This window comes from Magallana gigas, chromosome 3 (assembly GCF_963853765.1).
Source record: "Magallana gigas chromosome 3, xbMagGiga1.1, whole genome shotgun sequence".
Classification (NCBI taxonomy): Eukaryota; Metazoa; Mollusca; class Bivalvia; order Ostreida; family Ostreidae; genus Magallana; species Magallana gigas.
The window spans coordinates 55,699,823-55,826,432 of record NC_088855.1 but is presented as its reverse complement, the minus strand read 5'-3'; the positions used below and the strand labels follow the sequence as shown (position 1 = coordinate 55,826,432).

At 33.7% G+C, this 126,610-nt stretch overlaps 6 protein-coding genes across 7 annotated transcripts; 4 read left to right on the top strand and 2 right to left on the bottom strand.

Annotated features, from left to right (window-relative positions):
• Nucleotides 1-28,241: 28,241 nt before the first annotated feature.
• LOC117685455 (uncharacterized) lies at nucleotides 28,242-31,107 on the bottom strand. The gene is made up of 2 exons (XM_066077903.1): nucleotides 28,435-31,107; nucleotides 28,242-28,343 (listed from the first exon to the last, which is right to left on the bottom strand). The coding sequence occupies exons 1-2, from the start codon at nucleotides 31,105-31,107 to the stop codon at nucleotides 28,242-28,244; spliced, it is 2,775 nt and encodes a 924-aa protein (XP_065933975.1).
• Nucleotides 31,108-35,224: 4,117 nt separating this feature from the next.
• On the top strand, nucleotides 35,225-46,966 carry LOC136274133 (uncharacterized). The gene is made up of 12 exons (XM_066080495.1): nucleotides 35,225-36,016; nucleotides 37,117-37,289; nucleotides 37,391-37,553; nucleotides 37,646-37,731; nucleotides 39,241-39,283; nucleotides 39,411-39,529; nucleotides 39,609-39,752; nucleotides 39,860-40,066; nucleotides 40,809-40,906; nucleotides 42,872-43,037; nucleotides 43,314-43,456; nucleotides 43,537-46,966. The coding sequence occupies exons 1-12, from the start codon at nucleotides 35,251-35,253 to the stop codon at nucleotides 44,399-44,401; spliced, it is 2,973 nt and encodes a 990-aa protein (XP_065936567.1). The 5' UTR covers nucleotides 35,225-35,250; the 3' UTR covers nucleotides 44,402-46,966.
• A 13,607-nt stretch (nucleotides 46,967-60,573) lies between these two features.
• LOC105326034 (uncharacterized) lies at nucleotides 60,574-78,699 on the top strand. Of its 2 annotated transcripts, XM_011425865.4 has the most exons (16): nucleotides 60,578-60,768; nucleotides 63,549-64,354; nucleotides 66,604-67,265; nucleotides 67,362-67,527; nucleotides 67,613-68,389; nucleotides 69,471-69,643; nucleotides 69,745-69,907; nucleotides 70,000-70,085; nucleotides 71,601-71,643; nucleotides 71,989-72,107; nucleotides 72,189-72,332; nucleotides 72,439-72,645; nucleotides 73,379-73,476; nucleotides 74,606-74,771; nucleotides 77,426-77,568; nucleotides 77,649-78,699. In XM_011425865.4, the coding sequence occupies exons 2-16, from the start codon at nucleotides 63,565-63,567 to the stop codon at nucleotides 78,520-78,522; spliced, it is 4,611 nt and encodes a 1,536-aa protein (XP_011424167.3). In that variant the 5' UTR covers nucleotides 60,578-60,768; nucleotides 63,549-63,564; the 3' UTR covers nucleotides 78,523-78,699. The 2 variants fall into 2 exon arrangements, with proteins under 2 accessions (XP_065936565.1, XP_011424167.3); XM_066080493.1 differs by lacking the exon at nucleotides 72,189-72,332 and having other exon boundaries at nucleotides 60,574-60,768.
• Nucleotides 78,700-83,854: 5,155 nt separating this feature from the next.
• LOC136273471 (uncharacterized) lies at nucleotides 83,855-85,225 on the bottom strand. The gene has a single exon (XM_066077902.1). It carries the CDS (start codon nucleotides 85,223-85,225, stop codon nucleotides 83,855-83,857), a length of 1,371 nt encoding a protein of 456 aa, XP_065933974.1.
• A 2,938-nt stretch (nucleotides 85,226-88,163) lies between these two features.
• LOC105337423 (uncharacterized) lies at nucleotides 88,164-106,040 on the top strand. Its single transcript, XM_066080494.1, has 17 exons — nucleotides 88,164-88,486; nucleotides 88,907-88,995; nucleotides 95,581-96,445; nucleotides 97,222-97,883; nucleotides 97,983-98,148; nucleotides 98,237-99,013; nucleotides 99,101-99,273; nucleotides 100,414-100,576; nucleotides 100,696-100,781; nucleotides 100,976-101,018; nucleotides 102,309-102,427; nucleotides 102,522-102,662; nucleotides 102,784-102,987; nucleotides 103,273-103,370; nucleotides 103,738-103,903; nucleotides 104,457-104,599; nucleotides 104,782-106,040. Exons 3-17 carry the CDS (start codon nucleotides 95,590-95,592, stop codon nucleotides 105,581-105,583), a joined length of 4,599 nt encoding a protein of 1,532 aa, XP_065936566.1. The 5' UTR covers nucleotides 88,164-88,486; nucleotides 88,907-88,995; nucleotides 95,581-95,589; the 3' UTR covers nucleotides 105,584-106,040.
• A 1,733-nt stretch (nucleotides 106,041-107,773) lies between these two features.
• Nucleotides 107,774-114,903, top strand: LOC105331221 (ATPase family AAA domain-containing protein 3). The gene is made up of 15 exons (XM_066080492.1): nucleotides 107,774-108,050; nucleotides 108,250-108,326; nucleotides 108,624-108,785; nucleotides 109,379-109,448; nucleotides 109,955-110,120; nucleotides 110,212-110,281; nucleotides 110,389-110,544; nucleotides 110,847-110,903; nucleotides 111,000-111,125; nucleotides 111,422-111,546; nucleotides 111,839-111,890; nucleotides 112,067-112,137; nucleotides 113,205-113,372; nucleotides 113,992-114,097; nucleotides 114,288-114,903. Exons 1-15 carry the CDS (start codon nucleotides 107,858-107,860, stop codon nucleotides 114,519-114,521), a joined length of 1,833 nt encoding a protein of 610 aa, XP_065936564.1. The 5' UTR covers nucleotides 107,774-107,857; the 3' UTR covers nucleotides 114,522-114,903.
• Nucleotides 114,904-126,610: the final 11,707 nt, after the last annotated feature.

Here is a 126,610-nt window from a genome sequence, read left to right as displayed (position 1 = left end):
TTAATTTCTTCTTGTTGAGTTTAATACCTACTTCTCGTGCTCTTTGAAGAAACACTTACTCTCACCAGATCCGTAGACTAAGATATTATTCAATAGAATAGAATTCTCTGTTGAGTTAGAAAAAATTGTTAGTCTAAACTATAGAGTTCAAATACCTAAAATCAAAGCTTTAATACAGCAGTGGAAAAGGAGAATTCTTACTCCTTTCGGTCGAGTTACTGTAGTTAAAACATTACTTCTTCCAAAACTCAATCACCTTTTTATTTCCTTACCAAGTCCAGATAAAGAAATTATTTCTTCCCTTACCAATCTTTTTTATGAATTTATATGGAATTCAAAAATAGATAAAGTCAAGAGACAACTCATTACTCAAGACTACTTAAAAGGTGGTATTAAAATGTTGGATATTAACAATTTTTTAGTGTCATTAAAATGTTCATGGATAAAGAGGTTAACAAAAGATAACAAACCATGGACGGATATATTTTTAGACATTCATGGCAACAAAGTGGTAAAGCATTTGTTAGACTTTGGTGACAAATATGTACAAAACATAATAAATCATAGTAATAATTTTTGGAAAGATGTTTTACACTCATGGTTAAAAGTTTTAAGAACAATTGACTATTCATTATCTACAACAAATGTATGTGCTATGCCAATCTGATACAATACAAATATATGTGTTGGTAATAAACCTATCATTGTTTATAATTGGTATGAACATGGTATTAAAACTATAGGTGACTTTCTAAATGAAGATGGTCAGTTTTTGAAACAGCATGATTTTGCACAAAATTATAGACTGTCTAATGTATGTACAATGCTATACAACAGTGTTATTAATGCAATATCTAGTTTCCTTAGATCTCAATCTATAAAAAGATCTGATGTTAGAAAATATTACGATCCATACATTCCATTTTACTTTGAGTATGTTTTACTGTTTGAAAAATGTTCGAAAATCTTGTACAATCTTATTAATAGTAAAGATATTATACCAAGCTCCATTCAGAAATGGAACACTGAACTATCCATGCAACTAGAAATTAATGTTTCTGTTAAAGAGTTCTTTAAAGTATGTTTTAAAACAAGTGCTGATACCTCAGTACAATGGCTTCAGTACAGAATTCTTTTCAGAATGTTACCTACAAAATACTATCTTAAAAAAATCAATGTAAGCACTGATGATTGTTGTTCTTTTTGCAAAGAAGATGTAGAAACAATTCAACATGTATTTATTAAATGTTTAGAAATACTGCCATTATGGAATAAACTCAGCATGCATATCTATTGTAAAACTACAAATAGAATTGGATTTAATGTTAATAATGTAATATTTGGTGAAATACCTCTAAATCAGGGTAACAAAGTTGTAAACTTTATAATTTTGTATACTAAACAGTATATTTTTAACTGTTTGAAACAAAAAAAGATCCCTCACTTAAAGGGACTATTACAACATATCTTTTTCAAATATAAGGTTGAAAGATACATAGCAATTAAATCATGTGAAATGTCAAAATTTGACAAACAATGGTCAAACTGGAAAAATATTTTTGAAATTTAATTCTCCTGTAAACAATTAGAATGTGTTTCTGATATGTATGAAAGGGTGTGTGAGTGCCAATAAATATTTGCTTTGTCTTTTTGAATTCCTTGTAATAATTATGAAAATGACAATAAAAATTTAATAAAAAAAAAAAAAAAAAAAAAAAAAAAAAAAAAAAAAGATATTATTCATAATGAATTCTTTATATTAAAGACCCTCTCATACTTCATGTTGCTTTCGTTTGAACTACATTTAAAGACACTCTTTTTGAGTAGTATTTTGATCGGTGACTAGGATTGCAGTACATTTAATCAGTACGACCTTCTCAATTCACAGCGTTTATTTTTTTTAATAATGTTTGATATCTACACAACCTCCAAATACCCAGGAAATGGCATTTTTTAAGCTTTAAAAATTAAAGATTTTCATTCAATCCTGAAACAATTTCACGTTTTATCAATGTACATTCTCAAGAAATCATTTTTGACATCATAACCTTTCATTGTATTCGAAATCTTTCGGTGTCCCTTCATGTGAATTGTTTGTTGAAATCTTGTAATTAGGTTGCCATTGTGTATGAAGCAACCTGCCAAATTTATTTATAACTAGGATTTAACCCGAAACTGTCATTAGAATGGTATCTTGGCACAATGACATATTTCAATTACTAAAGCATAATAGGGGATTTTCAAGGGTTTTCCTGTTATTTTTGTAGACAGCAGATAGGAAAACTAAGACGTTATAAGTATTGTCCACAATATAGAAATATCACTGAACGAATTAAAACGTATTCACGTAAGTACATGTTCAGGTAATTATTAAATGTATTTTCATGCAGTGTTTGTTGAAAGACCTACGCATCTTATTCATACGACTAAAACTATTACTAATTTGAGACCAAGCCAAAACTTTGGACCAGGTCAAATTGATGCCTAGCTAATTTTGAGGCCAGTCCTGGGTTTAGAGTATGCAATTATTAATGTCTAGTTTAACCAACCGCTTTATCTGTGCAACACAGCCTTGTTTCTTAGGTAGCATATGGTTGAATGAATAACCAATTACGCAAAAAAGTAAACTGTATTGGTGATAAAAATATTGTTTTTTCTTTACTAAATCATGTTCAAAAGCAATAGGCAGATGTGGATACGTCTATGAGTGAGTTTTTGTATGTACTGCAAAACTTCGTCACCAAAAGATAGTTATGCCCGGTGCTGCACTTCAAGGATATTAATCTTATTCTATCTCTTTTCAAGCAATATGTTCGAGATCATTTTAAAGTATAATTTTAAACTTGTGTATATACAATTTATATTTAAGTTTTAACGTCCTGGAGATTATATAAGGATTGGTTATATCGAGTATCTGGATAAACTTTTGCAAAAATCCAACGATGCGTTTCATAACCAGTCTCGCTGTTTTGCAATCATATTACACATCGCGTTTTTAACTCAAGCACTGTAACACTGGTAATGCGTCGTCAAGGCGACCCCCGCTGCGTCCTTGAATAATGTAAAACGCCATGTTACACGCAGTAGAGTCTCATATAGCGCAGCAACAACCCAACGGCATCCTAGTTTGTCACAGCGGGATCGCCTGAACAGTGCAGAACGCCATGCGACGGCGCCCCTTTTAAAGGGTACCTGCAGTGCCGGTCAATTTTTGATATAATGGAGATATATGTGTAAAATATCATCCTGAGAATTTTACAGCGATCGCATAAGTAGTTTTATTTGGGGAAAACCCGATTTCACACCTGAACGAGTTTTGAATCAAGCCGATTTGGCGCGAGATGAACTGTGACGTCACTGGGTCAGCGCCGCTGTATGAGAAACAGGAATATTGTATGAAAACTGTTCGTTTTCTTGCATTGTTTTATCGATACATGAGCATTTTCTTCTGTGCTTTTATTTCCTTATCAACCCTGGATGACTATAAATATACCGTTGTTTGAGTTTAAACCCGTATTTTATCGAACAAATACAATGTATGTCGAATTCGGAAAATTGTTGCTTCATGAATTTAGTCAAATGTGTAACACATTTTACGTATAAATGCACACCATATGTAGCAAAATGACAATTAATCAAAGAACTTTTGTTATAAGAAACATATTTTGTTAATAGTATCATTCTTTCGAATGATTTATCCGTGACATTATTAATTGATTAATAATATTGATAATACATATTTCGTAAAAGGTAACAAGGGGTCTATTCCTCGTATAAGGCATAAACTTACAAATGATGTCGCCCGATTATTCAATAATATTGATATCGGACTAATAACAATCAAAATAGTATGCAAACACGGGATTATAAACGGATCAAGGCGAAAAGCCAAGATTGCTGCATGATTAAATCCGTCTCGTATTCTTTTAAAAATACAATAATGGAATTTCATTTTACATTTATTTACATCCTTTGTCAAAATGTTCAAGTTTATTCCGATTTCATAATGGTTCGTTGTCAGTATAACAATTTTTAAAAAGCTATATGGAGTTAAAGCGTTAAATTGCTGACCAAAGCGCTCGAAAGAAAGTTGCTTTTTATTAAATAAGAAATTATAAAGACCAATGTAATTGCTTCCGAAATAATTACTTAATCACATAAAAAAGGGTTAAATTGTTGAATTGTAAATTTGGTCATTATTTAAGTGATTAGATAAGTAACAATAAAGGCATTTACTTCGAACATTAGTTTTACTATTTGATAGTCTCATGCATGATTCTTTAATCACTGGTTGAAAGACTATACACATGTATTAGCTTACGAATGCTTGAATTTACACAGTCTAATTTATTTTTCTGTTTTATCTTTTAACAATAGAGTAGCTAATTATTCACAAATCAATTTACCAGTCTAGAGGTGTGAAACCCTCTCTTTGTTCACCAGACTCGTGTAACATGTGTATACATACCCCGGATACACGTGTGTCTGGAGCAGTGGCTTCGTTAGTTTACCTGTTTACCTGTGTCATTGACTCGGATCACTCGTGTGTGAAAAGATATTATGTACATAAAATCATGAATAATGAACATAAATTTGCCCTTGCAAGCGTTTTAAGATATCGTATTCATCGATGAAAAGGCGACGAGAGTGGCAAATTTTAAAATCCTTTAAAAAGAAATCTGATTGTAATAAAATAATTATGGATACAAATTTCTAAATCTATAATTCTTAAAATAACTAGATACGTTAAAAAATCAGACCTTTATCAATCATTTTGGCTGAAAAATCGAATTTAATTTGTATAGCTTTGTAAAGAAGTTTCCATCCTGTTGACCTCGTGACGTCACTTCCGCTGAAGCATCGTTATCGCCTATTTTTGTTTTCTCTTGATTAGATTTCCCAAAGCAGGTAAAAATAGCCACTTTGAAGCGGCGTAACTCCGTTATTTTCGCACCGATTTCGATGCGGTTTTTTGCATTAAACTTTGATAAACAAACTTTTTGACGTATGTTTCACATCGGCTGGGCTGCAGGTACCCTTTAAGCATGGACAGAGAGGCTCCGCGTTCTGATAAGGCCCCCAAAAAATTATCCATGTTTCCTGTCACCGGACCAAAAATGGTTAGGGTTGTTTGGTAGGAAAAATATTATTTTAGAAAAAATATTTTTACTACTTTGAAAATATGTGCAATAGTGATAGGAAAAAAGTACACTCCCTATGTAATTTCCAAAAAGTCTCTGTGTAAATGAACAATCAGCAACAGACAAAGAATAAAAATCAAACATTTTTTTTAGAATTCAAAAAAACTTATCTTATTTAAAAAATTATTAAATTAATGTACATGTATTTATACCTTATATGGATAAATGTTTTGTTGTTGTTGTATAAGCTTAATGATAATATTTTTAAAATCAGTTCTTGTACTTCTGTCTATTTGTGGCTTTAGTCCATCCTTTTGTCCCGCTTATTACCGTGATGTAGAAGATTTGTTTAATTTTGAAGATAACTGTAGGGAAACGATTTTACAATAATTTAAACATTTATTGCAGAGTTATTGCCTAGTTACAAGTTATCAACTAACTGTAATATCAGGATTAAAAGTTTAAATTGTTCAAAATTTGGACTTATGTGTAGGTCTGAAATCGCTTCATGATCCTAAGGCCTGTACATCCAACCCCTGATTATAAAATGCACGATAACTTATTTACTACAGGGTTAATTCATGTAATAAAAATGTCGTTATATTAGTTTACTATAATTCTTTTGCCAATGAGAATGAGATACAAAAGGAATTTCAACTTCTCTTTCTGAGTAAATTCCGGCGTAGTTACCGACCATAAAATCGATTAGTGTCTGGGAGTAAAATATAGGGTCGGTCGGGCGAACGAAAACAGTAATATTTTTTCTTTTGACCAAAACACGCAGTAGAAACGAAGTCGGGTCGCCGTGAAAGCGCTATAAAGTCTCTGTCACAAAAGCTCTTGACAGAGTTTCTGCTATGTATAGTTCGCTTCCTTTGGTGTATGTTACTCGTAGATTGTACTTCTGGAGACGAAGTAGGATCCTTTGAAGACGTTTTAGAGCTGCTTATAAAGATTTCTTAAAAATTGTCTCCAAAGGCTTGTTATCAGACTGGACTGTCACAAGGTCTCTGCCATAGATGTATTGATCGAAATGCTCACATGCAAACATTTCTGCCAACACTCTTTCTCAATTTGGGCATAGCGTTGTCCGGGCTGAGATAAAGCTCTGAATGCATACGCAACTGGTTGCCCGTGGTGCATTAGATTTGCACCTAAACCAACTTCAGACGCATCACATTGTATGGTCACTTCTTCATTCACGTCATAGTACTTTAACACTAGTTCAGTTCTGACTAGCTGCTTCACTGCTTTGAATGTATCTTCTGGTTGTGTCTTCCATTGTTACAAGGTATTTTTGACGGTAAGTCTGCGTAGAGGTTCACAAGTTCAGATAAAGAGTGGTAAGTATTTGGACATGCAGGTCACAAGTCCAATAAGTCTCTGAACATTTTAAAGATTTTTAGGTCTTGGCATCTCGACAACAGCTTCCACCTTATCTGGATCAGCGCACATTCCTTCCGAGGTAAGTAACTGACCCAAGTACTTGACAGAAATGAGTCGCAGCTTAATTTAATTTCTTCTTGTTGAGTTTAATACCTACTTCTCGTGCTCTTTGAGGAAACACTTAGTCTCACCAGATCCGTAGACTAAGATATTATTCATAATGAATTCTTTATATTAAAGACCCTCTCATACTTCATGTTGCTTTCGTTTGAACTACATCTAAAGACACACTTTTTGAGTAGTATTTTGATCGGTGACTAGGATTGCAGTACATTTAATCAGTACGACCTTCTCAATTCACAGCGTTTATTTTTTTAATTATGTTTGATATCTACACAACCTCCAAATACCCAGGAAATGGCATTTTTTAAGCTTTAAGAATTAAAGATTTTCATTCAATCCTGAAACAATTTCACGTTTTATCAATGTACATTCTCAAGAAATCATTTTTGACATCATAACCTTTCACTGTATTCGAAATCTTTCGGTGTCCCTTCATGTGAATTGTTTGTTGAAATCTTGTAATTAGGTTGCCATTGTGTATGAAGCAACCTGCCAAATTTATTTATAACTAGGATTTAACCCGAAACTGTCATTAGAATGGTATCTTGGCACAATGACATATTTCAATTACTTAAGCATAATAGGGGATTTTCAAGGGTTTTCCTGTTATTTTTGTAGACAGCAGATAGGAAAACTAAGACGTTATAAGTATTGTTCACAATATAGAAATATCACTGAACGAATTAAAACGTATTCACGTAAGTACATGTTCAGGTAATTATTAAATGTATTTTCATGCAGTGTTTGTTGAAAGACCTACGCATCTTATTCATACGACTAAAACTATTACTAATTTGAGACCAAGCCAAAACTTTGGACCAGGTCAAATTGATGCCTAGCTAATTTTGAGGCCAGTCCTGGGTTTAGAGTATGCAATTATTAATGTCTAGTTTAACCAACCGCTTTATCTGTGCAACACAGCCTTGTTTCTTAGGTAGCATATGGTTGAATGAAAAACCAATTACGCAAAAAAGTAAACTGTATTGGTGATAAAAATATTGTTTTTTCTTTACTAAATCATGTTCAAAAGCAATAGGCAGATGTGGATACGTCTATGAGTGAGTTTTTGTATGTACTGCAAAACTTCGTCACCAAAAGATAGTTATGCCCGGTGCTGCACTTCAAGGATATTAATCTTATTCTATCTCTTTTCAAGCAATATGTTCGAGATCATTTTAAAGTATAATTTTAAACTTGTGTATATTTTATTTATTTTTAAGTTTTAACGTCCTGGAGATTATATAAGGATTGGTTATATCGAGTGTCTGGATAAACTTTTGCAAAAATCCAACGATGCGTTTCATAACCAGTGTCGCTGTTTTGCAATCATATTACACATCGCGTTTTTAACTCAAGCACTGTAACACTGGTAATGCGTCCTCAAGGCGACCCCTGCTGCGTCCTTGAATAATGTAAAACGCCAGGTTACACGCAGTAGAGTCTCATATAGCGCAGCAACAACCCAACGGCATCCTAGTTTGTCACAGCGGAATCGCCTGAACAGTGTAGAATGCCATGCGACGGCGCACCTTTTAAAGGGTACCTGCAGTGCCGGTCAATTTTTGATATAATGGAGATATATGTGTAAAATATCATCCTGAGAATTTTACAGTGATCGCATAAGTAGTTTTATTTGGGGAAAACCCGATTTCACACCTGAACGAGTTTTGAATCAAGCCGATTTGGCGCAAGATGAACTGTGACGTCACTGGGTCAGCGCCGCTGTATGAGAAACAGGAATATTGTATGAAAACTATTCGTTTTCTTGCATGGTTTTATCGATACATGAGCATTTTCTTCTGTGCTTTTATTTCCTTATCAACCCTGGATGACTATAAATATACCGTTGTTTGAGTTTAAACCCGTATTTTATCGAACAAATATGTCGAATTCGGAAAATTGTTTGCTTCATGAATTTAGTCAAATGTGTAACACATTTTACGTATAAATGCACACCATATGTAGCAAAATGACAATTAATCAAAGAACTTTTGTTATAAGAAACATATTTTGTTAATAGTATCATTCTTTCGAATGATTTATCCGTGACATTATTAATTGATTAATAATATTGATAATACATATTTCGTCAAAGGTAACAAGGGGTCTATTCCTCGTATAAGGCATAAACTTACAAATGATGTCGCCCGATTATTCAATAATATTGATATCGGACCAATAACAATCAAAATAGTATGCAAACACGGGATTATAAACGGATCAAGGCGAAAGTCCAAGATTGCTGCATGATTAAGTCCGTCTCGTATTCTTTTAAAAATACGATAATGGAATTTCATTTTACATTTATTTACATCCTTTGTCAAAATGTTCAAGTTTATTCCGATTTCATAATGGTTCGTTGTCAGTATAACAATTTTTAAAAAGCTATATGGAGTTAAAGCGTTAAATCGCTGACCAAAGCGCTCGAAAGAAAGTTGTTTTTATTAAATAAGAAATTATAAAGACCAATGTAATTGCTTCCGAAATAATTACTTAATCACATAAAAAAGGGTTAAATTGTTGAATTGTAAATTTGGTCATTATTTAAGTGATTAGATAAGTAACAATAAAGGCATTTACTTCGAACATTAGTTTTACTATTTGATAGTCTCATGCATGATTCTTTAATCACTGGTTGACAGACTATACACATGTATTAGCTTACGAATGCTTGAATTTACACAGTCTAATTTATTTTTCTGTTTTATCTTTTAACAATAGAGTAGCTAATTATTCACAAATCAATTTACCAGTCTAGAGGTGTGAAACCCTCTCTTTGTTCACCAGACTCGTGTAACATGTGTATACATACCCCGGATACACGTGTGTCTGGAGCAGTGGCTTCGTTAGTTTACCTGTTTACCTGTGTCATTGACTCGGATCACTCGTGTGTGAAAGGATATTATGTACATAAAATCATGAATAATGAACATAAATTTGCCCTTGCAAGCGTTTTAAGATATCGTATTCATCGATGAAAAGGCGACGAGAGTGGCAAATTTTAAAATCCTTTAAAAAGAAATCTGATTGTAATAAAATAATTATGGATACAAATTTCTAAATCTACAATTCTTAAAATAACTAGATACGTTAAAAAATCAGACCTTTATCAATCATTTTGGCTGAAAAATCGAATTTAATTTGTATAGCTTTGTAAAGAAGTTTCCACCCTGTTGACCTCGTGACGTCACTTCCGCTGAAGCCTCGTTATCGCCTATTTTTGTTTTCTCTTGATTAGATTTCCCAAAGCAGGTAAAAATAGCCACTTTGAAGCGGCGTAGCTCCGTTATTTTCGCACCGATTTCGATGCGGTTTTTTGCATTAAACTTTGGTAAATAAACTCTTTGACGTATGTTTCACATCGGCTGGACTGCAGGTACCCTTTAAGCATGGACAGAGAGGCTCCGCGTTCTGATAAGGCCCACCAAAACTTATCCATGTTTCCTGTCACCGGACCGAACAATGGTTAGGGTTGTTTGGTAGGAAAAATATTATTTTAGAAAAAATATTTTTACTACTTAGAAAATATGTGCAATAGTGATAGGAAAAACGTATACTCCCTATGTAATTTCCAAAAAGTCTCTGTGTGAATGAACAATCAGCAACAGACAAAGAATAAAAATCAAACATTTTTTTTAGAATTCAAAAAAACTTATCTTATTAAAAAAATTATTAAATTAATGTACATGTATTTATACCTTATATGGATAAATGTTTTGTTGTTGTTGTATAAGCTTAATGATAATAGCGAGCGCAGCTCGCCGGCGCGCAGCGCCGGCGCGAAGCGAGCTCTACCGGCAAGGCGTGTGTGAATAGAAAATTCGGACTAGTTGCACATACATTCAACGGATTTTTTTGGCGTCAGTAAATCGGACCAGTAATGCCTTGTTTTAATCGTCCCAGTAATTCCCTGTAAATATGGTTTCCCATTTCACACTCTCACGAGAACAAGATAAAAGACTATACATAGTGCATTGTAAATAAAATAATTCCATTACATAAGACTAACAGAGTTGTCGTTCCTTCGAGTGACGTCACAATGGATTTCTTGCACATTGATCCCACAGAATTTTTCGGAGTCAGTAAATTTCGACCCACAATGCAATTTTTCAATGTCGGACGATCTCACTAGACTCGATTCCTTCTCGCGAGAATCAAAGTAAAACTTTTGAGAAACAGATAAATTGTGTAATTTCAAGAATATCATGCTTTTTAAGTAAACAAAACAGCTAGTATATTTCACTTAGTTTTTTTTTCAGGGTTTTTTCAAAGAGACAGACGACACTTGACCGACGTGAACTTTGACGTCACAATAAGGGGACATTACTCTAAGTAGTTATCGTAAATCTGCTGAAATATAAATACCAAAATCTTCTCAAACTCTTGCAAAGCTAACGAATGTGGATACCTTTTTTTTTTAATAGGAAACAGTTGTAACTTGCTCTCATTTGGATGAATGCTCACATTTATTTTATTAAGGTCTTCCGTTTCCAACGGAAGACCTTTCTATTATTGTGCGGGAAAAAAATTAAGATTATTCTTATTTTTCTTTTTTCTTTTTGTTTCCTAGACGCGAACTTTGAGGCTTCATATCTTGCTCATTTCTAAACGGTTTTTGCTCAAATTTTCAGGGCTAATGTACTTTACAATACACAATCTTAAGCAATTCATAAAATGTAGAATTCCCTTTCCGTTAAAGAGTTATTCCCCTTTTAAATTTTTTTAGGGCCTTTTGTTTCCAGACAAAGGCTCCGAGACTATGATAGCAGGGAATGGGAATCCAACGAATTTGAATAACAGAGACATTGTAGTTGTGCACATTTGTTTATGTTTTTAGATTACGTTTTTTATTTAGGAAAAGGTAGGGGGTCAAAAAACAGGATTCCCAAAAGTGCAAAAATTTAGAATTGTTTTCCTTTATATCTTTTGAACGAAAAAAATTTTGTAAAGACATGTAGAATAAAAGTTGTGCAAAATAACAAGGGCTTTCATTTGACACCAATAAAAAGGGGCTGGCCCCTTAAATTAAGGGCCAATGGCCCCTAAAAAATTTTGCTTAATAACTCAAAAACGGTTAGGATTTTGATATGGCTGTCGCTGGAAAAGTTGTTTGTTGGGATCTCATGAAGGTCGTTTCAATGTTATTTTGTAAGTGGTTTGTGTAGTATGAGTGTAAAAAGCTTTACATGTTAGCATGTACCTGTTTTTATTTGACAAGTTAACGAAAGACTTTGTGCGTACAACTGGCATGAAGTTACCGCAGAAAGTATGCTGGTTTATACAGGAGGCATTAATTCATAAGAATTTTTTTTTTTAGAATACATGCTTTTTTTAAGGAGTTTAAGTCGTTGTTAAGTTCTTATAGTGCACAATCCTTAAAAACGGGAATTGGAAAACAAAACATTCTTTTTCTTTTCTAGTAAAACACAAAATATGGAATGAAAAAATATATGCATTACCTTTTTAATATAAACATCATGCATTCAAAATCTACCTTGAATCAGAGCTGTGTGTGTACCATTACGTAAGCTCTCCCTCGCCCGCGGCCGAGAAAGTCGGTCACCGTGGTCGCGGCTGGACTACCTAGCGGTCAGTGGTTATCTAATACACGAGAGTTGCGTCTCTCATATATGAATTTATTTAGCTGCGAACTCAAGAATTGTTTTAGTTTTGATTACACAAAATCTTTTGTGGATTAAACGATTGGATGTCAAGTAAGAAATACATGTAGTTCATTTAATTAATAAAAGCAATGTCATTCTCTAAAGCAATAATAGACATAGATCAATTGTGGGTTTTTAGTTTAAAATAAAGAACTTCTATTTGATAGAGTAAGGTCATTATACTGCAAACTTTTCAAATCTTCCTTGTTTCTGAGCTGTGCGTTTCTGTGCGTTGTACCTTTACGTAATCTATCCTTCGCCCACGGCCGAGGAGATCAGCCACGGCTGCATTACCTAGCGGTAAGCGGTTATTTAATACACAAGATTCGCACACCGCGACTTACACTTGCATGCATATGAACGTGTTTGAGTTAATATAGCCGTATATACAAGAACTGTTTTAATTTTATGTTATAAAGGTTTGTCCTACTTGTATATATTGAATTAAATATTTGAGTGTAAATGAATATTAATGAACGATATTACTCCATATCGGAAAAATCGTTAGACATAAACTAATGGTTGGTTGGTTTATGTAAACTACTTTAAAAACTGTACAATTAATGTTTTAAATCAACACCCCCACACCACCCCCCTCAAATATTAAACCTTTAAATAATGATCATCCCTCGCACATGGCTGAGGAGATCCGGCGCGAGTGGTTAAGTGATCCGCGGTCGGTTCGTGTTGTTCTACATGTACCTTATGACGCGTTTATGTTTCATATTTTGCACGGACACAACTTTATTTTATTATGTTTTCAACTATTATATTGGTTTAAGATAAAGTTATTTTACTTTTACAGTTGATTAAGCATTGATTTATACGATAGCGTACAAGGTAGTTTAAAAATCAAATCAAATTATAATCAAAGTTTCATGTTACATGTTTGCGGTAGGTGCTAGCACGATAAAGGAATGCCCTGAATTGAGGCATTCGATGATTATTTTAGTAAATATTCACATGAGTTTAAACAACTTTAGATTATATATATTTTCAACTCGCAGCAACAACGGAAGACCTACTCGGGGCTTTGCCACGAGCTCTGCTCTAGTTCATTATATATTTACAGTAATTTCCAGGAACGTTTTTTAAAAGGGGCGCGGCAGCATCATTCAAAAAATATTTAAAAGCAAAAGGGGAGTGCGTAGTATGCCTTTAGCTCTTCAACTGCTCAATGGTATCTTTATTTTCACATTTATTACATTATTACATCCTCCCGGGGGGAGGGGGGGGGGTCCAAAACCGTTTTTCTTTTATGATCAGCAAATTTTTTTTTTATACGTAAATTATATTTTTTTTTAAACCGGGCGGGGGGGGGACTCTGTGATAAGTCAATTTTTTATATGTAAGTTTAAGAAAAATGTCTGCTGCTAGAAAAGAGGAAATAAACTGCAATAAACATTATGTTAAAATCTTTTTTATTCAACATCATTGTATCTGAGATAAATTCTATTTAAATAAATAAACAATCTTATAAATTATGAATAATGAAATTTTATTAGAAAAAATAGGCATGTTTATATTTTATTTTGCATTCAAATTCATTTACGTTTCGTTGATACTTTTATTTTTATTGATTTATCCGTGATAATTCATTATTTGATCACACGCTGCGCTCGCCCCAACGGTCGCACCGTAAAACATATTATTTTTAAAATCAGTTCTTGTACTTCTGTCTATTTGTGGCTTTAGTCCAACCTTTTGTCCCGCTTATTACCGTGATGTAGAAGATTTGTTTAATTTTGAAGATAACTGTAGGGAAACGATTTTACAATAATTTAAACATTTATTGCAGAGTTATTGCCTAGTTACAGGTTATCAACTAACTGTAATATCAGGATTAAAAGTTTAAATTGTTCAAAATTTGGACTTATGTGTAGGTCTGAAATCGCTTCATGATCCTAAGGCCTGTACATCCAACCCCTGATTATAAAATGCACGATAACTTATTTACTACAGGGTTAATTCATGTAATAAAAATGTCGTTATATTAGTTTACTATAATTCTTTTGCCAATGAGAATGAGATACAAAAGGAATTTCAACTTCTCTTTCTGAGTAAATTCCGGCGTAGTTACCGACCATAAAATTGATTAGTGTCTGGGAGTAAAATATAGGGTCGGTCGGGCGAACGAAAACAGTAATATTTTTTCTTTTGACCAAAACACGCAGTAGAAACGAAGTCGGGTCGCCGTGAAAGCGCTATAAAGTCTCTGTCACAAAAGCTCTTGACAGAGTTTCTGCTATGTATAGTTCGCTTCCTTTGGTGTATGTTACTCGTAGATTGTACTTCTGGAGACGAAGTAGGATCCTTTGAAGACGTTTTAGAGCTGCTTATAAAGATTTCTTAAAAATTGTCTCCAAAGGCTTGTTATCAGACTGGACTGTCACAAGGTCTCTGATGTATTGATCGAAATGCTCACATGCAAACATTTCTGCCAACACTCTTTCTCAATTTGGGCATAGCGTTGTCCGGGCTGAGATAAAGCTCTGAATGCATACGCAACTGGTTGCCCGTGGTGCATTAGATTTGCACCTAAACCAACTTCAGACGCATCACATTGTATGGTCACTTCTTCATTCACGTCATAGTACTTTAACACTAGTTCAGTTCTGACTAGCTGCTTCACTGCTTTGAATGTATCTTCTGGTTGTGTCTTCCATTGTTACAAGGTATTTTTGACGGTAAATCTGCGTAGAGGTTCACAAGTTCAGATAAAGAGTGGTAAGTATTTGGACATGCAGGTCACAAGTCCAAAAAGTCTCTGAACATTTTAAAGATTTTTAGGTCTTGGCATCTCGACAACAGCTTCCACCTTATCTGGATCAGGGCACATTCCTTCCGATGTAAGTATCTGACCCAAGTACTTGACAGAAATGAGTCGCAGCTTTAATTTCTTCTTGTTGAGTTTAATACCTACTTCTCGTGCTCTTTGAAGAAACACTTACTCTCACCAGATCCGTAGACTAAGATATTATTCATAATGATTTCTTTATATAGACCCTCTCATACTTCATGTTGCTTTCGTTTGAACTACTTCTAAAGACACTCTTTTTGAGTAGTATTTTGATCGGTGACTAGGATTGCAGTACATTTAATCAGTACGACCTTCTCAATTCACAGCGTTTATTTTTTTTAATAATGTTTGATATCTACACAACCTCCAAATACCCAGGAAATTTTTTAAGCTTGAAAAATTAAAGATTTTCATTCAATCCTGAAACAATTTCACGTTTTATCAATGTACATTCTCAAGAAATCATTTTTGACATCATAACCTTTCACTGTATTCGAAATCTTTCGGTGTCCCTTCATGTGAATTGTTTGTTGAAATCTTGTAATTAGGTTGCCATTGTGTATGAAGCAACCTGCCAAATTTATTTATAACTAGGATTTAACCCGAAACTGTCATTAGAATGGTATCTTGGCACAATGACATATTTAAATTACATAAGCATAATAGGGGATTTTCAAGGGTTTTCCTGTTATTTTTGAAGACAGCAGATAGGAAAACTAAGACGTTATAAGTATTGTCCACAATATAGAAATATCACTGAACGAATTAAAACGTATTCACGTAAGTACATGTTCAGGTAATTATTAAATGTATTTTCATGCAGTGTTTGTTGAAAGACCTACGCATCTAATTCATACGACTAAAACTATTACTAATTTGAGACCAAGCCAAAACTTTGGACCAGGTCAAATTGATGCCTAGCTAATTTTGAGGCCAGTCCTGGGTTTAGAGTATGCAATTATTAATGTCTAGTTCAACCAACCGCTTTATCTGTGCAACACAGCCTTGTTTCTTAGGTAGCATATGATTGAATGAAAAACCAATTACGCAAAAAAGTAAACTGTATTGGTGATAAAAATATTGTTTTTTCTTTACTAAATCATGTTCAAAAGCAATAGGCAGATGTGGATACGTCTATGAGTGAGTTTTTGTATGTACTGCAAAACTTCGTCACCAAAAGATAGTTATGCCCGGTGCTGCACTTCAAGGATGTTAATCTTATTAAGGTCTTCCGTTTCCAACGGAAGACCTTTCTATTATTGTGCGGGAAAGATTATTAGGGTTTTCCGTTTTCAACGGAAAATCCTTCTGTTATTCTACGGTTTCTTTTTCTTTATTATTAGGGTCTTCCGTTTCCAACGGAAGACCCTCTTGTTTTTCTACTGTTTCTTTCTATTATTATTATTCTTAACATTCTTTTTCTGCCATCTTTAAAGCTTTATTTCTTGAAAACTATTCGCCCGATTTGCACGAAATTTTCCAGACTTATAGGACATTGGAGGGGATAAATGTTTTTAGTAAAAACATTTGTTGACGTCACTTCCGGTTTCAGATATTGACGATTTTATAAATTTTTAAGGGTCATTTTGTCCACGCATCTCCTCCATAACCAATCGAGATAGAAGCTTGAAATTTTCAGGGATTGTAGATGAATGTCTGTAGATGTACCCCCATGCTTCCAATTATGAAAATTGCTCAAGGCCTTAAAGCTCGCCTGAACCTGAAAATTAGCACCAAATTTTTTCACGAAATTTTTTCACATTTTTGTTATACCTTTTGATGTATAAATATGTTGTCAAAACATGTAATGCAAAAATTGTTTCAAATTACACGGGCTTTCATTTGATATCAAGAAAAAGGGGCTGGCCCTTCAAATTAAGGGCCCAGAGGGCTCTAAAGTCTTTTTACAATAACTCTTCTCTGAACAATAATTTGTTATGAATTGTAGAAGCAAAAATGTTTATTATAGAGCTCTTTATCTATGTAGTAACATGTCTAATTCATATATTACGTAATTAGGGTTTTCAAGGGGCCAGAAATTCTAAACTTTGATCACAAATATCTGAAAAAGGAGAAATATTTTTAAAAGCAATGTAGAACAAAAGTTGCTAAAAATAATGTTTTGTAGAATATACTTTCTTAAATTTGTTTGTTGATGGCCCCATTAAGGAGTAAAAGGGTCGGCCCCTAAAACAAAATTGTTCAGATATCTCGAGAACGGTTAACAATTCGTGAACATTTGTAGAAAAAAATAGTGTATATTTGCCTAAGTTACTTATGTTTATTGGTTTAAGAACTCTGCTTCTTACAAGAACTTTAAGCTTTACTTTCGACATTAACGGAAGACCCACTCGTTGCTTTGCAACGATCTTTGCTCTAGTTATACTTTTTTTTCTTTTTCTGACTTTTTTGGATCGTTATTTCTCAGAAACTATTCAACCGATTTACACTAAATTTTTAGGAGTTATAAAGCATCAATGTCGCTACAGATTATTAAAATTTCAAATGATTACGTCACTTCCGGTTTCAGATATGGACGATTTTGTAAATTTTTAAGGGCCATTTTGTCCACGCATCTCCTCTGAAACTAATCATGATAAAAGCTTGAAATTTGCAGGGATTGAAGATGAATGTCTGTAGATTTCCCTCCATGCTTCCAATTGCGAAAAATGCGCAAGGCCTAGTAGCTCGCCTGAACTTGAAAATTAGCACCAAATTTTTTCACAATATTTTCGCACATTTTCCGTAATATCTTTTGACGTATAAATATTTTGTTAAAACATTTAATGCAAAAACTGTTTCAATTTGCACGGGCTTTTATTTGATATCAAGAAAAAGGGGCTGGCCCCTCAAATTAGGGGCCAAGAAGGCTCTAAAGTCTATTTGCAATAACTTTTTAGTGAACAGTAATTTGTTATCAATTATAGAAGCAAAAATTGTTCATTGTACAGCTGTTTATCTATACAGTACCATACTTAAGTCATATATTACGTAATTAGGGGTTTCAAGGGGCCAGAAGTTCAAAACTTTGATCATTAATATCTGAAAAAGGAGAAATATTTTTTAAAGCAATGTAGAACAAAAGTTGTTCAAAATAATGTTTTGTACAATATGCTACCTTAAATGTTTTTGTTTATGACCCCATTTAGGAATTAAAGGGTCGGCCCCTAAAACACATTTGTACAGATATCTCAAGAACGGTAAACATTTTGTGAACACTTGTTAAACAAAATATGTTTATATTTACAAGACCTTTCATTTGATGTCAAGAAAAAGGGGCTGACCCCTCAAATAAGGGGCCAAGAGGGCTCAAATGTCTTCTTACAATAACTCTTTACTGAACAATATTTTGTTATTAATTATAGAAGCAAAAATGTTCATTATACAGCTGTTCATCTATACATTACCATACCTAAGTCATATATTACGTAATTAGGGGTTTCAAGGGGCCAGAACTCAAAACTATGATCATTAATATCTGAAAAAGGAGAACTATTTTTAAAAGCAATGTAGAACAAAAGTTCTTCAAAAATAGGTTCTTAACAATATGATACCAAAAATTTTGTTGTTAGTGGCCCCGGTAAGGGGTTAAAGGGTCGGCCCCTAAAACGCATTTGTACAGATATCTCGAGAACCGTTTACAATTCATGAACACTTGTAGAACAAAATATGTTTATATTAGCGAGACCTATTATTTGATATCAAGAAAAAGGGGCTGACCCCTCGAATTAGGGGCCAGAAGGGCTACTAAGTCTTTTCATAATTACTCTTTTCTGACAAATAATTTGATATTAATCATCAAGCAGCAAAGAAGCTTTTATTAAGTTTAATTTAAAACCGAAACCCGTTTTAAAATCGGACGATGCATTACAGAGATATCGGGGTTTAAAAATTGATTTTTTCGGAAATTTTGATTCCGCGTCCTTGGTTTAAAAAATAGCGTAATGTTCAAAGTAAAATTAACTCGTACCCAAAATAATTGTTTAGTCGTACTGTAACACATTCGGATTTTTTTGTTAAGTCGTTCTTGAAATCAGGAAGGTTTTCGTTAAGTCGTACTTAAAATCATTCGGATTTTGTTAAGTCGTACCAGGAATAATTCGATTTTTTTCATCTTTTTATTTTAGTTACTATTGTTATTGGTTTAAGAGCTCTGCTTCTTACAGGAACTTCCAGCTTTACTTCCGACATTAACGGAAGACCCACTCGTTGCTTTGCAACGAGCTTTGCTCTAGTTTTTTTTTTTTTTTAGTTTTTTTTTTTTTTTTTTTTTTTTTTTTTTTTCTTCCTAGACGCGAACTTTGAGGCTTCATATCTTGCTTATTTCTGAACGGTTTTTGCTCAAATTTTCAGGGCTAATGTACTTTACTAAACACTATCTTAAGCAATTCATAAAATTTAGAATTCCCTTTCCGTTAAAGAGTTATTCCCCTTTTAAAATTTTTTAGGGCCTTTTGTTTCCAGACAAAGGCTCCGAGACTATGATAGCAGGGAATGGGAATCCAACGAATTTGAATAACAGAGACATTGTAGTTGTGCACATCTGTTTTTGTTTTTAGATTACGTTTTTTATTTAGGAAAAGGTAGGGGGTCAAAAAACAGGATTCAAAAAAGTGCGAAAATTTAGATATATTTTCCTTTATATCTTTTAAACGAAAAATATTTTGTTAAGACATGTAGAATAAAAGTTGTGCAAAATATAGAGGGCTTTCATTTGACACCAATAAAAAAGGGCTGGCCCCTTAAATTAAGGGCCAATGGCCCCTAAAAAAGTTTGCTTAATAACTCAAAAATGGTTAGGATTTTGATATGGCTGTCGCTGGAAAAGTTGTTTGTTGGGATCTCATAAAGGTCGCTACAATGTTATTTTGTATGTGATTTGTGTAGTATGAGTGTAAAAAGCTTTACATGTTAACATGTACCTGTTTTCATTTGACAAGTTAACGAAAGTCTTTGCGCATACAACTGGCATAAAGTCACCGCAGAAAGTATGCTGGTTTATACAAACGGCATTAATTCATAAGAATTGTTTTTTTTAGAATATACGTCCTTTTTTTAGGAGTTTGAGTCATTGTTGTTAAATTCTTATAATGCTCAACCCTTAAAAACGGGATTTGGAAAACAAATCATTGTTTTTCTTTTCTAGTACATATACCTTTCTTTTGTTTGTTAAAAATAAATTCAATTTTGTAAAAAGATAAGTATATCATTTCCTCTAGATTTTTTTTCAATGAAAATACCTACAAGAGAGTTTTGCCAATTACAAACAGTTTAAAGTACATGTAATGTAAAACACGGGCGCCATTTTGAAACAAATTGTCAGAGAGTTCCGAATGAAATCTGATGAACGTTTCACATGGTTCTCGCACGCTTTGCTCGAAACGATTTACACGCTTTGTCCGAAACTCTGCACGCTTTGTCCGAAACGCTAAACGGTTTACACGAAACGCTTCACGATTCACACGAAACGGTTAACACGAAACGTTTCTTGCACGTAAGTCGCACGCTTTTTTGGTGTAGTAATACGTTTCAGGGTCTGTAAATTTTGTCAGCACGCAACAATTCTAAATTGTACATTGTTTTCAAAAATTTAGAAATATTGAAATAAAGAAGTTATCTTAGAGAAAAGGTTACGTGTTTTGTAAACGGGTTCGGTTTAAAAAAAAAACACAATTCCTGACATGACCCATGAGTACATACTGTTTACAACAATGCTTGCTACCCTCTGAAAATTTAACTCGCCATTAAATATTTCATTTTTTGAATAATGTTTGTTACGATTACATAAACTAAAACATCTTATTTTCTTTTTTAATACACGTTTTATATGCAGGTTTTCAATCACAACATGTTTTTATAACAAAAACAGAACTGAAAGTTTAGTAATTATAATCGTTTGACACCACATCACATATATTTTCAACTCGCAGCAACAACGGAAGACCTACTCGTGGCTTTGCCACGAGCTCTGCTCTAGTTTGCATTAAACTTTGGTAAATAAACTCTTTGACGTTTGTTTCACATCGGCTGGACTGCAGGTACCCTTTAAGCATGGACAGAGAGGCTCCGCGTTCTGATAAGGCCCCCCAAAACTTATCCATGTTTCCTGTCACCGGACCGAACAATGGTTAGGGTTGTTTGGTAGGAAAAATATTATTTTAGAAAAAATATTTTTACTACTTTAAAAATATGTGCAATAGTGATAGGAAAAAAGTATAATCCCTATGTACGATGCAATTTTTTTTTAGTTTCCAAAAAGTCTCTGTGTAAATGAACAATCAGCAACAGACAAAGAATAAAAATCAAACATTTTTTTTAGAATTCAAAAAAACTTATCTTATTTAAAAAATTATTAAATTAATGTACATGTATTTATACCTTATATGGATAAATGTTTTGTTGTTGTTGTATAAGCTTAATGATAATATTTTTAAAATCAGTTCTTGTACTTCTGTCTATTTGGGGCTTTAGTCCAACCTTTTGTCCCGCTTATTACCGTGATGTAGAAGATTTGTTTAATTTTGAAGATAACTGTAGGGAAACGATTTTATGATAATTTAAACATTTATTGCAGAGTTATTGCCTAATAACAGGTTATCAACTAACTGTAATATCAGGATTAAAAGTTTAAATTTTTCAAAATTTGGACTTATATGTAGGTCTGAAATCGCTTCATGATCCTAAGGCCTGTACATCCAACCCCTGATTATAAAATGCACGATAAATTATTTACTACAGGGTTAATTCATGTAATAAAAATGTCGTTATATTAGTTTACTATCATTCTTTTGCCAATGAGAATGAGATACAAAAGGAATTTCAACTTCTCTTTCTGAGTAAATTCCGGCGTAGTTACCGACCATAAAATCGATTAGTGTCTGGGAGTAAAATATAGGGTCGGTCGGGCGAACGAAAACAGTAATATTTTTTCTTTTGACCAAAACACGCAGTAGAAACGAAGTCGGGTCGCCGTGAAAGCGCTGTAAGGTCTCCAACAGCGCTACAAGAGCTCCCTTGACGCGCTCAATCAACACACATAATCGCACTTAGTTGCGCAGTGATAAGTCGATTGCGCTGACACAGAGACCTCTCGGAGCCCTTTGGGATGTCATAGCGTCTTTATCGCGCCCTCACTGCGCATCCACAGCGTTTGAATACTAGTTGAACTTCAAAGAAGTGATGCTCTTGTCATTGCGCTCTCTTGGTGTTTCCTCTTCGTTCATTAGCGTTTATGCCGCGCTTTCACGTTGTTTCTATCTAGTGCGTTGTCAGTCAGATAACGAAAACTTGACCAATGGCTGTTGTACAGTAGCAAGCGATATAGTATTCATAACCTTGATGTGTATGACTATGTAAAAAGTAGCATTTGCGAATATTCCAGGATCTTTAACAAACGTAGATGGAATTCATGTCATTTGTCCTTATGTTAATTGCACTTCTTTGTATTCTAACAACTAATGTTTACCTGTCTACTAAGATTTTTGTCTTTCACAAATTAGCAAGAAATTACATTTCAACTACAATGTACCTTATTTCATCAGAACAATAACAATGTTTTTATCATTTATTTACTAGTTCTTGTTTGTTTCACATAAAATTGTTCTTTTAAAAAATATACATAGAAGACACCTTGTTCACGCTTTCAGCGCGCAGGACACACCATAGACGAGAGGTAAAAACTCTTAGCACGCCATGCGCACTTGGCGGATACTCGGAGAGAGCTCAGTCAATCGCTAAGTAGAAACTTAGGTTAATGTGGCTTTTTTTTTAAATAAAAAAGTGAATAAATAAAAATGAATATTTTTTAGATAAATATATTTAGTTCTGGTATATTTGAAAGCATCCAATTGGGTTAAATAAAACTTTTTCCTTCAGATTGTCACGAGTAGAAATGGCGGAAGCCGCTTCACTTAGTAGAAGTTCAACAGACAAACTTCTAGAGAATCCATATGCAAAGAATTCAGATGGACCAGCCTGTGGTATATATAAGCAGTCGGATATTTGCATTTTGACTTGTGGCCGTTCTAAATGCTATGCCCCTCATTATGCATCGTTTATATCTCTCAGCAAGGGAGGCAACCTACCGATAGATGTTTACAGTTTGAAAATGTCTGAAATGAACAGATCTGAAGAACAAGAGTCAAATGCTGTTATATTTGCAATCTTTGTATGCAAACATAACCAGAAACATTTTGAACAATGCTGGAGAAGACTAAGAGTGCATTCTATCGTTGTTTTAGGAAGCGTAGGAAAAATAAAGTCTGAAGTACCTGAATGTTGTTATCGTAACATTGAAATAAAAGAAAACATGTTACAGTTTTATTATGAAATAAAGTCAGCGGTATTAAAAAGCAGAGATGATAACGTTTACAATGAAATCGATAGCAGTTCCCTATGTGAAATGAAAAAAGATGCTATAAAATCTGACCAAAGGGCTGACCGGAAACACAAACATAAACCATTTACTGTTGAAACAACTGAAACGTACAAAGAAAACAAGACAGAGTTAACTATGGAGACAATTGACACTTACAACGAAGACAAGAAAGAGCAGTCAAGTCATTCTGAAAGAGCGAGAGATGTATATCTGAACGTACAAACTCTACTGCCTTCGCAAAGTCATTTAGGCTCATTTGTTTTCCAAAGCCATATTTTACCAATGGAAAACTATGATGGTAAAACAAATTCTTTTCATTTACGATAGTGCTTTCTTTTTAATTTTGATTTGTCATTAGGTGTTGATGAAAACATAATACGATACCCAGTACTTGTGACAAATCAAACCCAAGGTTGAATGAAATATTCTAAATGACACTACAGTCGGAAGAGATTAGGAATTGGTTAGTTTTTGATATGCAGTTAACAAACCATCTATAAAAAAGAACTAACGTCGATTTTAACACAGTCAGCACTCTATGCATTCCAGCTATTCAACAATACTTGAATACACGAAAATTCAAAACTTTCGTTACGGTGGCTATTATCAAAAGAGACATAAGCTTAATATTGTAAGCCTATATATAAATATATATTTTTTTATAATTTGTGTGCGATTCGGCATTAATTTGATGACAAATACAATTGTTGATCGAAAAGTAATGTGACAGTTAGGATAAAATCGTTAAAAATCGGCTTAAAGTGAACATTTCTTATGTTTGAAATACCAAAATATCTTGATTCAGATCTGTAAATTTTAACGCATAATGATTCATACGTCTAAAAAATATTTTAATGTGCGTGGTTGGATGATAGTCACCGCAAGCTGGCGACGTCATTTATGAATATTCTTTGGATTATGTTTTGAATTCATGATTTAGTCCATAATAAAGAATTGGCCTTCATGCTTCATTTCCATATTTTAATAATTCCATTTTCAATTCATAAAATTATAACTCTTTTTGTGTTCGACAGAGTAGTAAATTGGACTATTTTCAATGTGTGATAAGGACAAAATGTAGGAAATTAGCCTTATAAAATAGGTGATGACGTAAGAACCTAGCTTTATCCTGCGATGTGTACTCCTTTTAACTATCTTAATTTTTTTTAATTTATTCATTAGCAAAGCATATGCTTTAATGAAACATTAAGAAAGAATTAAGGTTACCCTGTTTACTGTTTCTTGCTTACAATGTTGATATCTCAACTCTTATAAAGTTTCTTGTAATGTCTATCGATCAAGGCAAAAAAGCATCATTTCTCTTTTAGCATGTCTGGCCTTTTTATTTCTTGATCAAGAGAAAAAAACCACGGCGTACTTAATTTTTCATAGTAGTGAAAAAACTTTTTTATATTTGTTTCAAAATATTGCGTCTTTTAAAACACTTTGAAAAAAGACGTACATATAAATGATTACGCGGCAAAATCAAATATACATCATGTCCTGCATTTATGTCTTTTCAATTATTAGTCTCCTACCAGTTTTCACCGGAGGGGACTATAACTTTCCTCTGCGTCCGTCCGTTCGCTGTCTGTCCGTCCGTCCGTCCGTCTGTCTGTCCCACCTCAGTTTTCCATACTTTTAGCTCACCTGAGCTGAAAGCTCAAGTGAGCTATTCTGATCACATTTTGTCCGTCGTCCGTCCGTCTGTCCGTCTGTAAACTTTTTACATTTTGAACTTCTTCTCTAAAACCGCTTATCCAATTTCAACCAAATTTGGCACAAAGCATCCTTATGGAAGGGCAAATATAAATTGCAGAAATAAAAGTCCGATCTGTATTCAAAGCGGAGAAAACCTTGAAACTGTAGAAAAAGGGAAGTGCACTTTAAAAAATCTTCTCAAGAACTACCGAGTCTAATTTAACGTTGTTTAGCATAAATTATCCTTATAGGAAGGAAAATATAAATTGCAAAAATAAAGTACTAATTCTGTTTCAAATCTGAGTTATTGCAAAAATAATAATAAAGGGAAGGCGTGTTTCAATCAGTTTAATAGCTTCGGGTTCGGCATATGGTAAAATGGGTAGGCAAGACTTGGCCTGAACAAAACAAAAGATTGGCAGGTATTAATCTGCCAATCTCATTAAAATTTCAGGATATTTGGTGGACCAGTATATTTGTATTCGCCGTAAATATTGCTGCAAAATAATGCGTATTTGGAATTGACGATAACCGATCTTCCCGGCTTTTATTTGGCCCGGGTTTGCATACCCATTTTACCAAGACTCGTATTCCATACTTCTAAAACGAGGTTCTTTGTTAAAAGCAGCCATGACATTTTACGAAAAAGGGTCGATCTGACTATGATAAATTTGCTTGCTATGCAACAGTTCGCGTATGAAGGGAAATTTTTGAAACATGCAAAATACATTGGTGCCGATTTTGTGAAGTAAATTTAGGCTAAATATTTCAATGCGTTGACAGTTTTCACACATGACGTTGGTGTTAGCTTGTTCTGATTTTCGTTTCGTTTTCAATATTTACGCTTTTAACCTGGGAACTTTCGTCTGTATTTCGTGATTTTTTACGTATCAAATCAAACAGAGACTTCGGTAAATCAAACAGTTAACTGTTTACCTGCGCAGATTAAGCAAAATCTGATGTATCAAAAAAGTACTGAAATACAATACATTCTATTGGTAATTCGGCATTATCTTTTGCGTAATGGTAGATTAATACAATAGATTTTGTTGAGATGCTCGGCATTTTCTCGAGTTTATTCAGTTTAAATAGATTTTGATATCGCTGACGGAAATATGTAGGTATATACATGTATATATATGATTCATTTCGAAAAAATAAATTGTGTTCTTTATTTGTTAAAGTGCATGTTTCTTGTGTTTAATTGTTTACAATTTCAATTTACTAACCATAGTTGAGTGTTAAGCTTCGAATTATAAGCAAGATACAGAGATTTGCTCACAATTGTATGTTTGTACACAGATCTTAAAAACAACTAAAGATTAAAAAAGTAAAAAATTGGTCAATATTTATTAAGAAAATTTTCAACGTCTGTTCTTCCAGAAACCAACTTTAAAAACTTATTGTATTGTGAACTTAACCTTTTTTCGTCATTATTACTCCTTATTCTGCCTTTGCCTACAGATAGTTAACCAACACAACAATCCAGTGCTTCGTATTTATTGTGTATGCGGTAAAAAACTGAAACAAAAACAAAGTATGAATTACTCATACGTTCTCAAAAACAATGTACATGTAAAGACAAAATGCATATAATAATAGTTGTAATGAAAGAAAAGAAATATAAATAACAGTATTGAAGATAAGGTCCAAAACAATGAATTTTAACACAAATGGGTTTCCATAGAAAATTGTAACAAACGTACGTTATTTACTTAGATTGACAATGACAATAATGGCGTTCCATACTTTTTAGAGATAATGAGAAATTTACTTATAAACTGCATTTATATAAAAATACGAAACAGTAAACATATAAATGAATAGCCGCGTATGTAATATAAATCAACAGAAAACTACTTACAGTGTGTGGCAGCATAGGAATACGAAAAACATGTTGGGTGAACTAAGTGTCCTTGTGTGGGTCACACAAACAACAAACAGGAATTCAACAATTAGGAAAAGTAACTCTAAATCATATAATGAAAGGATAACTCTAGGTTCAAAAAAGAAAGATAACTGCAGAAAATACATATCAATATGATAATGGAAGATAACTCTAAATGTTTTTAGATAATAATTAAACTTTAGCAAAATACACAATCATACAAAATCTTGTAAACAATACACTCCCCGTCTGATATCTTTAGATATCACTATCCAACATATTTACAAAATAACCAAAATATTCCAAACAAACGAATTACCAATCAGTTCTGAATAACATGAAGCACTGTTACAAATATTCAAATTGCCATCAAGAGCACAGTCTCTGTAACCGGGCGCGTAAAGAATGTGTTAACGCCATTCTTGTTCACACGAAGTTGTGCTTTACGGACTCTCTTGTCCGATACGCTTGGAAATACTTGATCCACTACTGCCATCTTCCAGTCACAGCGATGGGCTGAACTGTCCTTCAATAAAACGACATCACCGACGGATAGGTTTCTTTGGTGCTGTGTCCACTTTTGTCGACTTTGAAGGGTGACTAAATATTCCCTACGCCATCGTTTCCAGAAGAGGTCTGCAAGTAGTTGAACTCTTTTCCACTGAGCTTTGAAGGCATCTTTCTCATCAAATGGTCCAGGCGGTTCTCCTCCTTTGTCTGTTTTCTGGGTCAGAAGGGTACATGGAGTGAGAATGAATGGGTATTCTGGATCGGTTGGAACTGGTACTAATGGTCTTGAGTTAATAATGGCACAAGCTTCAGCTAAGAACGTTACGAGGGTCTCGTGTGTCAACTTCTTTGCTGTACCAGTAATCAATAAAGAGTCTAGAATTCGTCTTGTAAGGCCTATCATCCTCTCCCATGCACCGCCCATGTGGCATGTTATCCAACAGAAACTGTCCAACGGGTCCATCTTCTACATTTATGGTATGAATTCCTAGACTTTCGGTTGAACCCACAAAGTTTGTGCCACGATCCGATCTAAATTCCTGTACTCTGCCTCGTATAGCGACGAATCTTCTCAGAGCGTTAATGAAAGACGAGGAACTCATCTCTTCGACCACTTCTATATGGACAGCTCTTGAGGAAAGACAAGAAAACATCACTGCCCAACGTTTTGCGTGAGCCAGTCCTCCTCTGGTGCGACGTGCAGCAACTTCCCAGGGTCCAAAGGTATCCACTCCCACGCTTGAGAATGGAGGTCCTGGAGATAACCGATCTTGAGGTAAGTCCGCCATTATTTGATGCTCAGGTTTTCTTCTCATCTTTCTGCATGTCACACAATTGTATATTACTGAAGATACGATTCGCTTGGCTCCGGTTATCCAATAGCCGGCTGATCTAATCGAGCCTTCAGTGAAGTGGCGTCCTTGATGCTTCGTGAGCTGATGATAATGGCGCACCAACAGTGTAGCAATATGATGTTTCCCAGGAATAATGATGGGGTTCCTTTTATGGTTGCTCAAATCTGACTTGGACAATCGGCCTCCAACACGTACGATACCATCGCTATCTAAGAAGGGGTGTAATTTCAAGAGCGAGCTTCCTCTGTTGAGATCTTTGTTTTCTCTAATGCATCTAATTTCTTCTAGGAATGCTTCATTTTGGACCTCTCTAATGATGTGTTTCTCTGTCTCAAGATACAGTTTGACATCCTTTGCCTTATTGCAGGAATGCCAACCTCTGCACTGTGATGTTCCACTCCAAGCCCTAGCTATGTGTTTCAGGCGTGCGATTCCTGCTACCAAACCATTCCACGTTGAATATTTAGTGAATTTCCCAGTTCCAAGAGATGATTCTCCAATGTGTAGCTTCTTCACTGTAAGTATTGGTCGAATCTCTTTGTCACTCTCTGAGTCTACGAGTTCGTGCTCTAGTGGAACTGTTTCGTCAGCTGTCTTCACTGTGTTTTGGTATTGATGGAACCATTGTTTTAGACCACAAAGCCACAGACTGTTTTTCATGCTTTCAACTGAGACTGGTCTGGTCGCTTGATCTGCGGGGTTGTGTTCTGAAGGAACATAGCTCCATTGTTCCGGTGAAGAAACTTTATGTATCTTTTCAACTCGGTTGCTAACATAGGTATAGAATCTCCTGGTTCTGTTGTAGATATAACCAAGAACAACTTTGCTGTCAGTATGGAAATGCATTTCTTTGGGATCAATATCCAGCTGTTCTTTGATGATCTTGGATATCTCAATTCCAAGCACTGCAGCGCATAACTCTAACCGAGGGATGGTGACTGCTTTCTTAGGTGCAACTTTTCCTTTTCCCATAATGAAGCCGCAATGTAGATTGCCATCTTGGTCCTCCGCTCTGAGGAAAGCAACTGTTGCAACTGCCTCTTCAGACGCATCTGTAAACACGTGGACTTCTCTCTTGAAAAGCTTTTCAGGAGATACCGGGAGATAAGGACGAGGGATTTCCAGGTTTTCAAGAAATGGTAGCTGCTGTTTCCACTGGTCCCATTCCACTTGATACTGTTCAGGTAAATGTTGATCCCAGTCAGTAGATTCCTCAATGAACTTTCTTAACAGCAGTTTACCTCTAACGAGAACTGGGGCAACAAATCCTATAGGGTCGTAGAAACTGTTTAAACAGGAAAGTACTCCGCGGCGTGTATATGGTTTCTCATCTAAGGAAAGTCTGAAGGTGAATGAATCTGTTCGGAGATTCCAGCTTAACCCTAAACTTCGCTGTATAGGAAGATTCTCTTTAATGAGATCTAAAGACATCAAGTCTTTGGCTAAGTCTTCAGTGGGAAAGTGGCTCATAACATCACTGCTGTTAGACACAAATTTGTGAAGCCTAAGCCCTCCTTCTTCCAGTAGCGCTTGCTTTGTTCTTTCCATCAAACTGACGATTTCTTCTGGGGATGACATCGAGATCAAACCATCATCAACATAGAAGTTGCGTTCAACGAAACTTCGAACGTCACTTCCGTATTTATCTTCGGCAATATGTGCAGTCCTTCTAAGTCCATATGTTGCAACTGCGGGTGATGGACTGTTGCCGAACACATGAACGCACATTCTGTATTCCACCAATTGCTTCTGTGGATTGTTGTCTAAGTACCAGAAGAAACGTAGATAGTTTCTGTGGTCTTCTCGGACTTTAAAACAGTGAAACATCTGTTGTATGTCAGCCATGGCACCGATGTTATCAAGTCTGAACCGCAGTAGAACACCAAGAAGACTGTTTGTTAAATCCGGGCCTGTCAGAAGGACATTGTTCAGTGACACACTATTACACTGGGCTGATGAGTCGAACACCATCCTAACTTGATCAGGTTTCTTCGGGTGGTATACACTGAAAATAGGTAAGAACCAACACTCTTCATCTTCCGTTAATGGTGGTGCTAGCTCTGCATGTTTTGCATCAAATATACGTTGCATAAAGGTGAGTGCGTGTTCACATTTAATTGGGTTCTTCCTCAGGCTATTATCTAGTATCGTTGCTCTTTTCAATACTTGCTGTCTATTATCTGGAAGTCTGTATCTCGGTTCTCGGAATGGTAATGGGGCAACCCACCGGCCACTTTCATCACGATAGAACTCCTTGTCCATGATGGCTAGGAATTCTTTATCTTCCACAGACAGTCCTGGCTTGTCATCGTCAGGAGATGTCTGGAAAATGTTCTGTCCAATTGGTTCGTTTCCTTGTGGATGTTTAAGGAGTGCATCACACTGTATTTGTTTAGGTAGGGTCTCCTTGACAATGATATTGTTTGGACATGGGGTAGCCAAAGTATTCCTTCCATCAGACATAACTGAGACCTTGTTTGCAACAACAACATCCGGTCTGTGAGTTCTTCCGAGACAAACCTCTCCAACAATCACCCATCCAAGATGAAGTTTCTGTGCATGTGGCGTATTTGGAGGTCCAACTCTTTGCTCGAGAACATGATGTAAATCTCCAAGGTCACGTCCGATCAAGAGAAGAATGTTGACGTCATCATCAAGTGGCATCATATGAATTGCTATGTCTTGTAGATGAGGGTAAGTGTCTGCTACCTCTGGGGTTGCTATCTCTTGTCGATTTGCAGGAATTTCGTCACACTCGATAACTGTAGGAAGATTGAATCGACAACTTCCATCTATAGATTCAACAACTAATCCATTGGCTTTTCTTCCAGTGTATTGTTGTCTTACTCTTCTTGGGGACTCATAGTTACTGAGAAGGTGTTGCTTTGACAATGACACATGTGATCTTTGATCTTCAAGTTCCAATTGTTCCATTTTTGCTTCGGTTAATTCCTTTTGTATTTTAAGATTTTCTTTTTCCTTGAAAGAATATTTCGTCTTTTCAGGTTTACGTGTAGGACTTATATGTTTATTCCTGAATTCCATTGATCTGGTAGTCGAAATGGATGCTTCTGATCTTGTTCGGTATTCAAAACTCTCTGTAAGAATTTCAGCCGCATCTAGAAGAAGGTCAACAAGTTGCCTCTCGAAGTTGTTGATAATGCCTAAACATTTCTGGTGACGTATCATCTGATTATCTAGCTCAAGTTCACTTTCATCGGTGCGTGTTCGATTAAGAAATGAAATGAGTGACTGATAGCTATCCATATATCCATATTTGGCCATTTCTACTCTGCTCTCCACGTTCCGTAGATATTTGATGTCGGTGCAAGAATCATCAAAGTCGGTCAAAATAGTTTCGAATTCTCTCCAATCCTTCTTGAGATTCCGTAGGTAGTAGTCCAGATTCGATTGGTACATGGCTTGGCCTCCAGAAGTCAATGTACGCATCCTTCTGTCCATGTAATCCATAGCTGAACACTTTTTTTTACTATTCTGCCTTTGCCTACAGATAGTTAACCAACACAACAATCCAGTGCTTCGTATTTATTGTGTATGCGGTAAAAAACTGAAACAAAAACAAAGTATGAATTACTCATACGTTCTCAAAAACAATGTACATGTAAAGACAAAATGCATATAATAATAGTTGTAATGAAAGAAAAGAAATATAAATAACAGTATTGAAGATAAGGTCCAAAACAATGAATTTTAACACAAATGGGTTTCCATAGAAAATTGTAACAAACGTACGTTATTTACTTAGATTGACAATGACAATAATGGCGTTCCATACTTTTTAGAGATAATGAGAAATTTACTTATAAACTGCATTTATATAAAAATACGAAACAGTAAACATATAAATGAATAGCCGCGTATGTAATATAAATCAACAGAAAACTACTTACAGTGTGTGGCAGCATAGGAATACGAAAAACATGTTGGGTGAACTAAGTGTCCTTGTGTGGGTCACACAAACAACAAACAGGAATTCAACAATTAGGAAAAGTAACTCTAAATCATATAATGAAAGGATAACTCTAGGTTCAAAAAAGAAAGATAACTGCAGAAAATACATATCAATATGATAATGGAAGATAACTCTAAATGTTTTTAGATAATAATTAAACTTTAGCAAAATACACAATCATACAAAATCTTGTAAACAATACACTCCTACTGTACATGTGATCCTTGACTGTGTTTGTGTTCATTGGTATGAACTGATTTTGAACCTCAAATGCCAGTGAACTGGTCTTGAGTGAATAAAAGAATTGAAAATCTTAGGCCATTCTTTTTTTTTCCATTTTAAATTATCTTTATATGCTGAATAGGAAATACCAAGTTAAAAATCTTAAGCTAAATGTAATAAACTCTTGTGAACAAAATATGACTCAAACCTAGGCGAACTGTGAGCTCTGTATCTTGCTTATAATTCTACAATTGACGCTGAAATTTTGGTTGAACATTAGAAATTCTATATGAATTAGAGTATGTTAAATACTTGTACAAACAAAATAAAAGAATGATATTCTGTATATACCTACTCTCTGGGGCCCCCTCTTTATACAATAATAATGTGAAATCTACATTAATTTTGATAGTTTTTCAGACACGAGTAAATAAAAACGACATCTTTAAAACAGTTTCCATAGTTCTGACACATTTCTGTTGCGGTTATAAAGTAATTATCGCTATTCCTAAGAAAATATCACAGCGGAAAATTATCCTGGTTTGTACGCAAAGTAAATAACAGTCATTTAATTATAATGGAGAAGACAAATAAATTTTTTGAATGTTTTTAATTTGAGAAATTGAGCACATTGAAGTACAATTTTCTTCTTCACATCTATACATGTAGGATTTTTTAAATAAAAAACAATAACTATTATATATTTTTTTTAAAAATACAATAACTAGTAAGTAGCTTTTGAGGAATATTATGAAATTTGCTGAACAGCTTCAAAATGTCAAACTACAGATCAAGTTCACACTTTTGTAGCGTCTGGTTGACATATTTTCGAGAAAATTAATTTTTTATATTCAAATTTTTTAATTTTCGGGTTCGATATTCTGCATAACAGAGCTTCCACAAACCGGTAGGGGACTTGGATTGCTTATGCAATACTCTCAGAATGCTTGTTTAACAAAATTTGCATTTAAGAGTATGATTTGGCAAATGTTGATATATCATATGCAATAATTAAGCATTTGCATTGCGTGATATTACTTTTGAATCAGTTTTCGTATGGGTTTATGCACACATTAACAACCAGTTTTCTATAGTCCGTCAAAATTTATTGCTTCCATCAGTTTTTGATGTTTTTTTTATTAAAATACAAATAACTATGAAAGAAATACTGTTGAAATTGATAAAAGTAAAATTTCCAAGATATCTTTATTGACACATGATCATTCTTCATCATTAAAGTTCACAGGAACAAAACAAATTTCTTACAGAGATTTATAATGGGAAATGTTTACATCTTTTCACCGTTCTGAACTCATTGAAATACGTCGCGCAATATATCAGCTTATTATCCGGGCTGATGCAATGCAAAATTCTCGTTGACATTCAATTTTGGTTGTATATTAAAGTCTGAAGCAGTAGAGGGGCGTTTCGAAAAATATTAGTGGATGAAGGTAGCTTGAGCTCAAAGGTATTCATGATAATCGAAATATCAAGCAAAAAGTGGTGGATGCAAAAACTCGACAGAGTATAACTAGAATGTTCAGTAGAAGTCGCACGTTTATTATTGCATTTTTTTAATTTGGTCATTGCAGAATTAGAAAACAAGCATCCGGAAGATATTGTCTCAAGATACAATGAAGGAAGATGCAAAAATTCGATTGATTTCGAAAAATATATTGGTACCACTTTGATAAAAAAATGTGTTGATGGCAAATACATTCATGGCTTAGTTAAAATTCTATCGTGCCAAAAAAGAAGAATCCAACTTAACGCCTTTAGATACATTGAAAAAATGTTATATTCATTAGATGTACGACTCTGCAACACTCAGGATTTACTGTATGGAATCACTGACCTACTTTCGTTGGTTGAACTATGGTCTGGTGATCAGGAACTTCTTCTTCTATTATTGAATAGTGCGTTGACCATGTTAATCATTCTCTTCATGTCCTTTAACGCAAGACTGGACATTTCTATCAAAAATGACATCAGAGGCGTATGTAAAAACGCCAAAGAGAAAATAGATAAAGTGGAACATCTTCATAACACCGATGAAATACTGACAAGCGCCTTTGATAACCTTCGGAAATCCGCCGAATGTTTTTGTGATCACTTGGAAACGGTGTCTGTACTTCGAATGGGAAACTGGTCAGATGCAATGAAGAAAAACAGCAACAGAGAGAAAATAATAAAAGACTTTCCTGAGATGAGTGAGTTAGAGCAGTCTACGGTAATATTCGGCCTTTTAAATCAGGTAAGCTGTTAAAGCTAATCATATCTGTCATAATTCTAACACCGTTTAAAATAGCTGAATAACTATATATTTGTTCATTTATTGTTTTATTATTAGGTTATGATACAGGCAGGCGGAAATCAGACCACTCTTTTGAACATATTGTGTACTTGCTTAGAAACGACCTTAAATATAAGAAGGAAAGATAATATTTCAATCTTCCCCATGCTTCAACTGACAACCAAAATGATGAATATGGCCTTAGAGACGTCATATTTCCAAGGTATTTTTTGTTTTTCCTTTCTTTTAAAGTAAAAATACGCTTTATGTACAAGATAAATCAATTTCTCATGTTAAATATTTTTCAGCTGAAGAAACCATGAATGTATTCAGTTTGTACTTAGATGATATAATTGTCCATCAATCTGTTCGAAAGTTCCTTCTGAAAGAAATTGAGTGTTTGCTTTTTCATAAAGACAAACTCATCGTCATCAAAATGTTTTCTTTTATGAGCAAAATCAGGATGCATTTGCCCTATGATCTTAGACAGATCACAGTTTCTCACGTCGAAAAATCGCTTCAACCGTTGGATATATCCATTGACAGCGATACCAACTCCACTGGTAGCAACACAATATCGCGTCCACAATGGACAACGTTTAAAGGGGCTGTGAATAATAAAAACGTTAGTGTTCACATTCTCATACCATCTAAAGACTGCATTATGAAAGGAATAATGGAAGATTACAGAAAATATTCAACACAGAAAGATCTTCTCAAAGAACACGAACAGCAGAGAGATGTGCTCTATTTGTTATGCCGTGAAGGAAAAACGCCACTAGTTTTGCCTCTTGTTGCATTTCAATGTCGACCGCTACCGCCTTTTTACATCACATTACAAGATCAAAATAGTGTACTCCTGTCCGATTATCTTTTGTCAAAAAGAAACTGGAAAGACTGGGTTCCATTTGGAAAGCTTTGTACAATGGCAGCTGATATTCTAAACGCTGTGAAGTTTTTGCATTCCAGAGACATTATTCATCGTGGTCTCACTGCATCTTGTTTTTCTGTCAGAGAAGACGGATCGGTTTACCTGTCAAATCTTGCCACTGCATCAGATGGTCATTTATCGGAATTCATAGCAGGTAAATAAAACACGTCCATGGGCCAAGCAACGAGGCCTTACTTTCATTTAAGTATCGAACTAGCTGTTATATTTGTATGTTTGTACAATTAATGTTTTAGAAAATATGATACTAAAGATGTTAACAAGTTGTCAATGGGTAATCCTTCAACTTCAACTACGGTACAAAAAGACAAAAGTACATTTCTTATTTTTACAAAAATATTTTTCTTTATATTTGTTTCCTGTTTTGGTACTTAGCAATGCTGGTTTTTCAAAAAGGCCATAGTTAAATAAATGTTAGTACAATATTTAATTCATTTTTTTTTATTTCAACACGTTCCCTGCATATATATACAGATGAAGTTAAGGTCTATATCAGTAAATCAAAAACTTACAACAATTATGAGCAATAAATGAATTTAAAATGCACGGTCGGTAAAAAAAGTATTATATTTAATGAGCATTGTTAATTGGTGGTTACACAAATGCGCTTAAAACATAAGTCACATCAAGAATTTTCGTTTTAATCTTTAATGTTTGTTTGAAAAAAAATTAAAATGAGAATTGATAGATATATTGAAATTGTATAGTATTCTATATTATTTTTCAAAATACATAATATACTTTAAAATATGATGTGACACGATTTAAGTTGATATCTCTTCCGAAACCAGGGGGAGGGGGGTTCTATAACATGGCGGTTTTCCTCTAAGGAAATACTTCATACCGTTTTAAAATGGAAGATAATTTTGTATACATGGAAGATATCTACACAGATGCATGTTTTACTGTGGATAGAAATATGTACAAAAATATGTTAAGATACAAAACCTGAACCTTAAGCAGTGTCGTTACATACGTGTTTATTATATTTAAGTCCAAGATATGGCATCGAATTTTGAAAGTTTTAGCAAAAGTCGTTAAATATAGTTAAGCTTTGATACATTTCATTTTTATCGTCGCCATGAAATGTGTAAATACTTTCATTTAGATTTAAATAACACTAGTTTAAAATGTGCTGTAATAAATTTGTCTGAAAAATGCGATAAAATGGCGATTTCCGGTAATGTTTACTTCTGAATTTAAATTTGACCTTTTTATTATAATGACATGTTGTAGAATGCACAAGACAGCCCCTAAGATGGTCCGCCCCGGAGTCAATCCTGTACGATAAATATAGTAAAGAGAGTGATGTGTACATGGTTGGACTTCTCCTTTACGAACTGTTTACACATGGCTGTCATCCATATACAGAGCTTTATGGATATTCTTTAGATTATGTTTTGGAATTGGTATGTATACATTTTTATGAAAAATTGCAACCAGCATATCTTTGTTTTAAACAAACTCATTTTAGTTTTCAGTAAATTGTTATGTTTACATTCTCATTTAGATTGTCTTTCAAAATCTTAAACCTAGACAGTGGCCATGCATTCCAAAGGCAATTCACGAAGTCATATTGCATTTTGTAAATTACGATCCCCCAAAAAGGAGGTCTTTGAATAATGGACTAAGAGACCTTAACAATATCTTGCTTGAATTTTCGTCATATCAAGGTAACCAAACTATCTTACGAAAGTATCTAGAAAACTTTGACATGGAAGTTATACAACAGCAAACCGAATTGAAATGTTTAATTTTATTCTAGCTTCTAGAAAAAGACTGAGTCAATCGCACAAAGAGGACCTACGATATCCAGATATTGATCCTTTACTGCCTAAAGAACCACAGACAGTAAGGACAAAAAAGCACGGATGATATTTGAAAACTATCTTTTGTGTGTTATAAATTATTGATTTCACTTTCAGAAGTAGGTGAATAGAATGCGTTTAGGTAACACATTTTGGAAAGATAACGTATATAACATTACACTTAATTTTATTGTTTATTTCGATAATTAGTACGTCACAATATCGAGGTGTCCCATACGACCAACAAGTTTGTAGCCTTTGAACATTTGTAAATAATGAAATAAATCCATTTTGGTTAACACCACGCAAGCGATATTCTTATTTGCAAATTCAAAAATAGTACTTGTAGGTAAGCCTTTTGAAAACAATAGCATTGCTTCTTAATAGAAATAAAAGTTAGGTATTGAGCAACATTAAAGAATATTTAATATCTATTTATTGAATAAAAAATAGAAAATATTTGTTTATATTATGAAATTAAAGAATATTTCAGTCCCAATTTTCTCTGTCAAAATTTTAAAAGCTAAACACCCATCTTTCGATTCAATTTAAAAACAACCTGAATGATGATATCGATATACTATAATATTTATAGTTTTAGCCTACTTTTATTGACCATATAATGACAGCTAAAAATATTTGAAGTCAATGATGTTTGAGATATGCAGTTTATTAATGCTTTTAAGCACTTTTCATTTTTTCCGCAGTTTAACATGTAGACATTGATTGCAAAAAAATTGAAAAGTCTTTAAAGGGGCATGGTCACGATTTTGGTCAAAAATTATTTTCCCGATTTTAATGTTTACAATGCTCCAGAAAGGCATTTTTAATAGGCAACCAAAATTTAAGTGTCATTTGTTGAGTTATAAGTGAGTTACAGAGCTTACAATTCTTTGCTATGTAAACAAACTTTTGCTTTTGTTTACATTTTGAACGCTGAAGTGAAAACTCCAGTTTTAGACCGAAAATGTATGTGGTAAACGTTAAGATCTGTTTATTTATGCTTAAAATGAATAAGATTAAAAAATCAGCTGGAAAATGAACTTTTACCGGTATATTGAACTAATGTAAACAAAACAGAGCACGAGCCTTGTTTACATGACAAAGAATTGTGAGTCCTGTATCTTGCTTATAACTTCACTACTGACTCTCCAATTTCATTCAATCATTGGAAACGCATTTCTAAAGCATTGTAAATAATGAAAACAGAAAAATAGAATTTGACCAAAATTGTGACGATGCCCCTTTAAAAGCATTATTAAACTACAATTATATGATTGCATAAGTGACAACAAAAAATCTGCAGATTTGATTGACTCACGGAGAAATACATAATTTATGTTACTAAAATGCTGTTTTTGTTTGAGCCGATTTTTAAATAATTTAACAAAATAATAACACTTTAAATTTAATGACAAAATCAATTCATTCTTCAGGTAATTAGAGTGCTAAGATATTATACCTATTTCATCAAACTTCATAACAATTTTAAGAAGAGAACATGAACCCTGAGTATACAAAATTCCTAATGCATAATTGTTCTTCATTACAGGAACTACCAACATTCTTTCAACAAATTAAGAATCAGATTGGTAGTAAGTATTAAAGGCAAAAATAACAAACATTGTTTACCTTTATTTCAATTTCAAATGTGTGTAGCAGCTAGACTACTTATAATTATATTATATGAATAAGTTTATACTGGATTATCTATAATTTCAGATACAAACCCTTCAATGTATTATGAAAATTTGGGTAAATCCAAGAGGAGGACTAGTAATAGTCTTGCAATTTCTGAAGCCGATATTACTTCCAGTGAAGTCCCATATATATTAAAAGAGGTACAGAAATTTGATAACAAAATGTTGCAAAAGCTTATAAAATATATTGATTTTAATACCCCCTTTTTATAATATATAGGATTCCAAACTAATAGTAGATGAGCCAGTATCCGAAAAGTTCTTTAAAGTGTACTTTACCGATCTTAGCGAATCCCCACTCCAAGAAACTCTAAACCTATTGAATTGGCCGCCTTCAATTGTGAAATCGGACGCCTTTATTTTGGTTTGTTCGTCAAAAACATATCTTAAAGAATTAAAGTGTCAGTTTAATTAACTAAATTCATTGTGACAATTTTCATTGATTTTGTTGTTAATATTTATATTATCTAGCATTTTACAACATGTGTGTCTGGGGAATCACTCTCACAACTGTCATTGAGGAGGTGCTTTGGAGACCCAGACTATCATGAAAATAAATTGAAATATATTTGGATCGTACACCTTGCCGTGCACTTTATTGGTTTGTTACACGAGAATAACTGGATCTTACGTGACATATGCTGTCAGAATCTGTATTTGAGCAGCAACATGCAAAAGGTCACCTAACTTTTAATTTGAAATTGTTCTTGATCTGAGCGAAACAGCTAGTTTGTTGTTATTCAGTTTGCATTTTTGACAAAGCGGAAGATTAAATGCCGTTTAATATAATGACGTATAAATTTCAAAAGAATTTTAAAAAGCTCCACTGTTTTTTCGAGTATACTTACGACTGTAATAAAAGATGTTTAATTGGAAATAGATACAAGTACATATTCAAGTACACTATCAGGCTAGAATATTCTTTACAATTAAGTAAACATTTGATATGGGGGATGGTAATGTCAAGTTTTATGCAAATTAGCTCAAAATTCAGTCTTTCTATCTTTCATCTTCATGTCATTCTATCAAATTCTCTGATTTTTATTAATTAAATGAAATGCATTTGTATTTAAAATGACATATTTTTAAAAAAAATGATTTCCTTCAGAAAACCTTATGCAAGAAAAATCCATTGCCTATATATTGTTTTAAAATTGGTTTTATTGTGTTGCAATGATAAAATGATTTTTCTGTGCTGGAAAAATTAACACATTAATTTTTATTTCGCAGTGACCACATTTAAAATATATCAAAACTTGACAAATGAGAGACATTTTAAAGATGCATGTTATAATAAAAATAAATTAACAAAGAGACCGATATAAAACAAACAAATAATTAAAAATCAAGAAAGCAAACAAAAATCATAGAAAAGAAACGGCTAGAAATTGACACATTAATAATGAGTTTAATTTTCTAGGTTTTCAGCACAAAACTAGGGCGAATGGCGTACCTAAGACAACAGGATGGTTTTGATGACAGTATCATTGATGAAATTTTCTTTGATCGTAAAAACTGGTAACTAGTGACACTTATAATCGCTCTCTCTCTCTCTCTCTCTCTCTCTCTCTCTCTCTCTCTCTCTCTCTCTCTCTCTCTCTCTCTCTCTCTCTCTCCACGTACTACAAATGTAATTGATTACTACAAGTTTATTTTCGCTTGCAATTTTCGCCCTTCTACACTAGCAAAAAGCTTTTAATTTGCCAAGATATAGATGTGTTTAATGAGAGATAATTGGGGACATTGGATTTTGCCCTGCCTTAAATTCGCCCGCTAACATCGACGACGAAATGGGCGAAAATAAAACGGGGCGAATACTTCACTGTATACAGACAGTAACTAATCTAAAGTAACTCGTCAGTGAACAAATACAGTATTATATTCATTGAAGTTTAGAAAATTAAATATTAAAATGCTTGATGATCTAACTACCTGTGTAAATAATTGTACATTGCTACATGTATATAGTGTCATAGGTAATACAATTGAGGTTAGCCATGCAGAGCTTTTTAGTTTTATCTTTCGATTGCGAACAAATACGTCACGACTTGATGTCATACTTAGCTTTCAAACATATGTTAAACTCTTCAAATATAGTTGGAAAGTTTGGTCGTTTCTTCTCTCTAATGGTTTATCGACATTAATGATTAGTTATTTACTTGAACTTTGTTAAGTAGGAAATAGATCTTCAAATAGATATTTAAAAGTAGGCTTTTAAATATAGATATTTTTTGCAACGTTCACTACTTTTCACAGTCAAAACAAGTTGATTCCCAATGAAAAGATATTGAAAAGTTTTGCTTAGCCTTCAAACTGCCAAACGAGCTTGAGCTGCTTTATTGCATTTACAAGCACGGAAATTAGAAATGAAATGCTGAGTTATTAGAAACAATCTTAACTGGGATGGGGTAATTGAAAAAAGTATTTGTCATTGAGTGTAATTAATTACATTTTTCAAATTAATTGGAAGTAATTTGTAATTGAGTCTCCCTTCAATTACAAGTAATTGAGTGTATTTAAATACATTCCAAAAAATATCATGTATTTTCAATTACTTTTCAATTACATTTAAATTACTTTTTCTCAAGTTAAATGGTTAAAAAGGTGTCAATAACTTAAAGCTTTAAGCTGTATTTTTTACCAGTACATGTAGATATAAACAATAATACGCATGTACAGGGAAATAAAGTTTACAGGAGAATTAAAGACAGAAATTTAATAATGATGTTTAGGTTACATACCTGTTTTAAATGGGCTCGTGTTTATACACCAATTAAGTGTCTCATTATGTTTGATGTGTTTTTACAACATGATACTCTAGAAAAGTTCTAATTTGTTCAGACCTGAAGCCCTCTGATACACAATACGCATTTAATAAATTTTTAGTATAAAAAATCTTGTTCAGAACCAAACATGAACCCAATGGCACTGGATTAAGTACCCATTATATTAAATGTTTATATATTATTTTAAAATATAAATTTTAAAGAAAAATCTATAAATAATGATTAAGATGAATGCAAACCTTTAAAGACATAATCATAAAAAGTTTTGTGTGTCGAAGTGCTGTTTATTCATGTATTAATCCTTCAGATATTTAAAGTAATTGAAAGTAATTAATTACATTTGAAAAAAATCAATGTAATTGTAATTGCAAGTAATTGACAAAATTAATGATGCATTTGAAAGTAATTAATTACATTTCAAAGTAATGGACCCCAACTCTGATTATCTTAATTTATCAAATATTAAATTATTAAAGTATGATTTTGAATTAGAAAAGGCATTTCTTTCTTTTTCCAGAAAAAGATTTTAAAACTGAAATTAGCAAAGTACATGTATTCTGAAAAATGTATAATAATTTATGGTCGATAAAATATGGTTTGCTATTCATATTTTTTCTAAAAATGATTATGATATATTTGAAATCCGTCTATTGATACTCAATTTTGTTTAACGACGGTACCATGCTATATATTCCAGGTTCCCTCTTGAAGTTTTGCAACATAAGCAATATTCCAAAGAAGGAGATGTGTACATGCTTGCGATGGCAATACACGAGTTCTACATGGGCCTTGAAATAAATTTAGAGAGTCCCGTTTTGTCGTATTTGAACTGTATTCCCTTTTGTAAAATTCCAAAAGATGAGGTAATGCTTTTCTGTCACTGTTTTTCTTGACTGTCAAATATTCAGTCAAATCTTTTATATTTTCAATTCTAGCGTTGACACGTTTTATGTTGGTGCTGCAATATAGTTCATAGTACATGTGTGTATTAGATAAGCAGCGTGCAGTTCTATATCCTTTCTACACAGAAGGGTTACTTCGCGACATAAAGCTTCGCCAGAGTGGAAATCATTAGAATATAGATCTCTCTAACATGCTTCATCTGTAAACTAAAACAACATTTTCTCTTTTTGTTGTAGTTAACTAAACATCTTTTGTCTGGAGAGGTGCCACAACAGCCTAAATATTGTCCTGACGAACTTTATGAGATAATGGTCAAATGTTGGAACAGAGATAGAACCAGGAGACCCTCCTGTTCTGAATTCCTACAGGTTGCAACCAGGTCAGATTTGCACCACATAAGAAACCATATTCCCGTTAATGTAATCAAACAAAAAACTAACATTGTTTATGTTTTTCTAGCTTATTGAATGAGGAAGTATACTATTCATATGCTAAAGATGTATGGCATAACCAGGGTACTCCTCCACTTCCACCAAGAAGTTCAAATACCTTATCCAATTCAACAATCACAGTACCATGTAATCAAAAAGACAAAACCAATGGATCAATAGACAATCGTGGCATTGATGATCAAAGTATACTTACGTACAATAATGTTTTCCAAACACAGTTCTCTTCCTCTCAGGGATTTGATAGGAGGGATTCAAAACGCAGCAATTTTAGGAAGGGTGATTATGTTAACTATGGACCCTTGCGCAAATCAAGGTTTGAAAGTCAAAGTGATAATCAATTATGTAAAAATATATCGCCTCAGAGTAGTGAAGATAATTTAAGTATCGACAGTCTCTATGCTTCGGTTACCTCCGCCACAAATTCGAGTTTACGCTCGAGTTTTTCATTGGCAAATAAAAGTTCAGACTGGAGTTTATCACTGGCAAATGCAAATTCAGACTCGAGTTTTTCATTGGCAAATAAAAGTTCAGAATGGAGTTTCCCAGTGGAAAATGCTAGTTTAGACTCGGATTTATCTGTAGCAAATTTAAGTTCTAGGGATTCTGTCTTTTCAAAAGGACCTGACCAAAATCACAAATCAGTTACAACGCTGATGACAGCGATGACTGAAAAAACAAAAGATTTAGAAACAGGCACATTAGATCCACCGCCAGTTGCCTGTAGGTATGACACAGTATTACTTGTAGATAAGGACCAAAAAATTGAGGAAGATTATAGTTATGCACAAACCCAGAATGGTGAAGACAATTTAGATTATTTGAACCAAGATGTTGAAGAGGAATACAGTTGTCTGACCCCAGTGTTTGTATGAAGTTTCTTGCATGCTTCATTAATTAAGAACTCTGTAAATAGATTTGAAATAATAACCATATGCCAAAGTAAAACACAAAGAAGAAAAGTATTGATGTATTTATTATCATTGTATTATGGATTGTGATTCATTTTTGATTAACTAAACTACTCATGAATCAATCATATCATATAAGAATTTTGTTTTCATTTGCGATTCAGTTATGTTTCAAACGTTTTTTGAATATCAATATCAACTTTATCAACAGTTACGAACTCGCACACGCACGCACATACTCACACAAACACACAGAGATCCCCCCAAGTATTCAGTGAATTTTAAATTGTAACAGTAATAACGAACAATGACATCGTAATTATGACGTAAATGACAATGACAATGAACTTTACTCTCATAACTGAATTTACAGTGTAGAGAAAATACATATGTACAGTATGTACAAACTACAATTTATATAATACATGAAAATCAATGGTACAGGCATGATGAAGGGATAACAGATATAATTTAACCAAAAGAGCTAACTCTCTCAAATATAGTATCTAATAGTTTACAAATATTGGTAAGTTGGTTTATATTTGTGCCATTAAACAGTTTTTCAAATTTTACAACATTTGGATTTGTTATGAAATAGTTTGGTAAACATCTAACCCTTGAATTGGATATATATATCAGTACATTTGAAAAGGTAGTGAAATTCATCCCCAATTTCATTGCAGGTACATAGTTTATAAATTCTGTTTTCTCTAGGAATATTAAACCATCTACCTATCTCAATAGGTAATTTAGCATTACCAGTTCTAAAGTTACAATATTTTTTACATAATTGTGTTGGCAAAGTCAATAAATACTTTTCAAAATCCAGTGACTTTTTAAAAATCCTATAATTTAAACCTTTTGGAGAATTATGTACCTCACTATACCATGATTGCTTAAATTGGTCTACTAAAATATTGTATACTTTAGATTTTAACCAGGGTATGTTTATTGTGTTTTTATACCATATAAAACGTCAATCCACATTGATTTAGAGTTTTCTTAATGGTTTCGCACCATAGGTTATTAAAATTCTTCAATACATTAAAAAGGTTTGCTGACAATTTTGAGTTGTGGAAAATGACTAATTTACCCCAGAAGGAAATCATTCTAACATTAACATTAATTGTTAAGGGGTATCTTCCAAGTTCCCCATATACCATAAAGTTTGGAGTTGAGGTTCTCAAGTTCAATATATGTTTACAAAATTTTAAATGTAATTTTTCAAGGAGATTAGTGTCATGAAAACCCCAAACTTCGCATCCATATAATGATATTGGTTTGATAATTTTATCGAACATGTCTACTCTACAATCAATTGTTAGATTATGGGTTCTGCACTTCCCAATAACACCATACATTGCTTTAGTGGCTTTATCAAACAGTCTTTAACATTAAGATTAAAAGAATTGCTTTTACAAAAAGTAACACCCAGGTATTTAAAGTTGTTAACAATTTCTAATTGGGAACCTTCAAAAGTAAAACAGTTGGTTTGATTACCTCTACCAGATATTACAACTTTAGTTTTTTTACTGTTAACCTTAAGACGCCACTCTTTACAATATCTAGAAAAAACATTGAGTAAGTGTTGAAAATCTTCTGGATTTTCTGACAATAAGATGGTATCATCTGCATACAATAAGACAAAAAGGTTTAAATAAAGATTAAGATCTTTCTTAATGTTATCAGACAAGCGTGACAAACCTCTGACATTGTTTATATAAAGATACTCCTCAAGATCATTTAAATATCGTGAAAATAAAAAAGGCGATAAATTCCCCTTGTCTTACTCGAACTGTACATTCAAAAAATTCAGAACTTACTCCATTAACCAGAACTTTTGACTTAATACCTTTGTACATATTAGTAATAATTTTAAAACATTTTCCATCAATATTGTTTGATAATACCTTGTTCCATAAACCAATGTGCCCAACAGAGTCAAATGCTTTAAAAAAGGCGATAAATTTTCCCCTTGACTTACTCGAACTGTACATTCAAAAAATTCAGAACTTACTCCATTAACCAGAACTTTTGACTTAATACCTTTGTACATATTAGTATTAATTTTAAAACATTTTCCATCAATATTGTTTGATAATACCTTGTTCCATAAACCAATGTGCCCAACAGAGTCAAATGCTTTCTCAAAATCTATATCTATAAAAATATGATCTATTGTACTATGATCTCTACGAAAACCTGCTTGGTTCTCTAAAACGAGTTGAACAATATCAGCATATTTGTTTAACCTTTCATTAATGATAGCAGTGAATAATTTTCCAAGACAGCTCAGAAGTGTTATTGGTCTATAATTTTGGGGTTCTGTACTATCCCCTTTATTCTTATAAACTGGTATAATGTTACCACTAACCCACTGTGTGGGTATAACAGCAGAATCAAATATTTTGTTAAACAATACAGTATATAAGTTCAACATACAATCTTGGGTACTTTTGATATATTCATTAAAAATTCTTTCATCACCATAAGCTTTGTTATTTTTTAACATGTTGATACCCTTAAATATTTCTTCACAAGTTATTGGTTGGTTAATGTCATTATTAAGATTAATATCAGATAACATATTTAGTTCATCAAGAGAAAATACATTGTAATTTGACTCTTCTTGTTGATTATAGTTCTTGTTACAACAATCCTGATAAAAAGTAAAAAGGTCAAATAAATTTGCATTACATCTTTTCTTATCTGTGTTTGTATTCAAAATTTTCCATTATTCTCTAGGATTATTGCGTGGACCCTGAGGTAAACGCAGAAAATATATAAGCGAGGTTAAACCGGATGCTATGGGGAAAATTCAGCCTGCGCATGAGCTAGCCTGGTTCCTATGCGTAATGGGTTGCTCAGGGAAGCAGGCAAGCACAGGTTTATCTGAATCGGGATCGGGATTCCATGCCATATGCACGTAAAAGTTCAAAGGCGCTGTAATTGTAAAGTTGTCGGTAAACATTACAGAAACAAAGTATTCCTTTTAAAGAAATGATCAGCATGTGATAAACTGTCAGTATTATGAAATAAGGTAATGTTATTCCGAAACTACAGCATGCATCAAATAGCATAATTTATAATGTTTTGATGTTTTCCGAATATACATGTAGCTTAACGAAGGCGAGGCTATAGTACTCCCCGATTAAAATTATTTACGCATTTAAGTTTGCTTGAATAATTATGTGACTGTATATAATAGATGACTGAATAATTATGTCACTGTATAAAAGTTTAAATCTCAAGAAAGATGCATCAAAATATGAAATTGATTTACACATTTATAGTATAGCTGTCACTGCATAAGGTAGTTACATGTCACAAAGTAGTGCGAAGCTCAATGTGTGCGCAAAAAGTAGAATTCACCGAAAGCCTGATACTTTATATGCAATCTTCATTAATTTAGATCATAATTATTTTAGAAGTATGAACCCTTTAAATTCTGAGATTAAAAGTCAACTATACATATATATATATATATATATATATATATATATATATATATATATATATATATATATATATATATATATATATATATATATACATATATATATATATATACGTAGAACTATTGGACTTTGGGTAGTTGTGTCAAACAGCAATGTGACGTAGGCCTGTCTATTTCATTGTTGGCCACTCAGCTATGGCTCTTTGAAATCAACAAGATCTGTCTTTTGAGCTTAGGCTACGCCTTCGGTGTATATTTCACCTTAATCCAGTGTCATTTTTAACTTGTTTTGACGCAAGAAATAGATTATTACGTCCTACTGAAAGTCCAAGGCCTTCTTAAAATGGTTCTAATACAACATACAAATTTAGTGAAAGCAGGGGGCTAGAGTCGGTGGAATCTGTGATAATTTTAAGGCTTTCACGTTTTCGTTGGAAACACATGCAAATGGTCCACGTATTGCAGTCCTTTTTTAAAGGACAGCAACTTGTTTGTTCTTAAACTAACATTTTTTTTTTCATTTCTACTCTATGCGTTACATTTGCATTTTTCAACCTTTTTTATACAATTTTTCTTTTTCATACAAGTCACTTTTAAAAATATCTCCACCAAATTTTTTGTACAATCTTTTCGCTTTTCTATAATTCCGTCGAGCATTCTTACAGTCCCGAGTAAACCATGGTTTCCTATATTTGACATTGAATGTTTCACTTGTATTTGTAAGAACTGGCTTTCTACCGAATACATTTTTGGCACTTTCGACCAGTACATCACTAATCTTTTCAACAATATTATCAATAAATTCTAGTGATATGCTTTCAAGCGTAGTGTTACTTAGTTCATTTTCTAATGATTTTACAATATCTACTTTATCTTCAACAGAATTATGATATACATGTACTTCAACCTTTTCGGGATTCCATTGTTTAGCAATTTCTTGTGTTGGCTTTTGTTGATATATGGATTCAGTGCTGTGCTGTCTTTCAAGTGCCAATACTATCTCTATAGGGTTATGAACATCAGATAAAAATGAGGAAAAAGATAATATTTTCACATTGTGTACATATCTTAAAAACTCAGTGTTTGAAATACAATAATATACAACACTTGATTGTTTACATGTAAACTCACCATTTTGGTCACCCATGGATCTACCATTAAGTATTATAATTTACAATGTTTACAAATATCAATAAGTTTTTTTTCCATAGCAGTTAACAATGTTATCTTTAGATTTCCTTTCTATGGAAAACCATATTTTTCAATTGCTTCTAGGTCTATTTCATCAACAGCCCAATCAAAATTACTGTTATTCTCAGCACTGTTACAAAAATGTGATAAAGAATCATCAACATCAATAAAATCTCTCAATGTGGATACTCTACTATTAAAGTCACCTAATAAACATATACAATCATTTTATTTGGATAAGTTAAAAATCTCATTCTCAACATCGTCAAAAATTTCAACTGATGAAAATCTGGAGTTTGATGGCGGTATATAAACAGTTCCCATCAAAATATGTTTCTTAATACTAAATGTTTTACCTTCTATTCTAATCCATAATATATTGTCACTTGCGTTATTAATAATGTGAGGCAGATTATGTCATATTTGCTATAATAACATCAACAAACTCAGGATTTCGGAGCTTAGAAGCTAGACCGCAAACATTGATAGAAACAATCCTCGCATAAGAAGTGTCTGAAGATGTGAGAGAGTTACATTCGGTAGTTTCGTTTTCGTTGCTTACATTCCCGCTCGGTTGCTCTCTTTGGTATCCCTAACGGCGCGTGGTCGCAAAACGGGTTTCATGTCGATTTGCGCTGCGCGTTGCGGATTTGCGTGGTCCGTTCGAGTATCCGGGTCACTGCGCTGTGTTGACGCTGGGTTGTGGATCGAGGAAAGGGGATTTCTGTCCAATTCACGAAAAGTTTGTCTGCAATCATCACAGCCTTTTTTCCCGAGACGTTTTGCTTGTTTATAAGGAGGGTATAACAGTTTTCTGCGGTCGTTGATTTCCTTTGGGAACTGTTCATTAATTCCAAATGGTTTTCCAACAAGTTTGGATGGAGCAGCTTTTCTGACCTTTTCTCTCTCTTTGAATAGGACGAATTTCGCTATAATTGGCCGGTGACGTCCCTGCACTCTTTTCCCCATTCTATGCACTCGTTGGAATTGTGGCTCTTCCGTTATGTCCATTTCTGATTTTAAGAATTCTCTTAAGACCTCCTCTGTGTTTTCCTCTTGCGTTTCGACGATTTCTTCAAAGATAAGATTATCTCTCATCGAACGTGTTTGAAGGTCTAAGTGGCGTTCGTTTAAATTCTCGAACTCCGATTTCACAAGGCTCAGCTCTTTGAGGATGTTTTGTTAACATTTGTTATTTCACAAACAGATTTTTTAACAGCCAATACTTCTTTTGTTTGATCTTCATACTGCTTGTTGATAAATACCACACTTTCTTCGACTCCGTTGACCTTGGCCTTCATGTCTTTCAATTCTGTGTTTACGTTTCCTACATTCCTTTCCAGTTCACTGAGTCTTTGTTCAATAAGGTCCAGTTTATTTAGCTTTGTAGAAACTTGCTCTATGTTTCTTGACATGACTCTCAGAGCTTCCATGATATCAGTGTGTTGCGGTTGGGGATGTTGTTGTTGTTGACTATGTTGTTGGTTTGGTATGTGGGAAATATAACCAGCGAGTTGACTTTGTGGTCCCTGGGGTCCATAGGGGGTGAACAGGTTTCCGTGGCAATTGTTAACGGGGGTCACCGGTGTGGAATGCTGTGCATTTTGGGAACTAGAACTATTATGACAGATGCTATTGCTAATATTGCTGTTAATCGTTTGTGTTTCCATACCGTGTAAACTTGGAACCGTTGATAGTTGAGAATTACTCACATGAACCTTTTGTGTCCTTTCCCCGCTAACATTCGATGACTTGTTTTTCCTTTTCCTATTACGTGTGTGTTCCATTTTACACTATTACACCAAGGAAACACATCCTTACACTTATCCACGAACACATAACAAATTCCGAACAGTATTATTGGTATAAATTGAGAAAAACGTAGAAAAATTCTCTCTCTTAAAATTCAAAGCTGCCACCCTTCCTCACGCATGAGCCAGATTATTAAAGAATAGACAACGTTAATGAGTAGATTTTACAAAATAGTGTAAACGTAATGACTTACGTACAAATGATTCTGTTCGGAAACGAGGATTTAATAATCTTGCGATGAGTTAAATTTCATCACTGCATATGCACTACCTTGGGATTTTATTTTCATTTGACTTGTTTCTTCTTCTTCGTGCGTGTTTTTGCACCTGCACATATACATGATATTAGCTTCTGGATAATAAACGGTTTGTGAAAAAGGAAAAACAATGTAAGGTATATTTAAATAAGAGGAAAAAACAGCATAAAATAACTACGAAGGCCAAAGTATTTATACCTTTGCACATTTGTGCGCTTCAGCTCATATTAGTCATATATGGGCCATTTTTTTTTAAATTACACCGTTTACACACTGTGTTTTAAATAAGGAATAAGGAATCATTCTTTGAGTTTTATGAGGTGATAATTTTGGTCGGGCGTGATCAAGTCCAACAAAGCCCAAAGGGCTTTATGATAGATTATTACCTCATAATATTACTTATATTTATTAAATTTTAAATTTTATATTTGAATACGAATAAACAAACCCCGCTGGTGCCTCAATTTAGCGTCATTTGTATTATGAGTTATATAGTACAAAATCGATACGTAGTGTTATCACAGGCAAAGACAATTGATAATGTAAATATATAACAATATTGAGCATTATATATTTTGTAAAAAAAAAAATGAAAAACCCACAGTTTATCAAAATCGACTAACTAGTTATAGTATGATAATCTCTTTAACATGTATGTACACATGGATACCCTCATATTGTTTATATATCATACATGTTGTTTTTGCAAACTTTGGAAAAAATTAAACTTAAAATTGGACAACTCATTCAAATTGTATCTTACAAAAGTTTTGATCCGAACTGGCAAAACACATAAACATGATTGCAATAGCATCTCCCTTTTTTGTCAAGAATTTTCACCTAATTTTAAAACATCTTTTGAATGGAAGCCACCAAACAATACTTGTACAATAACATTATTTTTTTTTTGTTTTTTGCGATGCTAACTTCGTTCATAGCCCGAGTGACTGAAGCATCAAAGTTTAAATTACATCTACCTTTGAATCATTTGACCAATTATCTATAACAAGTGAGAAAGGTTACATAACTTTAGATTAGAACGTATCAAAGAAGGAACCGCCAATTGTCCATACATGCGAAGGTTGCCATGCTTTTACAGTCTACTTGGAAGTCTGTGATCAGTTCGTGAATATTTTGATCCATCAACAAATAGTCCTCTCAGATATGTAACAAAAGTAAAAAGAAGACATCAATGGCCGATGTAAAAATATTAATTACATCCACTTTGATTAAAGTTGACATTATAAAGGTAAAACAACAGTTTTAAAAAGAGGTCAACACATGTCAACACATTTATCTTGCATGTTAACATAACTAAGTTGCACGTCGACATAAATAAGTTGCATGTCGACATAAATAGGTTGCATGTCGACCTAAAGAAGTTGCATGTTGACATCAATAGGTAGCGTATCTAGCATCTTGAATGTCACATGTTGGCGATATTTGAGATTTTTATAACTCTTATTTGATTGCAGTTTTCTTGCATGTCAACATAGTTATGATGCATGTTGACATAAATATCTTGCATGTCAACATATTTATCTTGCATGTCCACATAATTAATAGAAAAATAACTTGCACACAAAGGGGCAGAGATATGCCACCATACAGTTCAGATTATCAACTGACGTTATAAACATAGTTCTATATATTCATAACACGATGCAGGTTTCCCGAATTTATGACAAATAAGTTAATAAGACGCCATCATAAAATCAGTACCAAGGTTTCGATATTGGGTACCTGATGCTTTTTTTAGCAACAGGTAATTTCCATCTAAACACAAGTGTAGACGAAATAGACGAAGTAGACTTATCTACATAAACACAATTTTTTGTGTACACATGCATACCTGTACATACATATGTATATATACATAAGAATGTATTGTGATGATACATAATCATGCTAGAATGAATCAGAGTTATTTATAAGAAACAAAAATGTTTCCAACTTTTAGTTTCATAGACATGACGATGCAAAAAGCTACGACACACACCTGAGGCGAGTTCAACAGACCGAGCGCTCGCCATTTGTGTATTTTAATTTTAATTGTGGGTAAAGGGAATTTTGGCGAGGCCTCGCGAGCGCTCGCTCTGTTGATCATGCACGCCTCAGACTGTACTATACTTACAAAAATAGAACAAAGTAGAATAGATCATAATTTTAGTATTTGGAAAATCCACTTTATGTACACCCAATGGCTTTTAGACAATGTGACTTCAATTCATGTCTTTGTGTATGAAACATGATTTAAAGAGACTTGGACACGATTTGACTTAAAATTTTCTCAAATTTTATTTTTCCGTTTTCAATGTTTATAATGATAAATACGAGGGTTGTCCAAAAAGTTCGTGGACACAAGTAATTTTATTCAAAATAACAGCGCCATTATCAGGAAAGTATTATGATATTGTAATATAGAGTATAATACTGTGAATGTATCAGAGCAATGCACAATTTTGTATTGGAGTTATCAATGTATGTACATTGCCTATACAAGCCGCACGGCCCAGTCTGACGTTGAGTTATAACGACGTTTCTATAACGTCGTAGTCCTGGGTCTACCTTAGAGTAATATGCCAAATTCACCGTTTGGTTAGAGGATCCAATCGCATATTGCATCAAAATACAACTTGTGCCACTTGTGGATTAGTAAATGTTTTGATGTTTTTCCTATTTCCTCAATCGTTTGTTTTGTTTCTATCGGTGTTTTACCGCAGTCGATACAATTTTATGATGGGGCGCTGTTCCGTGTGGTCAGATGACACCGCTTTTTCGGGCGTTTTTAAAGACATATTCTTGCGGTAATATCTTTTAAAAGTCCTCAGCTGATTTGAAAATATTTTCAAACGACGTATGAAAATGACGTACACCATACAGACTACCTCACAATAGAAGAATATGAAGTTTTGAAATGTTTTATAAAAACTGTAAATATTCATATCTAAAAACTCAATTACAAAGTTTTTGCAATTGCTACGTTGGGTCGTGCGTACTTTTCGCGACCCTTTGATACATTAAAATTTTACTTTATTTCTATGGAAAACATTCAAAACCAATTTAGTTTGATTTGAAATTTTATGACAAAGTTTTAGATACACAATATGTAAAAATAAACCCATTTCAAATTACAAAAACGCAATTGTCCACGAACCTTTTTAACAACCCTCGTATAGATGTTTATTTTAGAAATAAACAACGTTATTGAGTGAACATGGCGTTATGAATAGCAATTGCTCTGTTGGCTAGTGCGCATCATGGAAAATATGCCAGCAGAGCAGTTGCTATTCATAACGCCATGTTCACTAAATAATAGTTGTTTATTACTTATATTTGCATTTAATATTAAAACACGTTGTTTATTTCTTAAATAATTGCAGTTCCTCCGTATGGACTTACAGTGGGGAAGAACAATAGATATGCAAATATATATTGCTTTGTCAAAATTTGAAAGTCAAGTATCAAGTTATAAGAAAGGTACATAGTTCATAATTGTTTGTTTTGTAAACAAAGCTCGAATATTGTCATTGTTACATATGTGTTGTATTGGTGTTAGTTTCATTCAAATGTAAATTTCTTTTGTTGATAATAGTATTTATGAAGAATTTTTGTAAACAACCATAAGACTCGAGCTTAATTAATTAACAATCAATTCTTACCTCTGTATCTCGCTTGTAACTTTAACATTCAATATTTTGGTCAATCATTTGAAATGCACCAGTAAACTATTTTATACATACAAATAAAAATAAAATTGTTTGATTTGCTGTGAAAAACTTTGTACGATGGCTGCTGATATTCTCAACGCTGTGAAATTTTTACATTCCAGAGACATAGTTCATCGTGCTTTTACTGCGTCAAGTTTTTCCGTCAAAGAAGACGGGTCGGTTATCTGTCAAATCTTGCCAATGCATCAGATGGTCATTTCCGAATTCATAGCAGGTACCCGTAAATTAATTATTACATATTGCATTAAAAAAAATAAGTTTAATGATTTTGTACAGTGTTATACATTTTCTGTACGTTTTAGAATGTACAAGGATACCTTTAAGATGGTCCGCCCTGGAGTCAATCCTGTACGATAAATACAGTAAAGAGAGTGATGTGTTCATGGTTGGACTTCTCCTTTACGAACTGTTTACACATGGATGTCACCCATATACAGAGCTTTATGGACATTCTTTAGACAGAGTTTTGGAATTGGTAAGATACATACTTGTCTCTTTAATTTCTTTCCTCAGTAATTTGAAATAGGTACAGCCTTTCCTTTACCCAAACATGCTTAGTAGGAGTAATGAATGCGTAAAGCTCACATACAGGCGATAGGATAATCAGGCAAACGGCGAACAACTGATGATCAGAAAAGTTTCCTTTAACGTAAGCTAAGCGGACGTGTCATGCAAAATGTTTTTAAGTTAAATACACTTACAAACTAATTATTCGTTTAGATTGTCTTCCAAAACCTTAAAACAAGGCAATGGCCATGTTTTCCAAAGGATATCCACGAAATCATACTGCTGTTTGTCAATTCTGATCCCCAAGGAAGAAAATCTTTAGACAAAGGCCTTCAAAAACTGAACATCTCTTGCTTAAACAGTCATCAAATCGAGGTAAAGTTGTAGAAAAGCAGTGCTGTGAAATAGAAATGAACATAAAGGCGATATCAGAACATCGAAATTATGACAAGATATTCCAAGTTTTATATATTTTAAAATGCACCGATTGGGTTCGCGTTTGAATTCTCTATGTACTGTACCAGGTCTGATTTTAACGATTTGTCAGTAAACCGAATTTGGTGTTCTTACTGTTAAGTTTTATGTGTTTATTAAAACTCAACAACTGATGACTTATGCACAATATACAGGGCGGCACTTAATACATTGTTATCGAACATGCCCTTTTTACAAAACAATGCACAATTCGATTAAAAAGTTTATGCTGTACTTTTGATGCTTTTGTATCTTCAAATTAAAACGGAACGTCAAAAACACACAAGTCACAAAATCACTATATATATATATATATATATATATATATATATATATATATATATATATATATATATATATATATATATATATATATATAGTGTCCTTGAACTTTGATGATAATTTGTCATTTCTCGAGCTTCCACGCACATTGGTTGGAGCATTCACTGCACAATTATTGTCACTTGCAAGAGATGTGCAAGTCCCTCTTGAAGATCCCAATGTGGTTTGTGGTTCTGAAGCTATAGGTTGATCCTCACTCTCGTTAAGGGGACGTTTGTTTGTAATTACGAGATTATCATCTTCCGCATTGTAGGGTAAAGGATCTGTTTTGTCCACATCATAAGCCTCCTTAGTTGGTCGAATTTCCCTCCGATTTCTACGGTTTGTCTTCCCATGTCTTTCCCATCTGTGTTGACGAGGTATGACCTGTTCCAAAGAGATTGGATACTTGTTCTAAACTGCCAGTATTTTTCATTAGGGTGTTTCTTCATTCGAACGTTTTGTCCAATCTGCAGCTCTGGACTGTCCTTAATGTGTTTGTCATACTGCTTTTTTTGCAATTGTCTCATGTGTATTTGTACTGAAGGAATGTCTTGTCCTCCTAGACATCAGTCTTTGGACGGGACTGCAATTCATAAACTTTGTAGGAGTGTTTGGCCAATCTAAAATTGCTTTCCAGATATTTATAAGTCTTGCTGGAAATCTAATACACTCCTTCACTAAAATCTTGAAGATGAAGTTTTTGTATCACAACTCTGTTGCTCTTGTAGATCAATCCATCATGAGCCGATAACTCGTTACGTGTGTTCCAATAGTCGTCCATGACTGCTTCTGGGATATCGTCTTGATGGTCATTCCAGCCGATAGTCTTAAGTGTTTGTAGAACTGGATCACAGTTAGTCATCTCTCTGATTTGCCGAAATCTTGAATGATTGATCTTTGGAATCCATTTACTTTGATTTATCTGTGATATTTGTTGCAAAAATGCGTTGAAAATGTATTCGGTATCTGTCACAAAAGCTCTTGACAGAGTTTCTGCTATGTATAGTTCGCTTCCTTTGGTGTATGTTACTCGTAGATTGTACTTCTGGAGACGAAGTAGCATCCTTTAAAGACGTTTAAGAGCTGCTTATAAAGATTTCTTAAAAATTGTCTCCAAAGGCTTGTTATCAGACTGGACTGTCACAAGGTCTCTGCCATAGATGTATTGATCGAAATGCTCACATGCAAACACTTCTGCCAACACTCTTTCTCAATTTGGGCATAGCGTTGTCCGGGCTGAGATAAAGCTCTGGATGCATACGCAACTGGTTGCCCGTGGTGCAATAGATTTGCACCTAAACCAACTTTAGACGCATCACATTGTATGGTCACTTCTTCTTTCACGTCATAGTACTTTAACACTAGTTCAGTTCTGACTAGCTGCTTCACTGCTTTGAATGTATCTTCTGGTCGTGACTCCCAGTGTTATAAGGTATTTTTGACGGTAAATCTGCGTAGAGGTTCACAAGTTCAGATAAGGAGTGGTAAGTATTTGGACATGCAGGTCACAAGTCCAATAAGTCTCTGACCATTTTTGAGATTTTTAGGTCTTGGCATCTCGACAACAGCTTCCACCTTATCTGGATCAGGGCACATTCCTTCCGAGGTAAGTTTCTGACCCAAGTACTTGACAGAAATGAGTCGCAGCTTTAATTTCTTCTTGTTGAGTATAATACCTACTTCTCATGCTCTTTGAAAAAAAACCACTTACATGCGCGGATCCAGAAAATTTTTCCAGGGGGGGTCCGAAGGATAATTGTGTTTGCCAGGGGGGGTCCGAGGCATATTTTCGCGATAATTTTACTATGTAAATTTAATAAATTTTCATTTTCCAGGGGGGGTCGGGACCCCCCCCGACCCCCCCTCTAGATCCGCGCATGACTTAGTCTCACCAGATCCGTAGACTAAGATATTATTCATAATGATTTCTTTATACTAAAGACCCTCTTATACTTCATGTTACTTTCGTTTGAACTACATCTAAAGACACTCTTTTTGAGTAGTATTTTGATCGGTGACTAGGATTGCAGAACATTTAATTAGTACGACCTTCTCAATTCACAGCATTTATTTATTTAATTATGTTCGATATCTACACAACCTCCAAATACCCAGGAAACGGCATTTTTTAAGCTTTAAGAATTAAAGATTTTCATTCAATCCTGAAACAATTACACGTTTTATGAATGTACATTCTCAAGAAATCATTTTTGACATCATAACCTTTTAGTCAATTCACTGTATTGGAAATCTTTCGGTGTCCCTTTATGTATTGTACGCCAAATTCACAAAAATGAGCTAAACATAGTTTCACAGTCGACAAACTAGGTTTATCAGCTTTCAACTATTGTTTACGGATCCTAAACTATTGTTAACTATATTTCACGAATGTAAACTATAGTTTACGAATGATAATCATAGTTTATCTATCTGTAAAAAACTTAACGATAGATTTTGCTGATAAATATAGATTCACATTTGTGAATTATAATTTACAATCGTAAACTATAGTTAAGAGTTGTTAATTATAGTTTCACAAATTGTGAAATTACATTTATCAGAAAAATTCACAAAAATGAGCTAAACATAGTTTCACAGTCGATAAACTAGGTTTATCGACTGTTAACTATACTTTACAGATCTGTTAACTATATATAGTTAACACTGAAAACAATCATTTGCGATTGTTAAACATAGTTTTTCTGATAAATATAGTTTCACCATTGTGAAACTATAATTAACAACTCTAGACTATAGTTCACGAATGCGAATTGTATTATTTAGACATTAAGGCGCCAAATTCACAAAAATGTAATAAACATAGTTTTACGTTTGTAAAGCATGGTTTACAAACAGAATCTCTCATTTAGTATCTGACATGCGGAATTCTCTGTGAAACTATATTTTACGACCATAAACTATAGTTTACGATTGAATCTATAGTGAACTAGAGTTTTGTTCGTAAATCATAGATACGTTAATCCTAGTTACAGCAAGATAAGATTTTTCCTTAACAACGATCATCTTCATTGGTTGTTAAGATATATATTTCTTTTTTAAAGAAAAGTGATTTTTCGATTACTTTATGGCAATTGAAATTATTAAAATAACTTCACCTTTTTTATTTTGATTTAAAAAAAATTAATACAAACGACAAAAAAACGCGGGCTTTTTTAAAATTGTATTTACTGTACGGCGGAAGCTGATAAGGGGCGCGGTGGCCAGCAACAGCGAATCGGGTCTGGGAAACTTGTCGTGATGTTCTGTAGACATTCAATTAAATAAACAACATCTTCCCCTGCCGACTACAACCTTTGTAGATTACGGCGTATATTAGACAAAATAGTAGGATCAAAAGAGTCGCTGGTAACTTGGCATCTCAGATTATCGAGCAGAGAATCAATTCTTCTTATGCAATTTTGTACAGAGGGCAAATTCGCACGTGCTTCCCTATGAAGAGCCATTTCCTACAATGGCGCACATTTTGTATCGCCTTTCACGGTTGGTTACTCGAGATTTTAAACTGAAAACTATAGTTGACACACATTTATACTCATAAACTATGTTAAACAGACGTAAACTATAGTTTACGAACGTAAATTATAGTTTAGGACGATAAACTATGATTAACAAATGTAAATTATAGTTTTTATCTATCAAAACTCTAGTATAGGATCGTGAATTATAATTTATGTCTTTTAAATATAATTTATAAATATAAATGACAGTTAACTATAGTTTAGAACCGAAAACTATAATTAACGATTGTAAAACATAGTTTATCTGATAAATATAGATTCACAATTGTGAAACTATATTTCTCAACTTTAAACTATAGTTTACGAATGTAAACTATAGTTTACAGATGTGAATCTATATTTATCAGCAAAATCTATTGTTAACGTGTATTTCCAGACAGAAAAACATAGATTTGCATTCTTAAACTATAGTTTACAGATGTGAAATATAGATTAACGTCGGTAACTATAGTTTAGGATCCGTAAACTATAGTTAACATCCGATAAACCTAGTTTATCGACTGTGAAACTATGTTTTGCTAATTTATGTGAATTTGGCGTGCTTTAGATTTGTAAACCGTAGTTTACTGATCATAAAACCCTATTTATCAGATAAACTATGTTTAACAACCGCAAATGATTGTTTTCAGTGTTAACTATAGTTTACAGATGTGAAACATAGATTATTGCGTTAACTATAGATTTCAGATGTGAAATAAACTATAGTTATGAGTCGATAAACCTAGTTTATCGACTGTGAAACTATGTTTAGCTCATTTTTGTGAATTTGGCGTGCCATATTTATGTGAATTGTTTGTTGAAATCTTGTAATTCGGTTGCCATTGTGTATGAAGCAACCCGCCAAATTTATTTTATGACTAGGATTTAACCCAAAACTGTCATGGTATCTTGCACATTGACATATTTAAATTACTCAAACATAATAGGGGATTTTCAAGGGTTTTCCTGTTATTTTTGTAGACAGCAGATAAGAAAACTAAGACGTTATAGGTATTGTCCACAATATAGAAATATCACTGAACGGAAATTAACGTATTCATGTAAGTACATGTTCAGGTATTATTAAATGTATTTTCATGCACTGTTTGTTGAAAGACCTACGTATCTAATTCATACGACTAAAACTATTACTAATTTGAGACCAAGCCAAAACTTGGGACCAGGCCTGGGGGCCATAAAACTTAGACGAACTCGCTTTTGATCTCAGTCTCACCTTTACAAAAGGAATGTATAGTGGAAAAGTGAGACTGAGATCGAAAGTGAGCTCGTCTTTTATGTTTTATGGCCCGCGGGGCCAGGTCAAATTGATGCCTAGCTAATTTTGAGGCCAGTCCTGGGTTTAGAGTATGCAATTATTAATGTCTAGTTCAGCCAACCGCTTTATCTGTGCAACACAGCCTTGTTTCTTAGGTAGCATATGGTTGAATGAAAAACCAATTACGCAAAGAAGTAAACTCTATTGGTGATAAAAATATTGGTTTTTCTTTACTAAATCATTTTCAAAAACAATAGGCAGATGTGGATACGTCTTTGAGTGAGTTTTATAATGTACTGCAAAACTTCGTCACAAAAAGATAGTTATGCCCGGTGATGCGCTTCAAGGATATTAATCTTACTCTATCTCTCAATATGCTCGAGATCATTTTAAAGTATAATTTTAAACTTGAGTATATACAATTTAGATTTAAGTTTTAACTTCCTGGAGATTATATTAGGTTTGGTTATATCGAGTGTCTGGATAAACTTTTGCAAAAACCCAACGATGCGTTTCATAACCAGTCTCGCTGTTTTGCAATCATATTACATATCGCGTTTTAACTCTAGCACTGTAACACTGGGGATGCGCTCTCAAGGAGATCCCCGCTGCGTCCTTGAATAATGTAAAACGCCAGGTTACACGCAGTAGAGTCTCATCTAGCGCAGCAACAACCCAACGGCATCCTAGTTTGTCGCAGTGGGATCGCCTGAACAGTGTAGAACGCCAAGCGACGGCGCACCTTTTAAGCATGGACAGGGAGGCTCCGCGTTCTGATAAGGCCAAAAAAAATTATCCATGTTTCCTGTCACCGGACCAACAATAGTTAGGGTAGTTTGGTAGGAAAAATATTATTTTAGAAAAAATATTTTTACTACTTTCAAAATATGTGCAATAGTGATAGGAAAAAAAGTATACTCCCAGTGTACGATGCAATTTTCTCTGTGTAAATGAACAGTCAGCAACAGACAAAGAATAAAAATCAAACAATTTTTTTTAAATTAAAAAATCCTCATCTTATTTGAAAAATTAATCAATTAATGTACATGTTTTTATACCTTATAGGGATAAATGTTTTGTTGGTGTTGTATAAGCTTAATGAAAATATTTTTAAAATCAGTCCTTGTACTTCTGTCTATTTGGGGCTTTAGTCCAACCTTTTGACCTGCTTATTACCGTTATGTAGAAGATTTGTTTAATTTTAAAGATAACTGTAGGGAAACGATTTTATGATAATTTAAACATTTATTGCAGAGTTATTGCCTAATTACAGGTTATCAACTAACTGTAATATCAGGATTGAAAGTTAAAATTTTTCAAAATTTGGACTTATATGTAGGTCTGTAATCGCTTCATGATCCCAAGGCCTGTACACCCAACCCCTGATTATAAAATGCACGATAACTTATTTACTACAGGGTTAAATCATGTAGTAAAAATGTCGTTATATTAGTTTACTATCATTCTTTTGCCAATGAGAATGAGATACAAAAGGAATTTCAACTTCTCTTTCTGAGAAAATTCCGGCGTAGTTACCGACCACAAAATCGATTAGGGTCTGGAAGTAAAATATAGGGTCAGTCGGGCGAACGAAAACAGTAATATTTTTTCTTTTGACCATAACACGCAGTAGAAACGAAGTTGGGTCGCCGTGAAAGCGCTGTAAGGTCTCCAACAGCGCCACAAGAGCTCCCCTGACGCGCTCAATTAACGAACATAATCGCACTTAGTTGCGCAGTGATAAGTCGATTGCGCTGACACAGAGACCTCTCGGAGTCCTTTGGGGTGTCATTGCGTCTTTATCGCGCTCTCACTGCGCATCCACAGCGTTTGAATACTAGTTGAACTTCAAAGAAGTGATGCTATTGTCATTGCGCTCTCTTGGCGTTTCCTCTTCGTTCATTAGCGTTTATACCGCGCTTTCACGTTGTTTCTATCTAGTGCGTTGTCAGCCAGACAACGAAAACTTGAACAATGGCTGTTGTGCAATAGCAAGCGATATAGTATTCATAACCTTGATGTGTATGACTATGTAAAAAGTAGTATTTGCAAATATCCAGGATTTATTAAAAACGTAGATGGAATTCATGCCATTTGTTCTGATGTTAATTGCACTTCTTTGTATTCTAACAACTAATGTTGACCTGTCTACTAAGATTTTTGTCATTCACAAATTACCAAGAAATTACTTACATTTCAACTATAGTGTACCTTATTTCATCAGAACAATAACAATGTTTTATCATTTATTTACTAGTACTTGTTTGTTTCCCATACAATTGTTCTTTTAAAAAATATACATAAAGACACCTTGTTCACACTTTCGGCGCGCGGGACATACCATAGATGCGAGGTAAAAACTCTTAGCACGCCATGCATGAGCACTTGGCGGATACTCAGAGAGAGATCAGTCAATCGTCAAGTAGAAACTTAGGTTAATGTGGCTTTTGTAAAAAAAAAAATAAAAAAGTGAATAAATATAAATGAGTATTTTTTAGATAAATATATTTAGTTCTGGTATATTTGAAAGCATCCAATTGGGTTAAATAAAACTTTTTCTTTTAGATTGTCACGAGTAGAAATGGCGGAAGCCGCTTCACTTAGTAGTAGTTCAACAGACACACTTCTAGAGAAGACATATATATATGCAGAGAATCCATATGGATCAGCCTGTGGTATATATAAGCAGTCGGATGTTTGCATTTTGACTTGTGACCGTTCTAAATGCTATGCCCCTCACTATGCATCGTTTATATCTCTCAGTAAGGGAGGCAACCTACCGATAGATGTTTACAGTTTGAAAATGTCTGAAATGAACAGATCTGAAGAACAAGAATCAAATGCTGTTATATTTGCAATCTTTGTATGCAAACATAACCAGAAACATTTCGAACAATGCTGGAGAAGACTAAGAGTGAATTCTATCGTTGTTTTAGGAAGCGTAGGAAAAATAATGTCTGATGTACCTGAATGTTGTTATCGTAACATTGAAAGAAAAGAAAACATGTTACAGTTTTATTATGAAATAAAGTCAGCAGTATTAAAAAACAGAGATGATAACGTTTACCATGAAATCGATAGCAATTCCCTATGTGAAATGAAAAAAGATGCTATAAAATCTTACCAAAGGGCTGACCGGAAACACAAACATAAACCATTTACTGTTGAAACAACTGAAACGTACAAAGAAAACAAGACAAAGTTAACTATTGGGACAACTGACACTTACAACGAAGACAAGAAAGAGCATTCAAGTCATTCTGAAAAAGCGAGAGATGTATATCTGGACGTACAAACTCTACTGCCTTCGCAAAGTCATTTAGGCTCATTTGTTTTCCAAAGCTATATTTTACCAATGGAAAACTATGATGGTAAAAACGAATTCTTTTCATTCACGATAGTGCTTTCATTTTAATTTTGATTTGTCATGAGGTGTTGATGAAAACATAATACGATACCCAGTACTTGTGACAAATCAAACCCAAGGTTGAATGAAATATTCTAAATGACACTACAGTCGGAAGAGATTTGGTATTGGTTAGTTTTTAATATGTAGATAACAAATCATCTATAAAAAAGAACTAACGTACTGTTTTAACACAGTCAGCACTCTATGCATTCCAGCTATCCAACAATACTTGAATACACGAAAATTCAAAACTTTAAGTTACGTTGGCTATTATCAAAAGAGACATAAGCTTAATATTGTAAGCCATTATATATATATATATATATATATATATATATATATATATATATATATATATATATATATATATATATATATATATATATATATATATTTTTTTTTTATAATTTCTGTGCGATTCGGCATTAATTTGATGACAAATAGGATAAAATCGTTAAAAATCGGTTTAAAGTGAACATTTCTTATCTTTGAAATACCAACATATCTTGATTCAGATCTGTAAATTTTAACGCATAATGATTCATACGTCTAAAAAATATTTTAATGTGCGTGATTGGATGATTGTCACCGCAAGCTGGCGACGTCATTTATGAATATTATGTTTTGAATTCATGATTTAGTCCATAATAAAGAATTCATGCTTCATTTCCACATTTTAATAATTCCATTTTCAATTCATAAAATTATAACAGTTACTCTTTTTGTGTTCGACAGAGTAGTAAATTGGACTATTTTCAATGTGTGATATGGACAAACTGTAGGAAATAAGCCTTATAAAATAGGTGATGACGTAAGAAGCTAGCTTTATCCTGCGATGTGTACGTCTTTTAACTGTCTTAATTTTGTTATTTTTTTTATTTATTCATTAGCAAGGCATATGCTTTAATGAAACATTAAGAAATAATTAAGGTTACCCTGTTTACTGTTTCTTGCTTATAATGTTGATATCTCAACTCTTATAAAGTTTCTTGTAATGTATATCTATCAAGGCAAAAAAGCATCATCTTTCTATTAGCATGTCTGGCCTTTTTATTTCTTGATCAAGAGAAAAAAAAACAAGGCGTACTTAATTTTTCATAGCAGTGAAAAAACTTTTTTATATTTGTTTCAAAATATTGTGTCTTTTAAAACACAATGAAAAAAGACGTACATGTAAATGATTATGCGGCAAAATCAAATATACATCATGTCGTGCATTTCTGTCTTTTCAATTATTAGTCTCCTACCGGTTTTCACCGGAGGGGACTATAGCTTTCCTCTGCGTCCGTCCGTTCGCTGTCTGTCCGTCGGTCCGTCTGTCTGTCCCACCTCAGTTTTCCATACTTTTTTCTTTATGAGGGATACTATGAAATTTGCTGAACAGCTTCAAAATGTCAAAGTACAAATCAAGTTTACACTTTTGTAGCGTCTGGTTGACATATTTTCGAGAAAATTAATTTTTTATATTCTAATTTTTTAATGTTCGGGTTCGATATTCTGCATAACAGAGCTTCCACAAACCGGTAGGGGACGTGTATTGCTTATGCAATACTCTCAGAATGCTTGTTTAACAAAATTTGCATTAAGAGTATGATTTGGCAAATGTTGATATATCATATGCAATAATTAAGCATTTGCATTGCGTGATAATACTTATGAATAAGTTTTTGTATGGGTTTATGCACACATTAACAACCAGTTTTCTATAGACCGTCAAAATTTATTGCTTCCATCAGTTTTTGATGTTTTTTTTTTATTAAAACACAAATAACTGTGAAAGAAATACTGTTGAAATTGATAAAAGTAAAATTTCCAAGATATCTTTATTGACACATGATCATTCTTCATCATTAAAGTTCACAGGAACAAAACAAATTTCTTACGGAGATTTATAATGGGAAATGTTTACATCTTTTCACCATTCTGAACTCATTGGAATACGTCACGCAATATATCAGCTTATTATCCGGGCTGATGCAATGCAAAATTCTCGTTGACATTCAATTTTGGTTGTATATTAAAGTCTGAAGTAGTGGAGGGGCGTTTCGAAAAATATTAGTGGATGAAAGTAGCTTGAGCTCAAAGGTATTTATGATAATCGAAATATCAAGCAAAAAGTGGTGGATGCAAAAACTCGGGACAGAGTATAACTAGAATGTTCAGTAGAAGTCGCACGTTTATTATTGCAATTTTTTTATTTGGTCATTGCAGAATTAGAAAACAAGCATCCGGAAGATATTGTCTCAAGATACAATGAAGGAAGATGCAAAAATTCGATTGATTTCGAAAAATATATTGGTACCACTTTGATAAAAAAATGTGTTGATGGCAAATACATTCATTGCTTAGTTAAAATTCTATCGTGCCAAAAAAGAAGAATCCAACTTAACGCCTTTAGATACATTGAAAAAATGTTATATTCATTAGATGTACGACTCTGCAACACTCAGGATTTACTGCATGGAATCACTGACCTACTTTCGTTGGTTGAACTATGGTCTGGTGATCAGGAACTTCTTCTTCTATTATTGAATAGTGCGTTGACCATGTTAATCATTCTCTTCATGTCCTTTAACGCAAGAGTGGACGTTTCTATCAAAAATGACACCAGAGACGTATGTAAAAACGCCAAAGAGAAAATGAATAAGGTGGAACATCTTCATAACACCGATGAAATACTGACAAGCGCCTTTGATAACCTTCGGAAATCCGCCGAATGTTTTTGTGATCACTTGGAAACGGTGTCGGTACTTCGAATGGGAAACTGGTCAGATGCAATGAAGAAAAACAGCAACAGAGAGAAAATAATAAAAGACTTTCCTGAAATGAGTGAGTTAGAGCAGTCTACGGTAATATTCGGCCTTTTAAATCAGGTAAGCTGTTAAAGCTAATCATATATGTCATAATTTTAACATCGTTTAAAATAGCTGAATAACTATATATTTGTTAATTTATTGTTTTATCAATAGGTTATGATTCAGGCAGGCGGAAATCAGACCACTCTTTTTAACATATTGTGTACTTGCATAGAAACGACCTTAAATATAAGAAGGAAAGACAATATTTCAATCTTCCCCATGCTTCAACTAACAACCAAAATGATGAATATGACCTTAGAGACGTCATATTACCAAGGTATTGTTTGTTTTTCCTTTCTTTTAAAGTAAAAATAAGCTTTATGTACAAGATAAATCAATTTCTCATGTTAAATATTTTTCAGCTGAAGAAACCATGAATGTATTCAGTTTGTACTTAGATGATGTGATTGTCCATCAATCTGTTCGAAAGTTCCTTCTGAAAGAAATTGAGTGTTTGCTTTTTCATAAAGACAAACTCATCGTCAACAAAATGTTTTCTTTTATGAGCAAAATCAGGATGCATTTGCCCTATGATCTAAGACAGATCACAGTTTCTCACGTCGAAAAATCGCTTCAACCGTTGGATATATCCATTGACAGCGAAACCAACTCCACTGGTAGCAACACAATATCTAGTCCACAATGGACAACGTTTAAAGGGGCTGTGAATAATAAAAACGTTAGTGTTCACATTCTCATACCATCTAAAGACTGCATTATGAAAGGAATAATGGAAGATTACAGAAAAAACTCAACACAGAAAGATCTTCTCAAAGAACACGAACAGCAGAGAGATGTGCTCTATTTGTTATGCCGTGAAGGAAAGACGCCGCTAGTTTTGCCTCTTGTTGCATTTCAGTGTCGACCGCTACCGCCTTTTTACATCACATTACAAGATCAAAATAGTGTACTCCTGTCCGATTATCTTTTGTCAAAAAGAAACTGGAAAGACTGGGTTCCATTTAGAAAGCTTTGTACAATGGCAGCTGATATTCTAAACGCTGTGAAGTTTTTGCATTCCAGAGACATTATTCATCGTGGTCTCACTGCATCTTGTTTTTCTGTCAGAGAAGACGGATCGGTTTACCTGTCAAATCTTGTCACTGCATCAGATGGCCATTTATCGGAATTCATAGCAGGTAAATAAAACACGTCCATTGGCCAAGCAACGAGGCCTGACTTTCATTTAAGTTTCAAACTAGCTGTTATATTTGCATGTTTTTACAAATAATGTTTTAGAAAATATGATACTAAAGAAGTAAACAAGTTTTCAATGGGTAATCCTTCAGCTTCAACAACGATACAAAAAGACAAAAATACATTTCTTCTTTTTACAAACATGTTTATCTTTATATTTGTTTCCTGTTTTGGCACTTAGCAATGCTGGCTTTTAAAAGGCCGTTGTTAAATAAATGTTAGTACAATATTTAATTCATTTTGGGTTTTTTAACATGTTCCCTGCATATGTATACAAATTATGAAGTTAAGGTCAATGTCAGTAAATCAAAAACTTACAACAATTAACAGCAATAAATGAATTTAAAATGCACGGTCGGTAAACAAATGTAATATATTTAATGAGCATTGCTAATTGGTGGTGCGCTTAAAACATAAGTCACATCAAGAATTTTCGTTTTAATCTTTAATGTTTGTTTGAAAAAATTTAAAATGAGAATTGATAGATATATTGAAATTGTATAGTATTCTATATTATTTTTCAAAATACATGATATACTTTAAAATATGATGTGACACGATTTAAGTTGATATCTCTATCGAAACCAGGGGGAGGGGGTTCTATAACATGGCGGTTTTTCCACTTCATACCGTTTTGGGAAAGGAAGATAATTTTGTTTACATGGAAGATATCTACACAGATGCATGTTTTACTGTGGATAGAAATATGTACAAAAATATGTTAAGATACAAAACCTGATTTTAAGCAGTGTCGTTACAAACGCGTATATTATATTTAAGTCCAAGATATGGCATCGAATTTTGAAAGTTTAAGCTAAAGTCGTTAAATATAGTTAAGATTTGAAACATTTCATTTTTATCGTCGCCATGAAAGGTGTAAATACTTTCATTTAGAATTAAATAACTCTAGTTTTAAATGTGCTGTAATGAATTTGTCGGAAAAATGCGATAAAATGGCGATTTCTGGTAATGTTTATCTTCTGAATTTAAATTTGACCTTTTTACTATAATGACATGTTGTAGAATGCACAAGACAGCCCCTAAGATGGTCCGCCCCGGAGTCAATCCTGTACGATAAATACAGTAAAGAGAGTGATGTGTACATGGTTGGACAACTCCTTTACGAACTGTTTACACATGGATGTCATCCATATACAGAGCTTTATGGATATTCTTTAGATTATGTTTTGGAATTGGTATGTATACGTATTTACAAAAAATTACAACCAGCATATCTTTGATTTAAACAAACTCATTTTAGTTTTCAGTAAATTGTTATGTTTACATTCTCATTTAGATTGTCTTTCAAAATCTTAAACCAAGACAGTGGCCATGCATTCCAAAGGCAATTCACGAAGTCATATTGCATTTTGTAAATTACGATCCCCCAAAAAGGAGATCTTTGAATAATGGACTAAGAGACCTTAACAATATCTTGCTTGAATTTCCGTCATATCGAGGTAACCAAACTATCTTACGAAAGTATCTAGAAAACTTTTACATGGAAGTTATACAACAGCAAACCGAATTTAAATGTTTAATTTTATTCTAGCTTCTAGAAAAAGACTGAGTCAATCACACAAAGAGGACCTACGATATCCAGATATTGATCCTTTACTGCCTAAAGAACCACAGACAGTAAGGGCAAAAAAGCATGGATGATATTTGAAAACTATCTTTTGTGTGTTATAAATCATTGATTTTCACTTTCAGAAGTAGGTGAATAGTATGCGTTTAGGTAACACATTTTGGAAAGATAACGTATATAACATTACACTTAATTTTATTGTTTATTTCGATAATTAGTACGTCACAATATCGAGGTGTCCCATACGACCAACAAGTTTGTAGCCTTTGAATATTTGTAAATAATGAAATAAATCCATTTTGTTTAACACCACGCAAGCGATATTCTTATTTGTAAATTCAAAAATAGTACTTGTAGGTAAGCCTTTTGAAAACAATAGCATTGCTTCTTAATAGAAATAAAAGTTAGGTATTGAGCAACATTAAAGAATATTTAATATCTATTTATTGAATAAAAAATAGAAAATATTTGTTTATCTAATGAAATTAAAGAATATTTCAGTCCCAATTTTCTCTGTCAAAATTCTTAAAGCTAAACACCCATCTTTCGATTCAATTTTAAAACAACCTGAATGATGATATCGATATACTTAAATATTTATAGTTTTAGCCTACTTTTATTGACCTTATGATGTCAGCTAAGAATATTTGAAGTCAATGATGTTTGAGATATGCAGTTTATTAATGTTTTTAAGCACTTTTCATTTTTTTCCGCAATTTAACATGTAGACATTGATTGCGAAAAAATTGAAAAGTCTTAAAAGGGGCATGGTCACGATTTTGGTCAAAAATTATTTTCCCGATTTTAATGTTTACAATGCTCCAGAAAGGCATTTTTAATAGGCAACCAAAATTTAAGTGTCATTTGTTGAGTTATAAGTGAGTTACAGAGCTTACAATTCTTTGCTATGTAAACAAACTTATGCTTTTGTTTACATTTTGAACGCTGAAGTGAAAACTCCAGTTTTAGACCGAAAATGTATGTGGTAAACGTTAAGATCTGTTTATTTATGCTTAAAATGAACAAGAAGATGAAAAAAACAGCTGGAAAATGAACTTTTACCGGTATATTGAACTAATGTAAACAAAAACAGAGCACGAGCCTTGTTTACATGACAAAGAATTGTGAGTCTTGTATCTTGCTTATAACTTCACTACTGACTCTCCAATTTCATTCAATCATTGGAAACGCATTTCTAAAGCATTGTAAATAATGAAAACAGAAAAATAGAATTTGACCAAAATCATGACCATGCCCCTTTAAAAGCATTAATAAACTACAATTATATGATTGCATAAGTGACAACAAAAAATCTGCAGATTTGATTGACTCACGGAGAAATACATAATTTATGTTACTAAAATGCTGTTTTTGTTTTAGCCGATTTTTAAATAATTTAACAAAATAATAACACTTTAAAATTAATGACAAAATCAATTCATTCTTCAGGTAATTAGAGTGCTAAGATATTTTACCTATTTCATCAAACTTCATAACAATTTTAAGAAGAGAACATGAACCCTGAGTATACAATTTTCCTAATGCATAATTGTTCTTCATTACAGGAACTACCAACATTCTTTCAACAAATTAAGAATCAGATTGGTAGTAAGTATTAAAGGCAAAAATAACAAACATTGTTTACCTTTATTTCAATTTTCTAACATTTGTTCATCAAATTATATTTGTAATTCAAAATTTAGTCCATTTCTATAACAGCTGAGAGTTTCACATCGTTTTCATGTAATACGAATTCTGTTTCGTAGATGCTTGTTTGTAAAACTGATCACAATTGCTATTTCTTAAACAAACAAGTGTTGTTGTCCCCCCCCTCTAAAAAAACAAATCAAAACACACAACTTATTGTTTTTATGGTGTGTGTGTGTGTAGCAGCTAGACTACTTATAATTATATTATATAAATAAGTTTATACTGGATTATCTATAATTTCAGAGACAAACCCTTCAATGTATTATGAAAATTTGGGTAAATCCAAGAGGAGGACTAGTAATAGTCTTGCAATATCTGAAGCCGATATTACTTCCAGTGAAGTCCCATATATATTAAAAGAGGTACAAAAATTTGATAAAAAAATGTTGGAAAAGCTTATAAAATATATTTATTTTTTATAACCCCCTTTTTATAATATATAGGATTCCAAACTAATAGTAGATGAGCCAGTATCCGAAAAGTTCTTTAAAGTGTACTTTACCGATCTTAGCGAATCCCCACTCCAAGAAACTCTAAACATATTGAATTGGCCGCCTTCTGTGGAGAAATCGGACGCCTTTATTTTGGTTTGTTCGTCAAAAACATATCTTAAAGAATTAAAGTGTCAGTTTAATTAACTAAATTCATTGTGACAATTTTCATTGATTTTATTGTTATATTTATATTATCTAGCATTTTACAACATGTGTGTCTGGGGAATCACTCTCACAACTGTCACTGAGGAGGTGCTTTGGAGACCCAGACGATGAAGAAAATAAATTGAAATATTCTTGGCTCGTACACCTTGCCGTGCACTTTATTGGTTTGTTACACGAGAGGAACTGGATCTTACGTGACATATGCTGTCAGAATCTGTATTTGAGCAGCAACATGCAAAAGGTCACCTAACTTTTAATTTGAAATTGTTCTTGATCTGAGCGAAACAGCTAGTTTGTTGTTATTCAGTTTGCATTTTTGACAAAGCGGAAGATTAAATGCCGTTTAATATAATGACGTATAAATTTCAAAAGAATTTTAAAAAGCTCCACTGTTTTTCGCGTATATTTAACGACTATAATAAATGAAGTTTAATTGGAAATAAATACAAGAACATATTTACGATCAGGCTAGAAAATTCTTTACAATTAAGTAAACATTTGATATGGGGGTTTGTAATGTCAAGTTTTATGCAAATTAGCTCAAAATGCAGTCTTTTTATCTTTCATCTTCTGGTCATTCTATCAAATTCTCTGATATTTTTACAAATTACATGAAATGCATATGTATTTAAAATGACATATTAAAAAATATGATTTCCTTCGGAAAACGTTCTGCAAGAAAAATTCATTGCCTATATATTGATTTAAAATTGGTTTATTGCGATGCAATGATAAAATGATTTTTCTGTGCTGGTGAAATTAACACATTAATTTTTATTTCGCAGTGACCACAATTAAAATATATCAAAACTTGACAATTGAGAGACATTTTAAAGATGCGTGTTAAAATAAAAATAATTAACAAAGAGACCGATATAAAACAAACAAATAATTAAAAATGAAGAAAGCAAACAAAAATCCTAAAAAAGAAAAGGCTAGAAATTGACATATTAATAATGAGTTTAATCTTCTAGGTGTTCAGCACAAAACTAGGGCGAATGGCGTACCTAAGACAACAGGATGGTTTGGATGACAGTATCATTGATGAAATTTTCTTTGATCGTAAAAACTGGTAACTAGTGACACTTATAATCGGTCTCGTTCTCTCTCTCTCTCTATCTCTCTCTCTCTCTTGAGTGTAATTAATTACATTTTTCAAAGTAATTGGAAGTAATTTGTAATTGAGTCTCCCTTCAATTACAAGTAAATGAATGTATTTAAATACATTCCAAAAATATCATGTATTTTCAATTACTTTTTAATTACATTTGAATTACTAGTTTAAAAAGGTGTCATATTCAGTTTAGTTCTACATTAACTTTAAGCTTTAAGCAGTATTTTTTACCAGTACTTTTTACCAGTACAAGTAGATATAATCAATAATAATATATGTACAGGGAAATAAAGTTTACAGGAGAATTACAGACAGAAATTTAATAATGATGTTTAGGTTACATACCTGTTTTAAATGGGCTCGTGTTTATACAATAATTAAGTGTCTCATTATGTTTGATGTGTTTTTACAACATGATACTCTAGAAAAGTGTTAATTTGTTCAGGCCTGAAGCCCTCTCATACACAATACGCATTTAATAAATCTTTAGTATAAAAAATCTTGTTCAGAACCAAACATGAACCCAATGACACTGGATTAAGTACCCATTATATTAAATGTTTATATATTATTTTAAAATATGCTTTAAAGAAAAATCTATAAATAATGATTGAAATGAATGCAAACCTTTAAAGACATTACCATAAAAAGTTTTGTGTGTCGCAGTGCTGTTTATTCATGTATTAATCCTTCAGATATTTAAAGTAATTGAAAGTAATTAATTACATTTGAAAAATTCAATGTAATTGTAATTGCAAGTTATTGACAAAAATAATGATGTATTTCAAAGTAATCAATTACATTTCAAAGTAATGGACCCCAACCCTGAATCTTAATTTATCAAATATTAAATTATTAAAGTATGATTTTGAATTAGAAAAGGCATTTCTTTCTTTTTCCAGAAAAAAGTTTTTTAAAACTTAAATTAGCAAAGTATACATGTATCCTGAAAAATGTATAATAATATCATGGTCGATGAAATGTGGTTTGATTTTCATAATTTTTCTAAAAATGGTTATAATATATTTGAAATCCGTCTATTGATACTCAATTTTGTTTAACGACGATACCATGCTATATTTTCCAGGTTCCCTCTTGAAGTTTTGCAACATAAGCGATATTCCAAAGAAGGAGACGTGTACATGCTTGCAATGGCAATATACGAGTTCTACATGGGCCTTCAAATAAATTTAGAGAGTCCCGTTTTGTCGTATTTGAACTGTATTCCCTTTTGTAAAATTCCAAAAGATGAGGTAATGCTTTTCTGTCTCTGTTTTTCTTGACTGTCAAATATTCAGTCAAATCTTTCTTTTTAGACGGAGGCTGTATAACAGCCTCCGTATATTGTGATTGTCTTGCCCGTGACGTCAAATAATGAGGATTCCTTAAGCACCATCTAGCGGTGGACGAAATAATGAATAATTATGAGATTCAATGAATAAACATGATGTGCTTCTTTGTCTCTGTCGTATATCGTTCGCGTATTATCAATTAATCTCCCGCGGAGACGTATCTTTCTTTACAGCTGCAACACCCCTCCCCCCTTGCAAGTGATTTGGGAAGTCAGAGTGTTATTACAAGCTGATAAGAGTGTCGCGCGTGAAATAAAATAGATAGAAATAACAAAAAATCTTTAATAAGATGCAAACAATAATATATATATATATCATTAAAACTGGTACGATAAAACTGAACTTGATTTCTCTGCAAATTCAAAATAAATAGCAAAATTAAGTTCATGTGTTTATTGTGTCCTTAGTATCAACGAGAGAGAGAGAGAGAGAGAGAGAGAGAGAGAGAGAGAGAGAGAGAGAGAGAGAGAGAGAGAGAGAGAGAGAGAGAGAGATTTCTGTTGAGAAAAAAGAAGTATACGAATCAAACTTCACAAACACAGTATATCAATCTTTGAATCAAACATCACAAACAGTAAAGAATACATGCACTTCATTGTTAGGCATGCTTCCTTTCTCTTTACTTGAAATCAAAAACATCACAAACAGATTAGAATACAACATTGTTAGGCATGCTTCCTTTTTCTTTACTTGAAATCAAAACATCACAAACAGTGTAGAATACTTTATTGTGAGGCATACTTCTTTTCTCCTTACTTGAAATAAAAACTATTAGAACGAAACTTTTCCCCCTTATCTTGGTACACCTCGCGCGTTGATTTGATTAACAGAGGTAACACGTGGACTCAGACTGAAACTGCATGCTGGATCGAAATCACAATGTACTATATTCTTTTGTGGATACTAATTTTAATCAATATATAATATTAGTATATTTCAATGATACATAAAATTACGCCTAAAACTCTCTCTCTCTCTCTCTCTCTCTCTCTCTCTCATAATGATCATGATAAGAAAATATCTGGATCGACGACATTCATTAATCAAAGAACTGAAGTACTGACGGGAGTTAATTTTATCGATTATTATTTATCTTAAAATTAAGGATATGTTATTTTGCTTGGCAAGTAGTTTATAATCTGTATTTGAATTACGCACATTTTTATAATATGAATTCTCGGACTTTTTCGACAAGAATTTCGAGAAAACCTTTTATGAATCACGTTGTGTAATATTTAAAAATAGAATTGATTTCATCAAACCATGTATCGGTACTCGGAATATTTCAAAAATTGTATGGATCCAACCAATAATGAACTCTAGTCTCGTTCAACCAGATGCTTGGCTGTCTCTGTAAATCTCTGACGAGTAAAAGATACCAGATCACGTGATCGCTTGATGATGCGACCTCTAGCTATAGACTGACTCTCTGCTTGCCGAAGATGTACAGAGACAGCTGATGGTTGAACGAGACTATATTGAACGCTGGCGTAGGAATACATACCACTGCAAAAAAAATCTAAATTGTTCGTACTATTTCAAATCTGACAACTAGTATTTTCAAGGTATTTATAAATAAGTTCCCTTTAATAAATTGCTTCAGCGTATATTACATCGAATTTATCGATTATTTTCAAGAACTAAGTCTTGTCAGCGGTGATGATTTGTGCTTAGGTCCAAACACTGTTTCAGTTTCGGTTTTCCAGAGTAACTGCATAGGAGAGTTGAATAAAATCAACTACCAATCAAGAAACCCCTTCTGTAAGATAGAAAAGGGGAGGGGGGTTGTACGGTAAGACGAAGTTGTTTGCAATTTAGAGGTTATCTTTTGTCTTGAACAGGTGTGGAAACATGCCGTTTTCTACCTTGGGTTTGCAAATCACTATACACGGAAAATAATCATATCGACTTAATCTAATTATACACAAGGAAAGAAACGTGTACATACATGTAAATGGATTGCATTGTATTTTTCAAGTTCGAGTTGTATGCCTTTAATAACATGTACAGTTTCCCATGTTGTTTTGTGATGCAAAATAATTTCCTACTTCCATTTTTGTAAAGAATAAACACCTTAATTTAGTAATATAACAAGCTTATATGGTTAAAATAAGAGAACAACACTAATTATTTTAATATCATCTACCTAACTCTGATGTCAACTTGGAAAATATCCTCGCGACCTTAAATTACCATAATACTAAACCGCTTCGCAAATATTCTAACATGATAAGCGGTAAGCGCGCTGTTTTTTTTTAAATAAAAAAAAATCACATATTTTCATTAGTTTAATTTCATTCGAAATGATGCCTCCGTCTATCAGTACTTTCAGTACTTTGATTTAATTCTAGCGTCGACACGTTTTTTGTTGGTGCTGCAATATAGTTCATAGTACATGTGTGTATTAGATAAGCAGCGTGCAGTTCTATATCCTTTCTACACAGAAGGGTTACTTCGCGACATAAAGCTTCGCCAGAGTGGAAATCATTAGAATATAGATCTCTCTAACATGCTTCATCTGTAAACTAAAACAACATTTTCTCTTTTTGTTATAGTTAACTAAACATCTTTTGTCTGGAGAGGTGCCACAACAGCCTATATATTGTCCTGACGAACTTTATGAGATAATGGTCAAGTGTTGGAACAGAGATAGAACCAGGAGACCCTCCTGTTCTGAATTCCTACAGGTTGCAACCAGGTCAGATTTGCAATACATAAGAAACCATATTCCCGTTAATTTAATCAAACAAAAAACTAACATTGTTTATGTTTTTCTAGCTTAGTGAAAGAGAATGTATACTTTTCCTTCTACATTCATGCAAAAGATGGATGGCATAACCAGGGTACTCCTCCCCTTCCACCAAGAAGTTCAAATACCTTATCCAATTCAACAATTACAGTACCATGTAATCAAAAAGACAAAACCAACGGATCAATAGACAACCGTGGCATTGGGTATCAAAGTACACTTAAGTACGATAACGTTGCCCAAAGACAGTTTTCTTCCTCTCAGGGATTTGATAGGAAGGATTCAAAACGCAGCAATTTGAGGAGGGTTAATTATTTTAACTTTGGATCCTTGCGCAAATCAAGGTTTGAAAGTCAAAGTGATTATCAATTATGTAAAACTATATCGCCTCAGGGTAGTGTGGATAATTTAAGTATCCACAGTCTCTATGCTTCGGTTACCTCCGCCACAAATTCGAGTTTACGCTCGAGTTTTTCATTGGCAAATAAAAGTTCAGACTCGAGTTTATCACTGGCAAATGCAAATTCAGACTCGAGTATTTCATTGGCAAATAAAAGTTCAGAATGGAGTTTCCCAGTGGAAAATGCTAGTTTAGACTCGGATTTATCTATAGCAAATTTAAGTTCTAGTGATTCTGTCTTTTCAAAAGGACCTGACCAAAATCACATATCAGTTACAACGCTGATGACAGCGATGACTGAAAAAACAAAAGATTTAGAAACAGTCACATTAGATCCACCGCCAGTTGCCTGTAGGTATGACGCAGCATTACTTGTAGATAAGGACCAAAAAATTGAGGAAGATTATAGTTATGCACAAACCCAGAATGGTGAAGACAATTTAGATTATGTGAACCAAGATGTTGAAGAGGAAGACAGTTTTCTGACCCCAGTGTTTGTATAAAGTTTCTTGCATGCTTGATTTATTAAGGACTCTGTAAATAGATTTGAAATAATAACCATATGCCAAAGTAAAACACAAAAAAGAAAAGTATTGATGTATTTAGTATCATTGTATTATGGATTATGATTCATTTTTAATTAACTAAACTAATCATGAATAAATCATATCATATAAGAATTTTGTTTTCATTTGCGATTCAATTATGTTTCAAACGTTTTTTGAAAATCAATATCAACTTAATCAACAGTTACGAACTCGCACACGCACGCACATACTCACACAAACACAATGAGATCCCCCGGCTATTCGGTGAATTTTAAATTGTAACAGTAATAACGAACATTGACGTCGTTATTATGACGTTAAAGAATAGACAACGTCAGGAAAGTGTGCACTCTGTCTGGAGATGGCACCAAATAATGAGTAGATTTTACAAAATAGTGTAAACGTAATGACATACGTACAAATGATTCTGTTCGGAAACGAGGAATTAATAATCTTGCGAGGAGTTAAATTTTATCACCGCATTTGCACTACCTTGGGATTTTATTTTCATTTGACCTTTTTCTTCTTCTTCGTGTGTGTTTTTGCACCTGTACATATACATGATATTGGCTTCTGGATAATAAACGGTTTGTGAAAAAGAAAAACAATGTACAGTATATTTAATAAGAGTAAAAAAAACAGCATAAAACTAACTACGAAGGCCAATTGCAAAGTATTTATACCTTTGCACATTTGTTCTTACAGTGAGCTTAAGGTCATATTAGTCATATATGGGCCATTTTTTTTTTGTAAATTACACCGTTTATACACACTGTGTTTTAAATAACAATATTGAGCATTATATATTTTGGTCAAAAAAAATGAAAAACCCCCAGTTTATCAAAATCGACTAAATAGTTATAGTATGATATTCTCTTTAACATGTATGCACATATGGATACCCTCATATTGTTTATATATTATACATGTTGTTTTTGCAAACTTTGGAAATGTATCAAACAGATACTCATTCAAATTGTATCATACAGAGGTTTTGATCAGAACTGGCAAAACACATTAACATGTTTGCAATAGCATCTCCCTTTTTTGTCAAGAGTTTTCGCCTAATTATAAAACATCCTTTAAACAAAAACGAGTTATGTTTGTATTGAAGCCACCAAACAATAATTTCACAATAACGTTATTTTATTTTTTATTTTTTTTGCGATGTTAACTTCGTTCATAGCCCGAGTGAAGCATTAAAGTTGATATTACATCTACCTTTGGATCATTTTACCAATTATATATAACAAGTGAGAAAGATTACATAATTTTAGATTAGAACGTTACAAAGAAGGAACTGCCAATTATCCATACATGCGAAGGTTGCCATGCTTTTACAGTCTACTTGGAAGTCTGTGGTCAGTTCGTGCTCTCATTAAGATTTATTTCGATCAATCAACAAATAATCCACGCAAATATGCAACAAAGGTATAAAGAAGACATCAATGACCGATGTAAAAAATATTAAGTACAGCCACTTTAATTAAAGTTGACATTTTATAGATAAAACAACAGTTTTTAACACGAGGCCCACGGGCAACATCGCTCACCTGAACAACAATAGGCAAAAAATTAGCTTCATGGAGTCCTATACAACAAATCCGTTTCCCCTGGATCTTCTTATGTTTATAATCAAGTCCCTCTTCTAACAGGATGATTTTATAGTCATATCATATATTCAGCATTGCAGTTCTCAAAAAGACCCTTAACATAACATTTTTGAAAAAGTTTTCTCGTTATGTCCTAAATTAGACAATGTTATTACTTTGCCCTGAAAATTGCTGATTCACACCGGAAAAAGTTATATTGCCCTTCCGGAAAAAGTTATATTTCACAGGAAATCGTTATATTGCCTTCCCGAAACTGTTATATTACCCTCGCGTGTAATTATTCTGCATATCAATTACGTCGGCTTCGAAATTTAGCTAAGCAAACGTAAACTTCCTCAAAAATAAAAATTTCATGACAGTGTCTTCTATTCAGAGAAACTTACTTCAATTGTTAAATTTGAAAAATTATCTTCTTTTTGAAAGCATCGATCTACATTTTACAAGAGAATTGATTTGTAAGATAATATGTTTTACGGTGCTACCGTTCTGGCGAGCGCAGCAAGAATTACAAATACCTTGCATCATTGTCAACTTATAGTTTTATTTAAGTATCAACATCTTCGCTAGCCAAGGGTTTCTGATCCGCACCGCTTCTCACGAACGTTCGTGAGAAGCGGTGCGGATCAGAAACCCTTGGCTAGCGAAGATGGAGAGAGTATTGCTCTACAAAGTGTATGCCAAATGTACTAATTTTAATGGTTATGATACATACAGCGCAACCCCCTACCCAGAGAGAGAGAGAGAGAGAGAGAGAGAGAGAGAGAGAGAGAGAGAGAGAGAGAGAGCGGTACCTGTTTGTAGGTGTGTAATTTCCCACTTTTAAACTTAATGGTCTGACTATATGCAATATCTACATAATTTTTTTAACTGTTTATTTTTCCATTTTATACATTTTTATTTAGTTCAAAATGTCCAATTGTTTATTTCCTCCCTACTCATGCATGCACAATTACTCTAAAAATGGATCGATATGACAGTAAAGTATGGCTCCTGCTAGTATATATATATATATATATATATATATATATATATATATATATTTATATAGAGGATATCTATATTGTGTGATGTTATATTTGCTTTATCCAACGAGTTGAAATGGTGTATATATTCGCGAGGCTTGCCGAGCGAATATAACCATTTCAACGAGTTGGATAAAGCAAATATAAAATCACACAATTATAGATGTTCTATTTATCTCATACAATTTGATTTATATTATGAAGCTTTTGAGACAGTCCCTTATGTGACCCGAATTGTTTTTTCTTCTTCAAAGATTAAAAACGATGATGCAACGTTGTGTTATGCGGCTATTGTGACCTTGCGCAATACAATTTAGTACGTCATTCCTGAGATAAATCTAACTGTTTTAATGTAAAGTTTCACTGAAATAAACCTGAAATAAACCTTAAAATAATTTTATAGCTCTAAATAATTTTTCTTAGAGCTTATTCACTTGATTAAATGGAAATTCCGATTAGAAGACTTGAATAATCAAGTTTGTTGACATACACAAAGTTGCGAATGCTCGGTAGTTTGAATTGACTCGAACGAGGAACAGTTGTTGATGTTTAATAAACAAACACTAGGCTAGCCTTATGATTCGAAATTGAAAATAGTGAATAAGGATGCCTACTGGTGGTGGAATAAAAGTCTTATGAAACATTATTTCGGTAAGTTCTTGTATATAAACACAACCAGAGCGCTCTGTTTTCATCGCGTCGTCAGGATGAACTCCTTGATAGTTAACGTAATTTGCAGTTTAATAAACTTCACAAAGCAAATTGAAAGTTGGAAGAGGGCTAAACTTATAAAAAATCTTGACAAACAAGAAAAAAGGGTCTTGTGGTTACGGTTATGGATAACTTTGCAAAAAAGGTGGGGGGGGGGGGGGGGGAGCTACCCCCCCCCCCCACTCACAATAGCCCCCCGGTTCCGACGCCTGTGCTACGCAGTTATGTGTTTTCCTTCATATTTGTAATTTAAATCTTTGACAAAATCAATTTTATATTAATTTTTGTAGTAGATATGGTTATGTTGAAAGTACTAACAAATTTTCAAAAATAGGTTGCTGAAGCGAGGGGCTGTGTCAAAAGTAGTTCCGACCGGAAGTATTTGATATAGCATCACCCGTGTGATATAGCAAAGGTTTATCACACGGGTAATATACACCACACGTATGAGATAAAATCTGTTTATTAAAAAAATATTAAAAACAAATCATATGTCAATGAGACAGGTTTCGCAGACTATACTGAAATAGCCAGTACACTCATTACCGATGTTTGATCCACCTCTAAATTTATCGCGGGATATATAGCGCGATTGCACTGTGAATTCATCCATGACTTTGTTCGTCTTTGTTTACGTTTCTCGACTCAATACGGAGGTATGGCAGCATGTAACAAATCTTTTGAGTCTCGCAAAAGCATATGCGGTACTCAAAACGTGTCTTCAAACTTTAAGTCACCGTAAATTACAAGTTAAAAGTCGGCCATTTTTGGCATAGCACCAGGGGTGTAAACATTAGAGAGCATTATGGGACGTAGACAAAAAAATTTGTTTGATGAACTGTAGGTTTAGCTCGTTCTTTTTCCCGCGCACACTGGTTCTTAGAGCTCGCTTCGCTAGCCGGCGCTGCGCGCCGGCGAGCTGCGCTCGCTATAAACGTGTTACCATTAATCCTCGCTTCGCGAGGCGGGCTTCGCCCGCCTCTCGCTGCGCTCGGTATAATAGTTACAATTTGATTTGAAATAAAAACTTTTTGAATATCAAGAATTTTATAAGATTAATCCAGTTTGCCTAAATATGTATTCAGTATCATTTTGACATAATATAACATGGGGGTCAGTGATGTCAAATTTTAGATATAGGGCTTCAAAGGTAAAATTCTCGTAAAATTTGGCTTAAAAAATTCAGACGTTCTATATATATGCATGATTTTATGCTAAACGGCTATCACATTCTCAAGATTATATATATATATATATATATATATATATATATATATATATATATATATATATATATATATATAAGAAGCACTAGCAAACCAACAACACTCGTTATCTAAAGTGTCGGATCAAAAGATACAAGGTTATAAGATGAGATATAAAAAAGCACTAAAAATAACCAACGACACGAACAATAAAGTAAAATATTGTCAAATTTTCGGGACAACCCGTCCCTTCTTCAGGACAACAAAATAAAAACTACATAAGAAAGAAGAAAAACATCTACAAAACTAGCACTAAACTAAACTAAATAATATATAAAAACTAGATAATGTTTAAACACCGGATCAAAACGTGGCAGCTACATCTTTATATTTAAGAATTCGAGCCCGAGAAAGAAAAATCCCGTCCGACGCAGCGGACGGTCTGTGAAGAAGTGCTGAAAGATAACGCGAACGAATTAACTTGCTAATTGGGGGTTGCTGTTAATTAAGTTGTACTAGTAAGATAATTCGTAGTGAAAGTTTGTAGGGAAGATTGGCCCTGTAAAAGACCACATAAATAATCATGAATGTAAAAACTAATGGAAGTGAAATAAAGCAAAAGAACAAAACCGATTAAGGAAATAGCTAATAATTTGAATAAATAACATGATTAATAGTTTGTACATGGACCGAAAAAGATGAAGATGGTAATATTGCTACGAAAACAAATCAGTACTTAGTTGATGTTCATTTTGGTGAAGTCACTTAATTTGTTAATGCCGTCAGGGCGGAATGACTTCAGTCTATGCATCCAAAATTTTTCTTTGTTTTTTCTCTCCGCATCTGTCCAGTTAGGGTTGTGATCAATGACCAAAACCATCATGTCCTCCCATTTGTGATCATCTAAATTAAAATGTTCCCCGACGGGTTCTTTAATTTTCTTAGTTTTGATGGTGGAACGATGATTATTGATGCGCCTGCGGAGGTCTCCTGTTTCCCCTACGTATTGTTTCTGACAAAATTTACAATTGATGAGATATACACAATTGTCCGTACGACAAGAAGTATTTGCGAAAATTTTGTAAGTACGGCCAGTAATGGGGCTAGAGAAGTCGTCTGCATCAGAGCTGTGTTTGCACAACAGACATCTGGTGTCAGAACAAGTTCTAAAGCCACCATTAGGCAGAGGGTTCTTTAGTTTGGTTCTTACCACCATGTCCTTAAGGTTTCTAGGGCGCTTGAAAGCTGCCATTGGGGGGTTTTTGAAAACCTCAACCATTTTATCATTGCTGTAAAGGATTGGTAGGTTCTTCTTTAAGACTGCATTTAGGCCCCTAAGGACAGGGTGGTAAGTAGTGACAAATGGGACCTTGTTTTCTTCGTTTTTGGGTTTATATTGCAGAAGGGATAAACGATCCTCTTTAGCTAAATCATCAATTGCATTCTGTACAGAGTGCGAGCTGTAGCCCCTGGCACATAAGTGGGATTTTAGGAGTTGACTTTGCTCAGAGTATAGTTCTTGAGTTGAACAAATACGTCTGACTCTGGTGGCTAGGCCTTTTGGTATGCCTCTAAACGTATGAGGTGGGTGGCAGCTAGACGTCATTAAATAGAGGTGGGAATCTGTAGGTTTAGTATGAAGATTGAAATCGAGTTTACCATCGACTAAAGTTGAAGTAGTGTCAAGAAACGTGTTGTTGAATGAGGAAATTTCAGTCGTAAATTTGATAGAATGATGGAAAGAATTGACAAAGGTAATAAAATCATCGAGGTTGTTTCTGTTGTCAACCCACTTCATTTCGATGTCGTCTATGAAGCGCAACCAACTAAGAGGTTTGAAGGGTGACTGTGTTAGTAGGTTACGCTCTAGATTACCCATGAATATATTGGCGTAAGATGGTGCCATTTTGGTGCCCATAGCAGTGCCACTGACTTGAAGGTAGTGTTCTCCATTGAACATAAAATTATTGAATTTTAGAACATGCTCTAGGAGCTTGGTGAGATATTCAGTTGAAGGGATCTGAACCTCTCTAGCGTCCCATACCTCTTTACAGGCTGCAATACCTTCGTCATGCGGAATGTTGGTGTAAAGGGATGTGACATCCATCGTCACGAGAATAGTATTATCTGGAAGATTTGAAGATGGCGTTTTGTTAAGATAATCCGTTGTATCTTTAAGATATGACGGTAAATTTTCAACATGTGGACGGAGATGAAGGTCGATGAATTCTGAAATTTTTTCAGTGGGATGTCCAATGGCACTTACTATGGGACGTCCTGGCATTCCAGGTTTGTGAATTTTTGGAAGAACATAAAATTGGCCGGGCTTACAGTTGATAGGAAGAAGGGTAGAATAAATATTGTAACCAATTTCATTATTTTCAAACATAGTATCTAATGTTTTGGTAATAGTATTTGAGAAGTCATCTGTAGGATCAGTGTCAAGCTTTTGGTAAAAACGTTCATCTGACAATTGTCTGTATGCTTCTGCAAGATATTTGTCTTGGTCCATCACAACAATTGTTGACCCTTTATCTGCTTTTTTAATGACGATGTCTTCCCGGTTCTTTAGGGTTTGTAATGCTGATCTTTCTTCTTTATTTAGATTATCCGGGTGTCTGTGTTGTTTGGAAAGGAGTTTCTCGATGTCTGACTCGACAGCTTCTATATATGATTCTAAGGCTCCGCATTTACCAGGGGCTGGTTCCCAGTTGCTCTTAGGTCTATATAGTTTATGGTTTTCAAGGTCTTGTAAAGAAGTTTGGGACTTGTCACCTACATCAGAACTGGAGTCTTTTCTAGAGAAATGTTCTTTCAGTCTAAGTCTACGGAAAAAGGCCCTAGTGTCCTCTCTTACAGCTCTTTCGTTTACTTCCCGGGGTGTAGGGCAAAAGTTGAGGCCTTTGGAAAGCAGTGATGTTTCGGATTCGGTAAGAGATACACTAGAAACGTTAAGTACAGGACAAACCTTAGCGTTAGAATTATCCCCGTCTGTTGTTGGAACTGTTTTCCGTACAAAGCGTCTACAACGGGGTGCTTTGGTTTTCTTGTGAGACACGTTATTAATGTTGTTTGTCCTGCTGTTAAATTTTAAACTGATAATATCACGATATAATAATTTATTCAAATTATTAGCTATTTCCTTAATCGGTTTTGTTCTTTTGCTTTATTTCACTTCCATTAGTTTTTACATTCATGATTATTTATGTGGTCTTTTACAGGGCCAATCTTCCCTACAAACTTTCACTACGAATTATCTTACTAGTACAACTTAATTAACAGCAACCCCCAATTAGCAAGTTAATTCGTTCGCGTTATCTTTCAGCACTTCTTCACAGACCGTCCGCTGCGTCGGACGGGATTTTTCTTTCTCGGGCTCGAATTCTTAAATATAAAGATGTAGCTGCCACGTTTTGATCCGGTGTTTAAACATTATCTAGTTTTTATATATTATTTAGTTTAGTTTAGTGCTAGTTTTGTAGATGTTTTTCTTCTTTCTTATGTAGTTTTTATTTTGTTGTCCTGAAGAAGGGACGGGTTGTCCCGAAAATTTGACAATATTTTACTTTATTGTTCGTGTCGTTGGTTATTTTTAGTGCTTTTATATATATATATATATATATATATATATATATATATATATATATATATATATATATATATATATTCTTACGCCGATAGCTACGTGTAGGTCATGCTTTGGATTGCGTTGATTTCTGTCAAGTCATTTATGAATGAGTCACAATCAATCACTGCAAGAAGGAAAGGAAATCTACTTAGTGGCTGTAAATATGCAAACAATAATATATATGCTTTCTAAAATGTGCGGTTTTATCACAGTTCATATTATCAACTGACATTATAAACATAGTTCTATATATTCATTTCACGATGCAGGTTTCCCGAATTTATGACAAATCAGTTGATAAGACGCCATTATAAAAAAAGTACCAAGGTTTCGATATTGGGTACCTGATGCTTTTTTTAGCAACAGGTAATTTCCATCCAAACACAAGTGTAGGCGAAATAATGGGAACAGGCACTATACCCAAGCTCTTTATGACCTTACTAGGGCATTAGAGAACTTATGCATGTTAATTAACTAAATATACATGCACATGATTATGTAATGTAATTACTGATTAAACATATTCACACATATATATGGAACGCCTCAACTGCCTTATGTAGATAATCTTCATAATATGATGATACATCAACATTACATGCTGATACTTTAACATTACATGATGGTACTTTAACATTACATGCTGATACTTCAACATTACATGCTGATACTTTAACATTACATGATGGTACTTTAACATTACGTGCTGATACTTCAACATTACATGCTGATACTTTAACATAACATGATGGTACTTTAACATTACATGCTGATACTTCAACATTACATGCTGATACTTTAACATTACATGATGATACTTCATTATATGATGGTACTTCACTATGCGGTAGTTCTAAAAATAGGGTTAGGGAAGCGTCGCCTAGGGAACGAAATACGCTAAAACTCAGAACAAGTGGATGCCTGTATAGTTTTTAACACTGGGCTGTTTCTCTGTTTCAGATATTGATCAGATTGGACTAAGGTCCACTAAAACTTGTTAAGATCGAGATACTCTACAAATGCTACTATTTGATTAAGTGTTGTCTTTTAAATGGGTCATTTTAAATTTTAAAGAATGACTGCATCATGTAATGTTGAAGTACCATCATGTAATGTTGAAGCATCATCATATTATGAAGATTACCTACATGAGGCAGTTGAGGCGTTCCATACATATACATATAGTACATGTACAGACTTATCTACATGAACACAATTATCTGTGTACACATGCATACCTGTACATACATAAGAATGCATTGTGATGATACATAATCATGCTAGAATGAATCGAAGTCATTTATAAGAAACGAAAATGGTGTTTCCAAGTTTTGGTTTCATATACTTCACAATGCAAAAAGCTACGATGACAATGCAAAAAGCTACTACACAAACCTGAGGCAAGTTCAACAGAGCAGGCGCTTCGCCAAAATTTGTGTTGCGGGTAAAGGGAATTTTGGCGAGGCCTCGCGAGCGCTCGCTCTGTTGAACACGCCTCAGATTGTACTATACTTACATAGAATAGAACAAAGTACAATAGATCATTTGTAGTATTTGGAAAAACCTTTATTGAAAACCCAATGGCTGTTAGACTATGTGACTTCATGGCTTTGTGTATGACACATAAAGATTAGTAGGAGTAAATGCTCCTGTCAGTTTATAGCTATACCTTTGAAGATAAACAGAAATATGACATATCAGTCTACTCTGAATCAGCAAACGACGAGACCCAAAGACGAGGTGAGATCAAAATTTTATTTTTTCTATTTTTATGTATAAAATACATGTAGTTTACTTGTGCATTTTGAATGATTGACAAAAATTTGAATACAAGCGAGATACAGAGGTTTTAATGCATTGTTTTGTAAACAAAATTCGAGTCTTATCTTTGTTTACAGTCGATGTAGCGTAAAGGAACTACCATTTCTTTCATAAAATGGCTTATGGCAAACAAGATAACGGATTGTGTTTATAATTAAAACATTCACAAAACAAAGAGTTTCACTCTCTGTATCTTGCTTGAAACTCAATATTTGGCGAATATTTAATATACCAATATTAACCATTTTGAACATTAAAAATGGGAAAACAGAATGTGACAAATTTTGAGCCCAAATCGTGTCAACATGTAGGTCCCTTTAATTTTATCTATTTATAAAGATCGCCACGAACTGGGGATTCCCCTAGGTTATCCAGGGTACAACTGAAAGCAGTAAATTGATAAACGGACGGAGATCTAAACTCTTTATGTAAGTATTGATTATTATTTTCATTAATGTTTTCTTAAGTAGTATTGTATGTATATGTAGCACGGCACAAGTTAGTCTAAAATATATGGCTTTTTCTAAAAGCCAGGAAAAAGTCAGGATTAAAAGGCGCAACTTCAATTCACACTCTGTTAATGTTGTTTTCATACAGAATAGTTAAATATACTGAAGTGAATCAATAACATTATACATTTATATGCCTTTGTGCAATCTGTTTTAAACAGAGGCCTAAGTCTCACAGCGCTCACCTGAGCAACAGTGACCTTTCTTTGAACCAAGTATAAACTTTCTCCTTCAGGATTTTGTCTATTATTTTATGGAACTATTCATGGACACTCTGTAGTTTTAGTTTTAGTAAAAATGAATTGTAAAATCCTTTAAACTGTATCTATTATAGAATGCTGTTTGTTTCAATAAGGGTTGGAGGGGGGGGGGTGTGGCAGCGTGTAGGTACATTGCCTGAATCAATGGGCGTGTCCAATCACGTGATTGCATAGCACCCCATGGTAAGAATACACTGTCCCCACTACATTCAAAACATAGGCATCTAACGTTGTATATTTGTTCCCATAATAAAGTATAAATGTCACACACTGGTTTTCACCGTCGTGATGTTTGTTTGGGGAAATTAGCTCAAGGATTAACCTGTGTCTTAATTGCGATACTCTTGCTTCCACAGCACCTGATTGAATCAAAATAAAATCCGTAAATTAAAATAAAAACTGTCTTTATTCAATTGCCGCAAGATGGAAAGTGTCACTTACCATTGCGGTCAATCTACGGACTTTAGTTTTGACCAATCAGGTAACTTGTTTTAAAAAGTTTTACGCCCAATTTCGGCAACATTTCTTTGATGCTTGACACTATTAGCTAAGCCAAAGAAGGTGTTATAACAATTACTCGTATTTCCGCGAAGAAGGCCTGTAACAAAGACAGGATCAACTCGAAGCCGAAACAAAGTAAATAAGTTTTTATTTGAGGCCGAAATGAAATAAATAAGTTTACCTATGTGGAATTTCAAAATGTCAAGCCAAATGCACAAAGGAATTTACCTCCAAAGAAACCGAAATAAGAATGTTTTTCTTGGTATTTAACAGCTTGTCAAAATCTCTTCTGATTGAGAATGTCATCCTAAGTTTACAACAGATGTGGGAATGAATTAGGTAACAAAGAGAAGAAAAAAAAATAGTTTTTCCGAAAAATACTTAAAGCTTACACGCTATAATTTGCGTCAATTTTGAATAAAGGGGAAAATGTATGTGTTTGATTACTGATAAAAGTGACCTCTATGCTGTTAATGATAATGCTCAATTCGATCACGTAACAAATATATCAAATATTAAACAATAAAAAATATTTATTTTCCTGCCAGGAAAGTAATGCCTCCTCGTGAATATCAATTTATCACGTGATATCGACAGCTAAATTTAGTCTGTCATACCACAACTGGTGAAGGGTGAACATCTTCATACTTGTGATAGTTTCACAAAGGAAAGGATATTTTCAGTAAAGCATGAATTTGTCCGATATACGAGTACAAACAAAAGAAAAAAATACAAGCCTGTGAGTAGATATGAATACTTCCTTTAAAAGAATGACGTAGACCTTTGTTTTCCCTTATGTGCTATTCATAGATCCTATAAGTGTTAATGCAGAGGTAAGGGTATCGTGAATGACGAACGTATTTTACTCATTATACGTGTATGTATTTCAAATTAACAACTGTTAAGCATATTAAAAATCAAGTTGGATATTTGATTAAGCAAACAATAACGACCACCTAGTTCTCCGCGGACATGCGCAATGAGGTCGGTTTCGCTCTTCCTTCATCAATATTCATGAAAAGGTATATTTTTCTGGCAGAAAAATAAACAATTAAAAATCTATATCTTTATAACGAGATGGAATTCACCATTGTAATTAACAGATTAAGGATAACTTTTATAAATAGACAAACACATGCGTTTTCACTGTCATTCAAAATTGACGTAAATTATAGCGTGTATAGCTTTAAGGGAAATTGCACGAAATAGTAGATATTATTAAACTAAATAAAATAAAATTTACTCATACATGAGGAAAATCCTAATTGAGTATTAGAATTAATCCAAAATATAAAATCAAAAATATCATGAATTATAAATTCATGTTAATCATAACTGTTACATTAAAAGTTTAAAATTTATCAATTTAAACTTAACTTGGGGGTGCGTCTTTTTACCCCAATGAACCCCAATGATACCCCAATGAACCCCAATGATACCCCAATGAACTTTGAAATACCCAAATGATACTAAGTATGTTCATAATTGATACACTTAATGAATTTTATGTAACAACATGTTACATAAATGAAATTTCAACTACGTACCGTTTTTTCACCGATTGGGATATATCTTGTAATGGTAAATGATTAGAATTTTTTAAGCTAAAATTTGACTCAAAGATTGTTTGTGACCTGTAATTATGTCCTGATGGGAGCTTTGGTCATTTGTGCTAGTTCAACACAACTTTAAGAAAAAGAGACATATCGATTCTTTTCCATTAGAGAAAGATTTCAGTTTTAATATTTTCATTTGTGAGCTTGCTCGCAGTACCTCTAGTTATTATCAAATGACTATTATTATCAAAGTACATTGTATAAATGTATTAAATTATACAAAACATATCCCCAATATTAATAACACAAGGCACCTTTAACTTGTCGGGTCTAATGTATAGATACTAAGCCAGTAAATTGAATATATAGAGCACTGAAAATGGCTAACAACGCGAATTTTCACAATTTCAATTTTTCGTGTCGCTAGCCATTTTTAGTGCTTTATATACGTGCGGACCCATATACGAGGGTTTTTCAGTAATTATTGAGACATTTTCTCTTATTCGTTTAGGAACAAAGATTAACCCTTGAAATTTCACAAAAATCTAAATAAGGATAGAGTTTATTGATGTGGAAAGTTTTCTGTCTACGGCATGAATAGATCATCCCTAGTTAGCTGTTCAACGTGCCTTGGACCAGTGACCCGGCGCAAGTTCTGCAAATTTTTCGCAACGTCATTTTAACGCTTCTTATTGCTCCTGTGTTTTAAACACCTTACAAACGAACAGAAATAAGACTTGTTCTTAATTTCTCATCTTTTGATTTCATTTCAAGATGTCATCATTTACATTTTCTCTCATTCTTGATTTTTTGTGGAAAACATTTCGGGTTTTTTTACACGAAAGTGAAATTACTGTAAATGTCTCCTTCATATGGTGTTCCGATGGGGCCACTTCGACCTTCGCACTTTCGTCTTTAGGTCGAGATGCGAGAGTGCGAAGTTGCGACGGCGAAAGTGCGAAGGTGCGACGGCGAAGGAGCGAAAGTGCGAAGTTGCGACGGCGAAGCGCGAAGATGCGAAGGCGAAAGTGCGAAGGTGCGAAGGCGAAGGAGCGATACTACTATCGCACTCTCGCCTTCGCATCTTCGCACTTTCGCCTTCGCCTTTTTATAATTGTGGAGCTCTCTATCGTTTAAAGACAATTTTAGCTGTATAAAAGGACATCTGAGGCAGACGATGAACTTTTTAGAATTTATTTTCAACAGCCTGCGCAGATCCATAACTTTTTCTGTAGGGGTGGGGTTGATAAATAATTATATTTGTCGGGGGTGGGGAAGGGTTCCGAGACATATTTTGGAGATTTTATTATATACTAGTATAATTAATAAAATTAAATTTTCCGGACCCTCTCTCCCCCTTTACTGCATGTGTAAAATTATTAGTATTGAATTTCCCGGGGGGGGGGGGGGGGCGGACCCCCTCTCCACCTCTAGATCCACACATCAGCAAGGAGTGTCGCATAATGAAATTAGAATGTTACTGTGTTTGATCTACGGTAAACAGACAGCTGGTAAGTGACAGGAGTCAGGAAGTGCATATGTTTACATTACATATGGCGGACATTATATTTTATATGGAGTATATAATAATTAGGCATAGCCAGCACTGGTAAACATATATGTCACATATACACATTAAATATTTATAAACATTCATAGTAAGCACAATGGCCTAGCGCATCCGTACCAATGATATCATAGATTAATCGGAAAACCTTGGCGAGTAAGGTGCCTGCATCAAATTCTATGTAATCGACCGAGACTTTCTGAATGCTATCAAAAAAGGCGAAGGCGAGAGTGCGAAGGCGAGAATGCGAAGTTGCGAAGGCGAGGGAGCGATAGTAGTATCGCTCCTTCGCCTTCGCACCTTCGCACTTTCGCCTTCGCATCTTCGCGCTTCGCCGTCGCATCTTCGCACTTTCGCTCCTTCGCCGTCGCACTCTCGCACTTTCGCCTTCGCAACTTCGCACTCTCGCATCTTCGACCTAAAGGCGAAGGTCGAAGTGGCCCCATCGGAACACCATACCTTCAGTCATTTTGTACATACAATTATTTTAGAACTGTTGACAAAAGTTATCGTGTAAAAAATGCTTGATATTTAGTCCCTTTGTTTTAATTTTAGTAAAACCACCAGTAAAAAAAAATATGACGAACTGAAGCTTTTTATCCCTTGTCATCGTATAGTTTTTGTTTCAGCAATTGCGTGGCCTTAAAAGGTCTTCTTCTGATATTTCAACCAGTTTGAAGTATATTCGCTGCGCCGTCGTGACGTCAAAATTCAAAGTAAAGTCGTTGTCAGATTTCTATTGCTTGGTAAATATATTCGTACCATATTCGTATTTCAACTCAAACATCAGTTAAACTTGGTCAAAAGGTTGTCCCAAAAATTGTAAAATGAACATATATTATTTGATTTCTTATAACATTAACTGTAAGTGAACGGGCACTTAGAAAGGGGATGTTCAAGTTTTTAATCTCAGAGTTTTTGGCTGCGCCAGGTAACCCGACCACCGACTTGTTTATCTACCGCCTTAAAATAATTTGACGACATACAGTCGGAGATCGGAGTTGAACATTGCATACCGAACTGTACGTCATAATAGCCAATGCTTAGTGGAAAGGGTTGCGTAATAACAATTGAAGATTGTCGGTGGAGTGTGTAAATTTTCATGAACGCGGATGTTTAAGGCGAGTTAACAATTGGACTGATACTTAGGATCAAGCAAATCTGATGCAAATAAACACGCATACGCTAGCGTTTTATAATTTCATTTTTATACCATGACAGACATCTTCCCAATTCAAGAGTATCTGATGCGCTCCGCTATACATGAACCGATTTTTGAGAAGCGTTGCGGATCAGAAACCCTTGAATTGGGAAGATGCCATGCAGATTGGATGTTAATACTTATACTTTATTTCAGTGTAAACAATGAACGGATTGTGTTCTACGTCTTTACGAATAAATGATGAATGCAGAAAACGGGAAAGTTGAATGAGATAACCCCTCTCTCCCCAATTGCTTTTTAATTTTGCTCCCCAATTGCTTTAATTTGGGACAGTAATAAAAAATTATAGAGAAATTTGACCTTGGAACAAATTGTATATATCATCCATTCTGTGTGGATTTTTTAAAACTCTGCCAGCTCCTCTAAATATTCAGTCATGGTTTGGATTTTTTATTTTAATTTTAAAGAATAGTTTTTAAAAAAAGAATTAAGAAAACTTTCGGTCAAAAATGAACAAAAACAAAAAGGAAAAAAAACACCTTGATATTAATTATATACATGTACGGTGTTTATTCACACGCTTGCGCGGAAGATCTTTTAACTATGCACACATTTAGTTTCATTGGGGTATTAATATTTCAAAGTTAATTAGGGTATCATTGGGGTTCATTGGGATATCATTTGGTATCATAGGGGTATCATTAGGTGTATTTGGGTATCATTGGGGTAACATTGGGGGTTCATTGGGGTACATGTATCATTGGGGTTCATTGGGGTATCATTGGGGTATCATTGGGGTTCATTGGGGTAAAAAGACGCACCGTTTCCGCTTAACTATAACAGTTTAAAACTGTTATAGTTAAGTTTAAATTGATAAATTTTAAACTTTTAATGTAAAATTTATCAATTTAAACTTAACTATAACAGTTTTAAAACTGTTATAGTTAAGTTTAAATTGATAAATTTTAAACTTTTAATGTAACATAAACATATAGTATGAGATAATACAGAATAAAATTTGGAACAAGGAACGATTATTTAGCACTGACAAAACAATTATTCACAATGCACTTATTCTTTTTTTTACAGTGTTTAAAAGATGGATGAAATCGTTTTCAAATTATTTGTAGAGAGCAGAAATGGCGGAGGTAGCTTCACCTAGCAGTAGTCAAAGAGAGTTTTAAACTGTTATTGTTAAGTTTAAATTGATAAATTTTAAACTTTTAATGTAAAATTTATCAATTTAAACTTAACTATAACAGTTTTAAAACTGTTATAGTTAAGTTTAAATTGATAAATTTTAATGTTACATAAACATATAGTATGAGATAATACAGAATAAAATTTGGAACAAGGAACGATTATTTAGCACTGACAAAACAATTATTCACAATGCACTTATTCTTTTTTTTTACAGTATTTAAAAGAAGGATGAAATCATTTTCAAATTATTTGTAGAGAGCAGAAATGGCGGAGGTAGCTTCACCTAGCAGTAGTCAAAGAGACAACAGTCCACAGAGCACATCGGCCTACGACAGCAGTAAGCAGTTCGATGTGTGCATTTTGACCTGTGACGATGCTCATTGTAACAAGTCCCCCCGCACATTGCTGTCATCTGCCTGTAAAAGGGGCAGTCTAAAAACTAGACTATTTGAGTTAGGAGTTATAGATTTTGACAGACTAGAGGAACAGCTGCCCGCCTCACTAGTGTTTGCTCTTATTGTATGTTACCACAACAAGACAAACTTCAAACAGCTATGGAGGAGACTGAAGGTACACTCTGTCGTTGTTCTAGGAAGTATCGGGAGAATTGATTCACTAGATACTGCACCTTACTGTTCTATGATAGAAACAGAGAAAAATATGAACGAATTTTATCATAAAATCAGTTCCGAAGTACAAGAAAACCGAGTGTATGACGGTTGTCGGGTGGGAAACGATTACACGCAAGGTATTGTGGATGGGAGAAGTCCGTCTGAAATGGCGACGAAAACGACTGAAGATGAAGATTCTGCTCCTATAGGCCTACTTTATTCCGAAAAACATGCTCCAAATTTCCCATCAGATATCCCAGAAGATATTAAAAGTCCGATGTTTGAAAACACGTATGACAATGAAAGCACAGTTTTTAGAGCATATGGTTATGAATCATGCGGGACTACTAATTTAAAAGAAATCTTTGGAGACAACGAGGTATATTCGTGTCTTTCTGACGCTGTGAAGGACGACGTATTTCTAGAGACCAAAACTCTACAGCCTTCTCGTAGTCATTCAGGTTCATTTGTTTCCCAAGATTACATTTTACCAAGGCAGAAATATGAAGGTAAATATCCAGATTACTCCTGTATTTTTAAATATCTTAAAGCTAGTCGGCGGTTGTAGAAAAAAATACTTCGGCGTAAGGATTTTATTAGGTGGTTGCAAAATATACAGTCTTCAACAAACAGCAGTATAAATTCATGGTATTATAATTGCTATCCTAAAAACATTTCGATAAGTTGCAAACTTGTAAATCTATAGAAATAAATTCCACTCAATATTTATGAATATCGGATAATTTTTAAAGAACATAAAACAGAAATTGCCCGAATCCTTCAAAGTTCCTTTTTTGAAGTGCTAAGCATAGCTCAGCACTTTATTGTCGTTAGACTTCTGCTTCCGGTGCAACGATTAACCGCCCCATATGAGCAGTAATATACATCATTTGAACTGGTTAGAGAACCAGTTTCAAGGGTTTACGCACATAATTGGACGGGCTATTGTTGTTCGGGCTATTGAGAATCTAATGTGCGGGGCTTACGTACATCACTGCAGGGGCTGCAACGAAGTGATAAGGGAATAAATTGCGCATGCCGAAGCTGAAATATTAAACAATCAAATCGATTCTTTTTTAACTAAGCTTGCACAAAGTGAATTTCCTTTAGAACTCTAGGTTAGCACTTTTCAGTTCTATCAGTACTTTGATTAAGTATTTATCATTTACATGTAAGTGTGTCTAAATCTAGGATATTGTATGTGTAATATCTGCAAATTCACATGTAAAGACGATATGTAATTAAAGTTTACTTTGCCTTTCTTATTTATTGTTCATTTCTTCAGATTTAGAACACAGGGTTCCAGCAGATATTGTATTAATATACAACCAAGGCAGTTGCAAAGATACCGTTGATTTGGAAAAATATATAACAATCAATGTGATGAAAAAATGTGTTGATTGCAATAACTTCCACGGCTTGGTTACCCTTCTCTCGTGTCACAAAAGAAGTATCCAGATGAATGCATTTCAAAACATTGAAAAGATGTTATACAAAATGAAAGTGAGGCTCTGCAACACTCAGGATTTACTGTATGGAATCACTGACCTACTTTCCCTGGTGGAGCTATGGTCCGGTGACCAGGAACTCCTACTTCTGTTATTGAACAGCGCTTTGACCACGTTTATAATTCTCTTCATGTCCTTTAACGCAAGAGTGGACGATTCTATCAAAAATAAGATCAGAGACGTATGTAGAAACGCAAAAGAGAAAATGAATAAGGTGGAACATCTTCATATCACCGATGAAATACTTAAAAGCGCTTTTGAAAATATTCGGAAATCCGCCGATTGCTTTTGTCATCATTTGGAAACGGTGTCTGTACTTCGAATGGGAAACTGGTCAGATGCGATGAAGAAGGACAACAACAGAGAGAAAATAATAAAGGAATTTACTGAGATGAGCGAGTTAGAACAGTCCACAGTGATATTCGGCCTTTTAAATCAGGTAAGCTGTTTCGACTGGACTCTATAAAAAATTAATATCGAAAGCATTACGCCTTCCCGATATTCTTGTTAACACTAGTGTTTTATATCTTGTAATTAGGTATTGTTACAGACAGGGGGACACCACACCGCTCTCTTTACTGTATTGCAAACTTGCTTGAAAGGAAAATTAAATGTAAAGAAAAAAGAAAATATCTCAATGTTTCCAATGCTTCAACTGACGACAAAAATGGTCAAAATGATATTGGATACAACAGTTTGTCAAGGTATATTTGTCTTTCCTTTTTTCGGATGATTATGATTATCTGATGACATGCAAATATCAATATTAATTTCAACCTTTGTTTTAAACAGCTAAAGAAGCATTGACTGTTTTGAATTTGTATATGGATAGCGCGAAAGTTCATCAAGCTGTTCGAAAGTTTTTCTTGAAAGAGATTGACAGTTTGCTTTTTCATAAAGACAAAAGCATCGTCGGCGAAGTTTTTTATTTCTTGAGCAGAAACAAAATGCATTTACACTTTGATCTGAGACAAACCACAGTTTCCCACATAGAAAAATCTCTCCACCCTTTGAATATCACCATTGATAAGGATTCCTATGTTATCAGTGGCAACACACCATTGCCTCCACACTGGAACACATTTAAAGGAACAATTGATGATTACAACGTCAACGTTCACATTCTTTTGCCATCCAAAAATTGCGTTATGAAAGGAGTAATGGAAGATTACAGAGAAAACTTAGCACTGAAGGAAATTCTAAAAGAACATGAACAGCAGAGAGATATGCTCTATTTGTTATGCAGCGGAGGAATGACGCCACTAGTTTTGCCTCTTGTAGCTTTTCAATGTCGACCCCTGCCTCCCTTTTACATTACATTACAAGACAGAAATCATATCCCGCTGTTGGAATATTTGCTGTCAAAAAGAAAAGAAAAGGACTGGATTACTTTCGAAAACCTTTTTACGATGGCAGCTGATATTCTGAACGCTGTGAAGTTTTTACATTCCAGAGACATAGTTCATCGTGCTCTTACTGCGTCATGTTTTTCCGTCCGAGAAAACGGATCGGTTTACCTGTCAAATCTGGCCACTGCATCAGATGGCCATTTCTCGGAGTTCATAGCAGGTATCAGTAAATTCATTATTACATATTGCATTAAAAAAATAAGTTTAAAGATTTTGTACAGTGTTATACATTTTCTGTACGTTTTAGAATGTACAAGGATACCTCTCAGATGGTCCGCCCCGGAGTCAATCCTGTACGATAAATATAGTAAAGAGAGTGATGTGTACATGGTTGGACAACTCCTTTACGAACTGTTTACACATGGATGTCATCCATATACAGAGCTTTATGGACATTCTTTAGACAGAGTTTTGGAATTGGTAAGATACATACTTGTCTCTTTAATTTGTTTCCTCAGTAACAAGGCTGGAATGAATCTATGTATTCCCCTTTAATAAAATTGAAACCATTGTTGTAGACACAATTCTCAAAATCAAGAACCGTTTTAACAGGAGCTTGGATTTTCGGTTGGATATAAGTATCTAGTAAGCTAAGCTGTCAAATTTTGATCCCCTTTTTTCTAATTCGCCAAGAGAAGCTCATTAATATTTATAGACTGTCAACCCCCCCCCCCAAGATCCAATCTGTTGTGTGAAATTGACGCTGTTTCAATGAAATATACATCCCCGGATGAGGGCGGACGAGTGTCATTGCGTTCAATATATTCATGTCTATTAGCCAATGGCAGAACAGTTAGCCATGAATAGACCTGGCCCTTATCAAATCGGAGCTTGTCACGTACTTCCCAAAGTCCAAGCTCTTGTTAAATCGGTTCTAAATAAGGAATAAGGAATCATTCTTTGAGTATTATGAGGTGATAATTTCGGTCGGGGCGTGATCAAATCCAATAAAGCATTATGATAGATTTAATCACGCCCCGCCCGAAATTATCACCTCATAATATTCAAAGAATGATTCCTTATTACTTATATTTATATAATTTTAAGCCATTGTACAATTAAATATTTAAATATAAAAAAGCAAACCCCACTGGCGCCCCGATTTGGCGTTATGGGTTATAAAGTACAAAATCGATACGTAGTGTTAACGTTATCACAGGCAAAGACACTGGAAAATGTAAATATATACGGATATCAACATGTTCTGCCTCAGATGCGCTTAAAATGTACACATTTTTGTGTCCCTTTTGTAAAGATTGTTTCTGTTGAGACTTTTTTTTGAAGAAAATACTTTTATATTGCACAGTATATTTCACTACTACTGTATTTATCATCTTCCCTTTGAAAGGAGTACGGACTTTCCTCTACCCAAAAATGTTCTGTAAATGAAATGAATCCCTAAAGCTGACATATAGGCGATAGGATACACAGGCAAACGGCGAACTTCTAGTGATCTGAAAAGTTTCCTTTTCCTTTAACATGAAGCTAAGCTGATGTGTCATGCAAAATGTCTAGAAGTTAAATACACTTGCAAACAAACAATAATTATTTTTCGTTTAGATTGTCTTCCAAAACCTTAAACCTATGCAATGGCCATGTATTCCAAAGGACATCCACGAAATCATACTCCTGTTTGTCAATTCCGATCCCCTAGGAAGAGAATCGTTAGACAAAGGCATTCAAAAACTTAACAATCTCTTGCTTAAACTGTCATCAAATCGAGGTAAAGTTGTAATAAATAGTGCTGTGATATAGAAATGAACATAAAGTCGATATCAGAACATCGAAATTATGACAAGCAATTCCACGTTTTAAATAATTAATGCACCGTTTGGGTTACAGCTTCTACAAAGAGACTAAGTCATTCACACAAGGAAGATCAGAGATATCCCAAGATTGACCCTTCTCTACCAAAAGAACCTCAAACGGTAAGAACACGTACCAATCTTTTGCAAGTTGACGTCTCTTACCATGATATAAATTTGGCTGCAAATGCAAAGAGTTGATTCTTTCATTGAAAGCTTAAAACGCGTTTTGTAGCATGAAGAATGCTGTGTTGAGTTAATGCATGAAGAAAGCATGATTGATTCTATTTTGCATGTCTTTATTTTCCTTCCCAAAGGAAACTCCAGAACTCTTTAAAAGACTTAAGAATCAGAACGGGAGTAAGTAATTCCTGGTCATTTGTAACAAAATGTCTCCGCTTTTGAATTCTCTGTACTCATTCTGTACTCACAAATGCACTGTTAAAAGGTCAAATATGTAATAATATACGATGTGTCGATCCCATTTATCAAAAAGGACACAAAAGGTGAATTGCGCTTCGTTATATTATTGGAAGGCCTGCGATTGATTTTTTTTTTGATTTGTTCAAAATTAAAAGAAAATATCCACATTATGAATATATATATATATATATATATATTGGTTAGTTGGACCATTACATTTTTTTTATCTAAATATACTTTTGGATCTTCTTCATATTTTTCTGTTTTCAATTTATTAATACTTTAATAGAAAATATCTGAATAAAGTTTTGCGAAATATTATTGCTTGTTTACAATATTCAAGATCAAGTGGGATGTTGGTCATCTTATATGTGTCTTGAACTTAATTCTATATGTCAAAAACTAAGTACCCTATTTTGAGACAAATCTACAACTTATTTATGCAAGATTCAACTTTTAAACAAGTCGTTGTAGAGTGGACACCAAAGACCCCCTATCATATTTTTAAAATCTTAAATCTTTAGTCTACAGCTGCGCAGTTAAAAGTGATTAAAAAGGGCATTCGTGTAAATCTATACTAGTGTGCGCGTGCGCAGTCTTCATACAATGCAACATTTAAACCCATATTTACTGCTTTTTTTATCCTTTAACAACAGTTTTGGTCAGTTTTGGTTTAATCAAGTCAGTTTAAGAAATGTTTACATTTTTGGTACAAGATGGCCAGACATCCCCCTAAACCGTAAAGTTACCTTTTTAATGCTTAATATGCTTTCATTAACTTTCAGGTGCACACTCACAATAGCTTTTTGATCGGTGAACAATATCACTGATTCTGTCATTCATTAATAAACTGAAATATATAAAATTTCTTTCTCTATCTATTAAGAGGACATTGTTTGCAACTTTTGTCACACTTGATATGAATGTAGAGTATATATTGTTTAACACATTTGGTTGGAAACAATAAAGAACCTTCATTAAGTAATTGTTCAGGACAGGCCGATACCGAATTCATTCTCATATTTGTATTTTTAAATTATGTTTAAGCCATTTAGTCGGAGTTTTCCAGGCTTTATTTCATACCAAAACTTGTTAAACGCAACCTTAATGCATATATTGATTGTTTTAAAACTATTAACAAATTTGTTTAAGATTGCATAACTTTATCGTTTCTGTAAATGCTATTGTTATCATAGTTTCTGATGTTAAGGTATGAATACATTTCAGAGATTGATCCTTTCGTAAGTTATACAAATTTGCGAAAATCCAAAAGAAAACCGAAAACGATTCTTGCCATTTCTGAAGCTGATATAACATCAAGTGATGCTCCATCCATACTAAAAAAGGTAAGAGAAAAGTTTGTTTAAAATATTTCATATCATTTCATGAGAGTTTACTGATTTTTACAACTTTATTTTGTATTATCTTTGAATTACGCAGGATTTAAAACTGATCGTACAAGAACCGATATCCCCGAAGTTCTACGAGATGTACTTTACCGATCTAAGCCAATCATCGCTTCAGGAAACTCTCAACATATTAAAATGGCCGCCCGCGAGAGAGAAAAACCCCTGGATCTTGGTATATATTTTATAAGCTGATTCATAAAAAACCTTTCAAAACAACTATTATAATCTAAAATATTTCATCGTATAATTGAATAAATCAGTTTTGATCCTGTAATCCATATGAATTATTTTAGCATTTCACGTGCTTCTTTGGGGAGTCACTGTCCCAACTATCACTGAGAAGATGCTTTGGGGACCCAGATGATCAAGAAAACAACATCAAGTACTCCTGGCTCGTGCACTACGCTGTCAAGTTTATCAATGAGTTACACGGAAATGGATGGATCTTGCGTCACATTTGCTGCCAGAATCTCCACTTTGACAGTGACAACCAAAAGGTAATTGAAAATTCTGGCAATTGGATTGTATTTCTTAAACATAAATATATTAACATATTTGAAGGACTTCATCTTTGGTCTTTAAAAAAAGGAAATAAACGATAAATAATAAAAGATCCTCTTTTTATGTTTTTTTTTACCTCAAAGGCAACAATAGTTGTCTTGCTTTGGTAAAGCTTCCCATACTGTTTACATTTAACAATAAAACAAAGCAGAAAACAAAATGTACCTTAAAGTCATGATACAGAGACACAGAACAGCGTACCGTATTTAATCTTCTTACAGGTATTCTCCACAAAATTGGGGCGACTGGCCTATATAAGTCCAGAGGAAGTCTTGGATGACAGTATCATTGATGAAGTTTTCAATGACCGCAGAAACTGGTAATTATTTTTCTTGAACGATGAAAGAAGATAAACTTTATTATCTTCCTCTTCTAGAAAAGGTTAATGGTTAAAGTCCACCATTAGTAATTTTTGGTAGGTTCATGCTACATTTGTTATACTCTTCTATGTAAGTTGTGTAATGTTTTCAACTGTTATCTTATAAGTTCTGTAAAAACATGGAATTAAAGAACATTATTTTCGGTAATTCTTGGAAGCACTCACCTTAATAAAAAAGAGTTCTTAGTTTTGACAAATAATAAGATATTAGGACGATATCCATATGTATGGCATGAGAAATAGATTCATCCTTGCAATGTTGTACGGTAAAATAGCTTTGGTTCACTTTACTGATTTTGTTTTGCAGGTCCCCTCTTGAAATTCTGCTGTATGGTCAATACTCAAGAGAAGGGGACGTTTATATGCTTGCAATGGCAATTTACGAGTTCTACATGGGACTTGAAATTAATATAGAGAATCCCGTTTCCTCATTTATGAAATGCGTACCTTTTTGTAGAGTACCAAAGAAAGAGGTAATATACGTAACGATGCATTGTTCTTCTGTCTTCAGACCCAGACTTTGACTTAAGTTACAGTTTAGACACAAGTTGTATGGGTTTTATAAAAGAGCTAAAACTTCCATTGAAGGCGCTAACAAGCTACTTAGGGTGGTATGGATCTATGGGACACCTGACAATATTAACGTGTATAAAAGTACACAAGAATCAAAATACTTTCACCGTTTTAGAATTTTCAAATTTTCACAATATTTGACCTAAAAAAAGGGAAAGGAAAAAATTATAAAAGCCCCAGCGGGATTCGAACTCATGACTTAAAGATTCGAAGTTAACACTCTAACCAATTGCGCTACGCTGTTGGATAACAATTTTGGGAAAGAAAAGGTTCATAAAATTATCACTAGATTTTATTGTTTATTTAGATCGGATATACGTCACAAAATGGAGGTGTCCCATACCACCTTAATCTCCTATACTATTTGTCAAAATAAGACAGTCATAATCTTGCCAATGGATGGTGACAGGATACTTGCCATTAAAAAACCCCGTTGTTTTTGTACTTTTGTAGTTAATCGAGCACCTTTTATCTGGGGAAGTACCACAAAGGCCAATGTATTGTCCTGAAGAACTTTATGAGATAATGGACAGGTGCTGGAACAGAGATAGAACCAGGAGACCTACCTGTGCCGAATTCCTACAGGTTACATCCAGGTCAGGCTGCACCTCATCACTAATCTTCTTTTATGTCATCTGAGTCGTTCAGGTGACCTACATGTATTGTTATCCGTTTTTGTCCGTCAACGTGCGCCGGTTTTAACATTTGAACGTTTACATTTCTTGTTTTGTAAAAATGATCAATTAATGAATTAATAATTCGTCTTTATTTTATTCAGATTGGTTTCCATACAAGATGAAGATTCGACAGGCAACATTCCAGAAGAAGTGTACTCCACCCTCCCACATGATATCCCAGAACTTCCCCCACGACGCTTTGACTCCGTCTACATGTACAGTACAGCTAATCCAGCGCCATGTCTTCAGCAAACAGATACCGAGAACGAATATTCAAGTTATAATTATCAGTCTTCTTTGGAAAATCAAATGAACCCCCGTGGTCAGGTTAAAGTCAATCCATTGTATGGATTTGATAGAATGGACTCTAAACGCAGCAACTTTAGAAGGAGTACAATGAAAGGAACCGTTCGTAAATCAAAACCCTTTGACCAGAGTAGGAACTGGTCATTGAGAAAGAGTCCAACCAAAGAACAGGAACGTCAAAGCACTGATACATTTTCCAGTACAAATTCTGGCTTAAACTCAGGTTTATCATTTGCTAACATGAGCTCATGCAATTCTGATAATTCGTTAATGATTTCACACAGTACGTTTTCCATTGCTAATTCTAGTCTGGACTCAAGTTTTGCAAACCCGAGTTCGTGTAATTCTGACGCAGATTCACAAACTTACCAAGATTGTTTTTCAGTAACAACAGACAGACTGAATGAGATGTCACGACACCTTGAGGCTGAGGCAGTGACATTAGATCTATCGTCAGGTAACGATAGAAATAACACGACAGAACGTGCTATTGAACTCGTCGAAAATCAGGATGACCAGGATATTTCAGTCAGACAATTAAATAGTCTATTTGAAGGTGTAGACCAAGGTGATGACAGTTACCTGACGGTCACCTGAAACCGGTGTATGCATATGTAAGGACCATGTATGGACACCCATTTCACGAGGACATCGGCGTTGTCTCAACGTTGTTTGATGTTAAGAAATTGTCTCCCGTATAGCCTAACACAATTTGGCCATGAATTATAAACCCAGATATAAAGCTACTTTTTACATGTACTTATAAATCATACTCGGTAGATGTAAATGTACACAATTAAAATGCTTTCTTTGACGATTCATGCGGGTTATGAAGATAGCGATCATTGCTGAAAAAAAATTACATAACCCGCTAACGCGCGTACGGGTAATTTCATATCTATCCTTGTATAGCTTTGATTTATAAACATGTACCTAATTAATGATCACAAAAATCTTATTTACAATAAAACATCAAATTGAATGTTTTTATAAATCAATCTTTAAAAGAATGAAACGCTGAATTTAGCTGTAAAATAAAATTAAAGCGTACATATTTTTGCTGTTATTTTTCTTTTTTTTAATGATCAAAATATACATGTAGGTTTACAGAGAAGTACTCTATATGTATTTTATATAGACATCTTGGTTCAGAGGTGGGTCAATAGTAAGAGCATATGCATTGTCTGTAATCAATTTTTCAACTGATCTTGTGGAAAGATACATCAAAATGAAAAAAATATGTAATATACTGCTATTCGTTGAATCGCCATAAGACGTGTAGCATCGAATAGGGGAAAGGGGGCATACCCTGCCTTACATCTTCAGGAATTTTATATCGTTATGTTAATTTTGGTAAACATATGGGCCAAGTATTGTTCAGGATAAATTTCGTACTCATTTATAATTAGGCCTTTGTTTTCAGAGTGATGCTCTATGGACATCATATATATATATATATATATATATATATATATATATATATATATATATATATATATATATATATATATATATATATATATATATATAAAGAATAATACATACCCTTTTCCATATCACAGCTTGTATCAGCCCGAGACTCCAATATCAGCCCGAGGGCTGAATATATACTATATATACTATCCATGATAAAGCTACAAAAAGATTAAATATTCTTAGATTGCTTTAATATAAAGTTAATCGCAAAACTCTTGTCAAGATATATTTTGCTTTTATCAGACCTGTTCTTGAATAATCTGATGTTGTTTGGGATACTGTTCAGAAAAGGATGCTAAGATTTTCAAGTTGAAGCAGCCAGAATTATCACAGAATACTAAGGTGTAATTCCTCTCATTCAAAGCTATATGATGAATTAGGTTATGGCCTTTTACAAACTAGGAGAAAATTTTATAAGTTAATCTTATTTGTGAAAATTATGAATGGTTATTCACCCCAAAATTTATATAAATTATTAGAATCATATCGTCCACCAGTTCACACTTATAATCCAAGAACCAGCGCTGTACAGCTTAAAATTCCACAAATAAGAACAACATCCTATATGGGCAGTTTTCCCCCTTCCACCGTCAAACCAGATCCCATTAGAAATACTTCTAGTATATCCCCCTTCAAAAGCCCATTAAATTCCTATTTTTGTAGGAAAATATAATGAAGTTTTTAATTTGGGACACGTAAATATAATATAATACATTGTCAATGGCAGATATGTTAATCATGGTTTAACAGGAATCGCAATGTGTGCATGGTATAATTGTGCAAATATTATTGAAGATGCTTATCATTATTATTTCAAATGTCTTAAGTATAAATCATGTAGAATTACACTTTTTCAAGCCATAAAAAATATCATTATTAGTTCTGATCAATTTTTTGAAAAAAGTGAAGATATTGGTTTGTTAAAATTAAATTTTCAAAATGTTTTTTATAAGAAAAACAGTCAGTTTCCAATTGAATAAAATTAGGAGGTACTACTTTCTTAGAAAAATTGATAATGCTTATACATGTATTTCTCTCTCTGCTTGAGAAGTTTTCGTCTTTAAGTTGAAATTACAGTATTCGTTGGTTTGTCCGTAAATGCTGTACCTAGTTCTAAAAGTTCAACGAAACGATTTCACCAGAAATATGACAACCCCCATAAATAATCATTTACTTTAATCAACATGTTTTAATTACCTAAAATATTATTCATGCCCGACCTTGTTCGAGGACTTCATGTACAGGGTCTTATATTATCGGATTAGTAAACCGAATTTGGTTTTCTATATAAGTTTTCAGTTCCGGTTTTGTTGGCGCATGCCTTGTCAATTCTACTACACGTGAGTTTGTGATTGCAGTAATAAGTAGTGTCACAGTACACAAAAAAGAACTGAAATGTCATGGCTTTTCGGAATGGGGGGCGGGGGACAGGGGCCTCCATCGGTACCCCTCCCATCATCAGGAGGCGATGGAAAAGACGGCTCTGACCCACCGAAGCCTCTAACAAAATCAGAGATGGAATCTTATCGATTCGATTCTGCTGCTTTGGAGAGAGCTGCACAAGCCGCGAGGGAGCTAGAGAAATCAAGTAAGTCATCATTTCAATGCACAGCAAAGCTTATTTATTATTAATTTATTTTCTTTGTAAAAGTCTTGCAAAATTGTAACGAATGTGCTCAACGAGTTTTCTGATGAAATCAGAAATGAGCAGTTGACAGTTCAAGGTTATGAAACAATTTTACTGTTCTAACCATTATTATTCTTTTCAAATTTTATTATTTGTTAAGGTAATGCCAAAGAAGCTCTGGAGTTATCAAAACTGCAGGAACAAACGAAGCAAATCGAAACCCAGTCGAAAACGAAGGTAAAAATGAAGTGGTTGGACTTTTTATCTGTTGAATTATCACTAATAATGTTATTTAATATTTTGTGTCATTAAAATTTAAAACATATTGGTCCACAACATTACCTTCTTACAATGAAAAAAATTAAAAGCGTTTTCATCTTTATAAATGAATGATGTATAGGGTATGAAGATGTAATCCGAATTTTCTCGAAATTTTAATGCAATGTAAGGACATGTGGAAACAAACTTGTATGAAGACCTATGTGTAGATAACAATGATTAAAACATAATGTACAAATAATAATGAAATTTTAGGAAATGGAAGCTCACATTGAACAAATGAAGCTTCAAGCTATAAAAGTACAGGAAGAGGAGCGGAGGAAAACTATGTCCAAGGAGGCAGAACTTCATCAACAGAAAGCTCAGTACCAAGACCAGTTAGCGCGACGGAGGTACGACGACCAACTCTCACAGCAGGTAATCCTTTTGTCAGTTAGCGCGACGGAGGTACGACGACCAACTCTCACAGCAGGTAATCCTTTTGTCAAAATTAATGTTTAGATAATATTAAAAAGACATGACAAGTACTTATTTTTATTACATCATTTATTGACAAGAATCTAAAGGGTCAGACAGATGTCACAGAATGGGAGAAATAATGACCGTCCAGACCAGGATTGAACTCCAGTCAGGTCTGTCACTATTATTTCCAACCCATTACTTTTGGTGCCATCTTAGTTCAGGAACTGACAAGTTAAATCTAACCAAGGGAAAGATACTTGGATGTTGATCTTCGAGGTTGAAGATCATTGAAAGGGAGAATATGACAGTCACTCTGGATGTTGATCTTCGAGGTTGAAGATCATTGAAAGGGAGAATATGACAGTCAGAGTGACTGTCAGACCAGTTCAAACGCAAGTGCCAGATTGCAGTTGGTAGAGCATCTGACCAGAGATTCAGGTGGCCTGGGATTGAATACGAATCTTGCCATCATTATTACTTTCTGTAAAGTCTTGTTAAAGTTAACATTAAAATATATTTTTATTATTCCATATTTTTTCTAATTTCAGGCAAGATTGCAAGAAGAAAATTTGAGGAAACAAGAGGAATCAGTTGCTAAACAGGAACAAATGAGAAAAGGTGGGCCGCCATTGCTTGTATAAATAAATAGTTTCGTTATTTTAAAAGTGATTTATAAAAGTCTTTGTTGGGTGCAAAATGAAGCTAATTGAAATGATACAAGCAGTCATGTTCATGTATGAAACAATAGTAAACAATGGATGACAGCAGCAAGAGCAAAGTTTTGATAAGTGAAGATTCTCTAACCAACAAACACTTTTAATTATTCTGAAAAAAATTTACACTGTTCCATTTACATGTATGTGTGTGCTCCAGTTATATGGATAAGCTAATAGCTACCTGTACAATTGTATTTTACAACAGGGCTACAACACAAAATTTATCTAAAATAATTAAGTGTGGCATAGGACTAGGTCAACTTGCTTTAACCATTATATTGCTCATTACAAACAGATTATTCAATTTGGTATTAAATGAGTATTGATAAATGAACTGATGAACACTCTGATTTTTTTCCTTTTTAATATGTTTAGTTTTTTGTTAATGAATGATCTCAATATCTTTAGCTACATTGGAGCATGAATTTGAACTCAGGCGAAAAAATGAGCAAGCTCGAATAGAAGCCGAGATGAAAGCCCGTGGCCAAATGGAGAGAGAGAACATCGATCTAATTAAAGAACAAATCAAACTTAAGGCTCAAGAGAAGAGAGAGACTGTTTTAGAATCAATTAAGTAGGTATTGTTAAACTAAAATAATAATGGTTTTTAAAGGGAGTGGTTGTTCTGGTCTTTGTACATTTAAAAGTGTTCTTATTTTCCAAAGGACTGCAGGATCTGTTCTAGGATCTGGACTTCAAGCCTTCATCACAGACCGTGACAAAGTGGCAGCAGCGGTATGTTGTGTTTACTTGCTGTATCTGTTAGCAAACAATGCTCACTTTCTACTTTCTTGCTCGCTATAGAAATGCAATGACATTTATAAAGTTTTGCATTGATCCAGGCAGTAGGTTTAACCATGGCAGCAGTGGGGATATACGCCGCCAAGCACAGTACGGGAGTAGCAGCACGCTACATAGAGGCCCGCCTTGGAAAGCCCTCACTGGTCAGGGAAACCTCGAGACTGACGGCAGGGGAGGTCATCAAACACCCGATAAAGGTACTGTGGAGAGATCAGAAAGTCTGTACTGTAGTGCATTGTGAACTTATCTATAAAGGTAACACTGGAAAGGTAGGCAAATCAGTGTAAGAAGTGCAGACACAGCATTGTTATTGACAAAAAACCAATACAAGTAAGTAATATTGTAATCAACACCAAAATCAGTGTAGCATTTTAATATATAAAATGTCTAAAAGTAGCTTTCAGAAGAAATTTCATGATTAAAAGCAAATATAAAAGTCTGTTGATGCAAAGTTGATATTCTCTTCCACTCTGTATGAATTAGTTATTTCATTTTTCAGACAACCAAGAGGTTATTAAATAAACCTGAAGATGCACTGAAAGGAATTATTTTAAAAGTATGTATGAAAATAGCAATTCTGTTGTATATTAATAGATTCATTGCTTATCTTTTGTATTTCATTGATTTAAAACAAATGTAACAAATTTTATAGCCAGAACTTGAAGAACGACTTAGGGATGTTGCCATAGCAACCAGGCATACAAAGAAAAACAAGGGATTTTACAGAAATTTGTTGATGCATGGTCCTCCAGGAACAGGAAAGACAATGTTTGCCAAGGTGAGAGCCATTATAGTTGGCTAGAGTTATCATTCTTTGTAATGAAGTTAAGCCATGTATGAAATAACGCCTCATCTATAGACTTAAATCAATGCTTATATTCATAAAAATTTCAAACTTGCATATATTAGTCCTTTCATAGTTTGTAAAATTATCATTATTTATTAGTTAGAGCATTTTGTAACTGAAAATTAAAGATTGGGGATTTAGAAGTATTTAAATTTGCTTGTATTTTGAATTTGTTAATTAAGGTTTATGTGTTGAATGAATGAGTTGATATATTGTTTTATGTTTAGAGTCTTGCGGTGCATTCTGGCATGGATTACGCCATTATGACGGGCGGTGATGTGGCTCCGATGGGCAAGGAAGGGGTCACTGCCATGCATAAGGTGTTTGACTGGGCAGGGGCCAGCAGAAGGGGGTGAGAATTCACATAATATAATATGAGAGTGGTATAATTCAGACAATCTAACAGAATATTTTATAGTCTTTTTAACTCAAAACAGAATAGAGACTGTGCAGATCAGTAAGCGTTTTATTACACAATGCCAACTAAAATCACAAGTAAATTTAGCTGTCACTTAATCCTTATACATAGAAATGACTCTATTATGGTAAATTGGCTGAAGATTCTATTGCTTTATTTTTGGGGTGGTGGGGGGAGATTCTGATGTTTTATTTTATTTATATTTTGTACTACAATGAATTTACAGGGTGTTGTTATTTGTTGATGAAGCAGACGCATTCCTCAGAAAAAGAAGCAAGGTAGGCTAAACAACACACAAACTGTTTTCTGTGACTGATACAATGATAAATTTTTGTTTTTGGAGAAGCAGGTCTTAAGTATAAGTTCAAGTCAATGTTAGTCACAAAAAGACCTTAATTGTGGATGATGAGAATTTCACTAATGTCAGATGTTGAATTTGATGTGGTCATTTCAGGAACACATAAGTGAGGACATGCGGGCCACATTGAACGCCTTTCTGTACAGGACAGGAGAACAGTCGTCCAAGTGAGTGTGCGAATGGTCTACTCTGTATATCCTCATTCTTTTGTGAATGACTTCCGCTCTGTTGTGTTTTGTTGCATTAGTATAAACATTATAGAAGTTCTATTTGATATTTTACTGATCAACAATGTCATTTGGTGCGTTTGTTGATGATTTTTGAAAGATTTATCTCCATGTGGTTTTATTTAAAAACTCATTACTTCAACTTAATAATTATATATGCACATAATTTAATGCCTCTGAGCAGGAGATTTAGAGACAGAAATAAAACTCCTCTTGAACCTAGTGCTTTTAATGGCCAGATTGTGATCAGTATTATTGTTTTTTCTAACCATTAGTCATTCGATCTATCTTGTTTCCTGCCAGAATCATATTGCACAAATTTGATTCCAGATCACAAGACTATAGAAATTGGAGGAACAAAGGTGTAATGATTGATTTCCTTTAAAGGAAAAAGGAAATAAAAGATTTCATTCTTCTTAGAAATGCATAGGGAGAGAGACCAAAAATTAATTATCTAGTTTGTTTGAAGCTGTCAGTCTTTTGTCTCATTTTGAATTATTGCTGATTTTCCCCCCATTTTCTGCGTAGTCTTGTAAATCACCAGTTTCATTCAACCTTATTAATGATATTAAGGTAAGACTCATTCAATTCTTCTTGATCCAACCATTTGGACTATTGAAGTATCAAATAAATTTCCATGCTTTTTATTCTCATAGAATAATGTTTATAGGAAATATTGCGCTCATTTTATTTTGCCCCTTTGCCCTAGTTGTCAGTTGGCAAATTTTAGATTGGATGAATTGACAGAGTCATCTATTTTATAAAATGACTGTGTCTGTGTGAATTTAAGACAGGGCAAACTCGTTAACAAGTGTAGAAGGGCGAAAATAACATGGGGCAGAATCACACGGTATACAGTAATTGTGATCAAACTGCAAGGCACGGTTGTTCATTAAATTCTTTTTTCAGAATAATAAATATTTTGAAATTAAAAGTGTTACAATTATAATTGAAAGTATTGATAGTCATTAAGCTGATTTTTATACTCTTCATATCACTCTCTACAGATTTATGTTGGTGTTGGCCAGTAACCAGCCCGAGCAGTTTGATTGGGCCATCAATGACAGAATTGATGAGATGGTTGAGTTTGGGGTACCCACCCTTGACGAGAGAGAGAGGCTCGTTCGACTTTATTTTGATAAATTTGTCCTGAAACCCTCCATGGAGGACAAAAGGTAAGTTTAACTTGACAGGGACACTTTATCAGTATGCATAAACATTTCTAGGTGTGGGTTATTTGCATTACATATGCCTCCAAAAAATAAAATGAAAATTCATTTATTTAATCATAGAGATAATACATACAAGTACTTTTAAAATCATGGATCCATGTTTTTAGTGACATCTGGAAACACAATATTCATGTTTAATGCTAATTTTGACTACCCCTGAACATGCATTATTTTTGTCAGTGAAATTTGAAACCAAGCATACAATTTTTGTTGTTGATGTTAATAATTAAAACATGAAGATAAATGAAGAAGTAGTTAATTTTCATAATTTTAGAATTGTGATGGGTTGTTCTTTACAAGTATGCCCTTGAGGTGTCACATATTTCAAGGAAGTAGGATTGGTTGTGGGTATTGATCCCAGTAGAATAATAGACTCACTAAGCATCCAATTACTTGTCAGTGTCATGACTCTTTGATGTTACAGCAAGACAAAAAAGGTCCGAGTAACACTCATAAATAAGAAACGTAGAATACTACAGTAAAATTACCGTAGATTGGTAATGAATAAAAAGTATTAGGATGGGCATTGTCATCATACATGTATTCATTCTATATTTGATAGGTTGAAGTTAGCCGAGTTTGACTACAGTGCCAAGTGCTCTGAGATAGCCAGAATCACAGATGGTCTGTCAGGTAGAGAAATCTCCAAGCTGGGCGTTGCTTGGCAGGTAAGAAGTACAAATGTCTGTTTTGTCTTCTCATTGGAACATGCATATTACCACATAAAATGTTGAGTTTTTGAACACAGCCCCGACAAGATGGCAATATAGATATTCTTAAGTATAGATGAAGTCACTAAGTTTAAGACACATTACTTTATTTTAATTCTTACACGCGTTATCTTTTTCCTGTTCACAGGCGACAGCGTATGCTTCGGAAGACGGCGTTCTTACAGAGCAGATGATCGACGATCGTGTAAACGACGCCGTCCGTCAACACAAGAAGAAGGATCTGTGGCAGAACGAACAGGAAGTGAAGGAAGAACAGGAACTGGGCACTGCCTACACCTCAGAAAAAGACCGTGCAGCGGACATTACGCCACCACAGAGCAAGCCTGGAGCCGATCATAGTAAACCATCCAAAGGCAGCTAACAATAGTACAGCTCTAGGGAGTCCATTAACTGTGTGTCAGAGAGCTGTAGGTAGACTGGGGCTCTGGGACGAGTTTTAAATGATGACCCAACTTGAAGAATTGGGGAGTGTGACAGTGTTATAGGAGGGAGAGCTGGACCAACCAGTTGTTAAGCAGTTCAATTAATATTGTGATTTTTTATTCCATTCTGAGCTGCAGGCATTTTATGTATATGTACAGTCTCCTGTTTTACATTTATATAAACTGATTCACTGCCACAAAATGAGCATGGGAAAAATTTCATGTAGATTTCTATGATCATTCATGATGTGTAAATGTGATTCTGTGATTCTGTAGTTGTTTTGAGTACTGCTAATATAAAGTAAATATGTCATCCACTGAGAGTGAGTTTATTTATCAGTACAAATGCAGAGCACAATCAACTAAATATTTGTGTTAAAAAATGTTTAATTATTTCTGCATTACTATTGTATAATTGATTGGTATCTCGGTCCTGTCCAAACTTTGTAGGTCTTCGCCATGGTTACTTGTATGGCTGTTAGCAATGAGCATATGGTACATGTATGTTTGCCATGGTTTCTAGCAATGACATTGGTTTGTCTTTCTGATAAGGGTTACTGTCTAAATAACTATTTTAGTAATGAATAAATTTAGGAATTATCAAAAATGAGCAAGAAAAACGTATAGATGTAATCTTATTTATTGTATCAGTCTCATTTTTATGCCCTCCTTTGAAGAAGGGAGGGCATATTGCTTTTTAGCTGTCTATCGGTCGGTCCAAATTCCAAAATTCCAATTATTTGCAGTTTCCGTTCATTTTCTTCGCAGACGATGCACATATTGTAATGAAATTTAGTATACAGCAGAGCTTTATCATAAAATTTTTTTAGGTCAAGTTTGATTTTGGGTACGATCGAACAATTTTCGACAGAATTATGCCCTTTGGATGTAGAAAAATTTCAATTATTTGTAGTTTCCTCTCATTTTCTCGCAGATGCTTCCAAGGAGTATTTCACAAACTGTTCTTGTTTTGTGTAAATTTGGTACAATGTAATATACTAGAAAAAATGTATTTTAATTTTGTCATACTAAACAGCATTGAAGATGGGTAAAAGGACAAATCAAAGAATTAATGCCCAAACTTTCATACCACTTAGGTACAAAAACACTATCAAATATGAGCCGTACACCGCTTCTAAATAAGAGAGTGGCATGGCCACATTTAACGGTTCCTTAAGTTCCAACACACCTCCACGAATAATGTAGAAAGTCAGAAACATGAATGGGACATCATAAAAAACCCGTTAACTTGGTCGTCCTCGGAATGGTTCGATTGTCGCCTGCCGAGCAACAGTTTCCTGGTCTTCATTAGCGCTGCTTTTTCTCCAGCTTCCGCTTCTGGTCGCTCATGTTTTGTACAATCACAATGTTGCTAAGATGTCACAGTCTTAACAAGATTGGAGACACAAGGATCTATGCTAATCATTATTTACCCTCATTTAAGGGATGCTGATTACTTTAAAACAATCAGCAACTTAACGTAGGAACAGCGTCCTTGCTCTCGCTAACGAGAGTTGAAGGCGGGAGTTTGTTTTTACCTCCAACGTGATTTGACTTCTCTCACGCAAAATGCAAACTACTTTTTAGAATTGTTTGTTTCATATTCAAAATGTATTAAGACATGAATTTCAATTTTGCAGATTCATGAATTTAAAAACTACAGCGCTTCACTTCGGCATTTGTTTATTTAGATCGTTGTTCATATTCGCGCAAAAATGATTCTCTTAAATTTATGTTTGCATTTCTATTATATATTTACATCTACCAAGTATTATTCCCTCTATATCTTAAGGAAACTTATCATAATCAATTTATCAATTGGCTAAAAGAGAGATGTTAATATAAACAATAAAATGCTTTCTTTGATGATTCATTCGGGTAAAAATTTATGTATTTTTTCTGCAATGTCGCTACCTTCATATCCCGAATGAATCACCAAAGAAAGCATTTTATTGTTTAAATGACCAAACTTTGAATGCCAGTTGTTAAATTTCATAAGCGTGATTATACAAAGCTCACAACTCTGCTAAATATTCAAGTTCGTTTGAAAATATATATAGGTTCTTGAATAGAAAAAAAAACCCATGTGCATATAGTATTTTCTGAAATTGAACTGTTGGATGTCACAAATTGTAACATAAAAACCCCAGAACGAAAACGGGCAAAGCTTACAGCATTTTTTAAATTAACGTAAAAATATACATCAAACAGATATTTGACACTGATTAACATATTTTAGAAAGGAATTAAAATTTTGTAATATTGAAGGAAAATTGCTTACTTTATAATTCAGACCAACTCCGATTACAGTAAAACTTATTTTGATCCGCAATATCCAACATTAGTTAACAATTATAGTTACCAATTTGCTTTTCATAAGTTCTATTAAACAAAAATATTAGTCAAGCATTTCTATAATTTCCACTTCGTGAATTGATAGAAATCCGAGCCTTGAGGAACTAGGTTGACTTTCAATTTCGTCTTTATGCGGTATGAGGTGACCGTAAACGTTTGGATGTTATTGGTGCCTTGTAACCATACACCGACCGGAATATAACACTGCATGTTTTACGATGCATAAAAACCTAATAAATTCTTGCGTCTTTGTGATAAAACGCGAGATACAACAGAAAACAAAATCCAAAAGTCAGTTATCATAAAGTAACAATATTGATTTCCTTGGCTGGTCGCATTGGGTGTGTTAAACAAGACCCCACAAACTTGGTTATGGTGTGATAATTTCATTTATGGACATTTGATCAGGAGAGTAAATCAATTCTCTTACGAATATGTCAACTTTTCAAGAGATTGCATCTTCAAAAGTGTCAAACCTTGGAACGCGTCAGGCAATCACCTGATGAGTAAATTCGGAATACTACAGCTCGACTTTTATCTTGACCTTATATGATCGAACAACAAAGGCGATATTCCAGACAACCCAAGGGAGGCTATAAGATAATCCCCCGTCTCTCAGAGAATTATCGACAGGGGACACTTTCTTGTCTCACGTGATCAGTGAGATATCTCGGGCTTGTCGATATTCTGTCGACGTCATAAAGGAGATTGTTGATCATATCAAAGTTTGATTAGTTCCTGCAAGACAAAAGTCAATGAATTGATATTTTTCATCGTGAACAAATCTTTATGAAGTCCCCTTAATTGCTTTCTTTTAGTCCGTTTAAAGTAGGTAGTTTCACAAATATATGACTATTCATCTAAGACATTCAAAACATAAATGCGTATTTTTTGACACGATTCCTAGAATCGACAAGAAGATGGAACAAATTTACACGCAAATATATATGTCTTATAATCGCTGGTTTTAAACATAATTTGTTGTATTTGTCATTTCACAAGTAAAATTATGTAATACATTTCAGTGAAAAAAAAAAGTCCCAAAGACGTCATGCTATGCTGAAATTGTTGATGAGAAAAGAGATCCGCTCTTTCATCATTTGCAAGATCACGCCAATAAATACTCCTTTTGTGAAAATTTAGCTGCGGGTCTGTAGCTAATCGGATGGACGACATGGGAGCTACAGTGCCTCCCATAGTAAAAAATTGCAATTTACGGCGCAAAAAAATTGCGCTAGTTTTGGAAGATGTTGGCCTTAAATCTTCACATTTTCCTCACTATCACCAATTCGATGAAAACCTAAGTCATGCTTGCCAGTACCTGTAAAATACCTGCAAAGTGTTTCGACACCAAACGCCTGTATTTTGCTAGTTTAATCTCGTTTCATTTACGGAAAACCCTCCACAATAAAATAGGCCATAGAATAGGTTTTTACACTCCGCTGTCTAGAAATAAGGATACCTAGTTTGGGTTTGTAACCTTTATTTTGACATTAAATATTAAAAGAGGAATACTGTTTCTAAAATTCAAACTTCAGTATTGGTGATGTGTTGAATTTTATTTTATTAAGTTTTGGACAAGCCTCTTTAATTTGTGATAAACCGCTAGAGCCAGAAAGCTTTACTGCTTATTTCACAAAAACAAATAAAAATGGGCGGCAATATGAGAGCAGTGTAGGCATACATTACTGCTCGGGTTTCAATCCTTTCATCTCTAATTATCACAAATTTATAGATATTTCTCATTCGTAGATTCAACACTACATTTGGCTAGTAATGTTTCTGCCGAGGTGGCGTTTTTGCACCCTGTGTAGTGTACAGTGTATATAATCATTGGGGAGAGTCACAGTATGACTCGGAAGGCTAGCTCTTATGAAGATTAATATTTCTTGTTCAGATTTTAACACCAGCAGAATCACATCACAAAAACTCCCTCAACACGTCAATGCTTCTGTCAGGGAGTCTCATTTCCAAAGTACATTTATAAAGAATATAATGCGGTATATTAACCACAGGTTTTAAAAAAGGTAGATTTTCAACAGAAATGAAGCAATCGGTCGTAATACATACACACATGACTGCCGAGTCCGATAAATAGTGTCATATTATGATAATTGTTATAATGATATATTCCACTGACAAGCACTGGACTTGTATCAGTCGTCATGCGATGCTGACACTGGAACAACATTTAGGCCAAAGGTAATGTTTCTCTTATTAACTTTACTAACTGACAATTTCACCGTTGCTAATATATGTTTAACCTTTAGAGATTAACTTATCATTAATTTTCAACATTTTTGTTCAGTTTACAAATAGTCTTACAAAATTAAACTATTTAAGAAGCCAAGTGTAAATTATTTTTAAATTGTCTTCTTCTGCAAAGAAGTGAGCTTTTCTGGTCATGTATGTCGTTGGCGTTGATGACGTCGTAAACTTTCCACATTTTCATCTTATTCAGAACCACTGGGTCAATTTCAACTTAACTTGGCATAAAGCATCTTTTTTCTTTAAAAGGGAGATAATTTCAATTAGTGAAAATTTGTTGATATTTTTCAAGCATCTTCTCAAAAACCTTTTGACCAGATAAGCTGAAATTATGTGGAAGCATCCTCAGGTAAGGTGGTTTCAAGTTTGTCCAAATCATGATCCCGACGGGTAGAGTGAGCCACAATTGTGATATATAAAAATCTTCAAAAATGTTCTTTAAAAACATTTGGCAAGATAATCACTAATTTGTGTGGATGGATCCTCAGATGGTGCAGATTTAAGTTTGTTCAAATCATGATTTTAGGGGGTAGGTTGGAGCCACAATATGGGTGTGTGTAATTTTTACATTGAATGAATGAAGAAAAAATATCTTATTATTCAAAACTGCAATATCAAAAGCAGCCCGATGTTAAGTTAAGAATATAAGTAAACATTTGAAAATCTTTATAAACAAGATAAACTGTACTGAGTTGGATTTGATACTCTAAAGATGGTCTAAAGCTTTTATGATCAGTTACACGTAACCCAATAAAAGCTATTATTGATCAGGTTAGCGATGTGACCCTTGGGCTTCTTGTTTTAATATTTGATAAATATTTGACTTTATTCTTACTATGTTTTTTTTAAAACATGAAAGTAATATCGATTAACAAGAGCCGTCGGTTGTGACGTAATTATAGCGATGACACCTCGCCACTTGTATACGTGGCAATGGTTTCAACTGACATATTTTTCAGATTACTACAAGAAATCATATTGACGCAAGCGTCAAATGGGCCGCAAAAAATATAATTGTTGTGTAAATCATTGGTTGTTTACATAAAAACACACCACAAAGAAGAAAATAAGAGTTGGTTGTACTAATTTGTATGGTAAATTTTAATATACTTTCAGCAACTTGTTTTGAAGTTTAACATTTTACTATTATCATAAAGAATTGATTTCGTTACTGTAAGCATTTCTAACGGAAATTGTATGATCATTGCCATAGTATGAAGTAATGGAGAACACATTGATTTTTACATTACTCTAATAAAAAGTTCAACTTATCATTTTTCTCTTGGAGATTATGTATTTCAAACCATTTTTTGTTTTTTTGTTTTTTTTTTGTTGCATTGTATTGAATGAAAACTTAATGCATTATATAGTCATTTTATTTGACACGGCACATAGAAATTCAAATGTATCATTTATATAAAATTTAATGACATTCAGGTCTTTCGTATTTCAGGTCTTTAGTATGTCCCGCATACCGATCCTGATGCATTGTTTTGAAAAGAATGAAGAACTCCGAAATTTTCCGAATAGATTATAGTCTCGATAAAAACGCGCCAAATACGACAATCTACTAAGTATGGCCTACTTTTCATTTACGAGTAAAACAAAAAATATGTGATATTTTCTAAAAGGCATAAAACATATTTCTACATGCAAATTTACGTTTATTTCATAAAAATAAACATAGTATTAATTCTATTAAAAAATAACTATCCCGCAGAAACGCAGTAACAATATTTAAATGTGTATCAAATAACGGACCGCCTTCCGGCGGCCCGTAATGACCAAAGTACATTGTATTGAACGCGTTTTTTATTTACAATCTACATGTAGTTAAAGTTCTAGAAAAAGATGCATATTTATTTTGATGTGGTTTTCTTTAGTATGAATTATTGACATTGTACACTGTATATTAATAGGATATTTATAAAAAAAAATATAAATAAAAGCATGAATCTGAAAACTTTGATTAAAAATGACAAATTCATGCCAGAAAAGTATTACAAATTTGGCTTCCATGTTTCCAGAGTATCATATCTATTATTAACTTTGACTCCTATGGGGTTCCCTTTTTGACCCCAATGTCACGAACAAACATTAATCTAACATACGAAAGGAGCAAGTTTAATTTTTTTTTTGGTTTTAATGGCTACTGTGTTATTGAAATGAAGATTTTTTTTTTTAAAGTCCACATTTTATTACTTCATAATTATTTATTCAAGGAAAGGCATATGTTACTTCAGCTAAATAAACTTAAAGGCGTTCACCAAAAATGATAAATTTTGTAAAGGTAATGGATATAAATCCATTGTTTCAAAAGAGAAGACGATGAGACGAAAACCTAACCTAAAACGACGACGACAGACACCTTTTGAGTTACCTGTATCAGCTCAGGTGAGCTAAAAAGTTTGCCGTTGTCCGCTCGACGGCGGGAAAGCTTGATTAGCGCCACTTGTCGTTTACCCCTGATTTTGTAAAGTTCTGTTAATCTGCCCGACCATGGAACCATTTAATGTTAATTGTACTTCTTGAGAGTCTGTGAATATTTGACGTGACTTAAACATTCTCTTTCTGAGAGTAAATCAATTATTTTTTTCCAAGATCATTTTATCTGCATTATACATGCCTTGGACAAAAATCCTAGCATTATACTGTTTAATTGCCACAAAAAACATTTATCAGCAAATTCACAGATAATTTAAGAAAAATACTTGCTTTTCTTTGAGTTAAACATTTTCATATCAAAAAATAAATGGCAAGTTTTATCGAACCTTTACATAAGGTACCTTTATGTATAATAGATTTAATTCATTACCTTTACATAAGGTACCTTTATGTATAATAGATTTAATTCATTACCTTTACATAAGGTACCTTTATGTATAATAGATTTAATTCATTACCTTTACATAAGGTACCTTTATGTATAATAGATTTAATTCATTACCTTTACATAAGGTACCTTTATGTATAATAGATTTAATTCATTACCTGTACATAAGGTACCTTTATGTATAATAGATTTAATTCATTACCTGTACATAAGGTACCTTTATGTATAATAGATTTAATTCATTACCTTTACATAAGGTACCTTTATGTATAATAGATTTAATTCATTACCTTTACATAAGGTACCTTTATGTATAATAGATTTAATTCATTACCTGTACATAAGGTACCTTTATGTATAATAGATTTAATTCATTACCTGTACATAAGGTACCTTTTTGTATAATAGATTTAATTCATTACCTTTACATAAGGTACCTTTATGTATAATAGATTTAATTCATTACCTTTACATAAGGTATCTTTCTGTATAATAGATTTAATTCATTACCTTTACATAAGGTACCTTTTTGTATAATAGATTTAATTCATTCAATGAACCATATTACTGGAAGGGGTCAAAAACGGATTTCGAATTGGAAAAACATAAAGTGAACTACAGAGACATTAATATGGAAGCATTGTAATAATAGAAGTTTGTTTTACCATGGTCCTCTGGGGTACAGTAGGTGTCCGCAGTCGGGGGGGGGGGGGCACTAAAACCAAAATGAGGTAAAAGAGATTCTAATATAAATGATGTGGGTCCTATTTCACGAAGATATTTTAATGATAAACCCTCTGAAGAACATGGAGGCTGTAGTATATTTGAATGTTTGAATGAATTCTTCATCAATAAATGTACAATAAACCCGGGTGCTGGATATGACTTATAGTTCCCATGTCTTTTATATATACAAACCGACGTGACATACTGGACGTATCCGAAGATCATAATTTGTTCCATTCACAACTATTCATACTTCTATATTTCGTGTATCTAATAAATCGAATGTTGATAACTAAAATATTGATATAATATTAAAAGGCTTATTAAATAATAAAGATTCCATTTCGAATCTTTGAATAATTGTAAAAAATTTTATTACATCTTAAAGTTAACATTTGAATTTATGAGAAAAGTGCCCGTTTTAAATATATCTTTTTAGTACAAGCTATTTTCTCATAAAAGTTTCCCCTCTTTGAAGATGCCAAAATTCATAACTTTATACCGTACATAATTTGAAAAAAATGATTTTCCCCATGATTTTTATGAAGGGCAGACAATTCTTTCAAACCGTTTTAAGTGCAAAAAGTTTAATTGATTACAAACATGTACCCCTAGAGTTGGTTTATGTCAGCTTCGTGATACTTTTAAAAGACGCAGTGTTAACATTAATCAAAATTGTTAAATTCACCTTAGGTGTTGATGGACTGTGGTTTTGGTACTGCGTCTGATGTCATTTGTGCTGATTCACACGTTCTCTGTAAGAAAACCCTTCAGGCTGCAGCAATAAACTGTTAAGTAATTATATATGAATATTTATTACTAATCAATTTTTAATATACTGTATATTTTCTGTCGTATAATAATGACTCGGCAGAATTTTCCTTTTCTGTCGGCAATTTATTTTGCCTTCAAATAATTGAACTGAAGAGTACCCCATGCACTGACCAGTTAATCTGATATCGTTGATTTCAATTGATATCTAGGGCGCGCTGAGTACTTGAGGGGACGGGATGCCAATATCTGTGCCAATAGCACCTCACCTCCAGCTAGTATTCCCTATCGTTTTTGGGAGTTGATTTTAATCAACTCTCCTATGCAGTTACTCTGGCAAACCGAAAGTGAAACAGTGTTTGGACCTAAGCACAAATCATCATCGCTGACAAGATCGACTTAGTTCTTGAAAATAATAGAAAAATTTAAAGTGATGTATGCTGAAGCATTGTTTTTCAAGGAAACTTGTCAATAAACACTTTGAAAATAGCCGATTTTATATAATACGAACAACTAAGATATTTTATAGTCTCATATATTCCTACGCCAGAGTTTAATATAGCCTCGTTCAACCCGACAAGCAGAAAGGCTCTCTTGCTTGTCGGAGATTAACGGAGACAGCCGAGCGTCTGGTTGAACGAGACTATAGTTCGATATCAATAGTGCTTGGATCCATAAAATACATAGTTTGAAATCTATCTTTAAATATTATACAACATAATTCATATGGGGTTTCTCGAAATTCTTGTTTGAAAAGTCTAAATTTCATATAAAAAAGTGCGTCATTCAAATACATATAGTAGAAACTAATTGCCATGCAAGATAAGTTGATTTTAAATAAATAATAATCGATAAAATCAACTCCCGTCAGTACTTCAGTACTTTGATTAAGACTTTTTCTTAGGTTATATCTTCAGCTCAAAGTATTGTTAACATCCGCAAATACCATGTCAACAGTCTGCATTACGTGTTTATATATGACTATTCAAATTTCGAAAACAGTAATTTTAAAAGATAATTCGAAAACAAACACTTACATGGTTTTTTGTTAAATAAAATGTATCCTTAAAAAATCTATTACTAAGTAATTTAAAAATATATTGAATTTTTTTTTGTAATCAGAGTTAAAGATTATTTGAATTTACCCATGCTTTTATCACACTACACTGAAGAAAAATGAGTTACAGTTTAATAAGTTAGATATTTTATATAGAAACCATGGTAAGGACCGTTTGCCAGATATGTTCAAAAGTAAAATTAGCCTTTTTGTGAAAACAAATCAATGTAACTACCGAACCATCTCTTACATTTCAAGGTATATTTGTCTTTAATTTGTTAAGTACCAGAAAACAGCAAGCGTCGTCAATTCGATTACAGAGCGATTGGCTGGGCCGCCAGGGAAGAGCTTCAAAGATCTTAAAATCTCTCTAAATACTTCTAATGAGGATAGAACGTTGCTAAAGTATATGCATAATTTAGCATCTTACTGCTTGTGTATCGATTCTAGGCTTGCATACTTTGATAAATAAAGGAGATTAGTAAGAACACGTGGCGATCAAATGGTTTAATTAATCATTCCTTATGATTTTGCAATTAATCAAATAACAGTAAACGTTAAATGCAAAATGAAAGCAGTGATGTCTTTTATTTCAACTTTTATTCTTGAGAATTGTACTGTTAAAAGGAAATGCCAGCAGATAATTTGTCATGCCATATGAATGGATAATTCATCTTTGTTTGATTTTTTTGAGGGGAAGGGTATTGTAGAAACAACCCAAGTCCTGTTTTCCGATCGCTTGTATCTTTTATGTATCTCAGTAAACTGATTGGAATAGATCTCAATATTTTCCTTGTTCTAAAGAAAATTAAAATATGAATGAAAGGCAATTTATTCTGTGATTGATAAAAAGTAATCCGGAACTTTCGGATATAGCTCCAAAACGTTGCATCAAGCACTTAGAAAAAACTAATTAAAAAACACCAGTTCTATAACAGCGCGAAATATAAATGTTTATGCGATATTGATTTTTAAAAGAATTCCAAATCTATGGAGTTTACATTGTATATCTTAACAGTTTACGAGTATTAGCATTATACTATACAAAAGATCTTCCCACCCGTCCAAATCGTGAAGTTCATACAGTCCGGCTACAAGTAGCGCCCGGTGCGAGCACTGACTGCCCCTGTTCTAGAACTGGCATCGTGATGAAACAGTCTTTTATCCCGCAATAAACAAAACCTACCCAGAGGCTGTGGTTGTAAGATCTGTTTATTTCCAATGGACCGAAAACGTTGCTAAAGAGATTTTGGTAAACAACCAGAGAACGGGCTAAAAGGTTTCTCCCAAATCTTCAACAACGCTGATCTGATAAACCAATGGAAATCATCTCAAATCACCAGAAATGCGGAAATAAGGACCGAATAACATTAGCTTCTAAAGATGGCGGGCTTACCGCCAACTCTTGTTCACTTATATCGCGCATTCCGAACAAAAATTACTCTTTCCAACATGTGCTTCCATTCGAAATATTCTAAAATTATATTTAAATGTATTTTGTCCTTTTTCTTATTTTGGACTAGAAATACTGCACGTTTCCATCCCGTTACCGAATCTCATTAAACTGATTTATTACTTTTATGAAATGGGATGATATATGATTAAGTTTAAAAATTCAATTACATGCATCTGTTCATAATTTTATTTTTTCCCCCGAAAACTTGCACTTTGAAACAAATAGCAACACTGTATGGAAGTTTTAATATGATGGTGTTCTGAATTAAAAAAAAAAATAAACAAATATTATTTCTCGATTTGATTGGATAATTTTAAATTCATAATCAATATTACGACATCACAGGTACATTGTATATCATATCACCATGTTTGTCCCTTCAATCTATCTTTTCCCTTATTTTAATGATTAATGAAAAAACTATTCATTTTCATTCGAATTGAGGATATTTACTGTAAGAGTTATAGATTAATGCAAATGAAATGAAAGAATATGTTTTCAATTATTTAAAGAAATGTTATGTAATATCCAGGAACCGATGACATCATTAAGTTTGGGAGTT

What these genes read in the sequence shown, in the direction of transcription:
- LOC136274133 (XM_066080495.1), top strand. Translation starts at nt 35,251, where the DNA reads ATGAATGTATTCAGTTTGTACTTAGATGATATAATTGTCCATCAATCT. An exon ending in TTTATCGGAATTCATAGCAG is followed by an intron (nt 36,017 to 37,116) that starts GTAAATAAAACA and finishes GACATGTTGTAG; the next exon opens with AATGCACAAGACAGCCCCTA. An exon ending in TAGATTATGTTTTGGAATTG is followed by an intron (nt 37,290 to 37,390) that starts GTATGTATACAT and finishes ATTCTCATTTAG; the next exon opens with ATTGTCTTTCAAAATCTTAA.
- LOC105326034 (XM_011425865.4), top strand. Translation starts at nt 63,565, where the DNA reads ATGGCGGAAGCCGCTTCACTTAGTAGTAGTTCAACAGACACACTTCTA. An exon ending in AATTAAGAATCAGATTGGTA is followed by an intron (nt 71,644 to 71,988) that starts GTAAGTATTAAA and finishes CTATAATTTCAG; the next exon opens with AGACAAACCCTTCAATGTAT. An exon ending in TTCCTACAGGTTGCAACCAG is followed by an intron (nt 77,569 to 77,648) that starts GTCAGATTTGCA and finishes ATGTTTTTCTAG; the next exon opens with CTTAGTGAAAGAGAATGTAT.
- LOC117685455 (XM_066077903.1), bottom strand. Translation starts at nt 31,107, where the DNA reads ATGCCACTTGATGATGACGTCAACATTCTTCTCTTGATCGGACGTGAC. An exon ending in CCAAGCGAATCGTATCTTCA is followed by an intron (nt 28,344 to 28,434) that starts GTAATATACAAT and finishes GGTTATCTCCAG; the next exon opens with GACCTCCATTCTCAAGCGTG.
- LOC105337423 (XM_066080494.1), top strand. Translation starts at nt 95,590, where the DNA reads ATGGCGGAGGTAGCTTCACCTAGCAGTAGTCAAAGAGACAACAGTCCA. An exon ending in ACCAAGGCAGAAATATGAAG is followed by an intron (nt 96,446 to 97,221) that starts GTAAATATCCAG and finishes TCATTTCTTCAG; the next exon opens with ATTTAGAACACAGGGTTCCA. An exon ending in ACTTAAGAATCAGAACGGGA is followed by an intron (nt 101,019 to 102,308) that starts GTAAGTAATTCC and finishes AATACATTTCAG; the next exon opens with AGATTGATCCTTTCGTAAGT.
- LOC105331221 (XM_066080492.1), top strand. Translation starts at nt 107,858, where the DNA reads ATGTCATGGCTTTTCGGAATGGGGGGCGGGGGACAGGGGCCTCCATCG. An exon ending in GAGGGAGCTAGAGAAATCAA is followed by an intron (nt 108,051 to 108,249) that starts GTAAGTCATCAT and finishes TTATTTGTTAAG; the next exon opens with GTAATGCCAAAGAAGCTCTG. An exon ending in AGCTGGGCGTTGCTTGGCAG is followed by an intron (nt 114,098 to 114,287) that starts GTAAGAAGTACA and finishes TCCTGTTCACAG; the next exon opens with GCGACAGCGTATGCTTCGGA.
- LOC136273471 (XM_066077902.1), bottom strand. Translation starts at nt 85,225, where the DNA reads ATGGATGTCACATCCCTTTACACCAACATTCCGCATGACGAAGGTATT.